Here is a 132,324-nt window from a genome sequence, read left to right as displayed (position 1 = left end):
GCCTGCTAAATGCTTCCAACACCCGCCAAGATCAACAGGCATGGCGTTCGCCATGCCATGTCCAGATGCAAAGCATGCCAACTTACCAATGTAGGCATTCAAAGCTACCTTACAGTTTGTTACGTTTAGAAGGGATATTTTTCGCATTCAGAGTTACGTTGGCTGCACTGTAGCAAACGTGTACGCAACAGTGAAGTTCTCGCTACCGATGCATTGTCGAAATATACTACGGTAAGCACAGTTCAGCTGACCAGCAGTTGTCAGATGGTTCAAATGAAATGGGAGTAGTAGAAATATTTGGAATTCTGCAAGAAGTTGAACCTGTCATAGCAGCTACAAATGACCACAACGATACCGTGGGCGACAGTCCCTCCCAGAAAAAGAAGAGGTGTTTCGATCAGTGGAAGAGAAATTTTTCCAAAAAAGAAAGGTAAGTATGTGAAAAGTATTCTTAAAGCAATGTTATGCAGTGAAAATTGTGTTGACACTAATTGTTATGACGTAACCTCAACAAATTCGTGGTATGATCTGTGCTCTCCTCTACACAGTGGCATAGTCCGACCAATTTAATGGCTAATTATGCAAAACCGAAACTGGTAACCATCAGGCAAAAAGTAAGAGTGTAGCCCATAACAAAAGTTAAGAAAATTTGTGTTAAATGCAATAGATCTCGCAGAGAGCAGCAGGAAGTTCTTGCGATCACCCGTACTTTTACTATGCACTACACTTACCCTGTTGCCAGATTGCTCCCAGTTTCAATTTCGCAGGAATTATCTGTTGCGGAGGATTTTAAGCAACTATTGGGGGATAGGATGTTGGCAGTAAAAATAAAATTTTCTACCAATCATGTGGTTTAATCATGCATTTTTATATACATTACTCGATTTTTTAACTTAGCTCGTCGTGCTTACTATACCTTTTATTTTATCTGTATGTACAGACTTCTACCTACTTTTCAAGACCCATGATGTGCTTTATTTATTTATTTACATGTTTTGCATGTAGGCCATCAAACTGATGACTTTTGCAAACGTCATACATAGCTTGAGTGGATTAATATACATAACACTTACATATAGTATACATTCAGCTTAATATTCTAATTATATTATATGTTATGACAGACTGCAAGTAGATTAGAATCCACTGAGTGGATATATTTACTAAGAAGGCTTTTAACTCCCCGTGGAAGAGCTTTGGTTCACAAATTTTCAAAGCATGTGGCAGCTTGATGAACCATATCTGCCCATTAACATAAGGAATATTTTTACTTCTGTCCTCTGCCTGAAGCAGTTACCCTCACTTCTAGTATTACAATTATGTGTGTCACTGCACATATTTACGTTGTTTTCATTATTCAGAAAATATATAATAAGTTTGTACAAATACAAGGAATATATTGTTAAATATTTATGTTGGACAAACGTTTCAAGACAGGATTCCCTGGACTTTAGTCCATGCATAAACCTAATGGCTCTTTTCTGTAACACTAATATTCTATTCATGTGCAGGTCTGCTCCACAAACCCACTGTTCAATACCATAATTGAGAAATGGATAAACTGTTCCATAGTAAACAATTTTTAGTGTTTGATTTGGGATTATTTTCGCCAGCTGATTTGTCAGAGACAAGCTGCTGCTGATTTTCTCACTTTCAGAAGTAAGGCGGTTTACTCAATGGACAGTTTTGCCCAGGTGGACGCCAAGAAGTTTAATGTTATTTGTTTCTGCTGATGTAATATCGCAAGTATTGTTTATTTTAGCCTTATTAGAACTAGTTGTTTTAAATGTCAGTAGCTGGGATTTACTGATGTTGGTGTTTAGACCCTGGTGTAGAAAATATATGGTTACTTTCATCACATCCTTAGTTGCAGCTGAGTGTAATGCCTCAAAGTCTTTTTCATAAAATTAGAGGGCAGTGTACTCAGCATAGATTACTAGATGTGAGTTGAAGGGTTGTGTAATGTCATTGGCATAAAGCAAGAAGAGAAAGGGACCTAGAATCGATCCCTGTGGTACCCCCTGGATTACTGTATCTCTGACTGGAAATCTATTACCTTATTATCTATTTTATACGAAAGTTTAGTGCACTGTTTGCAATTTATCAAGTATGTGGTGACAAATTGCATAGATGAGTTCTTGATGTTGTAAGCTTTAAATTTCTTAATGAGCAAACCAGGGTTGACTGGATCGAAAGCCTTGGAAAAAATCTAAGAATATGCCTGCTGTCTTTATACCTTTGTCAAGGAGGCTGTACTCTTTACGAAGAAATTCAGCAACTGCTGTGCTTGTGCACCAATCTTTCCTAAAGCCATGCTGTGTTTCTGTCAACAATTTGTTCTTTGTAAAATAAACAGAGAGCTGAGAAAGGATAACCATTTCAAAAACCTTACTGAAGGTAGTGAACAGTTATATTGGGCAGTAGTTTGAAAGCTCTTTTGTATTTCTCATCTTATGCACTGGTTTAACAATGCCACTGACTGGGCTACTTTGGTCTTTGCTGGGTTACTTTGGTCCAACAGAAAACGGTTCAAATTTTTGTGCTGAACAAACAAAACAAAATATATTGGTATTTTTTGGTTTAAAATATATTTTATACCCTACTTGAGGGTATTTTATAGTTTTGGGTAATTTAAAATTTTTTACCACTGGCAACACTGGAGTTTTTGTAAACCTTTGTTTTGATTTGTGATTTGTTTACCTCCAAACTTTTCATTGTGGACGAATTCAGTAACAAGGTAAAAATAAGGCAAGTATCAAAATATCATCTTGCATAGTCTGTTACCAATGTGTGATAATTGTGTTTGCTTATTCTTTTTTCAAACAGTACATGTTTAACTTTTTGTAAACTTCGCCAAAAACTAGTTTTTCAGGGCTACTTTGTACTAGGCCTAATTTGGACTAAAGTAGCCCCACCAATTTAAAAATACGCTTTTTACTTCCAGATTAAAACACAAATATTTTTACTAACGTTGTTGTATATGTTACTGTTGTGCAATATTATTTTGGTTGTTTTTGTCCATTAGCTGATTGCACAATGATGATAATGTACAAGAGGTTCAAGAAAGTACACTGATTATAATGTTGAGATCTTGGAAGCTTGATTGAAGGACATACGAAGTGGAGTAAGAACACAACGAAGTGCAAGTCAGTATTACAATGTACATAAAAGCACAATAATAAATAAGCTTAAAACCTATTTGTTACTGGTACCAGTAGGCCTACCAGCAAAGAAATATGGCCATCCTACAGTCTTCAATCAAGAAGAGGCTCATATTGACAAGTTAGCTACATTTGGATTTCCTATCACTGATCTTGAATCCATAAAATACTATCTTGACAAACAGTTTTAAAAACAACTTTCCAGGTCCCAATTGGGCAGCGTCATTTAGAAGTCACCTTAGGTTAACAGTGTCTACAGCAAGCAACATCAAACGAGTAAGAGCTGTTATTGATGAAACTGTTGTCAGTGATTATTTTGACAACATGCAAACTGTGCTCAGTAACGTTCCAGAGGAGAACATAAGGAATTATGACGAGACGAACCCGCGAGATGAGCCTAGAGCAAGCAAAATCATTCGTAAAAGGGGGCTGAAGTAGGTTGAAAGTATAATGGAGTCAACAAAGCCTTGTATTTCTTTAATGCTTTGTAGAAGTGGCTGTGGAGAGATGTTACCTTCCTACATGATGTATAAGTCGGAGCATTTATGGTCTACATGGTCTAAAGGTGGTCCTGCAGGATGCAGGTACAACAGAGCAAAAAGTGCATGGTTTCATTCTGAGACATTCGAAGATTGATTTATGACCACCTTACTTCCACAGTTGAAAAATCTGTCTGGTGGCAAGGTTGTGATTGGGGACAACGTAAGTTTCCATATCAAATTAGAAATTGTAAAAGCTTGTGAGGATAATGGTGGAATGTTTGTGTGTCTGCCACTGAACTCAGCACATATCATCCAACCATTGGACATCACCTACTATGGCCCTATTAAAAGGGAATGACGTAAGATATTGACTTTTTGGAAGGAAAAAATTAAGTCAGTGGCAGGCTTGCCCAAGCATCAATTTCCTGCTAAAACAGCTGGCTGAATGTTTGTATGTAGAGAAAAAGGAAAATATGATATCTGGATTTTAAAAAAAATAGGTAACATACCTTTTGACAGAAACAAAGTACTGGAGCGCTTGCCTCAACATGGTAGCTTCAACAGCCCTGTGGAAAGTCTAAGTGGAGGACGTGTCATGCAACACCTTGCAGAAAAAAGGAAGAATGTGACAAAAAGTACTAGACCAACTCAGAAACGTAACAAGTTGGGTGTTCCAGCTGGAAAAAGCTTTTGTTCAGAGTTGTTTCATGAGTCGAGCAAAAATGAAATGGACTTTGAAGGTACATGAACCTTTATACCTAAGCTGAAAAAAGTGGCCTAGTGTAGAAAGCAAGAACCAGCAAGCGAATCAGGTAACACTAGTACTTACAGTCTTCATGATGACAGGGCTGCTGATGACGGCTCACACCTTTCTTTAAATGAAAGTGAATTGAAGATTTCAGTGAAGTGGTAGGTACTATCGAGCCTATCAAGGAAACGACACCGGCACCAGACCTAGAATCAAAAGGCTCTGAGCACTATGCGACTTAACTTCTGAGGTCATCAGTCGCCTAGAACTAATTAAACCTAACTAATCGAACGACATCACACATATCCATGCCCGAGGCAGGATTCGAACCTGTGACCGTAGCGGTCACCTGGCTCCAGACTGTAGCGCCTAGAACCGCACGGCCACTCCGGCCGGCAGACCTAGAATCATTAAAACGTAACATGAAAAAAGGCGACTTTGTTATTGTCATGTATGAAGGAAAGCACTAGCCAGGTTTGATAACAATACTACTTAATAGGGGATAGCTATGCCCTACAGTAGACGGTATGAGCAAGACCACAAAGTCCTGGAAATGGCTCAACAAAAAGGAAATTCTTATTTATGAGTGGACTGACATGACAAAAAAAATCATCCCTCCCAAACTCATGAAATGAGGACGCTTTAATGTTCCTGAGATGGCTGATTTTCAGTTGGTATAAGAAATTTGCATTAAAAAAGTCAGTAGAACAAAAATAAAAGCTTCTCATGTTTTTCAAATCAACTCTAAAATTTTGTTTTTATAGGTATTTAAATAAGCATTTTTTTGTTGCTTTGTATTGTCATTTCATTACCTGAACGTTGTGTAAAGGGTTACAACAGTCTAACATGTGATTTGTATTCAATTTTGTATTAAAATAGGTGAGTGGTGCAAAGTAGCTCCAAGCAGGGGCTACTTTGTTTCAACATTTAAAAAATAGTGAAAAAATAAAAAAAAGATAATTTCTTTAAAACAAGTTGATATAGTTTACTTCTTCAAACTTTGTTAATTGGTTAAAACTAAATTCTGACATTGAAAACCCATTTATTACATTTTTATTAATTAATATGCAAGTGAAAACATGAAAAACTGACCAAAAGTAACCACACTCGACGGTGCCTATTTTTAGACTACTTGGATCAGTGCTTTCTCTAATACGACAGTTTATGAGGCACATTAGTGGTTTAAATATTTCTTTTATGCATTTTTCAACTACTACACTCGACATACCATCCCATCCAACTGAGTATTCGTTCTTTAATGTGGGGATTATCATGTTTATATCATTTTATTTAATCTCCTCTATTCAAAACTCACTGCGTGTAGGGTGTGATTTGGTATCTCTGGGTACATTTCTAAAGTGTGTGGTTATTTTCTGTTGGTGATATGAAATGCTTATGAAAAAGGTTATATAATACTTTTGGTTCTTTTATAATATTACCATCCTGTATAATTCATAAGGGTTTCCTGTACCTAGTTGTGGAGGTTTTTCGATACTTATTGATCAGTTTCCAGGACACCTTGCTTACATTTGTAGAATATGGGATTTCATTACTATGGACTTGTTTTCTAAGGTTTGAAAGTTCTGCTTTAAAGGTTTTCTTAGTAGTGTTATATTTTCGTTTAAAAGTGTGTAGTCTTGTTGATTTGTACAGGACATCTAGGTCATTCATATTTTGCCTAGGTTTAACAAGACTGGCAGGAAATCTGAATTTGTTATTACTTCCACTCTGTCTGTGTACTGGCCTCTGTGCATTTCTTTAATGGGACAACAGGAATCAATGTGTCTCATTAGAATGTTATAAAACACATCCCATTTTTATCTGATCCTTCCACCTGGTAGATTCTACCCCACTTCTCCTCAGCTAGTTTAATTTTCAGAGAGTTGGTGTTATTATTTCTCATAACTCGCTTCTTTTCAAAAGTTTTTGGTATTATTTTAGGAACTGTTTTTCTATATTCTATCTTTTACATACAATGGTCTGAGTAATGAAAGTCTGTGTTTCTGTACTTAGCAGTGTCTTCAGCAGTTTTGTTAATTATTGGATTATCTATCCTGGTAGAAGTAGAATCTGAGGCCTTGGTATCCATGGTAACTGTATTACTAAGATAGTATGAAGGTGATACATCTAAAAGTTTCATGTTAGCTATGTTGCTGGAGTTTGCATCAATGTTAAGGTCTCCAAGTATAGTAAGGTCTTTGGGACCAGTTTGCCTAATTATGGTATTGAAGCTGTTGAGAAAATGGATTACATCTTCACAAGATGGTCTGTCTATTCCTATCACATTTTGTTTTACTACATTGACTCCATGCTCTTTTAAATGAATTGCCATACCACTCGCTTCTCATATCCCCTCTTCACTATATTGCTAAATAAATGTAAGCTTCTTAGACTGAATATGTTCTCTCACAAAGATCGCCACACCTCTAGCCTCATTCTGTTTCCTGTAATAACTGTGTACCATTACTTAATCATCTAGTTTATAATAGTTAATTTCATTAAATTTCAGACCATGTTCAGTTAATACTTGTAGCAAATGCTCATTTACTAATACCTGCAATATAATGAATTTCTTTCTTAGGTCTACATATTCTGATGTATCATGCTAAGTGATGCTGTGGTTCTACTGTGTTTATACATCTGTGAATGTTGCAATGTTCTGTGAGAGTGGAACCAAGATTATCTCTGCTGTTATACTAATCTTCTACATGTGTGATTACTGTGAGTACACAGTTTGCTTGGTTGATCACTGCTTCTTCCCCCTAGTCATCATTTACTGCTGAAGCATGGGACTTTGTTTCAAATATGAATCCAAGGCCTTCTCAAAGACGCCTGATTTTAAACATCTCTTTGGAAAACTAACACATAATGAACTTACCGTGCAAGGCAAGAAAAAAATCACCAAAAGTTTTAGCAGAAAAAAAGACGAGAGTGGCAGAGAAACTATGTAGCTCTACCATATCCCCTAAAAGAAGATCCGGCGATGACGAAAAGAGGAAAAGAACCATCAACTCCCATTTTTCTTTACCGAAAAGAGGGGCCAGGAGATCGAAAATGTTGCTGTTTGCGAAGTGGCTTTTGTGTCAATTTTACAAATTAACATAGATAGGGTCACCAGATCGTGCCACAAAATTTTAGACCAAGATGCAGTTCCCACTGAGACGAGAGCAGGCAACAGAAGAACCAAGGTGTATGGAGCGAGAAAAGAGTTTGTAAAACATCACACTAAGAAATTCAACACCTTAAAACATCTCTACTCCCGAGGAACCAACACCCAAAGAGTCATTTAAGTAACGAATTGAGCGTAATCAAGATGTTGATCATGTATTGTGAAGAGAACCCTGAAAATGTTGTCAAATACGATGTCTACACGAGCATTTTTTGCCAAGGTTTCAGTACTGGCTTTGGTGACTCATATGTTGGTACCTTCATGACATGCTTTCGATGGAAAATCGTATTGAAGCGGGAAAAAGAAGCGCCGAAAATGAGTGCGTGCAAACCCAGCTCAAAGTCGACAAAACGAGAGCTGACATCTTCTACACAAAGCTGAAAGAAAACAGCGAAGTTGAAGTGACTCTCAGTACGAGTGTCAAAGAAGTGCCTGACCAAACGGCCTGTTCCTGTCATTGAATGTGCCCTTACAACTTTACAGACCTGTCAAGGATCTTCGGAGTTCCACCAGAACACCGACACAATGTTTTCGTATATTTTGATGCAACATGAAAACGAAATAGTGTCAATGGTTGACCACAGACTAACTCACCAAAACTCGGAAGGAGGGAAAAACTTCGATTGTTTTCCGGCGGATGTGGCGCCAGATTAAAAACAGGACGATGATCAGCATTCTATATGTCGCCTATTTCCTCTCGAAACTCCCATCAGTCTAGAAGAAACAGAACTGTAGTTCCCAATCTTAGGTCTCTCTTTCATCCTACCTAATGCGGTTTTTTGTAAAATCAAAAGACAATTCCGCAAGTTGAGCGTCATTGAAAACCCATTTGTATACATGCAGCATATCGAGAAATTGACAACGGTAGTACGTCTAGGACAATATGAATACCCTTTTCAAGATAGGAAATAAGATGCGGAAAGCTCAGATTTCCAGCCTGGAGAGCCCTTCTACAACTTTGAAGCTGGAGAGGGGAAGAGCATCCTGAACAAAGGAAAAAATTTACGCAAAGCAAATGGCTTAACACCAATCACAGCAGGTTTAGAACCTTCAGAAGCGAAACTCAGAGACGTCAAAACGCTTCTGGAGCTCCACTTTACTGAAGGTTGGTCGACCAACAACAAATTCAAATTCTACAGCTAGATGTTCGACAAGTAGGTAGGCACACCCAGGGTCCCTCCTGCTGCTGCCAACCCTCAGAACTCGGAGGAAGGCAGAAACGATTTGAGTTGATAGTGTTGAGGTCGATGTCACTCAAAAGCAATTTTCATCCAATTTCATTTTCTATAATTTTTTGTCGCTGTTTTAACCAAGATGCAACTTTCTGCCAATTTTTTCATTATCTAATATTTTGTCGATATTTACGAAGATGCAATTTGGAGCTTATTTTATTTTCTGCAGTATTTTGTGATGTCAAAAGCACAATGGTGTCTCTTCTTTTTTAAAAAAAAACCTTATGTTAAACATTTATTTTTGTTCTCTTTTTGATGTTAAATAAGTCAGTCTTTCCTTTATATGACAGTTTTTTTAGAATTTTCAGACTTCTCTTTGAAATTAAATGTTTTCCGTTTACAGTCACAATCATTAAATTCCATCCTTGTGTCATTCCTAACATGTGATCGAATAGTGTAATTTGATCGATATGTTTGCAAAACCGGCTAACTGCTTAAATCGGGTGCAGAAATCGCTAAGTCAATATTTCACTTAAGATTTTAACGTCTAAAACATAATCGCAGATTTCAGCTTTTATTAGTGAGTAATTACTTAATTTCTTACCTATTGTTAAAAAAATTAAGTCCTTAACTTTAATAGTTTGGATGGAACGAGTTTTTCGCGATTATCCCAGTTTCACTTATCATGTAGTTAGCGGCTTTTGCATCTGGGCTGCTCCTGTGTCTATCTCCCGACGCAACATTAGTGGAAACATTTCTGCAAGTACTTGCAGCAAGTTGCTGAAATTAACGTGGTAAAACAACTTGTAGAAATAAATGTGCACAAGATTTCGTTCTGATGTAAACACCTCTGTAACTGCTTGCAGAAATTGATTGCTCAGGCTACTTTGAATGTTTTAGGAAAATGTAGGAAAACCTGAATTCGGACTGGGGAAACATAATTAAAATTGCTTTTACCTCATTCAAGTTCAATAGCCTGAGGGTCTGAATCAGAGGCTGAGACGGTTCTGCGACCGTGTAGGCTGCAGATTCCTCGACTTGCGCCATAGGGTGGTGGTGTTTCGGGTTCCACTGGATAGGTCAGGAGTCCACTGCACGCAGCAAGCGGCTACACGGGTAGCAGGGGTTGTGTGGCGTGGATTGGGCGGTTTTTTAGGTTAGATGGCCTCGGGCAAGTACAGAAAGGGCAACAGCCTCAAAGGGTGCGGGGCAAGGACATGTGGGGACCCAGCAGCAATCGGTATTGTAATTGTAAACTGTCGAAGCTGCATTGGTAAAGTACCGGAACTTCAAGCGCTGATAGAAAGCACCGAAGCTGAAATCGTTATAGGTACAGAAAGCTGGCTGAAGCCACAGATAAATTCCGCCGAAATTTTTACAAAGGCACAGACGGTGTTCAGAAAGGATAGATTGCATGCAACTGGTGGTGGCGTGTTTGTCGCTATTAGTAGTAGTTTATCCTGTAGCAGAGTAGAAGTGGATAGTTCACGTGAATTATTGTGGGTGGAAGTTACACTCAACAACCGAGCTAGGTTAATAATTGGCTCCTTTTACCGACCTCCCGACTCAGCAGCATTAGTTGCAGAACAACTGAGAGAAAATCTGGAATACATTTCACATAAATGTCCTCAGCATGTTATAGTCTTAGGTGGAGATTTCAATTTACCAGATATAGACTGGGACACTCAGATGTTTAGGACGGGTGGTAGGGACAGAGCATTGAGTGACATTATACTGAGTGCACTATCCGAAAATTACCTCGAGCAATTAAACAGAGAACCGACTCGTGGAGATAACATCTTGGACCTACTGATATCAAACAGACCTAAACTTTTCGCCTCTGTAAGTGCAGAACAGGGTATCAGTGATCATAAGGCCGTTGCAGCATCCCTGAATATGGAAGTTAATAGGAATATAAAAAAAAGGGAGGAAGGTTTATCTGTTTAGAAAGAGTAATAGAAGGCAGATTTCAGACTACCTAACAGATCAAAACGAAAATTTCTGTTCCGACACTGACAATGTTGAGTGTTTATGGAAAAAGTTTAAGACAATCGTAAAATGCGTTTTAGACAGGTACGTGCCGAGTAAAACTGTGGGGGACGGGAAAAACCCACCGTGGTTCAACAACAAAGTTAGGAAACTACTGCGAAAGCAAAGAGAGCTTCACTGCAAGTTTAAACGCAGCCAAAACCTCTCAGACAAACAGAAGCTAAACAATGTCAAAGTTAGCGTAAGGAGGGCTATGCGTGAAGCGTTCAGTGAATTCAAAAGTAAAATTCTATGTACCGACTTGACAGAAAATCCTAGGAAGTTCTGGTCTTACGTTAAATCACCTAAGTGGCTCGAAACAGTATATCCAGACACTCCGGGATGATGATGGCATTGAAACAGAGGATGACACGCGTAAAGCTGAAATACTAAACACCTTTTTCCAAAGCTGTTTCACAGAGGAAGACCACACTGCAGTTCCTTCTCTAAATCCTTGCACAAACGAAAAAATTGTTGACATCGAAATAAGTGTCCAAGGAATAGAAAAGCAACTGGAATCACTCAACAGAGGAAAGTCCACTGGACCTGACGGGATACCAATTCGATTCTACACAGAGTACGCGAAAGAACTTGCCCCCCCTTCTAACAGCCGTGTACCGTAAGTCTCTAGAGGAAAGGAAGGTTCTAAATGATTGGAAAAGAGCACAGGTAGTCCCAGTCTTCAAGAAGGGTCGTCGAGCAGATGCGCAAAACTATAGACCTATATCTCTGACGTCGATCTGTTGTAGAATTTTAGAACATGTTTTTTGCTCGAGTATCATGTTGTTTTTGGAAACCCAGAATCTACTCTGTAGGAATCAACATGGATTCCGGAAACAGCGATCGTGTGAGACCCAACTCGCTTTATTTGTTCATGAGACCCAGAAAATATTAGATACAGGCTCCCAGGTAGATGCTATTTTCCTTGACTTCCGGAAGGCGTTCGATACAGTTCCGCAATATCGCCTGATAAACAAAGTAAGAGCCTATGGAACATCAGACCAGCTGTGTGGCTGGATTGAAGAGTTTCTAGCAAACAGAACACAGCATGTTGTTATCAATGGAGAGACGTCTACAGACGTTAAAGTAACCTCTGGCGTGCCACAGGGGAGTGTTATGGGACCATTGCTTTTCACAATATACGTATATAAATGACCTAGTAGATAGTGTCGGAAGTTCCATGCGGCTTTTCGCGGATGATGCTGTAGTATACAGAGAAGTTGCAGCATTAGAAAATTGTAGCGAAATGCAGGACGATCTGCAGCGGATAGGCACTTGGTGCAGGGAGTGGCAACTGACCCTTGACATAGACAAATGTAATGTATTGCGAATACATAGAAAGAAGAATCCTTTATTGTATGATTATATGATAGCGGAACAAACACTGGTAGCAGTTACTTCTGTAAAATATCTGGGAGTATGCGTGCGGAACGATTTGAAGTGGAATGATCATATAAAATTAATTGTTGGTAAGGTGGGTACCAGGTTGAGATTCATTGGGAGAGTCCTTAGAAAATGTAGTCCATCAACAAAGGAGGTGGCTTACAAAACACTCGTTTGACCTATACTTGAGTGTTGCTCATCAGTGTGGGATCCGTACCAGATCGGGTTGACGGAGGAGATAGAAGAGATCCAAAGAAGAGCTGCGCGTTTCGTCACAGGGTTATTTGGTAACCAAGATAGCGTTACAGAGATGTTTAGCAAACTCAAGTGGCAGACTCTGCAAGAGAGGCACTCTGCATCGCGGTGTAGCTTGCTCGCCAGGTTTCTAGAGGGTGCGTTTCTGGATGAGGTATCAAATATGTTGCTTCCTCTTACTTATACCTCCCGAGGAGATCACGAATGTAAAATTGGAGAGATTCGAGCGCGCACAGAGGCTTTCAGAAAGTCGTTCTTCCTGCGAACCATACGCGACTGGAACAGGAAAGGGAGGTAATGACAGCGGCACGTAAAGTGCCCTCCGCCACACACCGTTGGGTGGCTTGAGGAGTACAAATGTAGATGTAGTACAAATGTAAATGTAGGTGTACCACTACGCTTTTGAAAGGTGCAGGGCACACGGTGCTGCCACTGGAGCATTAAAATTCCACAAATTTGGGATTACTGCAAGAATGAAATCTGTACTCTGAACGTTTTAATATCTGCACGGACACGGGCGCAAGAACAGAGAACTCAGAATAGTGTATCACAAATGTCCAGACATTGCACCCGACTGCTTTAAATTATACATGGTCCAGTCACATGAATGTGACAACTGCCTACGTTCGATATCAATGTGCAGTAACCACCCACAGACGACAGATAGCATAACTAGCACTGGAGGGTATATAAAGCGTAGCAGGGGATGCAGAAACATGAAGCTGTTGCCATAATTCGGAAACGGAGTGATTTATTTGACGGCCAAAAGGGCATAAATCGTTGACTTTTGGGCCAAGGATGGAAGGCATTTCCGAAACGGCTAAGTCTGCAGACACTTCACGTGCCGTCATGTTTAAAGTATACTGTATAACAAAATGGCGCCATCCAAAAACAATTGTGGTGCACCACGGACCATAAATAACAGGGGGAACGACAGCTATGGAGACATGTATGGCCAAAGAGACGTGCAACTGTTGAGATACTGACCACACAGATGAATCAAGGAGCTACTAACAGTGTCTCCTCAATGACCATTCAGCTAATATTGCTGTTGCTGTGAGGGAGGGGGCAGGGGGTTGCGCAGCAGGTGTCTGATTCGTGCACCAATGCTGACTGCTGTTCATCAGTGAAGAAGACTCGAATTTGCAAGCCAATGAACGTCCACTGAGTGACAGCAGTTGGCCTTTGAGATAAATCCTATTTTATGCTCCATTGGATATATGGCCATTGGCACCGTGAAAAGTCTGAAAGCAGACCTCTGCAAGGATCCAGGTTGGAGGAGGGAGCATTCTGGTCTGGGAAATGTCTTCGTGGCATTGACTGGATTATCTCGTCATTCTGGAAGGCACAATGTATCAAAACAAGTATGCACCTATCCTTGGGGCCAACATGCAGCAGAACATAACACACTTGATTTCAATGGCTGCCTCATTACCCGAGCCATCTGTATCCTTGCTCCACCACCAGCTTTTCTGAATTGCGCAGATAGGAGTTATCCTTACAACACATACTTTGCTCCCGTAATTATCCTGACCTCAACCTACGGTAACATAATGGCCCCACACCCTCGACCAAATAGTTTCCATCTCCTCTGTCCTATCATCTCCTCCCCATTCTCATCTCACATCCTGTTTATTTGCAACCCTCTCCCAATGCATCTGTCTGTCTTTCCCCACTCCTCTCCTTTTCCGTTCCTTTTTTTCTCACCTCCCTACCCCACAACCTCCTGACACTGTGCCTGTTGGCAGCCTAGTCCCGGCACACTCCACCAGACAGCGTTCATCTCTCTCCCCACCCATACACTAATATCCCTTCGCCATCCCCTCCCCAACTCCTCCAGATTGCCGCTTGCATCCCATGTGATGTTGCATTCTGATCTGAGATGCTGGAATTGGTGGTCGTGTGTGCATGAGGTGTCCTTCCCTACGTATCTAACAACAAGAAAGAGTAATGACCCAGAAACAGCCAAATATTATAAAAACTACTGTGCTACATTAAGAAAAGTTATTAAAAAGTCCAGAAGTATGTGCATCACGTCTGAGATTAATGCCTCTGATAACAAGATCAAAACAATTTGGAATATTATTACAAGGGAGACAGGGCAACCAAGAGTGCAGGATGATGGCATCACCATCAAAGCGAATGCATACTTGATAAACAACAAGCTGGAAGTTGAAAACATTTTGAATAATCATTTTTTAAATGTTGTAGAGAAAATAGGATCTAAATGTTCATTAGAAGAAGCAAGGAAGTTAATGGAAGAGGCCTTATCCACACCATTTGATACAATTGAAATTCCACCCACCTCTCCTTCTGAAATTAGGAAGATAATAAACTCTCTCAAGAATAAAAGCTCACATGGAATTGATGGCATTTCCAGCAGGATAATAAAAGCTTGTTCCCAAGAAATAAGTGAGATTCTTAGCCACATATGTAATAGCTCTCTGAAGCAGGGTATTTTCCGAGATAGACTGAAGTATGCCATTGTTAAACCAATGTATAAAAAAGGGGATATGTCTGATGTCAACAACTACCGCCGTCCAATCTCTCTTCTGACTGCCTTATCCAAACTTCTTGAAAAAGTAATGTATTGTAGAGTAGCTTCATACCTTTGTAAAAACAAAGTTTTAACAAAATATCAGTTTGGTTTCCAGAAGGGTTTTTCAACAGAAAATGCTATATATACTTTCACTAACGAAATATGAAATGCTCTGAGTAACCGGAAGTCACCCGTTGGGATTTTTTGTGGTCTATCAAAGGCTTTTGATTGTGTAAATCATGGAATACTTCTAGATAAGCTCAAGTACTGTGGTATGAATGGGACAGTGCTCAAATGGTTTAAATCATACCTAACTGGAAGAGTGCAGAAAGTTGAAGTAATCAGTTCACATAATATGTAAAAAAACTGGTGATTTCTCAAACTGGGGAACAATCAAGAATGGTGTGCCACAAGGTTCGGTCTTGGGTCCTCTGCTGTTCTTAATATGTATTAATGACTTGCCATTCTATATTCACGAAGATGGAAAGTTGGTACTTTTTGCCAATGATACAAGTATAGCTATCACACCCAACAGACAAGAATTAACTGGTGAAATTGTAAACAATGTTTTTCAGAAAATCACTAAGTGGTTCTCTGCAAATGGGCTCTCATTAAACTATGACAAAACACACTATATACAGTTCCATACAGTAAATGGAATGACACCATTAATAAATATGGACTTCGATCAGAAATCGGTATCTAAGGTAGAATATTAAAAATTTCTAGGTGTATGCAATGATGAGGGGTTGAACCAGAAAAAACACAATGAGGATCTGCTGAAACGTTTGAGTTCAGCTACTTGCGCTATTAGGGTCATTGCAAATTTTGGTGATATACGTCTGAGTAAATTAGCTTACCACGCCTATTTTCATTCTCTGCTTTGGTATGGCATCATATTCTGGGGTAACTCATCATTGAGTAAAAGAGTGTTCATTGCACAAAAGCGTGTAATAAGAATAATTGCTGGAGCTCATCCAAGATCATCCTGCAGACACTTATTTAAAGAGCTAGAGATCTTCACTTTAGCCTCACAATATATATATTCACTTATGAAATTTGTTATTAACAATCCGAATGAATTCAAAAGTAATAGCAGTGTACATGGCTACAACAATAGGAGAAAGGAGGATCTTCACTACTCAAGGTTAAATCTAACTTTGGCTCAGAAGGGGGTAAATTATGCGGCCACGAAAGTCTTTGGTCACTTACCAAATAGCATCAAAAGTCTGACAGATAGCCATATAGCATCTAAAAGGAAATTAAAAGAATTTCTTAATTGAAACTCTTTCTACTCATTAGATGAATTTTTGGATGTAGTAAGTGGGTAATTTCCCCAAACCACAAACACACACACACACACACACACACACACACACACACACACACAACAAAAATTAAAAACATTAAGTGTCATGTAATATTTTGTGTAATGTAATATCTTGTATAGACACCTTTTATTAACCTGACACGTTCCACATCATTACAAAGTGTCATATTCATGATCTATGGAACAAGTACTAATCTAATCTAACCTGTGTGTGTGCATGAATGTTACATGTGTGTCTCTCTTTAGTGATGAAAGCTCTGGCTGAAAGCTATATGTGAGTATCTTATAATCATACCTGTCTGCAACTTGACATGCCTGCTTTACATTGAGCACCAATCTGTCTTTTCCTATATTTTTGATATATTTATCTAAAGTGCTCTTGTGTCAACAAATATTTTGTTTGACTTTCCAGATTCATGGACATATCCTTTGACCATCTTCCACCCATCTATCATTAGCAACTGGGACATAACATTTGGATCCTCAGAACATAGTTGCTGCTGACTCACATCATAAAATCTGGCAACAAACTGTGTCAATGCCATATCATTTAATTTCCTTTGTTGCCTATTTCTTATTGCTTTTCGGACATTTTTGTTGTGCTTTTACAATTTATGCTTGTGTAGGGTGACCAGATGCAATTCTTTAAAAAGGAGGACAAACAGCTTCAGAAAGGAGGACAAAGGAAGAAAAAAGAGGACACATCAAACGGGTCAAATGCAGATGAGGATACCACTCGTCAGCTTTGGACAAGTCACGTGACTGCCAGGAATTACCGGTAAAACTAGTAGTTGATTGTTATTGATGGTCAGGTGATGGTTAAATGAGCAATATAAACAAATTAAAAACATTCATTGTGGTGACAGTGTGGCATCAATTGTTTTGTTATGTCAATAACACAGAATTGTTTACAAAGTGAAAAACATAAGACCATTTACCTCCCTTCATTTGACCCACCGCAACCAACATCTACAATTCAAGTAGCAGCTGACGACATGTAAACTGCACATTAACCTTCCGAATACAAATAAATTGAATGACTATGAAACAATTAAATAAAACCATGACAGTTAATCAGTCGAGCTATTTCTTACCTTTATTGGCCACTGAGACGTACAAACTAGCTCCACATATCTTACATTCCACTGCAAATTCATTTCTTCCTTTCTTAAAGCCGGATATTTGCGGGAAAGGACATCAGAAAATTTACATTTTCGTTTAGGCATAGGAAAATATTTTATGTAACTCATTCGGTTAAAAATTACACACTCAAATCACACGTGCACTACAGGAAGCTAAGCCAATACAAAGCGAAGATATGAAACAAAAATTTTAAATAATCGATATTTGCATTCACTTATAGGCAGATCAACGATAACATCAACAATCCTGGTGCAATCTACTAACACCGCCTTCATACGTGTTTCTCACAAAGGCTGTGCCAATAGTTAAAGTATTTAAGAAAAGATCAACAGAATGGGATGAATTGTAAATTTAACTGTATTACTCTCAACTTTGCGAAAAAGCCGGACACTGTAAAAACCCGCCCGGACCCCAGACAAAGAGCTAAAAAGGAGGATATGTCCGGATAAATCCGGACGTCTCGTCACCCTATGCTTGTGGATATGTCTGTTTCAGATCCCTGCTTGCCACTTTTGTTCAATTTACTTGTTGTTGATGCCATATATAGATTAAGCTTTAGTATTATTTGCTTTGGCATAGCTACCCCACCACCCCAAGCCCCACAGATTCCCTGCCTGAATGATGTAGCCTGCATCCCCTCTGGCTGCCAGTGGTCTCATGCCACCACTGTCTGGCACGGAACCTATGGCCTGAACCCTGCATCCCATTTGTTGCCAAGTGGACAGCAGATGCCCACAGGCCTGGTCCCCTCCACTCCACACTGGCCAGAGAGCCACCACACCACTTCAAAACACAATTGCAGTTTGACCACCAGAAGACCTTGCACCATCACTGGATGCAGGGGCATGCCCTCCTTCTTGCTCCTCAGTTGTCTCTCAAGGCGAATGCCGAGGCATGGTGAAGTGCTCGGCACCAGCCTCATCTTCAGCTCCTCTCTCCTCATCATATCCTGCATCCATGCCTAGGCCTCCACCATTGTCGCAGCACTACACAATAGTGGTGAAGAGGTTCAGGGAGGAGCCACATAGTGTCGTAGCTTATTGATACTGCCAGAGCCAGTACATGGAAGACTCCTGTGGCTTGCCGGCTGGTGTAGCTGTGCGGTTCTAGGCGCTCCAGTCTGGAACCGCGTGACCGCTATGGTCGCAGGTTTGAATCCTGCCTCGGGCATGGATGTGTGTGATGTCCTTAGGTTAGTTAGGTTTAAGTAGTTCTAGGGGACTGATGACCACAGATGTTAAGTCCCATAGTGCTCAGAGCCATTTGAACCATTTTCTTGAACTCCTGTGGCTGCAGCAGATCAATGAAGACCACCTAGGCACCAGTCTTCTAGTTCAAGATTACTTCTAGTTTCTAGCTGGTGCCAAACATTACACCAAGTTGTTGATAGCTCTACTGGTAAACATTCAGTGTACATATATGCATGCCCATCTTGGGCCTGTGCTTATACATAGCCATGGCTACCACAAGCTGTCAACAGTGTAGCATTTCTTCACCCACAAGTTGAGTACAATATGTTTACTTAAAGTTCACTTGTGTAAACTAATCTTTTGATTGTCTGTCCAGATTCCTGTGGTGGCAGATCCTTTGGCCGCCTTCCACCCCTTTATCATTAGCAATGAGGCTAATCAGATACAATCATGACAGATACAAAGCACAGTGACATTATACATCAGACACTCTTGCATCTTTATGCTGAGGAGAGGAGGGGAGTGTAGTCTATGTCCAATCCTCACACATCAAGACAGGGTGCACAATACTAACCATACTAACCTTAAAGTTGCTGTGTGTGCTCAGTATCGTTGGCTACATTTCAGTTGGGAGCATGGGCAATGGTGTGTAATTGGTCAGAAGGTGCATGATCACATACACTTTCTCATGTTTGTCAGAGCAGTGGGTGTGTGAGATCACCTGGAGGTGTTTGCATGCCAACACAAGAGTAGCTGATGTGTTTTCAATGACTTGTAGGAGTGTTTTCAATTACTTGTAGGAGAGACATGTTCTCAGCATGGAGTGCATCGGAAGCTGTATGGCAGTCGTCATAGCACTGATGTATTGAGGATAGTTCTTCTGCTACTGTGACACATCCCTTGAGTGTGCTGCCGTGTGCAAAATCATGGTCCTACTGCCTGGATAGGTAATGTGTTGTGTCACAAAAGGATGAGGATGGGGCTATCAGGATGAACAACCTTGTGATGTGGTATCCCTAATCGTGTTGCAAGAGTGAAGGTTATTGGATGTCCGTTGAGGGGCAGAAGTGATGGAGGAAACTGATTTCCACAACCAGTTCCATGGTGATGATAACATAGAAGGTCCGTGTGAGTTGGTGTTCCGGTGATAGTTGCAAGGTGTGTGTGTGTGTGTGTGTGTGTGTTGTGTGTGTGTGTGTGTGTGTGTGTGTGTGTGTGTAGTGAGTGCATCCATGCATCTTGATCATTGAATTACTAGCCGCATGAAGTTGTAGCATTGAATTTTGTTGAATGTTCATGAACTAACATTGGATTCCGTGTCCACCAAAGAGTGCTTTTTTAAATTACAGTCAAAGATTTACAGTCAGCCTCCCAGGTGTGTAGCCTGAAATGGCTGTTGGCAGCTTGACGTCTCTGCATGGGTTGATGCACCGATGGCAGCCTACGTTTGAAGTTTGGGAACCCACAGGGAGAGCGGCAATTGCATGTGACATTACCGAACTTGGCATAGTACTAGCAGTGTTGTGACCTTGAGACAATGGCAGCAGTCAGTGTAGTGTTGCCCGCTGTGAGAGTGGTGACGTGCACCCTGCTGGTTGGTGCCTGGGTTTAAGGCAGTGACTGCCAGCCATCCTTGGCTCTGCTTGGGGCAGCCCAGATTGGGGTAGGGGGAGGGGGGGAGGAGGGGGTTAGCAGGGAATGTGGGCATCCAAGTAGTAATGTGCTGCAATGGTATGGTGTCTCTGTAATTTATATGGTGCCTATCTTGTAGTATAGTGAAAATTCTGTCCATGAGAGTCAATCATTTTCCAGGGTGTCAGTTCTTGTGGTATCATTGACAGTAGTAGTTGTGGTGGAAACTTAGTTATACAGAGTGGCCCAAGCAACATCCAGCATGAGGTTAATATCTAGAGTAGATCGGGGTTATTGCCAAAGCAGTGACAGTGTTCTGTTGTCCAAGTGTTCATCACTGTTTTGTTATTGTTATTATTATTATTATTATTATTATTATTATTATTATTGCTACTCAGCTGTCCAAGAAAGCCTTTGTGGCAGTGCAGATCTGGCTATGTTGGACTTGTTGTGGATGGGCAATGCTACTATGCCACCATGTGTATCAGGATGACAAATTGGGTCATGAGTCATCAGTCTTTAGACTGATTTGATGTGGCCCACCACGAATTCCTCTTCTGTGCCAACCTCTTCATCTCAGAGTAGCACTTCCAACCTGCATCCTCAATTATTTTCTGGATATATTCCAATCTCTGTCTTCCTCTACAGTTTTTATCATCTACAGCTCCCTCTGGTAGCACCACATCTCAACTGCTTTGATCCTCCTATGTCCCAGTTTTCCCACAGTCCATATTTTACTACCATACAATGCTGTGCTCCAAATGTACACTCCTGGAAATATCTTCCTCCAATTAAGGCCTATGTTCGATACCAGTAGACTTCTGTTGACCAGGAATGCCCCTTTTTGCCAGTGCTAATGTGCTTTTGATGTCCTCCTTGCTCCATCCATTATGGGTTTTTTGGTACCTAGGTAGCAGAATTCCTTGACTTCAACTATCCTAATGTTAAGTTTCTCACTGTTCTCATTTCTACTACTTCTCATTTCTTTCATCTTTCTTTGATTTACTCTCAATCCACATTCTGTGTTCATTAGACTTTTCATTCCATTCAGTAGATCCTATAATTCTTCTTCACTTTCAAGGATAGCAATGTCATCAGTGAAGAATCTTATAATTGATGTCCTTTCACATGGGGTTTTAATTCCATTCTTGAACATTTCCTATATTTCCATTATTGTTTCTTTGATGTTATAGATTGAGCAGTAGGGGTGAAAGACAACATCCCTGTCTTACAGCCTTCTTAAACTGAGCAATTTATTCTTGGTCTTCTACTCTTCTTATTCCCTCTTGGCTCTTGTGCATGTTGTATATTACCTGTCTCTCCATATAGCTTACACCTATTTTCCTCATATTTTCAAACATCTTGCACCATTTTACATTGTCAAACACTTTTCCCAGGTTAATAGATCCCACCTTGATTTTTCTTTAGCCTTACTTCCAGTATCAACCACAATGTCAGATCCGCATCTCTGGTGCCTTTACTTTTCCTAAAGCCAAACTAATCATCATCTAACACATCCTCAATTTTCTTTTCCATTCTTCTGTATATGACTCTTGTCAGCAACTTTCATGCATGAGCTGTTTAGCTGATTGTGTGATAATTCTCACATTTGTCTTTGGAATGAATCTCATACATTCTACACACCAATGTGACTAGTCGTTTTGTTGCCATTTATCCGAATAATTGTAGAAATTCTGATGGAATATTATCTGCCCCTTCAGCCTATTAGACCTTACGTCTTTCAAAGCTCTTCTATATTCTGATTCTAATACTGAATCCCCTATCTCTTCTACATTGACTCCTATATGCCGAGGCAGACCTTCTGACAATTGTTTCTCTTTCAATATTTTCACATCTATCAAGCAGCCATTTTGCCTTAGCTTCGCTGCATTTACTATTTAATTCTTTTGAAAGAGACTTTTATTTCCATATTTTGAACTCCCCTCAACATTTTTGTACTTCATTCTTTCATCTATCAGCTTAAGTACTTCTTCTGTTACCCATGGCTTCTTCACAGCTATCTTCTCTGTATTTACATTTTTCTACTTCTGTGATTGTCCTTTTTAGAGATGTCCATTGACCTTCAACTTAACTGCCTACTGAGCTGTTCCTAATTTCAGCATCTGTAGCCTCAGAGAACTTAAAGCAATCTCTTCACTCTCATTCCTAGTACCAAGCCCATAGTATCCCATAAGCCTTTCTCCTATTCCTTCCCCTACAACAGCATTCTAGTCCCCATGACTACTATATTTTCATCTCCCTTACATACTGAATTACCCTTCAACATCCTCATATAATTTCTCTATCTTTTCATCCCCAGCTTGCGATGTCAGCACGTATACCTGAATTATCATTGTCAGTGTTGGTTTGCTCTTGATTCTGATGAGAACAACCCTATCACTGAACTGTTCACAAAAACTCACTCCCTGCTCTACTTTCCTATTCATAATGAATCTGAATCCCGTTATATCATTTTCTGTTGCTGTTGATATTACCCTATACTAGGGTGTCCATTCGTCCCGTTTTTCCCGGGACAGACCCGTTTTTTACCAAAATGTCCCGCTGTCCCGAAAGTTTTTTTGGGGACGCTCAAATGTCTCGTTTTTTTATGATTCCGCTTGACTAGACTATTTTACGCTACTGGTTGTTTGACTTGGTATTAACTGCACAATTATTTACGCTAGGAAGCGTGTGATGACTTTCAGCATACCCCAAACATGTACCGAACTGTCAAAAATCACAGGTAATTTTAAACTCACTATAGGTTACGAATAACAACGAAGATTCATCTCTTCTAAATTGATCCACTGAATCCATCCTTTCGATCCAGAGATACTCTACACCACTGATACTTGCGCTCTGGCTTCCGTCACCACACTGTTAATGTTGTGCACTGTGCAATCACTGTTTCATTATGCCAAAACGAAAGTGTAATTTTAACAGCAATGTAAAAAATGAGTTTCCTTTTATCACTGGTAGTGGAGAAACTGTACAATGTATGTTTTGCAGATCAAAATTTGCTATTGGTCATGGTGGAACTTATGTTTTTGTTAGTGAACTCTCTGTGGTCAGACGAAAAAAAACAGAATGAAAGTTGATACAATGAGGGCATTGCTCAATGTCAAAACACACTTTAATGGTGTATCGTGTACTGACTTTTATGATACAATTTCAAACGAAAATGCACTTCTTGATAAAGTACATAAAAGTGAAAAGTACGGCGATAGTGTGGCACAATAATTGAAAAAAGTTATTTGGGATCATATCAGTGCATATTGTAAAAGTAAACTTGTATGTGTACTAAATTTAGTCAATACAATATTTATGTCCCGTTTTTTTTCTTCATTGTCCCAGGTTTTTCTCAAATTTATTTTAAATGTCCCCTTTTTCAATGAAAATGAAATGGACACCCTACCCTATACTCATCCAACCAGAAATCATTTTCTTCTTTCCATTTCACTTCACTGATCCCCACTTCACCTAGATTGAGCCTCTGTGTGGGGCAGCGGGTGGAATAATTGTTATGAATGTTTTGTTTTTCCCAGTTGATTAGCAACATATAAGGGGCAGCGGGTAGAATGATTGTTATTAAATGTTTCTATTATTTATTTAATGCTGTTGTTTGCCATTCTCAACACTGGCTCTCTAACTACAATATTGGCAACCAGAAAGTGATTAGCAAAACGTGAAGCCTGTAATTAGAATTCCTAGTGCCCACTTCATCTGAGAAATACATTTACAGCTACAGCTTATAGCTCTGACGAATTAGAAGATTGTCTGGGATTCATAATCAAAAACCATTCTCTCTAAAACGTTCACTATATTCTGAAAGTCACATACCAGAAAAAGAATCCACACAATCCAACTACCAGAGCAGTTCAGAGTCTAATGCACTGATGCAACTATAACTGCTCAAATTAAATGTCTAAGTGAATGCTCGCCATAATTTGATGATAATGTTCATCAAACGCCACGCTAAATAATGGTAGAATGTCTGTCCCACAGCAGCACGTGAAAATACGACATACGCAAATTGAAGATAGATCATTAAAGTAATCCCAGAATTAACACTTCACTCGAAAATGATTTCATGGTTACGCGTATCCCGAGTAACTTATTACGGCATCCGAGGCTGTTTATAGCAATGATACCAACGCGACGCGACTCCCGGCACAGGTGGTTCACTAATCAGCGTCTGGAGAGAACTGGGGCCTTCCTCGCACAGCGTTCTTACATATAAAGCCGCGGTGCGAACGGCTAAGGGAATGCCTGATCAAATCCGCTCTCCCGACTAGCCGCTGGGCTAGTAATGCACCACTTTAAGTTATCGAATAAATCATTTCTTCCTTTGCTGATGGCCAATGAAGCTCTCAATTTAAATGTGCAATCTGCACACAGGTAAGTAGTCATAATAAAAGTAATTATTACGAAAAAGGAATCTAAATATAAATTTTTAAGTTTCTAGCTCTTTTCTGTTGCGCCAATGATTTTTACAGAAAAACATCCAAATTTCGAAAATGGTTAAAGTTATTGAACTGATATTCAACACATATTGATATAGTATTACTCCTGACATGCTAGAAACGTTTCAGGTGATTTACTTGATTTTTAAAGTATTGTGCAACATTTATGATGTCAGAGCTAGTTACAGTGGACTAGGCTGGCACACAATGGAAAGACTGATGTGAATTTTGTAAAGCAGAGTATGCTGCTTCCCTACATCACCCTCTACTTAATTTTTTTTTTTGAATGTAAATGGGGAAAAAAATTAATTACAAAAAGGGAAGCAAGAGTACAGCTTAATTCCCTATGAAAATTTAAAATTTAAATGTAAACATATAGAAATATTAAAAGAAAACTTATTACCTACTTCAATTATTTAAATTGCTGGCATGTTCACTGCCTCTTAATAAGCAACATTAGCACTCAAAATTTAAGCAAAATCAATGAAACACTTTGGCATACATATTGCCTTAGACAGACAAACACATAAAATATGTAAAATTGTGAAAATCTTAAATCCATTAAACACATTTTTACATATACAAATTCAAAGAAAATAATGCAGTTATTCATGATACATAAACAGATAATTATATCTTAGCAGTCTTTTCTAAACCTGAAAGAAAATTTCACAAATCATGATAATTTCATTTTTACACACGTGGTTGTAGCTGCTTTGGCTGGCGTTCTACACTTCCATTCACAAGGGTAGAGGAGGGGAAGTTGCTATGGTGTGTGTCCTTCATGTTCACTCTAAATTACATGGGGAAAGGGGAGGGGTCACTGTGAGTTGTGTCCAAGTCACTCCACACTTTCACGCAGCTACCAGGCTGCCATTATCTGGTTTGTCCTGTAGAACAAACAAAAAGAGTGCCTCAGACTCTGTTCACTTAATATCTAAGGGTGGGTCACAATGAAATGAGGATATATACATCTTATCTTTCAATATGTTACTGGAACAAAGTTAACAGAACTTTTTCAATTTTACTCTCGCGGTTACTTAACTGTCATAAAATCGGTAAACAAATGGCTCAAAATGCCATTAGTCATGTACTAGAGAAAATTTATGCTCAAGGCATACAATCATAAATCCCATTTAATCTCAATTTATCATTTCTGGGCCAGAACACTGAACCAATGCTCGGTACATTCCTGATACATTTGTATTTTATTTACTTAGCTGACTCATGTTCGATTACCTTATTCTTAGAGATAGTATGAGTATATTTGATTAGTAGTTGTCTTCTCAGCTTCTTTGTACATGTGAGTAACTTGTGGTAATAGTACAATTCTGAGTGTTCAAAACACACTACGTTTGGTTGACTACTAAATCCACTTATTGGTCCTCTGCTGCTGTGTCAGTTCCACATCTGCAATTATGTACTTACTTCATCGAAGCGTATTTATGCTTCACATCATATTTATGTTTCACATCTGCCATTATGTTACTCAATTTTGTTGCTAGTGTATGTACTTATTTAACACTCACTCTATTAACATTTAACGCATAGGATAGCACAGCACATTTATTTCACATCTATAGTGTATTGCAGCTGATCTTTTTGCTCACGTGGCAATCCATTTCCACTTGATCGGACGCTGAAACCACAGGTAGTCTCTCTCGACCTACCACTAAAGTGCATTAAGTAATTATGGACGAGCGTAATGCTAAATTTGTTAAACCTATAGGACACCATGAGCTGCTCTGTCTCATCTAACAAAAGGGTACCTATGGTTGCATTCACGCCCCCAACTCATAACCTCAATATGTGTAGGTGTGTTCTGTCACGCACTACACCAAATAACGGCCAGCTCCAACCTTATAAATATTTCAAGGACGTGTCCTTCACGTCTCAACCACAAACACTGTTCAATTCTATTACACTGCCATTCCTTGCTACACAAGGTGAGTTCATTTTTACAACTTATCTGCATTTTTTTCATAACACTAAGCAATCTCTTTTACTATTAATTATTTAGCTCTACAGCATACAATAGGTTTCACTGCCATTTCAGATCCTGCTTTTTAAATTACTGTTGGTGGACCATTTCCAATAAAACAACAACTTTGTACTTATAATATTACCAGGGTTCTATACATACTTGTTACTCAAATACATTTGTATCTTAATTACATCATACTTCTCTGTTGTTTATGTCACTGTTAGGTTTGTCACATTAGGTATTATCTTCACTAATTGGTGGATAGAATGATTATAGAACTCATGGCTTGATAGCCATGATGGAAAATTTTTTTGTATTGCATAGAAGGAGTCGAAACTTTGGTGGATAGGAAAGATGAAGAATGAGTGAGACCTGAAAAGGAAAGAAGATCTCACACAGCTGGGACTGCACAGCTGCCACACTGTGTAGAGGTTACAGAACAACCTCCTCCCTACAGAGTTCATTTGTTTATTACTGGCTTGATAACCATAACAGAAAATTTAATGTGTTGGAAAGAAGAGGTCGAAATTTTAGGTGGATAGAAAAGATGAAGAGTGAGTGAGATCTGAAATGGGAAAGAAGATCTCACACAGCTGGGACTGCACAGCTGCCACACTGTGCAGAGGTTACAGAAGAACCTCCTCCCTACAGAATTCATTCACTATCTATGATCTTCTTTAGGTCGATCACGTTCCTGAAACCTAATAGCTTTTTACTCTTAGGGTACTCTAGCCTATATGCGTTAGCATGTGGTTTTCCTATGATCCTGAAAGGTCCTTGGTATATGAACATGAATTTCTTTGTTTCTGCATTTATTTTCTTTGATTTTTCCTTGGTTTTGACAAGGACTAACTGACCTATTTCAAAACTGGTGGGTACAGCTTTTGCGTCATGACGCTTCTTCCTTTCCAATGCTCTTTTTCTTATATTTGCCCTAGCCTTTAACTTCTCGTCTGTGGATATTTGCGTTAGAATAGGGAATTCTACTATATCTGCAATCACATTGTGTGGTTCTTGGCCAAACATCAATTCGCAAGGCGCAAAACCAGTTGCATCATGCCTTAAGTTGTTAATTACATTCTCAAAATACTTCATGTGCTCTGCCCAACTTGAGTGTTTCTGAGCACAATAAGTTCTGCAAAGCCTATTCAATTCTCTCATAATACGTTCGCTCATATTTCCTTGGGGGAAATACACAGATATTTTCAGATGTTTCACTCCGGTCTTATCCAGACATTCTTTAAATCTATCAGAAGTAAATTGAGGTCCATTGTCTGACAGCAAATTCTTCGGAACGCCAACGTTCATGAAGAAATCTTTTTCCAACTTTTCTACCAACGTTTTTGCATATGCTCTTTTAATTGGGTATAGCTTAACATATTTACTAAATCCATCCACAACAACAAAAACATGGGTGCACCCACCTCTCGAAGCGGGAAGAGGGCCAAACAAATCACAAGCCAGTAATTCTAGGGTTTTAGTTGGCTCTACTGAATGCGTATCCCCCTGTATTCTTGTGTTAGCAGCACGGACTTTCTGGCACACTACACAAGATGCTAGACGCTTGGCAACACGGCGGTACATGTTGTCAAACACAACTTTCTCTTTTAATTTTACAATGCGCTTCTTTGTACCATATGCCCATACCTCAGGTGTACATAGTTGATTAGAAGTCGACCTGTTGTGAGCGAAAGCACAGCTTCCACTCAGAAACACCTACCTTTTTCCTCCTAAACAGAATACCTTTATGCAGACAGTAGTATTGCGAAACCTCATGATAGTTCGCATCTCCCAAATAGCTCTTTACTAATTTCAGCTGGTCGTCTGCATTCTGCTCACGTCTCAAGTTCTTAATCACCCTCTTTAATGCACTTTCTTCCTTTACTTCGTGCAATGCAAACATTCGTACTTCACTTAGGTCTGTTGCTGTAATTCCCGCGTCATCACAGAGCTCCACACTTCTAGATAACCCATCAGCTACCAAATTATCTTTCCCTTGAATATATCTAACCTCAAGGTCAAACTGCTGGAGATACAATGACCATCTTACCAAAGGAGCATTCCTCAACTTACAGGTCTTTAAAAAGGTCAACGCCTTATGGTCACTGTAAACTATTATCTTGTGACCTAATAGATAATGCTCAAATTTCTGTACCCCAAATACAATTGCCAATGCTTCCAGTTCTGAGATGCCATAATTTCTCTCTGCTGCCTGTAAAGATCGACTTGCGAAAGCTATAGTCTTGTGCACTTCTTGTTCGTTCTCTATTTCTACTTGGAATATCTCCACAGCTATACCATAGCCACTAGCATCAACAGACATACAGAATGGTTTTTCAAAATCAGGATGATGTAAAATAGGACTATTAATTAAAGATTGTTTAAGCACCTCAAACGCCTGTTAACATTCTGCTGTCCAAACCCAAGGGGTATTCTTTTTCAGCAGGAGGTGAAGACAAGACGCATTAAAAGCCTGATCACTAACAAAACGCCTATAGAAGCCGAAAAAACCGAACATTGATCTCAACTGCTTCTTGTTTCTGGGAGCCTCAAATTTTTCAATGACTGCTAGCTTGCCTGGGTCAGGCAGAATACCTTTTCCACTTATCATATATCCCAAGAAACCTATTTCCTCTTTAACGCACTCTGTCTTTTCAATCTTTAGTTTCATGCCACCTCTCTCAATAGCCTCTAACACTTCCTCTAATAAAACTATGTGTTCTTCCCAGATAGGAGTTGCTATTAACAGATCATCTACGTAGACTGTGATTTTATTAATTAAGGCTGGTCCTAAAACATGGCACATCACACGTACGAAGGCACAAACAGAGATATTAAGTCCAAAAGGTACCACATGGTATTGGTAACAAACTCCTTCGTACAAGAAAGCTGTGTACTTCCTTGAACTTTCCGCCAGTGGCAAATTCCAATATCCATACGTGATGTCCGTAGAAGTTAAGAATTCTACTCCCCGGAACTTTTGCAATAACTCGTCCGTGTTCTGTGGTCTATCACTTTCCCTAACCACTATTTCATTCAACCAACGAGCGTTCAAGACCAATCTGACACTCCCGTCTCTTTTTGGTACAACAACAAGAGGATTATTGTACTCACTGACCACTTTTTCAATCACACCCCACTCTAGCATTCTCTGTATCTCCTTTCGAACCGCCTCCTTCCTAGCTACACGTATTTGGTATGGCTTCCTGAAAAACACTTGGCCATGTTTCACCTTTAATTGACATTCATAATCTTTGACCACGCCAGGTCGATTTGAAAATACCTTATGATGCCTTTTTAAAATCTGTCTCAGTTCTTCTTTCTGATTAGTTGAAATTTTATCGATTTCCTGCAATTTAGCTTCTATTTTATCCAAAATAATTGCTTCTTCTTCTTCTGTGTTTAGCTTACTTTTACTAAGACTAACACCTTTGTCCCAGTATCTCCTATTTTTCATAACTCGATAGGCAGCTCCCAAGTTTCATCATTAGTTACTACATGTTCATCAATAAAAGGTACCGTAATTACTCCGATTATCAACAAGACCATTTTTAACTGGCTTCTTTCAAAGTCAACAACACTCTGATATTTCGGCAAGAAATCTATGCCAATTAAAACCTCAATACTGAGATTGTTTACAATTAAGCATGGATGATCAATTAAATTACCATTAATGTCAAAGGGCAGCAAAGCTTCTTGCTTTACCATTTTTGACCCCTTGCCAGTAGCACCAATTATTCTTAGTCCTGATACCCTCATTACGGTAAGCTTGTCTTTACTAGGTAATGCATCAAAGAAGGACTGAGATATCGCACTCACCTCACTTCTACTGTCTAAGAGACAATGTACATTGATACCCAACATATTCACTATTATTATAGGGTGGCTTATTCTAGTTTGTACAGGTGGTTCCTTAAACTCATCCAATCGTTCCCTTTGGATTTGTCTCCAACTAAAGTGATCGACATCTGTCTTCATTACATTTATGTCAAAGTGTGTAGGGGTTTCCTGAATTACATTTTCAGCTGCCTTTTCCAGTCGGTCTATTAATTTCAAATTGAAACACCACACAACTTCATTACATTTAGTTTGCTGACCATGACCCAAATTACTGTAGTCTGAGCAATTCTGCACCTCCAGACCGGGCATAACACTAGTTACAGCTAAACCACTTTCACTATTATCGTTGGGTTCCTTCTCAAGTGACAACTGGTCACAGCTACTGAGTTCATCGACCCCCAACAGGCTATCCTCTACATTCTCACTTACCTCCTGTCCTAAATCTATTAGTACAGTATCAACATCCTGCACAGGCACTTTAGATAAGAGCACATCATCCTCATTGTAAATATAAGCATGAATTTCTTCTGCTTCTTCACCTGACAATTCAGTATTTTGTAGCTCTTCCCTACCATTACATTGATGCGCCTTCTCTTTCTCTTCCCACTTATAAAGCGTCTCTAACACGGTATCTATCAAATACTGTGAGTGATCTAATATTTCTGCTGTATCCTTAGGTGCTACCGACCCCTCATCCACATGTTCAGTCTGAGTATTCTGATCTGTCTTACCAATTAATGTAATTACTGGCTTAGGAAAAGTAACCGCCTGGTGAGTGCCAGTGTCCTCATAGATGGAAACTAGTTTTCCTGCCTCGGCCTACTACTGTTTCCTTTATTTCCATTATAATTAACTGGCACAGCATTGCTTTCCGCACTGTTGTTTACCTGCATAATTTTGTTCGGAACAAAATTACTATCATTTGGATGCCATTGTTGGTTCTGATAATTATTTTTCCAATTCCTACCTCTCTTAGGATGGCGAACACCTACTGTTCTGATGTTTACATTGCCATTCTGCTCGTTCTTAAAATTACTGCTAGTGTTATTACCATTTCTGTTATTACGTGCTTGCTCCTCATTGGCAGCCACACGCTCTACACGTTCCGAATATTCAATGAAACGATCCAGATTGTCTCTAGGGGCAGATATAATTCTAGTTTGCCAATACCATGGCAGTTTGGCTTCAAGACCCAGTATTATCATTTCAGGTTTTAGCTTTTCGGCCAAATGTGACAAACGTGAGATCCATGACCTGGCAAACTCTTTAATAGATTCCTTGCCTGCATTGAAGCGTTTTCAACTCCAAAATTCTCGCAACACTTCATTTTGCTTATTGCTAGACCAATACTCATTAATGAAAGCTGTTTTAAATTCCGCTAATGTTTTACACTTCAACATGACATCAGCTGACCAACCTGCTAAATGGCTTCTAATAAATGAGATTTTCTCTCGTTCAGACCAAGTTGGTGGAATCACATCTTCAAAATCATTCCAGAAATCTAGCGGGTGGATATTTATATCTGGATTGAACTGCAAGAACTGCCGACACTCGATAATAGCGGCGTTTGCAGCTACAACTTGTTGCATACTACCATTACCAGAAGTTACTAAAGCTACTTTACTCTCAATGTCAGCAATGTTAGTACTAATATTTTCTACTCTCATTTCAACATTATCTACTCTTTGCGCAATATGAGTAGTATCAGTTTTTATTGCATCTACTTCTGCTTGACATATGTTTACTTTTATATTAACATCTTTAAACCTATCTGAGCACAGTTCAGATTCCACCTCGATCTTTTCTGTTAACTTGTGCTCCAGCTTTGCGTCCTCCATTTGGAAGTCTCTGCGAACCTCAGCAACTTCGGATTTTACTGTTTTATACGTTTCAGAAAATTGTTGAGCAACCTTCCTTCTTAATATCCTCATGATTGTAATCAATTTTATAATCCAAACTGTCCAGATCCTCTTTCAACTTATTGCAACCAGCCTTGAAGGTATTGTCCATTACCTCCAATCGTTTATTAAAATTAGTTTGGTTGGCCACAATCTCATACTTTAACTCAGCATTACTGGCTGACAATTTTGCATTACTGGCAGCTATTGCTTGTAATATAACATTTAAATCAATTGCCCCAGTATCTTTGGGTTGCTCACTAGCTGGCTTTTTATCACACTCAGGTGACGAAAAACTAGCTCCAATACCAGAATCATCAAAACTAAATGAAACTTCTGATTGATCAGTCATATCTAACTTATCCTTTTTAAACTCTGCCACCTCTGTTGACTGTTTCGTTTTGAACTCATCAGGTAAACTATCATCCAATAAATTAACAATTTCTGATTTCTGCTTTACTACAGGGGGTCTCTATTATTGAATCATTGCCGCTTTTCACACTACTGTCAGGAGACAATACTTCATATTTCACTTTAACATTACTATTTTCGTGCATATTTACACTTGAACCGTTGTCTGGATTTACAGTTCCCTCAACAGACATAGGTTCTGATTTAAGTTTAACCTCAGTTTCTTCTGGCGGTTTCATCGCCGACAGTCTTTTAGTGCAGGTTAGTAAATTTTTTTTAACAGCTTTTCACTTAACTTAGTTCCTTCTGCACGACGTATGCCGTTGCCGGCATGGCGTACCAGGATTACTGATGCGACGCGGCGCGTTGAACTGCAGGCGGCTCTTCGATGGCTGCTGTGTCTTTGCGTGTCCCGCAACAGCAGGCGCGGCTCCGGTTGCTCCGGCGGACGACTGCAGTGAGGCGAAACTGGCTTCTCGTGATGCAGGCAGTGCCGCTAGACTCAGTGTCAGCTTTGTCAATCCAGATGCGTTGTTAATCCAGTTGCGTCGTCCACATGCAAATGTAACACTATCACTGTTCTATTACCCAGTTGCGTATCGCATTTCACACCCGAATCCGAATATTTAAAAATCACTTTTACTCAGTTTCTTTCCCGACCGATGCACCATATGTGGGGCGGCGGGTGGAATAATTGTTATAAATGTTTTGTATTTCCCCGCCGATTAGCAACATATGTGGGGTGGCAGCTGGAATAATTGTTATTAAATGTTCCAATTGTTTATTTAAAGCTGTTGTTTGCCATTCTCAACACTGGCTCTCTAACTACAATATTGGCAACCAGAAAGTGATTAGCAAAACGTGAAGCCTGTAATTAGAATTCCTAGTGCCCACTTCATCTGAGAAATACATTTATAGCTACAGTTTATAGCTCTGAGGAATTAGGAGATTTTCTGGGATTCATAATCAAAAACCATTCTCTCTAAAACGTTCACTATATTCTGAAAGTCACAGACCAAAAAAAGAATCCACACAATCCAACTACCAGAGCAGTTCAGAGTCTAATGCGCTGATGCAACTATAACTGTTCAAATTAAATGTTTAAGTGAATGCTCGCCATAATTTGATGATAATGTTCATCAAACGCCATGCTAAATAATGGTAGAATGTCTGTCCCGCGGCGGCACGTGAAAATATGACATACGCAAACTGAAGATAGATCATTAAAGTCATCCCAGAATTAACACTTCACTCGAAAACGATTTCATGGTTACGCGTATCCCGAGTAACTTATTACGGCATCTGAGGCTGTTTATAGCAATGATACCGACGTGACGCGACTCACGGCACAGGTGGTTAGCTAATCAGCATCTGGAGAGAACTGGGGCCTTCCTCGCGCAGCATTCTTACATATAAAGCCGCGGTGCGAGCGGCTAAGGGAATGCCTGATCAAATCCGCTCTCCCGACTAGCCGCTGGGCTAGTAATGCACCACTTTAAGTTATCGAATAAATCATTTCTTCCTTTGCTGATGGCCGATGAAGCTCTCAATTTAAATGTGCAATCAGCACACAGGTAAGTAATCATAATAAAGGTCTGACGTGGCTCAGTCAAATATTTTGGGCGAGAGAATTAATTTAATTACACTACACGCAGTAGACGAGCTCTGAACTTGCTCTTTGGAGTACGCTATCGCTATAGTTTTATAGTTGTTCAGTTGAAACTTCTCACATCTTTATGATTATAGCGGATCTCCCTTCTACTTAAATTTAAACATCCTAGCTCTATTTATTCGCCTACTTAATCTACCTTGCTTCCTTAATTTTTAAGACAAAAACCAGAAAATCATGAATTTCAACTAAAATTTTAATTTGTGAGATCCAGAGTACTGTTTCCACTAAATTATTATGAAAAAGGAATCTAAATATAAATTTTTAAGTTTCTAGCTCTTTTCTGTTGCGCCAATGATTTTTACAGAAAAACATCCAAATTTCGAAAATGGTTAAAGTTATTGAACTGATATTCAACACATATTGATTTAGTATTACTCCTGACATGCTAGAAATGTTTCAGGTTATTTACTTGATTTTTAAAGTATTGCACAACATTTATGACATCAGAGCTAGTTACAGCGGACTAGGCTGGCACACAATGGAAAGACTGATGTGAATTTTATAAAGCGTGAGTATGCTGCTTCCCTACATCTGCATTTCCCTTTTCAGATTTTCTAGCTTTCCTACCATGTTCAAAACTTCTGACATTCCATGCCCCAACTCCTAGAACATTATCCTTTCATTCGTTGTTCAGTCTTTTTCTCATGGTCATCTCCTTCTTGGCAGTTCCCTTCCAGAGATCTGAATGGGGGACTATTCCGGAAACTTTTGCCAGTGGAGAGATCATCGAGCCACTTTTGCAATTACAGGCCACATGTCCTGCGGATACACATTATGTGTTTTTAATGCAGTGGTTTCCATTGCCTTCTGTATCCTCATGCCATTGATTATATCTGATTCTTCCACTTTAGGGGCAGTTTCCCACCCCAATGGCATTATAGTGCCCTGAACCTCTGTCTGCTCATCCAGTCTGTTTGACAAGATCATTGCAGAATGAGGGTGACTTCTTATGCTGGAGGTGTTTTGCCACCAATGCTGATGATTTTTATTCCAAATTTAAGCAATGGCAGGGTTCACACCCAGTCACTCAGTCCCGCCCCCCCCCCCACCCCCCCCACCCCCACCCCCACCCCCCCACCCCCACCCTACCATCCCTGCCCCCCAGAGCCCTAGACCACAGATCTCCATATAGCACTCAATGAGTCAAATGTACACTCTGCAGTGGCATACCAAGAGGTGGGTTTTTACAGGTTGGAATGGTGGCACTTTAGTTTGAGAGTTGAATCTGTGAGGTAGATAATGGCTGTGATGTGGTGCAGTTGCAGTCAGCCAAGCTGGTAATGGTGAGGAGAGAATTTGCTGGAATCACAGTGTGGTAACAAATGTGGCTCCTAGTATGCCATAGTACCAGACCAGCTGTGTAGGTGTGTGATGTGTACAGGTTGTGCGGGTAGAATGGCTCATGCAAGTCATACTAGGTTTAGGTATTGTGAGGTGGACGGAGGAACTGTGACAGTGCAAACAAATTAGTGACATGCACATATACAATTTATTGTACTGCTATTTTTAACTAAAATTGTATGGAAATTCTCTGGATGTGCTTCAGGACAGCTACAACTAAGTAGTGGCCTGTCAAGGTGTGCGTTACTGAATACAGTCTCAACAAGACTATGTGCATCCTGAGTGCACTGTCAATCACTGTAGCAAACACTTGTCCCTATGCAAAGGCTATAGGTGACTCTACTTGTAGATTAAGTCTCACAGGGTGATCTCCACCACGAACTGCAACCTTGGAACTCCATACTAGAACTGTCATATTCCAACGCTGAACATGAATCATCCATTGCTACATGAGCCACCACTTACCACAATACAGAAATCCATCTTATTGGCAGTTGTGTGGAGGTTGCTGATTGGGCCGTGATTGTGGTTGGATGTGAACTTCAAAGTGCTGTCCATGGCACCAGTTCAGAAACTGTCTCGGCATGCCGGCTCCAATGTATCAACTGGCAAGGACACAACAGTATGTGTGAAGTGGGTAGATATCCAGTCACATTACATGGTGTGGGTGACATGGCTGACTCATGGGGCATATCACAGTTTGAAGTAGGTTTCACTTGGTGATTGTATGCCCACTGTTGTGAGTTTCCAGTTGATTCCTGCTCATTTCTGCTCAGAGTCTAGCAACAAGTTGTCTGTTGCCTGCCATTGCTGCGACATAGTAGGAGTTTTGTTGGTTGGTACCATAGCATTCATAGCTGCGGGATACTCACATTCTATCATAGGTTGATATCCACACAAAGATTGCACTGTTAGTACACTTCAGATGCATTAATTGCATTTTTGATGTTCCATGGAGCTGGCAGAGCTGTATTCAAAACAAAATATGGCTGCATTGTTATTGCACAATGAGATGTTTGACACAAAAATGCATACAACATGTTTTGCAGTTGACGAAGGGTCACCACTGTGGTTGAATTCCCTACCAGGTGACAGGGAATGTCCAAATGGTGAGTTGAAACTATGATCATATAAATTATTTATTTACAAAGCATGAAACAGTGACACATCCACGTTGGGTCATGGCTTAGAAGCACTGAAGACTTTTCTCTGCCCACAGATATACCTCTCTTTGCTTGCCAGTGATGTGCATCACTATCAATATCCCCATAGTCATCTTCTCCCTCTAAAATGCTGAAGTACTATTTTTCACTCTACAGACTGATACTCAAATCTAAAGCCTTCTCATTCCCTGTCAGACTAGCCAGTAAAACGTGTCCAGTTCTTAGTAGGACCAGAACTTTGGGGTTCTCAGCAAGATCCTTTGCTGATGTAATGGTGTAAGTTGTATGCTTTGCACATTGATTTTTCTCTGCTAACTCTTGCCTGCCAACATTTTCTATCACTGTACTATTGCTTGTTCTAAAACTATCACTTCCACTTTTTTGTGTATACTCTTGCTCAATGCAAATGCCACCCTTTCTGTCATTTCTCTCTTCATCAATGATGTCTCATATCTGCACTGCCAGTGCTACAGAAGCTTCTACACAATGTTTTTGTTGCACATTAACATCTGCAAAATGTTGAAAAATGGCACTCATTTTTGCATGAGAGTGTCATTCTTAAGTATCAGTATCTGCACTTTATCAACCTTTATCAATTATAAATGGAACTGTGTACCCACTGGCACACTTTCCCTCTGAGAATACAGATCCTGCTAAGTAAAGGAAGCCTCAACGTCACCTTCACATCCTTCTGACTTTGTTGGCACTATTCATTTAGTGAATGGCACCAGTTTCTGACCCTTTTTTGCAGCAGTGTCTTTTTCAGCTCAACTGACTTCTGGCACTACTTATGAGTAATGACAAGCCACAATACAAAACGAAATATAACAAAACAAACTTTTGCACATCCACAGTCATACAAATTTGGTGAATTAGGTGCTAAGGTGCTGGGTTGCCAAAGGTTGCTTTCAATCACTGCGCATCTACAGTAGCTCATAGTATAGGCTGACTGACAGTACCTCAGCTGGCTGGCTGCTGGCTGGCAAAAATCCTTTTGAAATGACTAAAAGAAGAAAGTATAAAATATCAAAACTTGTACATTTCAATTAATTAAACTTTTTATGTATTTAACACTTGTATAGGGAGGTAAATTAAAAGCTATCCAACTCAAAAAACGTTTTAAGACACTTAATTCTTTTAATAATGAATGTGCTTTAAATACTTATATTATCATCATATGAAACTAACCAAAAACATTTTAAGCATTTCAAAATGAGTGCAGCAGCTCAATTAGTATACAAGGTCCAACAAAAAGCAGTGTGTTTCATCATGGGATTGTGTAGCCAGCGTGTGAGTGTTCAGAGATGTCCAACAACCTCCTTTGTTAGACGTTACAAGAGAGGCATTGTGCATCATGGAGAGATTTACTACTGAAATTTTGAGAGAGCACTTTCTGGGTAGAGGTAGACAACATATTACTTTCCCATAGATACGTCTTACCAATTGTCTTAGAGCCAATACAGCAGTTACACAATATGGTCCAAAGATGGTCCACACTGGGTTGAAGCTGGTTACCATTTAAGGATAAAAGTGTCTTTATGCTTTCAAGGCTGTTCTATATAATATTTTATTAATTATCTGGGAACTTAAAACCTATGAGCAGACCTTCATTAACATGGTACAGAGGAGCACCATGTCAAATGCTGTACAGAAATCTAAGAGTATGGACTCTTTCTGTTGGCTTCGTCAATGATACACAGGATATTGTGCTAGAAAAGAGCAAGTTGAGTTTCACATGAGTGGTGTTTTCTAAATCTGTGCTGCTTTGTGGACACTTAATTCTGTCTTCAAGGAAATGTATTACATTCAAGCTTAGAATATTTTCAAGAATCCTGCTGTGGATGTGTTAAGGATGTGTATCTGTAATTTCATGGGACCATTCTTTTACCGAACTTATACTAAGGAGTCACCTGTGCTTTTTTCCAGCTGCTTGGGATTTTGCATTGGCTGTGGTATTCGGCATAAATGCAAGCTAAGTAAAGGGCCAATGCCCTCTGTATAACAGAATTGGGATTCATTCTGTACCTGGCGACTTATTTGTTTTCAACTCTCTCTGTTGCTTCTTAACATCAGGGATGCCTACTTCTGTGCCCTCCATATGGGAGTTTGTGTGACTGTCAAACAATATTATGTCTGTACAATCATCTTGCATGAATGATTTCTGAAATGTGAAACTTAAACCTTCAGTTTTCGTTTTGCTGTCTTATATTACCACACCAGACTGGTTGACAAGCAACTGGATAGAAGTCCTTGACTCGCTTAGTGATCTTATTAGGACCAGAACTTTGGGGTTCTCGGCAAGATCCTTTGTTAATGTAGTGGTGGAAGTTGTATGCTTTGCACATAGATTTTTTTCTACTAACTCTTGCCTGCCAACATTTTCACATCCTTTTTTGACCAGAGTGTGCAACAGTCTCTGCTACTTCAGCATTTTCTGACTTTTGTTATTAAAGCATATTGGGTCTTTTCCATTCCTAATCCACTTCCTTGGCACAAACCTCTTCAGAGTGCAATTTGCAATCAGTTTAAAGTTTGCCCATAACTCCTCTACATATATCATTCTGAAACTAGACTATGTCTGTCCACTGTCTAAGTAGGACGCTAACAGCTATTTATCTGCTCTTTCCAGCATAAATATGCTCCTAGCTCTCCTGATGGATTTATTAACTTTAGTAACTGTTGTTCCTATGACATCATCATGGTCTGTAATCTCTGTCTCTACACTGATACTGTCAATAATGTCACACCTGTTTGTAGTTACAAGGTCTAAAATATCTCCGTTTTGCATGGGTTGACTAACTACTTTGAAAATTTTTGGAAAATGTGTTCAGAGCTATTTCATGAGACTGTCTGCAATGAATCCATAGAAGTTCCAGCCTAAATTCGGTAGGTTAAACTCACCTCCAACCAGTGCTTTTTTTCTAAAAAGAAGTTTGTGGGTACTCCGACACTGGATATAATGCAACGAAAATTACTTATAACTGAAGCATGAGAGACCACCCGTCTGCTTTCAGCCATGATGTCATCAACATGTCGACATACGAGAAAAAAAAATGGTATCGGACTCTTCAGTTGACTTTACTACAGCTAAAATGAAGCAGGCGATACCGAGAAACACCCAAACATGCAAGAGAATGTGGTATAGAACACTTCAGTTTACATCACCTCAAATAAAGCATGCGATTCCCATCAACCCCTGAACAATAAAAGAAAATGGTAGAGTACACTTCAATTGACCTAATACACTTCAAATGAAACAGGTGAGTCCAATCAACCCTCCGACATACAAAACAATACAAGGAAATATTACCGAACACATATTTTAAGCTACAAAACGCCACTAAAAGACACAATACAACAAAAACCATCCACACCTATCATCAACAACAATAGAAACTACACTACAAATATCTTTTGTAACCTCGTTTGGCTTCCGAAATGGCATAGATGATGGGTGGTATCCCGTGCTTCAACTGAGCCAATTTTTAATACAGCTGAAAATTTATTTAACTATAAAACTACAGTGTAACTTACATTAATAGCATTACAACAGTTTCCAAAATGGCTTTAGTTCATGGCTGCTGTAGTCTTCATGCTGTCTTACTTTACTCTTGCTATCAGTAGCAAGATGTCTGCTGAATGTTTGAGCGTACGCATATCCGTTTAGCATTACCATCGACCACTGTTAGTGGGTGAGAGCACTACATGCTTGTCGAACTGGTTGCCAGCGATTCAGTTGTCAAGAACGGTTGCCGCAGCTTCGAAATGCTTGAAACAGTCAATGACATCGCTTTTCCCATCAAAAACTGCACTGGTGTCATTGGTATTGCAATTACCAACATGAAAAAATGAAATAAATAGTTTACATCCGTGAAATAAATCTTTGGCACTCTTCCAAGTTCTCAACATCATAAAAAAATTACTCTATCGACGAAAAAGTTTAGAGGTACGCATCCCCCAGCGTTCCCCCAGAAAAACAGCACTGCCTCCAACTAACATTGCATGATCAGGGTATTTTCGCTCTACTGGGTGTCGATTTTCTTTTTATGTTTCTACAACATTTATGCCAGAATGAGGTGGCTGGCATAAATATTTGACAATGAACTTGAGTTCACCTAGGCCAGTTATTTGTGTCCTGATACCTTCACAGACTCAATTTCAACTTCCATAGAGAAAATATTTTTGTCTACTGTACTGCACTCTCCCTGCTATGAAGTATAACCTCTCTTTTTGATATACTTTGCATGCCTCATTAGATATTTCAGAGCTTTCTACTTCGGGTTTCATCTCGGTCTCAATTCTGAGAATAAATTGAATATGACAATTTCCTAGAGGGCAGTAAATTAAGGAAATTTCTTATGAATGCTTTAGCAGTTTACTATTAAATTTTGACAGCCAAAGTGTTGCTATTATGTATGTTATCTGATTTACAGGCACTTCACATTTTATAACAAGTGGAGCTAGTCACTGGTATGAAGGCAAAATTATGCCATTGCTGATGCTTTGTATAATGCCAACACTAGTTGTTTTAAAATGTTTGTTAAAACCTTCTACTCTTTCATTAACTAACTTTCAAGCCATGAAGACACATCTTCGGATGGTATTTACGGACGCTTCACATTTTATACCAAGTGCAGCTATTCTGGGATTGTAAGTATAGTACTTTGTAAGTATAGCACCCATTAAACACCAGCATGGGGAACACAGCATAAAGATGCATTTGGTTTAACAAGTAATTGTGAAACAATTACTTGTTGTACAAAGTGCATTTTAATTACAATACTATATTCCTTCCTGGATTTTCCAAATGCATTTTAGCACTCTGTTTTCCTTGCTGACGCTTATACTGTTTAATGTTCTTAAAAATATTATAAAGTGACTGGTCACAACATTAATTAACTAACATTAATTAACTAATTAATTAACCACAGTTGCAGGTTCAATTTCTGTAATAGATAAGATTAATGCACTTCAGATTACACAAGCTGCTCTCTCAGTATGAGTACGAACACTGGGTGCCACAACAGTGTGGACGAGTAGTGACGCTTCATGAAAGTTCGTTGACAATAGCAGCTGCAATCCACACAGTGGTTATGAATGTCAGATTTTCAGGAAGTGCAGAAAAGTTGTTTCTTCGGATGAAACTCAAATCTAATGCATCAAGGTAGTGGTCTTTGGCACATACTGTGCTCACTTTTGGGACATCAGTACTTAATACAGGGATTAGCAAAATACAAGATGATGGTAGTGCCTAGTTCCTTGATACGAGTGTAAACAGTGTCTCATGGTTACCATTCACCTTCACATATTTGCTTTCTTCCATGATAGCAATGCACAGTCCATCACAACAGTGTGACCTGAAATTCTGTAAATAATGTCAAAGATTGCCCTGGACACTGTTTATTTTACCAAAACTCTTTGCCTTTTGACATCATCATACATCTTTGATCTCAGTTAAACAGACATAGCTCCATCATACATATTGAAATAGTTCCTCTGTACCAACGCATCTGGCTCGCAGAATCTTACTGTTTCCATAGTATGGTGTTTAATTGTTGTTAGTAATTCAAAATGAGGTTTTTCTGTTTACTAGGTATGCAGTTGTATTAATAGCATCAAACTGTGTGAAAGTACTAAGCCAAGTGTTGAAGACGTTTGGAATCATCAGAGTCTACACCATGGAGCTTGCTATCACATGGCCACAGGTCACATGTCACACAATCCACTGACAGCAGTTTCTGGCTCATGAGCAGTGTCGCTCAGCTGGGTTGTGCTGGCACAGTGTGCTGTGTCAAAACCACAGATTTCATTCGCCATTACAATTGCTGAGCATCCAATCTGCTAAATGGCCAATAAAACCTGATAAGTACAATAAGCATATATGTGTAAAGCATTAATAGGCAATAAAACATGTTCTAGATGATCCGAGCATGCCACAGAGAAAACAGGTGGTGAACGCGTGTGGCTTCAGTGAGGTAACAACTCACCATCACTAAGTCCAGAGATGCTGAGTCAGTGATGTGATGCAGCCAGCTCCTGTCAAATTTACCAGACGTCCAAAAGGAATAATAATTGAACTGTCAAAAGTTGGTGTGGCATTGCATGTTTGTTCATGTGAATGGTTCCCCAGTAGACCTCTTACCGATAAAGTTAATCTCAGGATAGGTCTAGGTCGGATATAGTATCAACCCAATGCGTGTTGTAGAGAGGCATCGCAGTTGGAGAGGTGGAGTTTGGCTGGTGAAGCCAGTGTAGTATTTTGTGCAATTTATGGAGACAGTGTGGCAACTTTGTCATTGAGCCCCTGTTGATAGATGTAGCTGTGACTGTAGTTTTCCTCCCAAGTCCGAGCTATGGAATATATGTAGGTTCCGGGACTTTGAAGTAGTCGCGGATTAGACACTGGTTTGGCAAAATTGTGTTTTTGGGTGGTCAGTTGGATGTCATCCTATGGACAGTTAGGGAGGAAGGAGTGGTTATTTTGCTGTAGACACAGCGTGAACCGTGTTAGAGAGAGAGAGCTTTACAGTTGATGATTTTTAGGGAATTGGTAGAACCCGATATCCTGTTCGTGTTGTATGATTAGTGGTTGCGTTCACCCAGAGGTAATTGGACTCTTAGTTGTTTTTGGGAGCTGTTTGGTAGTGACTGGTGTGTATCAAGGAGGGAATGCCTTGAACACATTTTTGGTTGTTGTTCGGATGTTCGAACTGTTTCACCTTGATATGAGAGATTCCACCAGCAGGTGGAGTTAGTACACAATGGGAACAAAAAGGAACCATTTACAAGCAACACGTAACTAAACAAAAAAAAACTTGGTTAGTAGAAGTGACGAGGGGCCTGATTTAATTTAGGGAACTTTAGTGAGTTGTGTTGTGCTAACGCCTGAAGGGGCTCAGTTTTGTTTGAATTGTTAATTAAGGTTAAGGCAAAAGAGGTGGTGGCTCCTAGGTTTTTTGTTTATATTTTTGTTTGTTCTTGAATTTCCGTTTCTGTGAGGAGGGTGTAGTCTTTGCTGGCATTTGACCACTTAGGAGATTTCAACTTGTATTGAGATACCTAATTGCGAGTTTAAGTGTCATCCTAAAAGTGACGTGTTGGAAGGATATTTAATTTCAAAGTGCAAGGGAAACTTACTTGGTTGAAATTGAGTGATGAATAATCTCAGAAAACAGTATTATTACATAAATCTGAATCAGTAGAAACTCTTACAAAATGATGAAAGCAAAGGTTTAAGTTTCAGAGATATTACTAACTTCTTGTGTAGCATAACCTCGAATTGGTATTAGGAAGTTTTGGTTTCAGTGAAAAATCACTTAATTGTTTTGGTACATGCAAACTACACAAGAGTCCAATACTAATAAAAGCTAACAAGATTACATTTACGTAAGAAAAGTTCTAAGTGACAGAAAATCAGAACTGAAGTTATTTGAAGTTGTTACGAAAAGTCAGCGATCATATTCACAAAGATGGTGTGGTTAATCTGTAGGATACATTGTATATCATTATTTACATAGCAACATTTAGACTACACAGAAAGAAATAAAATTCTCTCTTCAGTTATCTTTATCCTGGTATAAACATTGTCCCAATATGAGTTTAATATGAATCGTCTTTGCACTCACTCCATATTTGAGATGAATGCTTAAAGTTATTAAAAGATTATGAGGCAGTTCCAGAGAAATTGTTCTGCATTGGAAGGAAGTTGTTGCTTGTGAGGACAATTGCACGCTGGCTTTACGATTTAGCTTGACATAGTATAAACAGGTATCGTACTGAATAATTTTGGTGTCTTGTTTTGGATGATAGGGAGATAACGTGTGTTGTCGCTGTATTCTGCTAGTCTCATCATTGCTGGTAGATAGCGATTGTCAATGTCATTTGGATATTTGAGTTTATCTATTTGTGGTGTAGAATTGCTGTACAACCTCGAATTTTGCATATAGTGAAAATGCTGTTTGTTATTATATATAACATTTGAGTTGACTGTCTCATACGTGTGTATTATCATTGCAGTTGCCAATCACCAAAGGGTTGATCTGTCCTCAGTCTGTTGTCTAAGAGTGCAACTACTGTACTAGCTAGGCATGAAGTGTTTGCGAGACACTCAGCTGTTACTGGACTTACTTTTCTTTACTTTTTTGTGTCCAGTTTTGCTTTTCCGGTGTTGGAAGGATTGGCCGTTGTCTTTTATTGCAACGTTTCCGGGGGACGCCGGCATTATCTGACAGATGATTCTCGGTCTCTTATCTCAGATAGTGCACGCGTGGAGGCTCCTTCCTTGTCCCCCGCGGCTACTGGAATCTTCTATGATCAGACAGCGATCCACAGTCATAGCAACGACTGTCAATACTAAAACTACATAATTCATGCCGTAGTAGTCGATTGGTTTGCTCAAGCAATTTTGCATGGCAGAAAGCCGTACATCAGCAGCACAGTACGACCCCTTGTCATTTTGAGTTAGATCTTGACCCGCCAGTCGGCGTGTTACAAAGGCCCTGTATACGCACTACTGGCCATTAAAATTGCTACATCACGAAGATGACGTGCTACAGACGCAAAATTTAACCAACAGGAAGAAGATGCTGTGATATGCAAATGATTAACTTTTTACAGCATTCACACAAGGTTGGCGCCAGTGGTGACACCTACAACATGCTGACATGAGGAAAGTTTCCAACCGATTTCTCATACATAAACAGTAGTTGTCTGTTGAAACATTGTTGTGATGCCTCATGTAAGGAGGAGAAATGCGTACCATCACGTTGCCTACTTTGATAAAGGTCAGATTGTAGCCTATCGCGATTGCGGTTTATCGTATCACGACAATGCTGCTCGCATTGATCGAGATCCAATGACTGTTAGCAGAATATGGAATTGGTGGGTTCAGGGGGTAATACGGAACACTGTGCTGGATCCCAACAGCAGTCGAGATGACAGGCATCTTATCCGTATGGTTGTAACGGATCGTGCAGCCACGTCTCGATCCCTGAGTCAGCAGATGGGGACGTTTGCAAGACAACAACCATCTGCACAAACAGTTCGACGACGTTTGCAGCAGCATGGACTATCAGCTTGAAGACCATGGCTGCAGTTGCCCTTGACACTGCATCGTAGACAGGAGTGCCTGCGATGGTGTACTCAATGACGAATCTAGGTGCACGAATGGCAAAACGTCATTTTTTCGGATGAATCCAGGTACTGTTTACAGCATCATGATGGTCGCATCCATGTTTGGCGACATCACAGTGAATGCACATTGGAAGCGGGTATTAGTCATCGCCATACTGGCGTATCACCCGGCGTGATGGTATGGGGTGCCATTGGTTACACGTCTCGGTCACCTCTTGTTCGCATTGACAGCACTTTGAACAGTGGACGTTATATTTCAGATGTGCTACGACCCGTGGCTCTACCCTTCATTCGATCCCTGCGAAACCCTACATTTCAGCAGGATAATGCACGACCACATGTTGCAGGTCCTGTACAGGCCTTTCTGAATACAGAAAATGTTCGACTGATGCCCTGGCCAGCACATTCTCCAGATCACCAATTGAAAACGTCTGGTCAATGGTGGCCAAGCAACTGGCTCGTCACAATACGCCAGTGACTACTCTTGATGAACTGTGGTATTGTGTTGAAGCTGCATGAGCAGGTGTACCTGTACACGCCATCCAAGCTCTGTTTGACTCAATGCCCAGGCGTATCAAGGCCATTATTACGGCCAGAGGTGGTTGTTCTGGGTACTGATTTCTTAGGATCTATGCACCCAAACTGCGTGAAAATGTAATCGCATGTCAGTTCTAGTATAGTATATTTGTCCAATGAATACCCGTTTGTCATCTGCATTTCTTCTTGGTGTAGCAGTTTTAATGGCCAGTAGTGTAGTTACCTCTGCAGTATCACAGCGGCCCTGGGCAGCATACAATCATGAAACAGCTACACGCTAATGCCGCTCCAGTCACGTTGTGGCATGCCAGAGCACTCACTGCCATCAACCATATCCATAGGCTGCCAGGGCCCTACAAGTGCATGTGGCACCACACACTGGCAGTCTCACCCTACACTATGCTACCTCTGCTGCCTCACCACTCAGATCGACCTCGTCTGGACTTTTAATCAGATTGGTACTGGACTGACTTTCTTGGGATTTCTACTATATTGCAACCAAGACCGGATTCTTCCATGGAGTTTGCCACTTACTGTCCCAGTTTCAGCTCTCAGCCCAGTCACTGAACTCATGTACATTTTTTTCTGTCTTTGCTTGCAGAGAAATAAACTGTGTTGCTTGCTCATGCCTTCTATTATTTATTGTACTTTCATTCATGAATACAACAGAAGGGATGGTTCCCAAAGTAAAATGGATGGAGGAATAAAGATTATGGTTTAACTTTTTATAGAGGTAAATCATAAGCTCGGATTGGGTAGGAAATTGTACATTACCTTTTCACAGATATCATCACTGTGTTTAACACAAGTGATTTTGAAAAATCATGGAAAACCTAAATACGAATGGTTGGATGGGGATTTGAAGCACTCTCCTCCCTATTGAGAGTGTAGTGACTAAACCATTGCTCCAGTTTTCACTGTGAATAGGACTGAGTTAAAAAAATGGAAACACTGGTGAAGATATGACACTGTACATTTTTAAGTAATTACATGTACATGAAGGATTCAACATCAAGGAAATGTGTGTGTTGTAGCTGAACTTTTCTGTGGTTTCATTAGCATCAGCTGTTAAACGTTGCTCACATTGTCCAAGCTGAGAAAACTAAATGTTATGATTTAGACAACTGGAACCCCTTCAGATGAAATCCATCAGTGAAAGAATTTCGGGAGTAAAAATAGTAAATGAGATAAAACAACTGCTGCAAGTTTTAATCCTGTTATTCTATCATCTGTATTGACTGTGTAGTTACTGACTATGGTATCTCGACTCTTTTGTTGTGTTATTAATTCCCCTGCCCCAGAAGCACAGAACATTTTAGAAGTAGTTTCAGGAATAAAGTTACATCCAATTTATTCATGTACTGTTCTTTACTTCTAGTACTTCTATATCCTTTTCAAAGTTTGAATTGTGATGTCAGCAAAGCTACAAATGACATTACTTGCATTTTTCACAGGGAGTTTTCTACTGCTCAGAAAACTGTAGGCCTATAATATTTATTTATGCTCTATGTGTCTAACAGACAGAATTATGGCAGCTTCAGAAGGAGGGAGGATTAGGATTTACCATCTTGTCAACAATGAGGTCATTAGAGACAGAGATCAAGTTTGAATTGGGAAGAAAATTGGCGATGCGTTTTCAAATGAACCATCACAGCATTTGCTTTAAGCAATTTTGGAAAATCATGGAAAATGTAAATCTACACAGACAGATAAGGTCTGAACTGTGGTCCTTGGGAATGCAATTAATATGGGCTAACCACACCACCACCTCACCCATTGTGGCAGCTCTCGTAAATAAAGCAAAATTAAAGTAGCATTAGCTGAATCTTTTGTGTTGAAACCATAACCACCCAACAGCATAACTCATGTTCTCTCACAAGTTATAATAGAAAGGGTTTATCAAAAAGAAAAGGCAATTGGTTAACCAAAAATCTGCAGAAGTCAGCTTGCTCTTGTGCAGTGTTATAGGGGTAGGTAATGCAACATGGGCATAGATAGAGGGTGGAGGGGGGGGGGGGAGGGGGGAGAGCTTAGGGGGTTCAACAAACCCCCAGCCCTCCCTCCCCTATATGTTAACAAATATCCTCTTTATTTCAAAATTACTGTGTTTTTCAAACCAAAACTATTGCCAGCGTGACATAGTGTACGAGGAGAATACAGCACCGATGCGACAGCAATGGCAAAAATATTGGCACCAATGTGTGGACTGAGCCACAAAGGAATGTGGTTTGTCTGGAGTCCAGGAAAGCCCAGGTACAACTGCCCTTGCATGAGGATTACCCTAATTGTTACAGAAATTCATTCACACAGCAGCAGCTTAAAACTACTGTCGTCGTTGCACTTCCTGGAAACTGTGGAAATGTAATTATCATGTTGAGTATTTTTTTTAAGCATTTATTTTAAATAATGTTATGTACGATGGAGGAATGGCTAGTTTGCTCCATATGATAAACTCAGTTTTTTATGTTTACTTTTCTACTTTTACATATATGAGAACTGGCCAATTTGATGCAAAATTGTCCAAAGAGAAAAGTAGTACAGCACCAAAGCGGGTTTACAAAAAGTCTAAGAAAGTGACAAAAGCCTATCTGGTAAGTACATATCACCATTTAACAATGTAATACAAATCACATGCATCGAGATAATACTTCGATGTGCAAAAAGTAACTTTTGCACGATGTGTCACTGCCGTATAATATACCTCATTGAAACTTGGACTATACATAGAAAGAACTGCTACAATATAGTACAGGAGTAACTGGAAGAAACATGCAATTAGAGAAACAGAAATGAATTATTTTTTTATTCAGAGGCAATAATTACACTGACACCCCCTCCCCTTCCATGAACCATGGACCTTGTCATTGGTGGGGTGGCTTCAGTACAAACAGTCATACTGCAGGTGCAACCACATTGGAGGGGTATCTGTTGAGAAGTCAGACAAATGTGTGGCTCCTGAAGAGGGGCAACAGCCTTTTCATTAGTCACAGGGGAAACAATCTGGATGGTTGACTGATGTGGCCTTGTTACATCAGCCAAAACAGCTTTGCTGTGCTGGTACTGTGAAACGGCTGACAGCAAGGGGAAACTACAGCCATAACTTCTCTCCAGAACATGCAGCTCTACTGCATGGTTAAATGATGGCATACTCTTGGGTAAAATAGTCCCCTATTCCAATCTCCAGGTCAGGACTACTCAGAAGGATGTGATTATCAGGAGAAACAAAACTAACTTTCAACGGATCGGAGTATGGAATGTCAGATCTCATAATTTGGGGGGACTGATGACCTCAGATGTTAAGTCCCATAGTGCTCAGAGCCATTTGAGCCTTAATAGGGCAGATAGGTTAGAAAGAGAAATGGATACGTTAAAGTAAGATATAGTACGAATTAGTGAAGCTCAGTTGCGTGAGGAACAGGATTACTGGCCAGGTAAATACAGGGTCATAAATACGAAGTCAAGTAGGGGTAATGCAGGAGCGGGTTTAATACTGAATAAGCAAATAGGGATGCTGGTAAGCTACTATGAACAGCATAGTGAATGCATTATAACAGCCAAGATACACACGAAGCCCGCTTCTACCACAGTAGTACAACTTTATATGTTAACTAGCTCCACAGATGATGAAGAGATTGAAGAAATTTATGATGAGATAAAAGAAATTATTCAGACAATTGGAAGAGACATAAATTTAATTGTGATGGGGGACTGAAATTCGATAGTAGGGAAAAGAAGAGAAGTAAAAATAGTTGGTAAATGAGGACTAGGGAAAAGGAGTGAGTTTCATAATTGCTGAAACTTGGGTTAAGACTGTATATGTGGAAGAGACCTGGAGACACCAGAAAGTTTCAGATTCATTGTGTGTTAGACAGAGATGTAGAAACCAGATTTTAAATTGTAAGACAGTTCCAGAGCAGATGTAGACTCTGATCATTTACTGGTTATGAACTGTAGATTTAAACTGATGAAACTGCAAAAGGATATTAGGCAACAGATGATTACAACAGGGGAGAGGAATACAGCAGAAGACAGATGGGTAGCTTTAAGAGATGAAATAGTGAAGGTGGCAGAGGATCAAATAGGTAAAAAGACAAGTATGAGTAGAAATCATTGGATAACACAAGAGATATTGAATTTAATCAGTGAAAGAAAGAAAAATAAAAATGCAATAAATGAAGTAGGGCAAAAGGAATACGAACATCTAAAAAATAAGATCGACAGGAAGTGCAAAATGGCTAAGCAGACAAATGTCAGGATGTAGAACAAGTGGTAAGATAGATGCTACCTGCAGGAAAATTAAAGAGTCCTTTGAACAAAAGAGAAGCACTGTATTAATATCAAGAGCTCAAATGGAAAACCAGTTCCAAGCAAAGAAGGGAAACCAGAAAAGTGGAAGGAATATATAGAGGGACTGTACAAGGGAAATGGAATTGAGGTAAATATTATGGAAATCAAAGAGTACATAGATGAATAATGAGAAGGGAGATATGATACTGTGTGAAGAATTTGACAAAGCATCGAAAGACTTAAGTCAAAACAAGGCCCTGGAAGTAGACAACATTTCGTTAGAGCCAGTGATAGCCTTGGGAGAGCCACCCATGACAAAAGTCTTCCATATGGTGTATAAGTTGTATAAGACAGATGAAATACACAATAATTCCAGTTTCAAAGAAAGCAGTTGCTGACAGATGAGAGACCGGCCAAACTATCAGTTTAGTAAGTCATGGTAGCAAAATACTAACACAAATTCTTTACAAAGAATGAAAAACTGGTAGAAGGCACCTCAGGGATGACAGGTTTGGATTCTGGGTAAATGTAGGTACACGCAAAGCAACACTGACCCTACGACTTATCCTAGAAGATAGGTTAAGGAAAGGCAAACCTACGTTTATAGTATAGTGAAGTTTTTGACAATGATGAATGGAGTACCCTCTTTGAAATTCTGAAGGTGGCAGGAGTAACATTCAGGAAGCCAAAAGCTATTTACAACTTGTACAGAAACCAGATGTCAATTATGAGTCGGGGAAGCAGTGGTTGAGGAGTGAGACAGGGTTGTAGCATATCCCCGATGTTATCCAATCTGTACATTGAACAAGCAGTAAAGGAAACAAAAAGAAAAATTTTGAGAAGGAAATAAAGTTCAAGGAGAAGAAATAAAGTTCAGGGAGAAGAAATAAAAACTTTAAGGTTTGCTGATGACACTGTAATTCTGTCAGAAACAGCAAAGGATTTGGAAGAGGAGAATGGACATTGTCTTGAAAGGAGGATGTAAAATGAACATCAACAAAAGCGAAACAAAGACAATGGTTGGTCAGTTGGTTTCGGGGGAGGGGGGGACTAACAGTGACGTCATCGGTCCCATTGGACTACGGAATGATGGGGAAGGAAATCAGCAGTGCTCTTTCAAAGGAACTATTCCAGCACTTGCCTGAGGTGATTTTAGGGAATTCGTAGAAAACCTAAATCAGGATGGTCAGACACAGGTTTGAACTGTCATTCTCCCAAATGCGAGTTCATGTGTGCCCGGTGTGCACCACCACACTTGGTAAACAAGGATAATGCAATGTAGCCAAATAGAAGGGAATGAGATGAGGAAACAAGACACTTAAAGTAGTAGATGAGTTTTGCTATTTGGGTGGCAAAATAATTGATGACGGCCAAAGTAGAGAGAATATAAAATGTAGACTGGCAATGGCAAGAAAAGAGTTTCTGAAGAAGAGACGTTTGTTAAGACTGAATAGAGATTTAAGTGTTAGGAAATCTTTTCTGAAGGTATTTGTCTGGAGTGTAGCCATGCTTGGAAGAGAAACACGGACGATAAACAGTTTAGACAAAAAGAGAATAGAAGCTTTCAAAATGTTGACCACATAACTATCGAGGAGGAACTGAACAGAACTGGGAGAGACAAGAAATTTGTGACACAACCTGACCAAAAGGAGGAACAATTGGTAGTACACATTCTGAGGCATCAAGGGATCACCAATTTAGTATTAAAGGGAAATGTTGGGGGTAAAAATCATAGAGGGAGACCAAGAAATGAGTATAGTGAGCAGACTGAGGAGGATGTAGATTGCAGTAGTTATTATGAGCTGAAAATGCTCACAGAGGATATAGTAGCATAAAAAGTCAAACCAGTCTTCAGACTGAAAACAACAACAACAACAACAATTACAATAAAGTCACCACATTCATGTTGGTCCTCTGGACATAGCAAAAGGTGGGACATGGTTCTTAAAAGTGTTTGTGATCACCACAGAAGAGAATGCATGCTCTGCAATGTGCTCCCACACTGGCCACAAGGTTCCTCCAACAGCGTTGTTGACAACCACTCGATAGCTGTTTTCATCCATTAAAAAAAAAAAAAAAAAAAAAAAAGGCCAAATGCAGCTTTGAAAAGGTTCACGCACATAGGGAAGGAGTACAGAGTCATAATAAAGTTGACCAGTGAGTGTGTCATGTTCAAAGATTTGGAGGTCAGTACGCCCAGGCAACATTATGCCTGGACCACAACAACCTAACACCTGGACCACAAAAATGATGATGATCAACAATGCTGGACATCCCTCACATAGTGAGAGGTGAGAACACCCAGGAAAATCGTCAAACATGATCATTTTCGATGTCCAGAAGTTAGGTTGTGGTGTTCCAGACATAATGTTGCATGGGCGCACTGGCCTTAAGATCTTTTATCACGGAACAATTCGTTGAATGCAAACTGGAAAAAAGAATTGCTTAAGAGATTTCTACTGCTTTCTGCATACTGAATACTTCAAACTGTCTGACATCATTGTTGGGTTAATTCAAAAGCTGACAGCACATCTGCAACATCTCTTTATCCATATTTTTTTGTATGTCATTTTCTGAAGATTTAGTAGTGTATTAGAAACATAGCTCTTTGTCTTACAGCTAAAATAACAGAATCTGAAAGGCAACCGATTGTCTTCTTTAGCTTTGAATGGTCTCCTTTGTTTTTTTGGATGGATGATCATTCTGAAAGGTAATATAAGTGAATCTGAATATTACTTTCAACTTTATCCAGAATTTGTCTGAAGGGAGATATGTCTCCACTTTATAAACTTGTGAGCTAATGTCCTCCAGGATTACAGCAGCAGTGTCAGTATTTCAGATGAGTTCCTGTTGCTCTTTTTGCACAATTACAATGATATGTACCTTCAACAACAAGATTTTCAATATGCCCTCTCAAAATTTCACAAGTGCCCCAAGTCATTTTTTCCAATTACTGATCTGAAAATTTCTTTGTAACATCACAGACAACTTTTTAAAAAAATTGGTTTCTTCACCTCATATTTGATGTAATCCCATGATGTGCTTTCCCAACAAAATATGCCTTTTGTTTAAGGTAAAATTTTTGAACGGATGGACAATAAATGTGGGACTCATTTAACACTGTACTGGTTGTAGCAAACTGATCCGTCTAATAGGATTTACTGCACTTTTCGTGAACAGTGACTGCAGTACAGTTAACCCAAAACTGCATGTTTATCATTGTTTCACATCTTAATCCCCTTAATAAGCCTTTTTTTCTTCACTGTATCAGACCTACCCCATCCCTAACACTTCCACCACAAATAAAACATTCCGATGTTGTGCCGACTTCCACTGACGAATGTAACCAAACAGTGGTCAGCTGATGAGTGATGCCTCCTCCAGTACCAGATTTAGCAGTGGCCAATAGAACAGCTTGCAGGAAACAAATGTTTTCCTCAGCAGAGCAACAAAATCCAGACAATGATTGTACTGATAAGTAAATGATACAACAAAAGTAGAAAAAATAAACCACTGAATGGAAAGTAAAAGACTGATTGTCATTAACCATCAATTTCCATAAAACTGATAAATGATTATATTTACTAGCCAACTAGGTTCTTTGACACTTCTCTGAATTGTTGAAAACACATTTTAATGCTATACAACTTTTCTCTTTGAATTTTTTTTTGTCAAGTTCATCAATTGCTAGATATTTGCAAGTTTTATGGCACTGCAACTCAAGGATAAAAAGAAATCTTGCCTGATATGCTATAACTGACTCTTGCAGAAAAACGATTACACTAAATAATACAGACTGGGGGAAAGGTTTAACACTAGTTCATAATTGGTAAATAACATAAAAAATTTAGTAAATTTATTTTTAGAGTATTATTCAGAATTGGCTGAAGATTTCTGCAGCTCACCTGAGCAGAGTTTTCATTTGTTGGCAGTTGGGTATATTACAGTTGAGTTGGTACCTACATGAGAACAGACAACAATGCAACCAATACATAGATAATAATGTTCATAATCTGGCTGCATGGATGACAGATACCTCTGCAAGACTTCGTTATGTCTGAACCCACTGCACCAAAACATGAGATTCACAGCACGTATAGATGAAAATAATCAACTTCCATTTTTGGACATTCTCTATTTACATTATCTCTTGCAACAAGAAGTCCTCTAAAAGCACTAGTGCATCGAGACCATAAAATCCCTGACTTACAACAGTTTAGCAGTGGAGCTACAGCATCTACAGACTGTTTTCTGTAACACCAGTTACAGTGACCACCAGATCCAATGCACCACGAAGCAGAAGAAGCCTAGGTAACATCATCTAAAGAGAGAAGAAAAAGCTGCTGTTATAGTATGTATACCTTATGCCAGTGAACATATCAGAGAAAATCGGAAGAATTCTCCAGAAAAAATTATAATGTCAAGTGTATATTTCACCTGCCATCTACAATGAAAGCTTTGTTGGGGTCTGTTAACGATAGCATAGTACTCCAGAAACCAACATATCTAGAGGATATATATAATGAATTATAACAGAATTACAACAGGCTAACACATTTTGGGATTGAATCTTCAAAGGATCCATAGAGATCTGGCTGTACAATAAATTTATAAATAAATAAAAAAATTTTTAAAAAATCTTTCCAACCAAGCAAGGCTTGGGATCCAGCCTTGGACTTGTTGAAAGTGGGAAGATCCACTTACATCTGGCAAACCGAAGTGTTAAGGCCACACACTGTAGATATGCCTCCTCTGCATCAGTAGCATTATGGGCCTGGTGGTGGAAAAAAAAACAGTACATTACCCACACCGTCTTGTCAGTGGTGTCATGCCTGTGACTGCCAACACATGAGTGACATCAGGAGGGAGGAGTATGAAGAACTTCATGAACTTGAGCACCCATCTGATAAAGTCATAATACAACTGCTTTTGTAATATGCACAAATAGTTCATTTTGTTGAACTTGTGGAAGTCTGAAAATACTATTTGTGTCTTTATAGCCTATGATGAGATCTCTAGCATTAAGAGAAGAGAAGTTAACCACTGAAAGGTGCTTTGGACCACAACCTTAATGCCCATAAAACAAAAATCATCAGTGATAGAAATCATCTGTTCAGTTCATCGGATGTAAATAACACTCCACACACAACAGTAAAAACAAAATGAGGCAATGTAATAAGAGTAAACTGAAGCACAAATACTTTTTTGTTGACAGTGACTCCCACTGGCTTCTTACAACTTTATTTTTATTATTCATGTCACTACAGGAGTGATGCATATAGGTTGCAAGAACAATTTTTATGTTGCCTGAAAATAATCAGAGAGATTGAACCTAGTAGCAAAATAAAGGCTTGTTTATAAGTTGTTCATTCTGATACATAAAAATAACTTTCCTTAAATTTTTATGAGCTGTGGGGCAATGCCTGCAAAACCCAAAAAATTACTTTGTTTTGTACTTGTGTTGTTCATACACTTATTCTCAGTCCGTAATGGTAGACTGACCACTATGGTAAAATATTCATTGCATAAATTAGCAAATTGACATTATTTTTCAACTATAGCTAGTCTAAGAATGCAATTATTTTGCCATCTAAAAACATAAATTATTTTGAGGGTGATCACATGGTTACTAATCTAACCAACGATACAAATCATCAATTTTATTTCATTAGCTCCTTTTCTACATTTTACTCTGCAAATAAAAGAAACCTTTATATATAACACAGTACTAGCAGAATTCTCTAATTAAACACAAATCTGAGTTTGCACAAAGTGTGGCTGCTTCAGTTTCACAGATGGAAGGGCTGCCACAAAGTATCACTTAAAACAATTAATATAACAATGATGTGTGGAATTAATACACAAATATTCTCCAACAACTATTTCTCACATGATATTTCTTATTCCAAATAAATCCAGAAAATTTTATAAATGATTGTCTATTGAAACAAACTGATCTGTAATGAAAACTGTTGCCAATGTTCTCTGACCATGGCATGAAATCAAGATCTACGTTGCCTCTTTTCTGAAGATCCCTCGTGGTTTTCTATTGATTTTCTCTTTCTTGATTTTGAGTCAGACTGTTCATCATCATTGTAGGTTGGGTGTCTTTTATCTTCAGATTTTCTGTTTTCATGATAATGTTTCGACTTTGATTTTCCTTTTGAGTTTTCCTCTGCTTCACTTTCACTACTACTGTCTTCACTACTACTGCTTGAGCTTGAGGTAGAAGATGACGATTGTTCATTATGGTTGTGCTGCTTTTTCTTCTGTTTCTTCTTGTCTTTATCAGTATGTTTCTTGCTTGATGTTTTCTTTGATTTCTTTTTCTTGTTCTTATGCTTTTGTTCTCCATCTGAATTAGAACTGTCTGTATTACCCTCTTTCTTGTGTTTTGAATGGCTTTTGTGTTTCTTCCTCTTTTCCTTTGAATGCCCGTTTTCCATTTTTTCCAACTTAAGTAAAGCTCTGAAAACAAAACAAAAAGAGCTACAGAAACACCATACTTAACAATTAAAATGCAGCACTAGAAATTATGAAACAACTCTTTACATAGTCAATCTGCAGTAACGACTGTAACTGGATGTCATTGAGTATACTCCCTCCTCCTCTTTTACACCCCCCCCCCCCCCCCCACACACACACACACACACACACACACACACAGAGAGAGAGAGAGAGAGAGAGAGAGAGAGAGAGGGGGGGGGGGGGGGGGAGAGAGAGAGAGAGAGAGAGAGAGAGAGAGAGAGAGAGAGAGAGAGAATTTTAACACATCTATCAGTCTTACTTCTTCCTTTCTTGCCAACTCATCTGTGTACCCATATTCTAGATTCATCTTTCAGCATTATTTGTATCTTTTTTCACCTGCACACAAAATTGTGGATTAAATCAGCTTTTGGCATATTACAGTATGCCAATGTCCAACAATAAAATCTTATTTTCTGAAAGAAACCTATCATAATGAAAATAATTGTCTACAATTAATGCTTCAGTTCACTAGCAGATTTAGCCATAATAATTCATTGTTAAAAAGACTGATTAAGCCTCGTGTGTCTGTCACTGATGATAAATATTCTTTTACTGAATATCATACCAGTCTAATCATAGCTGCTCCAACAACTGGGTGTTTAAAATTACACTTAAGGAAAGTTACTTTATAATGAGAACCAAGAAGACATTTTTGGTACACTATTGGCATTGAGATGAAATACCCCATACCCACATTACTACAAAATTGGCAGTACCTTCAGAAAGACCAAAGAAAAGGCATCTGGTGACTCTTAGGAAAGACATACAGTATTTTTCCTCAGAGGTTTCCTTTGTGCAGAACTACTGTCATGAAGAACTTTTTGAAAGAAATTTCCACCACCTGACTGTAAATTACTACTCATTTATTTCACACAATCATGATCTTGGCTTTATAGCCATTCTCAAGTGAAAGCTGAAATGTCACAAAATGTCATACATGCCTAAATTACATGTCATCATCAAAATAACATTTATTATCTGCTCTTATACACCAGTCACCGTATTACAGGATACAAGTACATATCAAAGATACCAAATAAGGCTGACACTGTGCACAGTAAATAAACACTGTCAAACTGTAATGTGTATCTGTCAGTCATTGTTATGACCTGCATTAATCATGTCCTTACATCAACTGACAGAATTTGTCAAAACAACCTAAGATTTTCTTATCACGATTTCTGCAACAAGTAACCAAATTGATTTGAATTACCTTGGTGAACATCCTTGTCTCTCAGTAAATTACAGATAATTCCGTTTTCATTTCAGTACCCTAACTAAAAATATTTTATTACTTTTCAGGGGCTATCAGCTGCTCATTTGTTTACTTCATCATCATTTCCTTCAAAAACAAACTTCTGAATCCTTAAGACATTTCTTCTCCTGTCAAATGTAGAGCCATCTGTGAAAGCAGCCATATCATATCAGCTGTGTTGCTAATATTATCCAGCATTCAACTCGAGTATGACAACTAAACAGCTGCCTAACTACATGAGTGACCATCGACAAACTGTAGCTAACTAGAAACTCTAGCATCCACTTGATCAACAAGTTGCAAATTGCTACATGCTTCATCAATGGCTTCAGCAGCTATTCAGTACCTGTACTATTTGGATTTCTCCCCTACACTTCTTGTCAGCCTGAGCACCCACTCATTAAACAGGTGCAAAAACTGATGTGTGAGTTTCTTCCAATTGTATTAACATAGCTGTACAGGTGTGTCCGTATGACTTAGAGGAGCCATATGAGATGTATATGGATAAAAATACGTACCAAAGTCAAATTTTACAATTAACTAACTAGGTTGAAACTGCTGGGAGAGTATAATGCCTTGGTCTACACACAGTGCACATAGCTGTCATTTTAATTCATTGATACACATGTAACACTGTAAAATATGTCTCCAAATTTATTATAACCAACTAAATACACTTTTAGTACTTGGTTCAAGTACATAAGCATCCACATTTTAGCAGTCACACCAAAGTTCACAGCTGCTGCTGATGTATGAAAACAAATACACTATGTGATCAACAGTATCCACACACCTGGCTGAAAATGACTTAAAAGTTCGTGGAATTCAACATGGTGTTGGCCCACTCTCAGCCTTGATGACAGCTTCCACTCTCGCAGGCATAAGTTCAATCAGGTTTCTTGGGGACTGGCAGCCCATTCTTCATGGAGTGCTGCACTGAGGAGAGGTATCGATGTCGGATTGTGAGACCTGGCACGAAGTCGACATCCCAAAACACCCCAAAGGTGTTCTATAGGATTCACATCAGGACTCTGTGCAGGTCGGTCCATTACAGGGATGTTATTGTCATGTAACCACTCCACCACAGGCCGTGCATTATGAACAGGTGCTTGATTGTGTTGAAAGATTCAATCGCCATCTCCGAATTGCTCTTCAACAGTGGTAAGCAAGAAGGTGCTTAAAACATCAGTGTAAGCCTGTGCTGTGATAGAGCCATGCAAAACAACAAGAGGGGCAAGCCCCCTCCATGAAAAACATGACCACACCATAACACCACCGTCTCAGATTTTTACTGTTGGCAGTACTCATGCCGGCAGACGACGTTCATTGAGCATTTGCCATACCCACACCTTGCCATCTGATTGCCACATTGTGTACCGTGATTCTTCACTCCACAAAATGTTTTTCCACTGGTCAATTGTCAATGTTTACGCTTCTTACACCACCGTGGCATCATTTGGTATTTACCGGCGTGATGTGTGGCTTACGAGCAGCCACTCGACCATGAAGTCGAAGTTTTCTCACCTCCTGCCTAACTGTCATAATACTTGCAGTGGATTCTGATGCAGTTTGAAATTCCTGTGCGATGATCTGAATAGCTGCCTGCCTATTACACATTACGACCCTCTTCAACTGTCAGAGGTGTCTGTCAGTCAACAGAATGAGGTCAGCCAGCACGCTTTTGTGCTGTACGTTTCTCTTCATGTTTCCACTTTACTATCACATCAGAAACAGTGGACCTACGGATGTTTACGAGTGCGGAAATTTTGCATACAGACATATGACACACGTGACACTCAATCACCTGACCGCGTTTGAAGCCATGAGTTCCGTGGAGCACCCCAGTCTGCTTTCTCATGATGTCTAATGACTACTGAGGCCACTGATATGGAGTACCTGGCAGTAGGTGGCAGCAAAAAGCAGCTACTATGAAAAACATATGTTTTTGGGAGTGTCTGGATACTTTTGATCACGTAGTGTACTTATTCAGGTGGGTTAATACATTACACAGATAGCAGTAAGAAAAATCTTACAATTCTAAATTCAATGATCAATTTTCACCCTGCATTTGGAACACAACATAATGCTATCAGCAAAGTAACTCGATATTTCTTACCTCAAAAGCTTTTTCTTCTGCTTTTTTGACAGGGATTTCAGCATCTCAATATCTGATGCCTTCAGCTTATCGTCATCTGACTCCACTTTCACTGACCTCTGGAAACAAAAGCCATAACTGTAATGTAAAAATATAAATTTCATCTCATTTGCAAATCTAGTAATAATATGTAGGGGTTTCCAGAAATGACTAATTTCAAATTTTCTACTACAACTAAATACTTTATTCAACAAATGATATGAAAAGAACCACAGCTTTTATCTGGTTAAGGCACACAGTGTTGCAGCTTTAATCACCTACTCCAAAGGAGACTTACCAGATGAGATGAGAAGGAAAGTCTGTCCTTCTCATCCCGTCTGGTAAGTCTCCCCTGACCCACAGCTCTGGGTGACTTTCCCAAAATCCACCCTTCTCCTAGACCTCTCCAATTCTTTTCCTTCACCCCTCTTCCTTCCCCTACAACCCTTCTGTCTGAAGAGGGAGTCACTGGCTTTGGAAACTTCTCTAATTATAATCTTTTGTGTGTGTGTTCCGCTGCTGCTTGGTGTGAAGATATTATCTATCCGGTTACCTGATTTTGTCAAAAATTGATTGCTTTTGCTATTACATCAAGCAATTACGATGTTTGAAACTAATTACATATTAAGTATTTTTTCAGACAATGGTAAACAGATTGCCCTTACATCCTCTTACCCAGGTTTAAACTTTGCTGGATGCTTCATCAGTTTCCACATTTTGCTACAAATTATTAACATCACCGGCAAACACATGCAAAAGAGTGGAAATTTTGCTACATCTCTCTCTCTCTCTCTCTCTCTCTCTCTCTCACACACACACACACACACACACACACACACACACACACACACACACACACCTACTTTGCGCTGGATGGTGTGTCCATCCTGAACTTTCCTTACTGTATTTATAATCTAAACGGTAATATCTTTCAGAGACATAATGAAGTTCAAAACAATAATGGAAATTCCTGGATGGAGCAACATTACAATAATGGAAAGGCAATCAATCACCTACAGCAGGCCGCTGCATGGAGCACAGAAACACATAGCAAAAAAAATGGTTCAAATGGCTCTGAGCACTATGGGACTTAACATCTGTGGTCATCAGTCCCCTAGAACTTAGAACTACTTAAACCTAACTAACCTAAGGACATCACAAACATCCATGATCGAGGCAGGATTCGAACCTGCGACCGTAGCAGTCGCGCGGTTCCGCACTGCGCGCCTAGAACCGCTAGACCACCGCAGCCAGCAAACACATAGCAGGAAAAAGCGTTTACACTATAATCCGTTCATCATAAGAATAAACCCAATGTAAATGAACACAAACACAATGAATGGTCAGAAGCTGTAGCACACGTACACTGGTATTGTTATGCTCTTGGAAGTAGGTCCTACTTATGTATTAGATATTACTAAGTTACATTAAATGAAACTTAAATATATTCAAATGTATTAACAGCCATCAACATTTTCTTAATCACACTTTAGCTATGTAGTTTTTATTTCAAAAATCGTGAATAGTCACAGTCTCTGCAGCTTTGTGCTCTGATTGTCGCGCTGTTAATGCGCAGTATGAAAATGGCTGAGGCTGCTTTCTGTTCCATAGTGAAACACATGTGTGGAACATGGTTAAAAAGTGCCGAGAAATAGGTTGTGTTCTTAATGTTTTTCACAAATTTACAGAGATAATCGGCTTTGAAGTTTTCCCAGTGCTGTATATAATGTAGTTGATACACAAATCCACAACGAATGTGTAGTGCTGTCGGTAGCATAATGGAATGTGAACCAACTGCAGCAATTCATGTGTTGGTTCAAACCTCCCCAGTAACTTTTTTTTTTTCTCATTCAATTTGAAATACCTACATCTCGTAATTATAGAATTCATCATAATTTTTTATGAATAATGCACATCATCTTGTTTCTAATTACATATTGGACAAAAAATTCGTTTCCATTTAAAATACAAATTTTTAATTAATTTATCGTGTTTTATGAAAGACTGTTCATAAAAGTTGTTTAAATTAAGAAAACATAACAATTTAATTTTTTAAGGTATAAATGAAAAACCAAATCTCCTCTATTTGGAGTATGTCCATTGTTTTATAAAATACCGTAAAACATGAGAAACAACCATTTTCACAGCATCCGGCACAACATACAAATGCGGCATTTTTACATTTGCTACTGTACCATTACAATATGAACCCAACAGAACCGAGGCTGGAGCCAAGCCACAGGATTTGACCCGAGAAGTAACAAGACTGTTAAGCTGCCGACATACTGGAACTAACGCACGCAGCTTTTTCACACGTCATTGCTGAATGCTGGCAGAATACACAACGGCTCATCTTAAAAGAAGAAGAGAAAATGCTGCGCCAGGTTGGCTTCGTCAATTCTATTGTTGACAGGCTCGTTATCAACGTAGCAGGTGACACTTCCAGAACTGAAATGTATTTCTTGGATTCAGATGAGGAAGGAGCTAAGAGATTACGAGACAACTGACTGTAAGTAATACCTTCAGTGGCTTCAATATTTAACTATACAGTGAAATCCTTCAATACTCTCTTACATTACACACAGCTTATGCAGAAAAATTACCCTATGGTTAAGTCTCAGGAATTTTCATCATTCTTGTTTTTAATTACAATAGTACGTTAGCTAAAAACTATAACATGTCGCGGTTTTCATCTAGTCATCTAAGGAGTGTATTGTGGGAGATTTACAGTGTATTATTTCAAACTGCTCAAAAATTAAATGACATTCAAAGCTGTACTCCTCCTCTGCTCGTCTCTCTTTAGTGGGAACTGCAGTTGGCCATGTCACTGTAGGCTAGCTGTACCAGCTGACCGGCCAGTGCTGTCTAAGTTAAATGCGCTGGTAAATCTGTTGTCTTGTATTATCACTAAGTCAATGTGCGCACTACACACAGCACAAAACGTACCCTTATTATCGTACTTGGGAGACTCGAGACAGCCTGGCTGCAGCCCCACGTGAAACGGAAATCTAACGAGGTTCCAGAAAATGCGGAAGAATACATAGTGCAATGTTTATCAGGTTTATTCTTACGATGAAAGGATTACAGCTTTCGAGCAATAGCTCCTTTTCTAGCAAATGTACACACATTCATGCACACAACCACACAGATACCCAAACACAACAATGACTATTGTATGAAAGCAATTTATAAAGTGGTGCTGGAAAATAGAGTGTTGACAAAGTTAATGAGAATGGAGACTTGAGTATAGGAAGTCAGCTAAACAATCCCAGCACTTATGAGTTTGAAATGCAAGCAGGGAGTACAAGGGAAGATGAGACAAGACACTGTACAGCAAAAAGTACTGCTTCTTTATCTATGGTGTCTTGATTATATTCCATCATCACTGCAGGAGTTCATCTGATAATGTAGTTAATCAGCACGCACAAAATTATTAAAACAGACAAGCTTAAAGAGCACATCCTAAAACTTTCATAAATCTTAATTAAAGGTAACCCTGACCAGTGAACTCAGTACAAAGAGTAGTTTCCAAACATGATGCAAGAAGAGGAGATCATTAAGGAAATTGTTTGGCCTGATAAGGTTTAGTTTAAGCCGTAAGAAAAAGTAAACATACTGAACTAAGCGAATTATTACACAAGTAATATACACGCGTTAGTGGAAAAGAAAGTCATAATACCAAGAATTAAAGTGATTTAGATGTCATCTCAAGGTCTTACATGGGCCACTGTTTCATGTATGTGCAAGTAGTACTCGTCACTTGTATCTGACCACACATCTCTTTGGCATGCTACGAGGGTGGTTTGAAAAGTTCTTGGAACGGAATAGATAAAAAGTACTTAGATCACTGAAACTTATTTTTTTCAATGTAGTCTCCTTGTAGATTAATGCACTTGTCCGATATTCAAGTGCCTTGATCCCATCTCGAAAATGAGTTTCCTCGAGGCCTGTAAAATAGTTGTCAGCTCCGGGTATCAATTCTTCGTTTGAAGTGAATCTTTGTCCACCTAGAAAACATTTCAATTTTGGGAAGAGATGGGAGTCTGATAAGCGTCATATCAGGTGAATAAGGGGGGGGGGAGGGGGGGGGGGGAAGGAGCAGGTTGGCAACAATTCATACCTTAGTTCATGTAATCTTGCCATGGCGACAGCACGTTTTTGATCCAGCATCAAAAGTTGTGTCATCCATCTTGCAGATAATTTTTTCATTTCTAACTCTTCAGTTAAAATGTGATATACCCTTTCAGATGACATCTGGCGAGTGTGAGCAATTTCACGCACTTTCAATTGGAGATCCTCCATGAGCATTTTGTGCACTTTTGCAATGATTCCTGGAATAGTGACTCATCTTGGTCGAACACTGCTCGGATCATCATCTAAGCTCTCCTGACCAAATTTAAATTCATTTGTCCACTTGTCAGCAGTTGAATATGAAGGAGCAGAGTCCCCCAGTGTATTCTGGAAATCAGCATGAACGTCGTTTGCTTTCATTTCTTTCTTTATGAAGTACTTAATCACTGCTCAAATCTCAATTTTTTCCATCTTTGCAAATCACTACACAGAAAAGACAACACAGCCATGTCACTGCCACAGCTCTCTTGGAAGAGCACTGACATGTCATGTGTTTACAGGCAACAGTCCAATGAATATCATCTGAACAACTCTTGCACTAGTGCAGACCTCTTGTGGTGATTCCGAGAACTTTTCAAATCACCCTCGTATTTGTGTGCTCCATGATAGTGACAACAGCAGATATTACTAATGATATATGAGATTGCCTTGAGTAAAGGGTAAGATTGAAAGGAGGATTGGGTTTTCCCACATTCTTCACATTTAGTATCACTAGACTTTATCGATTGGAATCCCAAACCATGTTGTGCAACATAGGTAACTAACCACATAGGCACAATGTCAGGAAAAAAAGTGAAAAGCAATATGTGACAATCACAAGAGATACACTGAGAAATCTTTAACAAAGAACATTTCATGTTACAAAAGAACATTTCACGTTCATCAAAAGTGACAACACTGATGATGACCTATTGTGTCACAAGTAATTGCTGGAGGTAATCAGGATTCATCATCTTATGTCTGTATCAGTTTAGAGTTATATCTAAACTGTCTCATCCCTCAATCCCCTGGGAATGTCTACACATTTTATGGAAACCTTTGTATTCAACACGAGATTCCAACTTTCAAGGACAAATTTAAACAGGCTCTGTTAATGATTTATCTTCTAATGAAACAAACCTGCGATGTCTGCTGCTGGAGAGAAAGTGCACTCTTTTTCATTGCAAGTCCATCCTCCCTCATCTGCTGTAGCAACAAATGAGTATCAAGACTGGAAGCTGTGTTTTCAGCACTTGATGACTGATTATACATAGGACATTCCTTATCTGAAATAAAAGAGAACTGGTAAGATGATTAACGTCACGCTAATGAGTGACAGGAAATGCTGTTCCCAACGGGCAAATTAAACAATACATATTTATTTACCATGCATGTACTTTAATCCAAACAGAGATTAATTTACATATTTAATCTTACATTTAGTAAAAATCCCATAGAAACTGAGTACCAAGGCAGTGAATTTAAAAAGTAAACTTCACTGTAAAATAATTTATTACATGCCATACAGGAGCAAATTATGTCATAACACAGCAACTTGAAGTCATGACCAATATGAAGTAGCGCAGAATCACAGGTCTCAAAATGTTTTGCATTTTCCTTCCTCCTTAGTGGTAGATGGAAACTAATACTAAAACAGATGCTGAAAGAATGATGAGCAATCAGGAGAGCTACTGTGATTTAGTCATTCTAAAGTCACAATTTACTATAAAGTGCCTATAATAATTGCTACTGAATTCTTGACATCTGTGCACATTTCCATCGCACATCCATAGTGTGTGACTTCCGGCAACTAGAGTTCTATGAATGTGCTGGGTGACACTTCCAAAAACTCCATCTGTAATGTCACACACTATGTTACATACCATCTATTCCATTAAATTTATATCAGAAGAACCACAAGGAAGTAAAAATATCATTACAAATGTGCTTAAGAGGATTGCAGGAACCACAAGCTGTTCCAGTTGCACAATAAAGAGAATAAAAGGGGGGGGAGGGACTGCTTCCTAAAGCTTTACAATTTCAAGAAAGACATGGAGTCACGGGAAGGAAACTTTATATTTAGGTAATATTAATGAACAGGTTGTCACATAATTTGTATGTGATACATGTTCTTTATTTTACATTTCTAGAATTGTAATAATCAACATTGTGTCCTATACTATATCTTTCCCTCTTTTTTTGTTTTATGACAGCAGGAAAATACTAACACGAGTTCTTTACAGACGAATGGAAAAACTGGTAGAAGCCCACCTCAGGGAAGTTCAGTTTGGATTCCGCAGAAATGTTGGAACACATGAGGCAATACCGACCTTACGACTTATCTTAGAAGAAAGATTAAGGAAAGGCAAACCTACATTTCTAGCATTTGTAGACTTAGAGGAAGCTTTTGACAATGTTGACTGGAATACTCTCTTTCAAATTCTAAAGGTGGCAGGGGTAAAATACAGGGAGCGAAAGGCTATTTACAATTTGTACAGAAATCAGATGGCAGTTATAAGAGTCGAGGGGCACGAAAGGGAAGCAGTGGTTGGTAAGGGCGTGAGACAGCGTTGTAGCCTCTCCCTGATGTTATTCAATCTGTATATTTAGCAAGCAGTAAAGGAAACAAAAGAAAAATTCAGATTAGGTATTAAAATCCATGGAGACGAAATAAAAACTTTGAGATTCGCTGATGACATTGTAATCTGTCAGACACAGCAAAGAACTTGGAAGAGCAGTTGAACGGAATGGACAGTGTCTTGAAAGGAGGATATAAGATGAACATCAACAAAAGCAAAATGAGGATAATGGAATGTAGTCGAATTAAGTCAGGTGATGCTGAGGGAATTAGATTAGGAAATGAGACACTTAAAGTAGTAAATGAGTTTTGCTATTTGGGGAGCAAAATAACTGATGATGGTCGAAGTAGAGAGGATATAAAATGTAGACTGGCAATGGCAAGGAAAGCATTTCTGAAGAACAGAAATTTGTTAACATCAAGTATAGATTTAAGTGTCAGGAAGTCGTTTCTGAAAGTATTTGTATGGAGTGTAGCCATGTATGGAAGTGAAACATGGACGATAAATAGTTCGGACAAGAAGAGAATAGAAGCTTTCTAAATGTGGTGCTACAGAAGAATGCTGAAGATTAGATGGGTAGATCACATAACTAATGAGGAAGTATTGAATAGAATTGGGGAGAAGTGGAGTTTGAGACACAACTTGACAAGAAGAAGGGACCAGTTGGTAGGAAATGTTCTGAGGTATCAGGGTATCACAAATTTAGCATTGGAGGGCAGCGTGGAGGGTAAAAATCATAGAGGGAGACCAAGAGATGAATACACTAAGCAGATTCACAAGGATGTAGGTTGCAATAAGTACTGGGAGACGAAGAAGCTTGCACAGGATAAGAGTAGCATGGAGAGCTGCATCAAACCAGTCTCAGGACTGAAGACCACAACAACAACATGACATTTCTTCCTCATATCTTGTAGCTGGACTTGTTTTGCTTTGGCTGATCTTTTGTCTATGTGGCTATTTCTTGTCAAATTGCTTGTCATACTGACAATCATTTAATAAAGCTGTTTGCAGACTTACTAGCTGTTATGGAAGATGTGTGTTTGTGAGCAGGCTGCAGCTGTTGAACTGGATCTCACCTATCACAGAGTACTCATTCGCAATTGAGCCCTCACCCTACCAATGTCCCATTCCTACCACACAATCTGCGGGAAGTACCCTAAAACATTTGAATAGTCTATAGTGCACCACGTCTCATCAACTAATTGGAGCCCACGCAAGGAATGCATACAAGAACACTGCTTAGAGAAGTGAAAGAAGATGAGCAGGTCAGTCCCTGAAATATTATGCACAAAATTGAATTTTCAATTCAGTTGAAAACCTGAAAATATACCTCCAGCCAATCGCCCAGAATGAATTTCAGCCATCACTTTACATCATCTATGGCAACGAGCTGCTCTACAATGTACAGAAATTGGATGAGCTCTGCCAGAAGAAAAGCTGACTTGGGCAAATTCTCAGCATCCTAATCTTCCAAACAAGATGTGGAAATGAACAAGTACTACCAAAAATCCAACACCAGCAGTTCGCAGGATTAACTGCCATGCAAGCCTGAGATGATTTTTAATATCTGTGACTGATAAGATGTCACATCATCAACGGGGTTATTTCATTCCCATCTTTACATGCAGCTTCATTGCTTATTCTTGACAGCGAGTCCCAAGCTGAATCCATTAAGTGGAAAACTTCTGCATGGCAGAAACAAAAACATTCGATCACTTGCAGAAGAGGCCAGAACAAGTAGCAGGAAGTTTTACAATAATTAACACCACTGAGAACTAATTTGGCAAAGCGCTCACTCCACAAGTGCTGCCAATACCACATAAAATCAACTCAATGGAGCATGTTGGAGCTCGACTCGCACAGGAAATGACAGTAGAGGATAGCAGCAAAACCTGCAGACTGCTTACCTAAGTCTCAACATTTAATTCTAATAATGATTAACAAATAGAAAAGAAATCAAGATGAAAAAGAAGCTGTAAAATTATAATTTGTTAAAGGTTAGGCTGGTAATGCATTGTACAATAAGATTATCAATTATTTTTTTCATAAAATATTTAATGTGTACTGAAGTGCTTTTATCACTGATCTAAGATATTTGGCAATGTAATATGGGCCTTTGTGATTAAGGAAAAGGAACTTAATGTGATAGGCATTTTTGTAGGGCACTCAAGGAACCATCAATGCTAATAGTGGCTACTACGGTAATAGTAAGAGCAATAATTTAAGCAGTCAGTCACTGTACAGTATATTAAGTAATGACAAAACAAAATATAGTTGGTGTTTCAAGCCTCAGTAATGATCCAAGAAATGTACTTAATGATTCCAACCTTCCCAATACAACTGAGGGACAACTTAACCTAATTTCTCTTGAGATTACTTCTAATTAAGAAATTTTACCAAACATAGTCTACAGAGGTCTGTAAGTAGTATACACACATTTGCCCACAATTAAAATCTAATGAAAAACATATGAATCTAAAGCAATGGAATATGAAGCTCACACAATGGAATAAGAAAAATCATCACTGCATTTGTGTGTTCATCAATCCGTACATCATATTCTGTGGATCCTACCCCATCAAAGAGAGAAACCTTTAGGGATACAGAGCCAGTCAATAATAAAAGATCCAGATCTGTCATAAATTTAATATGTACGCCATTTTAAGAATAAACTATCACTACACTGTGTAATACTGTTAGTGCTCATGGCAGTTAAAAAGAAACTATGAAATGACACAGAAAGCTGCTACTCCACAAGAAGTTGCTGCTTACTCAGTTTTATATTAAATATCTGCTGTTATCTCCCACTGGTAGTTTAATATTTAACTACTTGACTGCTCTGAAAATTTCAAAGACCGAATGCTATAAATACGGAGTCCTCTTTACAACATATTACTACATTAGTGTTCAAAATTAAAGCAACAAACTGCTATTTCCCCATCCTTTCCTAATTCACAATATAACCACACACAGTCAGCAGATGTCCATATGACCGTGTTCTGCATGGAAGATGGCATTCCGGGCAATGGGCAACCATGCCAACGATGACATCATGGCACCTATCAAATGGAGTAGTGTTCCCGGGTAACCCCACATCCAGAATCACTGTGTGCACAGTCACAGACAGTGCCTATCAGACACTCAGCGGTGGAGGGCCACAGGAAGAATGGAAGCACGACAGTCGCAAACTGATTTTGCCCCATGGCTGAATGTGAAACATTCTGTTGTTTCTTGGATGTGGCGACAGTTTATGGAGAACAAAACTGTATCCAGAAGACCAGGGCTGAGCCAACCATGTGTGACATCAGAAAGAGAGGACTGCTATTTGGCTGTAAGAACATAATGATACCATGTTAGTACTGCACGGCAACTGGCATCTGACATCTGACCTCGCAGCAGCCACAGGACGTGCTGTATTGAGGCAAAAGATGTACAGAAGGCTTCAGCAGAGTGGTCTTTATTGTCAGAGACCTGCTGTATGTGTACCTCTAGTATCTTCACAGAAGGGAGTGTCTAGAATAGAGTAGTCGACATGCCACTTTGATGGTTGAACAGTGGGCCAATGTTCTTTTCATAGATGAGTCCAGACTTGCTCTTATCTTGATGAGATCTTGGGGCCTCACTTGTGGTTGTTACAAGGTGCTGTGGACCCAGACTTTGTACTGATGGATGATAATGCTCAACCTCATACAGCTCAGGTGCTTGAAGTTTTCTTGGAAACAGAAGATATTGCACACATGGCATGGCCTGCTCACTCTCCCAATTTATGCAATACAATAGAGCAAGTCTGGGATGCACTAGGGAGACGGGTTGCATCATGTCAGCATCCACCAACCACTCTACAAGACCTACAAGCAGTTCTGCAAGATGAAGGGCATTATTGCCTCCACATGAGATTGATGACGTCATTCATGGCATTCCCTGACATTGTCAGCCTTACTGCTGCCAGAGGTGGTCACACCCCATATTGAGCACATTAACCAGTTGCCGAAATGTGTGTGCTTTTCCATTGAAGTTAGAAAAAATAAAGAACATTTTTGTCTACCATTATGCATTTGCAGTTATTTATGTTCTTTATTTTTTTACATTGTTTCTACTTTACTATTACCTATTTATACTGTTTTGTGGCAAAATAAATGCAACCTTGCAAAATTTCCATTTGTTGCTTTAATTTTGGTCACCAATGTCTTTGTCAAGCAGCTTTACAATGAACTGCTCTCAGCCACATAACAACAAAATTTTTCAATCCTTAACTCTAGATCACTGGTTCTCAACCTTTCTGCGACAGTTACGCAAACCAATATACCCGAGTCTACTATCTAACAAAAGTTTGGATCCGAAAAGATTGTTTGAGCATTCCTGTTTTTAAATTATGGCACAACACACTATGTTTCATTGACATTCAATAAAGAAAACACAAAATTTTTGATGGTTTTACATTAAACAAGAAATAATGAGTCAGTGAGATGTTTCGTACTGCTTATATGTAACAATCTCTCTTACATTCAGTTTGGACTCTGGCAATGCTCATTGTAAATCCGATTCCAAATTCAATCAGTTCCTTGCTTTTGTTTTCATTGCTGCCATAGTCACAAATCCACTTTCAAACTATAAGTTTTTGGGAAAGGAATCAGCAATCTTACTGCTTTTTCTGACAATAGTGGGTACTCAGCACCAGTTTTTTTTCTAAAATTTGCTAGTTCTGTGTTAGAGAAATTTATTTTCAGATTGTTGCCTTGACATTGTGCAAAAATTTCTCCTTTGCATTGAACTTCACAGTCTAAAAATATTCCTTCACTCATGGAAAACAGTCTTAAAACTCTGGCATTTACTTGTCATTTCCACAGTTCAAGAAAACAGTTAGTGACAGAATTTATCAAGGTAAGTGCTGACTTATATGTGAATGCACATTTTCACTGCTCGTGTCAAACATCACTATTAGTTCTGATAACATCTTGAACTTCAAGCACGTATTGTTGATACTGTACTCAAACTCATGTCCTCGATACAATTTCTGATTCTGTTGTAAGAAAGATGTGACTAGTTTAACTTTTCAACATGTTGATCTCTTAAGACTTCATGACATCCTCTCCTACCATATGAGGTTTCTTGGTTTCAACAATTTGAAGACACATTCAATATGAAGTTCTAGATGGCTTCTGTTAACTGGAAAAAGTAGCCTGATGAATCCATGCGCGAACTTAATCTCCACATGACTTCTTTCAAGTATTCTTTTAATTTTCTAGGTTTCATACTCTCTGCTGTTAGCATTTTACTGCACAGAACACACTGATGATTTTCATTAGCTTTAGCAACTATCATAGTAAAACCCCACTGCAGAAAAGCTACTCTGTATGGCACTGTTTCTGGGAGAAGGAAAAATTGTCGAAAAGTATGAGTATTTAACCACAAGAAGTGCATCATAATGCATTTCTGATAAAAGTGTCATGAAAATATAACATTATTAGTGAAGAACATAATCCAATAGATGTTTACTAAATTTATGAGTTTGGGGTTGCATCTATTTGCAACTGAACTACAGTGATTTATATTTTGCCCTACACATTTCATTTCAATTTATTTAGCTCGATCTTCAGTAGCCTCAACTATACGCCATTTTGCGTGCTGCTCATGCCCCTTATTTTAACTGCAAATTGATGTAATCTCAAAATCAGCAACTGTATGTAATCTCAAAACCATCAACATAGTATTGCTACACTTTGTTCATCTTAAGTCTGATATAGATGTCAACATTGGTTTGTATTACCTGGCAAAGGAAAGAGAAGACCTGGGCAGGGTGTGAGCACCACGTTTACATCCAAGAAAGATATACAGAGATAATAAATGTGCAGCTGCAGCAGTCTTAAGCCAAGTATGCACTGGGATGCAAAGCTGCAAATCATTGTAGCACAGCTGCACCCAAACAGTAACTCAAATGAGTTCATGACTTATGTCTTCAGTTCGTGACATTGCATCTTGAATCTGGTGCTTGCGGGACAATTTGCGGGCATTTTGAATCCTATCCAGAATAAGATTTTCAGACTTAATGTTACAGAACATTGCTAGTGTGGACGTAAGTCAGTGACAAGTGAATCTCAACTATGCTGCTACACAGAATATCATGTAGTAAGTCACAACACCACATGTTTCATAAACAGATTTCTATTTGCTCATGAAGTGACCTCTTGACCGACTGTACTGTTGTTGCCACAGTGTGTTTTCATTAAGTATGGAGTGAAAACGTGAAGAAACCAAGCAACTTCTAGATCCTTGTAGAGAAAAATGGGAGTTGTGACACCCCAAGGACAATAATTATCACACAAAAACAAAATGATGTTTGGCAATGGGTTACAAAGTGGTGTCAGTGCAAAATCAATGAAGCAAACAAGAGTAACCAAACTCTGATGACTTTTTGTTGATATATTTTGTACCCCTTGAACAAATGCAACAAACTCATAAAGCAATCTCCAGTCATCAGAAAACACAAAATACTTAAATATCTTCTGTAGTCATCCTCAAGGAATTTCTGAATCCTATTGTGTCCTCCACTTTTAAAGGTGTCAACAAGATCATGCCCATGTCTGTTTCCTTCTTTGAGCAACTCTTGAATCCATCAATGTATATGAGCAGTGCTTCCGCTTTTCAGTTGGTGCATTTTAGGTTATACATTCCTGTGTACAAAATGTAGCTAACATATCAAAATACGTTTTTTATAATCATAAAAGACCTGTTTTTCTTTCTCACCAGAAAAGATATATTTACCAGTCTTATGTGTAATAGCTACAGAATATGTTTAAATGCATCCACACTGAGCATGCCACACGACATGCGTTCCTCCTGTTGTAACATCAGAGGAAGCAGGGCACCCATACGCGTTCAATTTGGATGGCTGTCAGCCTGAACCTGCCAGTAGAGGTAAGCGACTATTATTATTAATATAGATGACTGGATTTTAGAAAAGCTGAACAGTTGCAAACAAACAGGTACTGGTTGTTTTTTGGTGCATTTATTCCAAATGACATGTTTCAGGCTCTGACAGTCATCAGATTTCCTGGTGAAAACAATATAACACTCATACATTTTTTAACATCAAATGTTAAAAATAAAGTGCAAAATCAAACTAAGTGTCAGAACCAAAAAATACCATTTCATAGCAAAAATAACTTGGCGTCTTGTTCCTTACTCATACATTCACGAACCGAAAGGTGTGTCATATAATTTAAACTTGGAAAATGGTAATGTTCATCATGAGAAGGACTACAAAAAAACTGCTGCTTCAGTGTGCTTGCACTTGCTAGGTAAACCACACGGTGTAAGGGGGCACCACTTTATGGAATTGCGGCTGCGCAAATGCCGATATGTTTACTAAAAATTAAAACCGTAACCAACAACAACTAAAAGTACATGTTGTGTGTCTACGCCTTGGCACATTAACACACACCTTGTAGTAGTACAAAGTACAACAAAGTCCATTATAAAATTGCAGAAAAAATATTTTGTCTAGAAAAGGCATGACTTGCCGAAGATTCCAAAACGTTCAGTTCAGATTTGCAATTGCACTTTTTGACTATTCATCAAACATAAAATCTTAAGACATTTGTCCCATCTCGTGGTTTACTATTGGGGCTATCAATATGCCAAACTGTTTACTGCATGCTAAAGTTTTGTAAGACAGGAGTACATAAAATAAAGGGCGCATCATGTGAATGTTTTTATGTGGGACAAACACGGTGAGAGTTCAAAAAGAGGTTTAAAGAACACAGGTATGCGAGCAAAGTAGCACATTAGGTTCCCATTTAAAAGATAAAAGCCATATGCTGGTAGAATTAGAAAGCAGCATTACAATTCTGCACACAGTGTGTCAGGGAAACAATTTGGACATCTTGGCGGAATTGAAAATACATGCATTCAGTCAAATGGCTCCAGAACTGCTAATCAAGGAGCAAATCAGTAGTGGTACAAAATAGGTTTTAGTCTTTTTGATAATTTGTTGTAAGAGAGGAATGTAACTTCTGTGATAATTTTTGTAACCACTTTTCTTAAGTTGGGTATATAGATAACCACCACCTTTCCCTTTACTATTTTTTGTGTCCCACAGTGGTGAGTATCAGGTCCTTTAAAAAAGAGGAAAAAGCCACCGTCAGTCGGTAACACCAGTGTTAAGAATAAGAGAATGTATGGTGGAAAAAATTACGCAAACCCCTAAAAAAACACGCACACCTTAAGTAAACTCTGTCCGAACAGGCCAGGAAGGCCCAAAGTACTGACCGGCCACCGTGTCATCCTCAGCCCACAGACATCACTAGATGCGGACATGGAGGGGCATGTGGTCAGCACACCACTCTCCTGGCCATATGTCAATTTACGAGACTGGAGCCGCTACTTCTCAATCAAGTAGCTCCTCAGTTTGCCTCACAAGGACTGAGTGCACCCCGCTTGTCAACAGTGCTCAGCAGACCTGATGGTCACCCATCCAAGTGCCAGCCCAGCCCGGCAGCACTTAACTTCAGTGATCTGATGGGAACCGGTGTTAACACTGCAGCAAGGCCTTTGGCCATGTGAATCCCTAATCTATAGATTTAATTTTTTATGCAGAAGTCAAGCATTTTCCGAAAAACTACTTCAGCATGAGATGCAGATTTGGTTCCTTTACACAAAGAAACCTTTTAAACAGCACAGATGATGATTCAACAGCCAGTTATCTCCTTTCCTTCAACCACACCTAGATACAGACATTATTCTTTGTGTTACAGGGCTAAAAAGTCTACCACAAAGTGTACATGACAAAGAAATGGGCACTGAATCTGAATAATGAGTCAGTGTTTGTTACGCTTTACATGAGGAGTGTTGTCACAGGCTACACGTCTAGATCAGCTCTGCCCAGGAGGTGGCTTGGGGAGCTCGAGCATCACAATAAAGGTGAGAGCAGACACTGGTACGTAGTGTAAACTGTGTGCTATCTTTCGAGGCATGATTAGATGTCATGATTGCAGGCCAAGTCACTCACTGCATCAAGATGATAGTCAACATAGTCTCTTTTTACGTTAGTGATCATATTGTAACAAAATAGTTCACGCAGATTTCTTTATGTATTTTACTCTCTCTTTATCTCCAGCTTGCAACTACAATTATGGCCATATTTGAAATCATAGACATGTGCGTGTGTGTGCAGGCGCAACTTTTGTTCTGTAGTTAAAAAGCCAGCTTGAAGCATAAGTGAAAAGCAGTTCTATCTACTATGAAGTAATTTTTAGATAATAACTGTGAATGTCATTTATGGTGATCTTTTTATGATTACTGCTCACAAGAAGACAGTACAAACTTCCCCTCACCAATTTGATTCATACTAACAGAGTGTGTAGGGCACGACTGGGACTTTAACATACATAAACAGGAACAGGCAACTTTCAAGCAGTTTTGAGAAAATTGAGTTCGAAAATTATAGGCATGCTTATACTGTAAGCTTTGTAGGACCACCAGTGTTCATGGGATCTGCAGCCGAGCAAGTAAGCACTTAGTTTCATATGTGTGAGGTCTCTGGATCAAATCTCGATGCTGGCAGTTTATTTTTCAATCCCATATAATTCTAACAACAAATTTATTAAGACAATAAAAAGTATCAATATTTAATCACTCATTTACTTTTTTATAATATTTAACATGAAAAAAATTAGAAAATTTTTTTTCTTCAAGGAGACTGAAAATCAAAAAAAGGATACACTAGGACTTTCAATCAAATCAGTGTAGTCATTTTATTTACATTATTACATCTACATTTGTGAAGATTATAATGTGTAACCTATTCAGCACTGCTTGAATCAGGATGATACTGACTGTAGAAACATGGAAAACTATATTCATTGCAACATACATCACATGTAAGGTACATCAAATTTTTGCATGTGCATGGTTTTTTCAATATATCTATTTTCAAAAGAAACTTGATTTACATTTATAAACGGTCACTGATCACCACACAAATTTGCGGCATACCATGCCCACCGAAGCACAGTATTAAGTACTGGTGCAGATAACTGGCAGTCAGATTCGATACAGAAACCTCATGCTTATAAAACTAAGTGCAAGGAAGCAATACCAGCAGCAAGATTCAATCCAGACCTCGCGCTTATGAAACTAAGTGCTTATTTGCTCAGCTATGGACTTGTTGCATATTAGCAACCATACAAAATATATACACTTGTCTAAAATTTTCAAACCCAATTTTCTCAAAAATGGTTGAGAGTTGCGTCTTTCTACTTATATATGTTGAAGTCCTATCCATATCCTGCACACCCTGTCAATATGAATCAAGTTGGTGAAGGGAAGTTCATGTGGTCCCCTTGTCAGTGGCACCACAACTACAAATAAAGAAGTCTTCCACATCCACTGACACCTTATCAATTCTGCTATTTATGTGCAATAATAAATGAAAGGAAGTGTTGTAAATTAGCAATTTCTTACACAACAGTTGGCACTTGAATAGCAAAATTTCACTCATTTTCTTCTATGTTTCTTCTAACAATCTGAAATACATTGACTAAGCATTCAAATCAGATGCATTAACTTCATGTATTCCATTGACTTGGTTGGTGAACAAATGACTGACTTCTGAATGAACCACAATGAGTGACCCAATAACTCAATGGAGCCTATAACGAACGTGCCCCCCGAAACAAGTAGCCAGTTGAAGATAGCTATCATTGCTGACTACACATGAATTTCATATAACGTCATTAATACATCCACTGTGGTCTCTGCCACATCACGTTGTATATTTATGCCCTTCGTTGACAATTTTAGAATTAGCTACCTGTCTAAAAATTATCAGTCTAATGAAGTAGTGATGTAAATTTTTAAAAAATATGTGGGTTCTGTCTGTGAACAATAATTGAACCTTTTCTATTTTTAGCCCTAGATTATTTCATTTCACTTCTTTAGGGGTAATTACCTCACATATGGAACTATTGATTTAGATAGCCACATTAGCTGGCAGGTAATCAGAGAGGTAAGTTTTTGATTTTCTTTTGAGTGGGGTGGGCTTCTCAGTTGCTTGCTTTATGATACGTGGGATCTTAATGAATATCTTTGCACCAAAAGCACATAGCTCCACCATGAACCCCAGGCAAGGAGGCAAAGTCTATATGAAAATTATATTTTTATCTGGTATTGTGATTTTGTTGATCACAGTTCCACTGAAATGATTCTACATTCTACATTGATACTCCGCAAGCCACCCAACGGTGTGTGGCGGAGGGCACTTTACGTGCCACTGTCATTACCTCCCTATTACCTTCCTATTGCCAGTAACAAAAACAGTTTAGGAATGCAGCAATCATTGATAGCATTCAACCATATTCTGTTCTATACGCAGCTCAATAACGTGTTTTGAGGGACAATGCTCATCATCATCATCATCATCATCATCATCATCATCATCTAGTTGTAAAAAATAGCTTCTAAAGATAAAATGCTAAAATATCAACTGCAGTGTACAGAAGATAAAATAGGCTCTGGGCTCTTTTCTTAGATTAAAATCTTCGACATCTATCAGTGGTTCCCCATCTCACACTGCACATTACACCAGGCCACTCTGTTCTATTGTGAGCTCCAAAAGTGTCAAGTTGACACTTCTGTACGGATCTGGAGGTTAATGTGAACTGACATGTCCACAGCATTACTGTATAACTGCAGCTTATTGGCTAAACCATAATGCTCTTCAATTGGCCACCTACTTTTCCTCATTTCCTAAGCTGACGATCATCAGCCTCTAGCTATTCCATCAAAGAGGTATCAAAAATATATAATCATTTTTTGGCCCTAAAAATAATTCTACAAAGCCATTAAGAAATATCATTTCATTCCAGAATGAGATTTTCACTCTGCAGCGGAGTGTGCGCTGATATGAAACTTCCTGGCAGATTAAAACTGTGTGCCAGGCAGAGACTCAAACTCGGGACCTTGAGAGCACTTGCCCACAAAATGCAAAGGTCCCGAGTTTGAGTCTCGGTCCGGCACACAGTTTTAATCTGCCAGGAAGTTTCATATCATTTCATTGTCTTTCATTTGTGCCTTCAGAATATTGCAATGCTTCTCTTTGCAAATGGCAATCTCCAGTTCTTCTAACAAGTCAAATTTCCTCTCATTCTTTTCTCTGAGCAAGTTTTGTAAGTCGTCGTCTTAATGGGACGGCCTGTCTTGTATATATGATTCACAACAACTGATTTGTCACAAGTACTTAATCTGACTGCAACTTTCTCTTACTTGTGCCCGATCCATTGTTCTTCCTGTTTGTCCAATATACCCTGCATCAAGGGTGTGCATTGAATTTCATAAACTTGAACTTATTTATCTTTGTACCAACATCATGCTTGAAGTTATACTTAATTAGATTGTTTGTCAGGAACACTATTTTAATACTGTGGGTTTAAAAATGTTCATGGTCTTTTGTGGGCACAGAATCATGACCATTTTCATTTAATCTCAGTTAAATCTATTCCTTCGGTGCTTATTACCTTTATGCAGCAATTTATTAATAATATATGCTTTGTAACTAGTGTTAACTGCTATCTTTTTAATGATGTTTAGTTCCATGTCTCTACCTTCTTGATCTTGGTGTAGTGCACACTGTAGTCAGTAAACTGCACTTCACACTACACCATGGAAGGAAGGTTATTTATAAGACTGCGGATGGCACAAATCACTAGTAATCACAGCATCAGTTGTCGCTTTTCTGCAAATGGTAAATGTGTGCTTACTGCCCTGCTTTTTAACATTCAAATTAAGGAATGACCTTGTGGATAACATCAGAAGTTCACTGAAGCTTTTTGCGGATGATGCTGTAGTATATCGAGAGGTTGTAACCATGGAAAATTGTACTGAAATGCAGGAGGATCTGCAACGAATTGATGCATGGTGCAGGGAATGGCAATTGAATCTCAATGTAGACAAGTGTAATGTGCTGCAAATACATAGGAAGAAAGATCCATTATCATTTAGCTACAATATAGCAGGTCAGCAACTGGAAGCAGTTAATTCCATAAATTATCTGGGATAGGCATTAGGTGATTTAAAATGGAATGATCATATAAAGATCGGTAAAGCAGATGCCAGACTGAGATTCATTGGAAGAATCCTAAGGAAGTGCAATCCGAAAACAAAGGAAGTAGGTTACAGTACACTTGTTCGCCCATTGCTTGAATATTGCTCAGCAGTGTGGGATCCGTACCAGATATGGTTGATAGAAGAGATAGAAAAGATCCAATGGAGAGCAGCGTGCTTCATTACAGGATCATTTAGTAATCGCGAAAGCATTACGGAGATGATAGATAAACTCCAGTGGAAGACTTTGCAGGAGAGACACTCAGTAGCTCGGTATGGGCTTTTGTTGAAGTTTCGAGAACATACCTTCACCAAGGAGTCGTGCAGTATATTGCTCCCTCCTACGTATATCTCGTGAAGAGACCATGAGGATAAAATCAGAGAGATAAGAGCCCACATGGGGGCATACCGACAATCTTTCTTTCCACGAACAATACGAGACTGGAATAGAAGGGAGAACTGATAGAGGTACTCAAAGTACCCTCCACCACGCACCGTCGGGTGGCTTGCAGAGTATGGATGTAGATGTAGATGTAGATGTAGAAGGAATTGAAAACTGCTGTCAATTTCATGGTCCACAGTAAACTTAATTTTGATATGGGTGTCACTGAACTTTTTTACTGTTTCATCAATACCTCATCAGAATGGCCAACAAGCAACAAAGTATTGTCTACATAAAATTTATAATAAACAATTGTACCCTTAATGGTTAGGTTAGACTAAAGCTTTGTCTTTTACGTCATTGCTAAAAATGTCAGGCATAGTCCATGCCTGTGAAAGTTCAATAGTTCAATTAAATCGCTGGTCTCTTGTCTTGAAAGTTTACTGTATTTAAGGTCATTTCTTCTGATTATCTCTACAGTTTCATGACCAAAACACCGGAGTATGTATTCTTAACATCTAGCGAAACCAAATGGGAATCATCAGTGACTGGCTTCTCCTTCATGTTGTCAATTAGAGCCATACTATCATACACTGAACAGTTGTTCTCATACATGTAACAAGAATTTTGTTGTGCAATCTAGATATATACTCAGTGAACAGAACAGCACTTACAAATCTTGCACATAGAAAACAAAGGGAACAAACTTGACATGCTAGAAGAATTGGATATTGTTATTCATGAAAAGAAACTTAGAAATATTATGAATACACAAGTGAAAGACAATGAAGTGACATTTCTTAGCAACTTCGTAGAATTATTTTTAGGGCAGATTTATGATTATAAATGGTAATACCTTGTTGACAGAGTAGTTAGTGGCTGGCAATAGTATGATTAAGAAATGAAGAAAAGCAGGTACCAATAGAACAGCATTATGGTTGAGCCAATTGCTGCAGTTACACGTAATGCTGCAAACATGTCCATTCATAACAACTCCTTAATCTCTGCAGAAGTGTCAACTTGACACACTTGGAGCCCACAGCAGAGCAGTAAGACGCAGTGTGGTGTAGTGTGTGGTGTGAGATGGGACAGCCACGATGATTTTAGTGTAAGACTTGGACCTGAAGTCCAAAGTGTCTTTATTCTACTTTAATTACTGAAAAAACTGAATGGCTGTTACTTCACACCTGTAATGGATAATATTGAATTGCATAAAGGAGTGAATGCATTGGGAAATGAGTGTAAGACTTCCAAGATCCTTAAGATTTTGACCATCATGTCGATCAAATGCCACATCAGACAACTGTAGGTGACACCCTTCACCCTCTGGCAGCCACGGTATTTTTGGAAATAAGACATCCTGCAGCCACTTCATTTTTAGTCAAACTTGGTAGCAGTGAAAGAAGCAAATATTTGTGAATTTCACACTTCTTTCAAAATCCTAGGACAGGTAAATACAAGTAACAGAACGTATTAGTCAGATGCAACTGATGTGGAGTTATAATGTTACATGTCACTTATGACTAGTACCTTGGCAGGTATCTAATGTCTAATATTTTTTGGAAGTTTGAACCTGATTTGTCAACAGGCACAGCCAATAATGTGGGTGTTACCTCAACAACAATGAGGTTGAGTGTAGATGGTAGGATTAGTTTGCTTCATACCTTTAGTGTGCGTAAGACGGCTGTTGAAAAGTTGAGTGAAGAAGTAGTGCATAGCATTTTACAAGTTATCAGTGATTAAGAGATTTCTTCTAATGACTATTCCATATCAGATATGGAAGCCTGTGATTCACATGATGAAGGATATACTAAGAACAAACACAGCTGTTGTATTTCAGCAAACAGAAACAGAGGAAGAGGAAAGATTGGTAGACCCCATATGGACAAAAGTGTTGTTGGCAGAAATAAAAGAAATTATTCAGATAGTGAAGGGAGACGAAAATTTAATAGTCATGGGTGACTGGAATTCGGTAGTAGTAAAAGGGAGAGAAGGAAACGTGGTAGGTGAATAATGATTTTGGCTAAGAAATGAAAGAGGAAGCCGCCTGGTAGAATTTTGCACAGAGCATAACTTAATCATAGCTAACACTTGGTTCAAGAATCATGAAAGAAGGTTGTATACATGGAAGAAGCCTGGAGATACTAAAAGGTATCAGATAGATTATATAATGGTAAGACAGAGATTTAGGAACCAGGTATTATATTGTAAGACATTTCAAGGGGCAGATGTGGACTCTGACCACAATCTATTGGTTATGAACTGTAGATTAAAACTGAAGAAACTGCAAAAAGGTGGGAATTTAAGGAGATGGGACCTGGATAAACTGACTAAATCAGAGGTTGTACAGAGTTTCAGGGAGAGTGTAAGGGAACAAATGGCAGGAATGAGGGAAAGAAATACAGTAGAAGAAGAATGGGTAGCTTTGAGGGATGAAGTAGTGAAGGCAGCAGAGGATCAGGTAGGTAAAAAGACGAGGGCTAGTAGAAATCCTTGGGTAGCAGAAGAAATATTGAATTTAATTGATGAAAGGAGAAAATATAAAAATGCAGTAAATGAAGCAGGCAAAAAGGAATACAAACGTCTAAACAATGAGATCGACAGGAAGTGCAAAATGGCTAAGCAGGGATGGCTGGAGGACAAATTTAAGGATGTAGAGGCTTATCTCACTAGGGGTAAGATAGATACTGCCTACAGGAAAATTAAAGAGACCTTTGGAGAAAAGAGAACCACTTGTATGAATATCAAGAGCTCAGATGGAAACCCAGTTCTAAGCAAAGACGGGAAAGCAGAAACGTGGAAAGAGTATATAGAGGGTCTATACAAGGGCGATGTACTTGAGGACAATATTATGGAAATGGAAGAGGATGTAGATGAAGATGAAATGGGAGATATGATACTGCATGAAGAGTTTGACAGAGCACTGAAAGACCTGAGTCGAAACAAGGCCCCGGGAGCAGACAACATTCCATTAGAACTACAGACGACCTTGGGAGAGTCAGTCCTGACAAAACTCTACCATCTGGTGAGCAAGATGTATGAGACAGGCGAAATACCCTCAGACTTCAAGAAGAATATAATAATTCCAATCCCAAAGAAAGCAGGTGTTGACAGATGTGAAAATTACTGCACTATCAGTTTAATAAGTCATGGCTGCAAAATACTAACGCAAATTCTTTACAGACGAATGGAAAAACTAGTATAAGCCGACCTTGGGGAAGATCAGTTTGGATTCCGTAGAAATATTGGAACACGTGAGGCAATACTGACCGTACGGCTTATCTTAGAAGGAAAGGCAAACCTACGTTTCTAGCATTTGTAGACTTAGAGAAAGCTTTTGACAATGTTGACTGGAATACTCTCTTTCAAACTTTGAAGGTGGCAGTTGTAAAATATAGGGAGCGATAAGCTATTTACAATTTGTATAGAAACCAAATGGCAGTTATAAGAGTTAAGGGCATGAAAGGGAAGCAGTGGTTGGGAAGGGAGTGAGACAGGGTTGTAGCCTCTCCCCGATGTTATTCAATCTGTATATTGAGCATGCAGTGAAGGAAACAAAAGAAAAATTCGGAGTAGGTATTAAAATTCATGGAGAAGAAATAAAAACTTTGAGGTTTGCCGATGACATTGTAATTCTGTTAGAGACAGCAAAGGACTTGGAAGAGCAGTTGAACGGAATGGACAGTGTCTTGAAAGGAGGGTATAAGATGAACATCAACAAAAGCAAAACAAGGTTAATGGAATGTAGTCGAATTAATTTGGGTGATGCTGAGGGAATTAGATTAGGAAATGAGACACTTAAAGTAGTGTAGCAGTTTTGCTATTTGGGGAGCAAAATAACTGATGATGGTCGAAGTAGAGAGGATATAAAATATAGACTGGCAATGGGAAGGAAAGCGCTTCTGAAGAAGAGAAATTTGTTAACATCGAGTATAGATTTAAGTGTCAGGAAGTCGTTTCTGAAAGTATTTGTATGGAAGTGAAACATGGACGATAAATAGTTTAGATAAGAAGAGAATAGAAGCCTTCGAAATGTGGTGCTACAGAAGAATGCTGAAGATTATATGGTTAGATCATATAATTAATGAGGAGGTACTGAATAGGATTGGGGAGAAGAGAAGTTTGTGGCACAACTTGACTAGAAGAAGGGATCGGTTGGTAGGACATGTTCTGAGGCATCAAGGGATCACCAATTTAGTATTGGAGGGCAGCGTGGAGGGTAAAAATCGTAGAGGGAGACCAAGAGATGAGGATGTACGTTTCAGTAGGTACTGGGAGATGAAGAAGCTTGCGCAGGATAGAGTAGCATGGAGAGCTGCATCAAACCAGTCTCAGGACTGAAGACCACAACAACAACAGATCGCTACTCACCATAAAGATGACACTTTGAGTTGCAGACAGGAGAGAAGATTAGATCACAACAGGCACAACGAAAAGACTGTTACACATTCAGCCTTTCATGTGTGTGGGCTGCTTCAGAAATCATCATCCGCATCACTACTACCAAAAACAAAAAATGAGAAAAGGACAGACTGCTGCCAATCATAAAGGTTACAAGATGAGTTGCAGACAGGCACAATGAAAAGAGTGTTAGACATTGACAGTGGTCGGAGATAGCAAATGGGTGCATGGGGTTTACTCGCTTGTGTGTGTGTGTGGGGGGGGGGGGGGGGGGCGCCTTTCTGAAGAAGGCTCTGGTTGCAGCTCAAAGTACCATCTTTACAGTGAGTAGCAATCTATCCTTTTTATAATATTGTTGGTAATCGAACCTAGACTTTCCACTTTTTCATACTAATAAACGTGTTATTTGTGAAGCACATATAGTAAATTTTGTGTCTGCTGTATTTAAGCCAATTTCTTCTGTTGTACACAAGGCCATGACCACTGCGTCCAAAGCTTCAGGAGAGGGGGGACAGCCTTTGCCTGCACAATAAAATTGCACTTTATGTCAGCCTGATGAGAGTCACACAGTTTCTCTGAAATAAAGGGTGTCATCCACATCTGCCTGATGTGATCTAGCATGAAAATATTAGTGTCAATCACACTCAGCTGACTCTTTCACAATAAGTTGCCTGACATTTACTATGTTAAACAGGCCTCTTCAATAAACATGGTTGCCTACTTTATACAGTATTCTTATTATTTACTTCCATTGAATAAATACAATCTTTACTCTACATACAATTGCCCCAGAACATACTTCCACAAGACAACATGACATGAAATTACACAAAAATAAGCAAGTAGTTTCTCTTTAGGTCAAGACAATGAGGATAAAACATGCTGAACAGCCAACCACATTTTTGTTTCTCTTTATTTATGCCAAGGCACATTTTGAGCTTTTATCAATTTTCAGTTGCTTTAATATAGTTACTTCATCATCATTACAGCATCTTTATGAACTTCAGTTGGTTCAGTAATGTTTATGTCTGGTGCTAGCAGTCGTTTTTGCTTGGCTGAAATTGCATAAACTAATCTTTCTCAGATTAAGACAAAATATTTGCCCATTCAGCAGAGTTGCGTCTGGTTAAGGTTGAGCTTGGATCTTTCAGTAGCGCGATTCTGTCATCCGCAACATACAATTTTCTGACTCATCCATGAAGTCACTGGAAGATCATTTACATGGGTTAAGTAAAGGAACTGTCCCAGTACCAATCCTTGTGGGATCCAACATTATGTTCCACCATTCCGAGGTTAGCTTCATGCTTGTTAACACAGCCTGTCAATGACACTCCTCTGCTTTCTGTAAAAACTTTGGCGACATGACAGCCAAGTGACAAGCATGATTACAGTGCTCATGAAAAAATAAGTTTTTATCATACTTTTTGATTGAATTTTTGTTCTTTTTTTGTTTGTTTCACATCATGAAAACGTTTTGCAGTACATTCAGTGGTTATTATATTGAAAGTTTATTGGTACATTGAATTTCTGACGGTCTTCACCCAGGTCTGATTTTTGTTTCCATACTAAACCAACACTTATTACAATATGTGCATGTTCCTCATGTATACACACAATTTTTGCTTTCAATAGCTACACTACTGTCTTTTTTCTTGTCACAAAAGTAATTTGGTGTCTCTGTATAATGTTTAGAAAAATCTGGATGGCCAGATGGGATCTGAATCATTGTTCTCCTGAATTTGAGTCCAGTGTGCTAACCACAGAGCCACCTCACTTGGTGAGAGAGCATACAAGCCCCATTAACAAAAAGTAATAAATTACTTCTTTAGTTAAGGCATTTTTCCCACATTATCTAAAACATGCATGTGTTGTACCCTTACTGAAGGAAGGTAACGCAGGATTGGAAACTACAGGCCAGTCTCACTACTGCCTGCATTATCAAAGATAATCAAATCAATCATGAAGGATAGGCAAATGAGTTACATCCTTAAGTTACAACTTTAAAAATGATGCAAAGTTTGGTTTCCAAAGTGGACGAGGTACAATATTAGTTGTTACAAAGATCAAAGAAGTGGTACTTGCTCTTGACAAGAACAACTGTGTCACAGGTATATTCTTAGGCTTCTCTGACTCTTTTTCCAATATTGACCATAACATACCACTAAACAAACTAGAAGCACCAGTTATAAGAGGAACAACAAAGGAATGGTTTCAATCTTACCTGGAAAATAGGATGCAGAAGACGAAGAGTGTTCACATATCTGCTGGTGACAAATTTTCAGTAAAACAACTGTCAGACAAGAAACCTATACATATAGGTGTTCCTCAGAGTAATATATTGGGTCAGTTATGATTTTAATAGACAGGGTGATAACAATTAAAGCTGCAGAGCCAAAACACTGTAAAAAACAAACCATTGCTCAAAATGACACCAAATTTGAATGAAATATTATTGAAGAAGGGGGAAACATTATGGATTCAGAAAAAATTTAACAATAATTTTACTACCAGATGGTGCCATAAGTTGCAGAATATGTAAAACAAAAGATATGGCGTGTACAGCTGTTCGTCAGTTTGCATCTGAGCAGTGTTGTCAACATGTAAATGTTGATTCTTTTGATAAATATTTATCATGCAACAATTTCTTCAAAGCTTCCAGACCAGGAGATGAGCCAAGACTTTCACAACATTTTCTTAAAAAAGGTAAAATAGGTGAAGTATGTCAGTTGTCAGTGTGTTTCAGTTCAGTTCGTGAAATGCCTTTGAACAGGAGCTTGATTTGGTAGTGATTGACTATTACTTCCGGATGTTGCACGTTAATTTTGTTCAATTTACGTGCACTTGCTTGCTTGTTTTTCTAAACAAGTTCGTTAATCTGTCTAGCTTACAAATGAATCGTGGGTATATTTCTATCAGCACAACATTTTGAATATTTTCATGCTTGCACTCGTGATGGTTGATACAAAGGTGATGTGAAAGTTCTTTTTAACTAATATTTTTACATTTATTCCGTTCCCCAGGCAGTTGAGGTGATCTTTGCAACTCATTAAAAATTGTCTAAAGCTTGTTAATCTGGTTTAATTTGCACTGAATACCATTACATATTATTCAATATTGTATTATTTATATTACAGGTTGGATAGGACCTGATACAACTAATTGATGCTCCGCGATTTGCAAGTACTGTTGAATTACATTAAGAGTACACAAAAAAAAGGATCTCGTGAGTCACACAAAGACTGAAAAATGTAAGAAGGCTGCAGCATTTGACAAATCTGCAAAGTCACGCAAAACTTTGACTTCAACATTCAAACCAGTTTTGTCAGAAACAACCAAGATAGCTGAACTGAAAATTGTTGCATTCATCGCAGAGCACAGTTCATTACAGACAGTGGACCACATGATCGAGATACTACCACAGCTACACCCTTCCGCATCTGCAATTTCGGATCTAAAACTCCATCGTACTAAATGTTTGATGCTGATTAAAAATGTGCTCAGTCCGTGCATGCTTCAGGATTTGGTAGAAGCAATTGATGATGGTCCATATTCAATCATAATTGACGAGAGCACTGATCTTTCGACACAAAAATTTGTGTGTTATGCTGTGCTTTTTCTGTGCAAAGAAAAAGGCACCGATCACAACTTTTTATTGATTGATAAAAATAATTATAATTGATACTAATGCAAAAAGTATGCACGGTGCCACTGAAGCTCAATTAGAAGAAGATGATTTAAGAGTTGAAAATATGGTCGGGATTGGCGTCGATGGTGCGAATGTCATGGGTGGGAAACACAATTCAGTCACTGCTCTGTTTCAGAATGAAATAAGCGACAGAATTGTCATGAGGTGCATTTGTCATTCACTCCATCTGTGTGCTGGAAAGGCATCGAAAACATCACTGTGTCAACTGAAATTCTTGGTACGGGAAATGCTTAGTTAGTTTTTCTACAGCCCTAAATGATCAGAAAAGTATAAGATATTGTACGAAACTATGAATGGTACTGGAAAAATAAAAAAGATTCAAGGCCTTAGTGGAACACGCTGGCTTGCATAGTCCAAGGCAGTTAATACATTATTAGTTCAATGGGAAGAACTACAACTGCTATTTTCAATTGCTAAATCGGAAGATAAATGCTTTATTGCTTTATGGCTGAACAGCTTTACGATATTATGACGAAATTACCATTCAAAGCTTTCCTGATCTTCTTAAAATTTGTACTGAAAAGTATAACACAACTGAATTTACTTTTCCAAAGTGACCACGTGGAACCTACTAAATTGCTCAAAGAATTATTTTTTATTTTCAAAAGTCTACTGCAAAAACTTCTTGTATCATCGAGCCTACAGAAAGTGAGTGACAGTGAATTAGCGGATTTCGATTTCGAGACCCATCTAATGCATACATCCGCAAAGTATTTTGGCCATGAGTTTCATTCCATTGCACAAAATATCGATGAGAAAGACTTACCCGATGTCAAAGAATGGTGCAAGAAATTTCTCTGTGCTTTGGAGCGAGAAATTCAAAAAAGATTGCCTGATAATTTGTCTATTCTGAAGACGATGGCCTATCTTCATCCTCAAGTTGCATTGTCTCAAATAAAACCGAGTGCGTCTGTCATTTTCACTAAAATTTACAGAACTCACTTATACGGTGACAAAAATGAAACAGAATAGGAATGGAATCAGTTGCAAAATACGTCATGGTCGAATGTAACCATCTCTGTTGAATTTTATACTGAGGTATTTCAAGATTGTGATTCTGCTGGAGAAAAGCATTTTGGAAATGTAGCCAAAGTTTCTATGGCACTACTCAAGCTACCAATATCAAACGCAAGTGTCAAACGTGCTTTATTGACGTACAGTGTAATTAAAAATGAATTACACAATAATCTTTCTCTTGAAGTACTTCAAAGTATCATGATGGTAAGATTTACATTGCAAAGAGACTGTGGTTTGTGTGTCAAATTTGTTCCATCCACTCGTATGCTCGAAATATTCAACGTCACTATGTATGATCACAAACGCGCAGGAAATAGTAAAACGCAACACGATACTAAAGCCTTTACCGAAATATTCGATGTTTTATAAGTTGAAGTCAGAGTACATTTTTATTGTTCCTGAAATATTTTTGTTTCATGTTAAATTAGAAGAATTCGTACTGTGTGTTATTTTTTTCCCCACTATCATTATTCTCTTAACTTTAAGATTTACTAACATCGAAGTATGTTAACAAACAGCATTACTAAGTTTTTCAAATAATGAATCAAACATCCTTACATAAAAATGTCTATTTTTATATCAATTAACATCATCACAACGCTTAAGAATTAGTCTAAAAATTCGCCAGTGTATGTTTATCATTATTTAGATTATAAGTGGCATTGTATAAAATACAACTATGTAAATAAAATCATCATTTCTTCCTACCCGAATGTTTTTTATTAGTAGTTCAATGTTCCTATCAAACACAGGTGCCTCTTTGGAATTTTAGGTCATTCAAAGGAAAATTTAGGGGGATTTCGAATAGATCCTAAGGGGGAACGTTTTTTTAGGAGTTGACAACACTCCATCTGAGATGCGTGACTGTCTCAATGTAGAATTGTGTGTTGTTGTTAAAGTCCTTTTACAAGAACATTGACTGTGTGCTAATAGTTCTGCAGAAGTTCTGGATACTAATGGATATGAAAAAAGGTGTTAGCCCGATGATTGCCAAAGATCAGGAGAAAACTATTGGTAAATTCAAAAAGGCAGGTTCTTTTGATCTGCAGTGTTATAAAGGGAGGAGGAGGAGGAGATTAATGTTTAACGTCCCGTCGACAACGAGGTCATTAGAGACGGAGCGCAAGCTCGGGTGAGGGAAGGATGGGGAAGGAAATCGGCCGTGCCCTTTCAAAGGAACCATCCCGGCATTTGCCTGAAGCGAATTAGGGAAAGCACGGAAAACCTAAATCAGGATGGCCGGAGACGGGATTGAACCGTCGTCCTCCCGAATGCGAGTCCAGTGTGCTAACCACTGCGCCTATAAAAGGAGGAAAGCAACTGATACGACATCAGTAGATGTGGGCACAGCACTGCTGGAGGGGTCAAGCAGAGGCAAGCAAAAATGTAGTAGACAGGCAATTGCCCAGCCTTTAGCCAAGCCTGTGAACATGGTGCACAAAATTCTACGAAACATCCTGTATCATCCCATATTGCAGTCCACAACCAAGAACATCATGAGGAGGTATCTGCTCCAAAGACGTTGCAGTCGACTTAGTAGTAGTATCAATACGAATTATTGCAACAGTCAACCAACACTAACCAACAGGATTGTCAGTAACAGAAAAAGTAAAATCAAAACGACCTCCTCGAAAAACAGTCTGTCCTTTCAACACATCAACCAGAACGGACAAACTGACGTTCATGTTATACTTGGTCTCCACATCCAAAATAGATTTGTAAATAGTAGGCTTCCATCGGAACACACGATGTATCCTACGACAAGGCATGCTGCCGACTGTGCGTCAGCTACCGGAAACACACTATTTATAGACGACACGTCACCCAAGGTCCTTTCAACACATCAACCAGAACGGACGAACTGACATTCATGTTATACTCAGTCTCCACATCCAAAATAGATTTGTATATAGTAGGCTTCCATCGGAACACACGATGTATCCTACGACGAGGCATGCTGCCGACTGTGTGTCGGCTACCGGAAACACGGTATTTATAGACGACACGTCACCCAAGGTCACGGACTTAGAATTATTTCGACTGCGGCGATGCACTTATCCAGCCGTCGCGCATAGGAGCTCTAGTATGCGTGACGCCAACTGAGCGGGCGGCCTAACAACAAGGGGACCGAGCACATGAGTGATATCAAGATATAAGTGTGTGGAATGTTTAGGATGGGTCATTCATACTGACCCAACAGGTTTCTTTTTTGCTGTCATGTCGTTTATTAAAACTAAGGGTACAGCTCTATGTCTACAGTTCAGAGGATGTACCACCACTTTATTACATACTATTATATACAGTTATATCATCAACTATTTTACATTTCATATCAACACCTTTACCATGGACAGAGACACAAATATTATCATCATGAGAGAGTTTACGAGACCTGCGGGTCCTAACACACAATGGTTTATCAATTAAAAAAATTAGTCGATGTTTCACCAACACTACGAGCTTGAGACATGATTACCCTGAACATCCGATAACCAAGAACATCACAAGGAGGTATCTGCTCCAAAGATGTTGCAGTTGACTTAGTAGAAGTATCAACACTGCAACATCTTCCATCCCCAGTTTTCCAAACAGACTGGAGTTAGTGCATGGGGTGTAGCAGCACATTCTGGGATCCAGAGCCTTCAGTGGAGCCCTTGACATGAGCAGCAATGAAGAATAAAACTGTGTTTATGTGACAGAATGTTGTACAATAGTGACCACCTAAAAGAGGCAGTGCAGTTGTTAAGAAGCTGGCTTTACATTTGGGAGGATGGAGTTGGCTCTGCCCAGAAACCTTGCTTTTGGTTTCCTGTGGTTCAGGCAAATGACAGGATGATTTGTTCAAGGGCTTGGCCAACCACCTGTCCCATCCTCCAAACCCATAGATACGTATTATGTTTACAACACTGTAAGATGAATAAATAAATAACTAAATACATACTATGACTGTTTCCATACTAGAGGAATTCCAACCAATGGCATAATATTTTAGTTTGTCAAGTCAAATTTGTGATCCACGTACTCTGAGGCTTTGGCAAGATCGCAGAATATACCACCAGGATAATTTTTCTTGTTTATCTCTTGCAAGACTTCGTACATGAATTCTTGTATTGCTTCCTCTGTAGAGGACCCCGTGCAATAACCAAATTGAGAGACAGATAATAAGGTCTACACAAATATGTGAATCAGTGTCGTATCTTAGGCCACTTTCTCAAAAACATTTGAACAGACAGGAAGGAGTGAAATGGGTCAGTAATTCAAATGATTTGCTTGTTGTTGTTGTTGCGGTCTTCAGTCCTGAGACTGGTTTAATGCAGCTCTCCATGCTACTCTATCCTGCGCAAGCTGCTTCATCTACCAGTACCTACTGCAACGTACATCCTTCTGAATCTGCTTAGTGTACTCATCTCTTTGTCTCCCTCTACGATTTTTACCCTCCACGCTGGCCTCCAATACTAAATTGGTGATCCCTTGATGCCTCAGAACATGTCCAACCAACCGATCCCTTCTTCTAGTCATGTTGTACCACAAACTTCTCTTCTCCCCAATCCTATTCAACACCACCTCATTAGTTATGTGATCTACCCATCTAATCCTCAGCATTCTTCTGTAGCACCACATTTCGAAAGCTTCTATTCTCTTCTTGTCTAAACTATTTATCGTCCATGTTTCATTTCCATACATGGCTACACTCCATTCAAATACTTTCAGAAACGACTTCCTGACACTTAAATCTATACTCGATATTAACAAATTTCTCTTCTTCAGAAATGCTTTTCTCCCCATTGCCAGTCTACATTTTATATCCTCTCTACTTCGACCATCATCAGTTATTTTGTTCCCCAAATAGCAAAACTCCTTTACTACTTTAAGTGTCTCATTTCCTAATCTAATACCCTCAACATCACCCAAATTAATTCGACTACATTCCATTATCCTCGTTTTGCTTTTGTTGATTTTCATCTTATATCCTCCCTTCAAGACACTATCCATTCCGTTCAACTGCTCTTCCAAGTCCTTTGCTGTCTCTGACAGAATTACAATGTCATCGGCGAACCTCAAAGTTTTTATTTCTTCTCCATGGATTTTAATACCTACTCAGAACTTTTCTTTTGTTTCCTTCACTGCACGCTCAATATACAGATTGAATAACATCGGGGAGAGGCTACAACCCTGTCTCACTCCCTTCCCAACCACTGCTTCCCTTTCATGCCCTTAACTCTTATAACTGCCATTTGGTTTCTATACAAATTGTAAATAGCCTATCGCTCCCTATATTTTACAACTGCCACCTTCAAAATTTGAAAGAGAGTATTCCAGTCAACATTGTCAAAAGCTTTCTCTAAGTCTACAAATGCTAGAAACGTAGGTTTGCCTTTCCTTAATGTAGCTTCTAAGATAAGCCGTACGGTCAGTATTGCCTCACGTGTTCCAATATTTCTACGGAATCCAAACTGATCTTCCCCAAGGTCGGCTTATTCTAGTTTTTCCATTCGTCTGTAAAGAATTTGCGTTAGTATTTTGCAGCCGTGACTTATTAAACTGACAGTGCAGTAATTTTCACATCTGTCAACACCTGCTTTCTTTGGGATTGGAATTATTATATTCTTCTTGAAGTCTGAGGGTATTTCACCTGTCTCATACATCTTGCTCACCACATGGCAGAGTTTTGTCAGGACTGGCTCTCCCAAGGCCGTCAGTAGTTCTAATGGAATGTTGTCTACTCCCGGGGCCTTGTTTCGGCTCAGGTCTTTAAGTGCTCTGTCAAACTCTTCACGCAGTATCATATCTCCCATTTCATCTTCATCTACATCCTCTTCCATTTCCATAATATTGTCCTCAAGTACATCGCCTTGTATGGACCCTCTATATACTCTTTCCACCTTTCTGCTTTCCCTTCTTTGCTTAGAACTGGGTTTCCATCTGAGCTCTCGATATTCATACAAGTGGTTCTCTTTTCTCCAAATGTCTCTTTAATTTTCCTGTAGGCAGTATCTATCTTACCCCTAGTGAGATAAGCCTCTACATCCTTACATTTTTCCTCCAACCATCCCTGCTTAGCCATTTTGCACTTCCTGTCGATCTCATTTTTTAGACGTTTGTATTCCTTTTTGCCTGCTTCATTTACTGCATTTTTATATTTTCTCCTTTCATCAATTAAATTCAGTATTTCTTCTGTTACCCAAGGATTTCTACTAGCCCTCGTCTTTTTACCTACTTGATCCTCTGCTGCCTTCACTACTTCATTCCTCAAAGCTACCCATTCTTCTTCTATTGTATTTCTTTCCCCCATTCGTGCCATTTGTTCCCTTATGCTCTCCCTGAAACTCTGTACAACCTCTGGTTTAGTCAGTTTATCCAGGTTCCATCTCCTTGAATTCCCACCTTTTTGCAATTTCTTCATTTTTAATCTACAGTTCATAACCAATAGATTGTGGTCAGAGTCCACATCTGCCCCTGGAAATGTCTTACAATTTAAAACCTGGTTCCTAAATCTCCGTCTTATCATTATATAATCTATCTGAAATCTGTCAGTATCTCCAGGCTTCTTCCATGTATACAACCTTCTTTTATGATTCTTGACCCAAGTGTTAGCTATGATTAAGTTGTGCTCTGTGCAAAATTCTACCAGGCGGCTTCCTCTTTCATTTCTTAGCCAAAATCATTATTCACCTACTACGTTTCCTTCTCCCCCTTTTCCTACTACCGAATTCCAGTCACCCATGACTATTAAATTTTCGTCTCCCTTCACTATCTGAATAATTTCTTTTATTTCATCATACATTTCTTCAATTTCTTCGTCATCTGTAGAGCTAGTTGGCATATAAACTTGTACTACTGTAGTACGCATGGCTTCGTGTCTATCTTGGCCACAATAATGGGTTCACTATGCTGTTTGTAGTACCTTACCCATTTTCCTAATTTTTTATTCATTATTAAACCTACTCCTGCTTTACCCCTATTTGATTTTGTATTTATAACCCTGTATTCGCCTGACCAAAAGTTATGTTCCTCCTGCCACCGAACTTCACTAATTCCCACTATACCTAACTTTAACCTATCCATTTCCCTTTTTAAATTTTCTAACCTACCTGCCCAATTAAGGGATCTGACATTCCACACTCTGATCCGTAGAAACGCCAGTATTCGTTCTCCTGATAACGACGTCCTCTTGAGTAACCCTCACCAGGAGATCTGAATGGGGGACTATTTTACCTCCGGAATATTTTACCCAAGAGGATGTCATCATCATTAACCATACAGTAAAGCTGCATGCCCTCGGGTAAAATTACAGTTGTAGTTTCCCCTTGCTTTCAACCACTCGCAGTACCAGCACAGCAAGGCCGTTTTGGTTAGTGTTACAAGGCCATATCAGTCAATCATCCAGACTGTTGCCCCTGCAACTACTGAAAAGGCTGCTGCCCCTCTTCAGGAACCACGCGTTTGTCTGGCTTCTCAACAGATACCCCTCCGTTGTGGTTGCACCTACGATACGGCTATCTGTATCGCTGAGGCACGCAAGCCTCCCCTTCAACGGCTAGGTCCATGGTTCACGGGGGACGATTTGCTTATCTCTAGTTTTATACTGTGGCTGTTGTCTTCAGTCTAGAGACTGGTTTGATGCAGCTCTCCAAGCTACTCTATCCTGTGCAAGCTGCTTCATCTCCCAGTACCTACTGCAACGTACATCCTTCTGAATCTGCTTGGTGTACTCATCTCTTGGTCTCCCTCTACGATTTTTACCCTCCACGCTGCCCTCCAATACTAAATTGGTGATCCCTTGATGCCTCAGAACATGTCCTACTAACCAATCCCTTCTTCTAGTCAAGTTGGGCCACAAATTTCTCTTCTCCCCAATTCTATTCAATACCTCCTCATTAGTTATGTGATCTACCCATCTAATCTTCAGCATTCTTCTGTAGCACCACATTTAGAAAGCTTCTACTCTTTTTGTCTAAACCATTTATCGTCCACATTTCACTTCCATACATGGCTACACTACGTACAAATACCTTAAGAAAAGAGTTCCTGACACTTAAATCTATACTCGATGTTAACAAACTTCTCTTCTTCAGAAGCACTTTCCTTGCCACTGCCAGTCTACATTTTATATCCTCTCTACATCGACCATCATCAGTTATTTTGCTCCCCAAATAGCAAAACTCCTTTACTACTTTAAGTGTCTCTTTTCCTAATCTAATACCCTCAGCATCATCTGATTTAATTAGACTACATTCCATTATCCTCGTTTTGCTTTTGTTGATGTTCATCTTATATCCTCCTTTCAAGACACTGTGCATTCCATTCAGCTGCACTTCCAGGTCCTTTATAATATATATAGTATACACTACATAAGTAAGTCAATTAGCAACCAGGCCCAGAACCAATGACCATTTAGAAAAATAGATCAATGGTAGTTTTATCAAGTCCATGTAAAATTTTAATATTCTGCTAGGAAGACTATTATAGCCAGCATAATTATTACAACTGATGTATCTTGTAATCTCTTTAGGAATGATATTTTTGAAACTGGCGGTGCATTCAGTGTCAGCTGATGTAAACATAACTCATCTATGATGAACAGTAGGAAAAGACAAACAACTGTGCAAAACGTTAAGATTACACAATTTAACATGAATAAAATACAGCAGTTCTCAGTTTTGGCTAATTAACACCACACTGAATGGTGTAGCATGATATTATATAGCCACATAAAAAAATAAAAACAGAAGTACCTGTGTTGATGTGTCCCCACTTGTGACATTTAATGCAGCGAACATTACGCACTTGTATACCAAATGGTTGGTCCCGAATTTCTGAATCACCTTTACAGTAGCTAGAAGAAAGAACATCAATGGTAACACAACTTTTATTAGCAAAAGTTTTTAAGAAAAAAGAAGCAGCCAGTTCTAAACTAACATCATTATTTCAATAATATGAAATCTTGAATGGGAGACTGAATGACTTATAAGGGAACCCAACTGTTCATTATACAAAGGACGTACTCAGCGCACCCCTCCCCCCCCCCCACCCCCCCACACACACAGCCTGCACTCCCTTCTCTCTCTATTTCTCTCCAGTTAATGACTGCTCCCGAGTGCATTTTTTCTGTATGGTGATTAACTCTGAAAGAGAAAGTGATAAACTCAATTTTTCAAACTGTGATATTCAAGTTAATGACCGAAGGTACACAAAAATTTTCCAGTAAAACATACATGCTTGGCAAATATTTAAAGACAAAGACTGTGTAATGGTATGTAAAATAAGTGAAAGGCAACTGCTCACACATAGAGGACTGGCATGTGGCACATAAAAATACACAACAAAAGACAGTTAACACTAGCTTCCAAGCTTTTGCTCTCTCTCTCTTTCTTTTCTTCTTTTTTTAGTAAGAACACACACACACACACACACACAAATGTATGTACAATACAAGGAGGGGTAGCCAGATGACTCAGCAGCTGCACGACAAGACAAACAGAATTCCGAGGGTAGGGCTTATAAGGGATACAGAGAGGTAGAGGTAGAGGGGGAGGGGAGGGGAGGAAGATCTTGATGAAGATGGAGACAAGGAGGGGGAGGGAGAGCAACGGAGAAAGGGCGGAGAAAAATGAAGGTAGGCAATGGAAAAAAAGAAAATGTTCCATGGCCTACATCCTGCATTCAAGAGACCCCATCCTACACTCAAGACACTCCTCACTTCCTTCACTGTTTTTCCACAGTTCCTGTCAAATTAACAGACTGCTTGTTACCCACTGTTGATGTAATGTCCTTATACACCAACACCCTCCTTGTCCTCCTCAACTTAAGAGCCACCATCCTAGATGCTGATCTCCACCTCTCAGATGGCTCCATAATACATTATTCATATCAAGTGCACCAACCTCCAACACTATTTTCATTCTGACAGCTGTCACCAGTTCATATTAAAAAGTCCCTACCATACAGTCTCACCACCCATGGAAAATATATCTGCAGTGGAAAGTTGTCAAAATATACCAATAGCCTTACCAGAGCTTTTATTGAGAGACAATAGCCTTTCCAACATCCATAATCACATGTCCCGTGTCATCTCCTCCTCTGATACAAGTAACCCTGTTAATCAGGCATCAACCAGCACTCCTCTAATCACTGAGTATCACCATCACCTTGAAAAGCTCAACCACAACCTCCACCAGTGTTTTGATTACCTCCTGTCATGCCCACATAAGGGATATCCAACCCAAAATCCTACCCCCCCCCCCCCCCAATCACCCAAAGTAGTGTTCCACCACCCACCCAACCTACAGAATATTCTTGTCCATTCCTATTCCAATCCTGCTCACAATCCTGCACCCCGTGTGTCAGTTGCATGTGGTTGACTCAGGTGCAATACCCATCCCACACAGCCACCCACAACCTCCTACTGCAGTAAACAGACAGGCATCTGCACCCAAAAAAAAGAATGGCCATGTTTGAAAGCAGCCGTATTATATATTAGCTATGCTGCAATTATTGTACAGCATTGCATGTGGACATAAAAGTATCCAATTACCCAACTGTTCACTAGTGTGAATGGCAGTTACAAAACTGTGGCAAACTGCAAATTTTACCATACAGTTGCCAAACTTGCAGTGCACAACTCTTAAACATGCATATCTTGAGCTCTCGCATTCTCCCTGGTCTAAACCTCTGTTAACTTGTTTCCCACTGCCTCATCTTACCTTTTTATTTCTCTCTTCTATTCTTCTATCCACACTATTCCTTCCCCATCCCCATCATGTCTTGCCTTCCTTCACCACTCTTCCCCCCTTCCCTATGTGAGTCCTCTCTCTCTCTCTCTCTCTCTCTCTCTCTCTCTCTCTCTCTCTCTCTCTCTCTCTCTCTCTCTCTCTCTATTTCCCATTTTTCTCCCTCTCCTCCCTTTTTTCCACCCCTATCCCTTACTCTCTCCTCTCCTTGTGTGTCTCTTCATCATCATCATCATCACCATCACCATCACCATCTTCTCCTCCTCTCCCCTCCCCTCCCTCTCTTTCTAACTCTTCTATATGCTGCCTTCTGAACTCCGTTCACCTTGTGCACTGCTTACTCAACTGGCGAAAGACCTGCCTTGCATTATTCTGTTACTCTCTCCTTGCCATTTGTGTCCTTCCCTACACCCTCCCTGCTTCCAGGTAACTGCTTTCAATAACTGACATTCAATAATCAGTCCGTCTCTACCATAAGCATGTACATTTGACTGTCTGTGTGGTTATGTGTGTGAATGTACATACTCTTACAAGCAAAATGGCAAGGGTTCGAAAGCTAGAGTTAACCATTTTCTATAACATGTTTCTATGTATGACACATCAGTTCTCTGCGGGTAAGTGGTTGACTTTCCCTATTTTATTTATTTTTCCATCCAGAAATTTCCATTACTGTTATAGTGCGTAAACAATGATACCTTAAGATGCACCACAGGAATACTTTAAAGCATTGACACAAAAGGCAGATTTAACTCAAGTATCACAAATTTAGGCAGGAAAATTGTACATTATCTTACAGTACATCTGAAGCAAGCAATCTGAAGGACAAGCTTGGCTAACTGTCTAGTTAATAAATCAATTTGTGCAAGTAGCTTCTAATAAGGGAAATATTCTCCTTCAACAGAAAACATACGATAAAATCCAAATACAACATAGAGTGTCAACTATTTTGGGTGTGTGGACAAACAGAAGCATTAAAAATAATGCATTTACATTTATAAGTACTCACTCCTCTCTTGGGGCATTGAATTTCCGCTGCCATTCAAATTTATACTCTGGCTCATCGTCTTCTCTTTCACGTTCTTTTTTAGTTCCTGGAGGTGGTTCATACATAAAATTGACACTAAGTTTGTCCTTGCTCTCCTTGCTCAGCAACGCCCTAGTAACAAAAAAAAATTATTAACAAAAGAATACACAAATATTAACTTACGTATCAGTGTCAAATCACAAAATCCCCGATGAAACTAAATCTTCGAACTATTTGGTAACAAGATTAACATAATACATCAAGACAACAATTTCAGTGAAGTGAACTAATTCACCAACCATCTAAATTCACACACTAAAATGTAATGCAATGAACTGCATGCATGCAAACTGGCAATACACTGTGGTGTCATATTATTATGACCACATGCTAACATACATATTAGTCATTTGTAGTATGTAGAACATCTAGACAAGCTAAAACCACATTGTTATTTGACATGTTGATGTCCATACATTGTACACAATTAATCACAGTCAACCTCTCTCCTTGAAAAAAATGGTAATTTAGATTGATGTCATTAGTAGTCCCTTGCAATAGACTTTCACTTATAGAATCAGCTGTGCACCATAAATTTCACATATAAGAGGAGTTCAATATATTATTCAACAGTTCAGTAAAAAAACTGGACTAATTTATCACCAAACACTGAAGAATTACCCTAACACTCACGTCAATAACAATCAGAAGCAGACATTTATAGTTCAGATAGAAGGACAATATAACTATAAAAAAATTGATAAGCTTCATGGGTTGAAAGATAATAGAAATGAATGTTACAGAGAGTCAACCACAATTGATATGTCATGTTCAACAGCACTGTCACTGAAAAATTGAGAGAGAAAAAGGTGTCAAATTTTGGTTACATTATGAAGTTTGCCAGCCATCAAAGAAGTCCATTGTTATTGAACTACATAACCTACCGCTTTTGTCCTCTCATCACAACACCTGACATAACCCTTCATTGACCAACATATTAGCAATGTTTGCAGTCTTGTTTATGCTCCCGACAGCTCCTCAGTACCTTAGGTATACAATAAATGGTCACCTTTACTCTTTCCATCATTTGTATTCTACCTGGGCTTTCCAGTAACATCTTTAATTTAAATATGTACTTTACTTTACACATAAATTCTTTGTTTCAAGAGTAAAGGTCAATATTCCTCAACCTCACAAAAAAGATAACTTGAAGAAAAAAAGTTCAAATACACATCTGTCCTATTCTCAATTGATTCAGAGTCAAGATATATTTCACAGACTTTCAATTAATTTATATTTTCCCTGGTGATGTACCATTCCCATATTGTCCAACTACTCCTTACTTCTTTGCTCTGAACAATCTTGGTCTGAATATCTTTGCAGTTATGAAACAGTGTGTTGAATTTGTATTTCGTTTGTTGGGACTCGTACAAGTAAGTGATTCAAAGTGCATCCCAGGGAAACATCAGGTAACTGTTTCTTCGGGAATCAATACTGTAACTAAAGCAGAACCAATGTCATAGCATTCTCATGTGATGCTAGTTAATTCTAAGAACAAATACCAGTTGATAAGTTAACCACTTTGAGTTTTTCTGCTGTTGAACATTTCACATTCAAAAAGTAGACAGTAATATAGGTTGGAAAATCTCAATAATGTATGACGTCAACACTTACAAGAAAGTACGGAAAAACAAGTAATGAATTCAATCAATCAACACAATGAAATTGGATAGAAAGTGATGGCAGGAGAACACACATATAAAAAAGGTATTGATTTTGCAAGTTTTTTTGAGCCAGTGGCGCTTGGTGGTGGTCATGCCAATGTAAAAGGCCAAACAGTGTTTACAAACAGTTGGTACACAATATGCTTTGTTTCAAAGGCAGCTCTCTCCTTGATCATATATGTTTTGTCAGATCCAGGGCTGGGACAGGTGGTGGTATAGGGCAAGTATTACATTGCGGCCAGTCACAAGGGAAGGTACCATAGGGTAGGGAAATGGGGGTAGAAGGAGCATTGGCTCTAACAAGGGTATTGTGGAGATTGGGTGAGCAACAAAAAGCTATTCCAGGTGTGATGGGCAAAATGTCAGACAGAATAGACCTCATTTCAGAGCATGAATTTAGGAAGCCATAGCCTTGTTAGAGCAAATGATTAATACATTCATTCATGAATGTAATGAGTTGCCTCTAAGATATTACACAATGAATATCAAAACAGACAATGACCAAAACCAATATGTGGAGATTAGGCCGCAATGAAAATCTGACGATCAGAGGTCTATAGAAACAAGTTATGGAGTTCTTACAAAGGACAACCAATGCAAGAGTATCTTAAAAAAAATACCCCACCATCACCCAGGAGGAAGAAATAAATTTAGCAGATCAAACAGAAAATGGATCCATCATGCAAAACTGAAGCCAAAGAAGAAAATATATTTCAAAGCTCATTTCAGTAGCAATGAGCAGTGCGTCACCATAATTTATACAGGATGATCAGAAAGTTTCTCCCCTTTTTAACAGAGCCCCTGAGTTTTGATGCTCTGTGGAACTTTAATGCAAGTCTAAATTACTTGAAGAGTCATAGTGAACACATTCCTACACTTATTTTTCTGTTGCTGGCAACTGTTGTAGTGGTGCCCTTCTTCTATGTTGATCTTTTTCATAAATTTAACATACCTGAGCTTGGCAAGTTAATGAAAGTTTTTCATTCAGTTTTTTTTGTTTTACATATCCATCTGTTTCCACCTAATGAAAGAACAGAAAAATAATTTATGTTATATCTAAATTGTAATTAGGGAGATAAAAATGACAGATTGGAGAAAGTTTAATTTTCTTTGATTTAATGGATTTGTACATTCCTTATTTAAATTAATTTTTAATTTTATTTGTATATTTCTCTGTAGTTACCTGCATTTCTCATCCTTTAAGGGTGTCATTTAACAAATGGGACCAACACATGAACATGTTCATTCCCAGATTCAAGGTCTACATACCAGAGGAATGTCTTAACACAAAAATTGCTCAAACATCAAAAATCGTTAGACTGAGTTAACAAAAGAGATGGCAATGTCAGTGACAGTGAAGGAGCTGGAGGACCAAAAAAACACACATCAAACATTAAAAACAAAATCTGGTACTGGCGGAATTAAAGCTATGAGGACAGGTCATGAGTCGTGCTTGGGTAGCTCATTTGGTAGAACAATTGCCCATGGAGGCAAAGGTCCCGAGTTCAAGTCTCAGTCCAGCACACAGTTTTAATCTACCAGGAAGTTTCAGCAAAGGATAAAATTGTCATTGGTACTTGGGCAGTTACCAAATGTCTGATGACTAGCAGCAGAGACAAAAGACCATCAATAGGACAACTATAACAGGCTTTACGCATAGATAATCCTGGGGAAAACATGCTTATGCCTAACCAACGAAACACACGCTATCAGAAAAAAAACTTGTTGACTGTCATGCATTTTGTAAAAGAGTAATGTCTGGTGGTTTGTGCAATGTGAACCCTGAAGGAAAGAGCAAAAGCATGAACATTTCATTTACAGACGAGTCTTCAGGAGAGCTTTATCCAAAGCACAACAAAAAAAATTGTCAAATCTGCACAAATGAACCACAGAAAATTGGCCCAGCTCACAGAACAAAGCAAGGATTGCAGATAATGGGTACTGAGGGGCATCTGTGGCTATGGAAAAACTAAACTGCATGTGGTTGATGCAAAATCCAAAAAGGACCATCAATGGTCATTATTATTGGCAAAGAAATGTTCCTGTCTCTTCTTAAGCAGTTTAGAATGGCCTTTTCCAAATCTAGAAATGCTGTTCTTATGTAAGAGAGAGAAACAGTTCACATGGGTCAGACAACAGGATGTAGTCTGCAACAAACCTTGTTAACGTAGCAGAGACCAATTTATTATACATGTTCAGGAAGAATGGAACTCAAGTCACCTGTAAAAAGACAGCAGTGCTTGCAGAGAGTTTTGGCAGATGACTTAAAGAATGTCTCCATAATCTAGAACACCATATAAAAAATACTGACAAGTGAACAAATGACCGTCCAAAGTCATTCATTTAAATGCAGAGACATGTTTTAATAGAAAAACTTCTGTGTAATAAAAATATTCTAAAAAATGTGAGGGAAAAACCAAAACTTTCCATCCACCTTGTATATCCATAGGTGTTGATGCACTTCTAAAAAAGCAATGGAGCTCTTACAATACTAAGTATAGGAAGTTAAGAGTGCACAGAAATACTGTGGCTCAAGTTAAAAAAAAAAAAAAAAAAAAACAGTAGTTGACTATATGCTGGATAGTTATACATCTAGTAGAGCAATTCATGATGGGAGGAACTCTTCATGGTATACAGTCACTGTAAAAAGACTTCTCAAGCAACAGCGACTTTTGCATAGTAGATGTAAGGCAAATCACGGGGCCCTAGGCAGAGAGATGTAGAACTAAACACGTTCAGATGTCAAGAGGGCTATGACTACCACAGCAGAACCTTATCAAGAGATCTGTCATAAAACCTAAAGAAATTCTGCTCATACGTAAAGGCTGCCAGTGATGCCAAAGTTTGTGTCCAGACATTCATAGATGACACCAACACAGGAACTGAAATTGAGACCAGCAAAGTAAAAGCAGCAACAGTGCATTCTGTTTTCAAATGTTCTTTTACTAATGAAGATACAGATGTATTGCCCCAGTTCACTTCTTGGAACACTGCAAAGATGATTAATGTAGATTTTAGTGTCAGTGGCATTGAAAAACAGCTAAATTTAACAAGGCTCCGGGGCCCAAATGGATCCCTATAATATTCTACACAGAGTTTGCTGTAGAATTAGCTCCAGTTTTAACCAAACACAGGTCACAGCCAGCTACCAGGACAGTAGCAGAAGTTATCCACAAAGCTTCCGTCCAATGGCAGTGACATCCACCTGTTTAGAATCCAACAGGATATTCTGAACTCTAACACAGTAAGATATCTTGAACAGAATGATATCCTCCACGCTAACCAGCATGGATTCCAAAAATAACGATCATGCAAAACCGAACTTGGCATTTTTCTCAAATGATATTCTGAAAGCTATGAATCTCAGCAGTCAGATGCAGTATTTCTTGACTTCCAAAAACAGTTTTACTCGGTATCACTCCAAAATTGATTAACGAAAGTGTGATCATCTGGGGTATCAAAATTTATGACTGCAACATGAATTAGAATATACAGCTTTTCACCACAGAGTGGAGGCACTGAGAGGCAGATGGGCCCATTAAAAGTACAATAAACTTAGTTTACTTTTAATTGTAAAAAGTGCCTGTACAGTGCTGAACATCTTTATGTAGTAAGTAGTAATTTATCTTTATTCAATTTGTTGTTATTGTATCCCAGATCTTCCACAGTTTGAAGATTAATGATTCTGTTGAGGATTACTTGGTAGGGAGGATGTAGCATGTTACCTTGGATGGAGAGTCAATGAAAGAAGTAACTTTAGGCGTGGCACCTGGACGCATATTGGGGTCCTTTGTTGTTAATGTTGTAGAATAATGACCTAGCAGACAATATTAATAACATCAGTTGACATAGTTATCTATAATGAAGTAATGTATGAAGGGAGCAGTAGAAATATTCAATCAGATCTTGATAAGCTTGCAAACTAGTGCAAAGATTGGCAACTTGCTTTAAATGTACAGAAAAGTAAAATTCTGCACTTCACAAAATGCAAAAATGTAATAGTTTATAATCAAATCAATGTGTCATAATTGGAACCAGTCACATCATACAAATACTTGGTAGCAACAAAACAAGAACATTGGCTCACTAGTAGGTAAAGTAGGTGTTAGATTTCAGTTTATTGGTAGGATACTGGAAAACTGTAGAAAATCTATAATGGAGATGGCTTAAAAAATATTCCTCTCACCCATCTTAGAATATTACTCAATTGTGTGGGACCCATTCCAAAAATGAGTAACAGGAGATACTAAATTTATACAATGAGGCCAAGTGAGGTGGCACAGTAGTAATACACTGGATTCTTATTCAGGAGAATGGCAGATCAAATCCTCATCTGCCCAAGCAGGTTAAATTTTTCTTTGAGTTTTTCAAATCACTTTAGGTGAATGCTAGGATGGTTCTTTCAGAGACTACAGCCGGTTTCCTTCCCCATCCTTCGTGCCAAGTTTGCTAATGAAGTTATGTCCAAAAAAGGCTGCATAAATATTCAGTCAAATCTTGATAAGATTTCAAAGTGGTGCAAAGAATAGCATCTTACTTTATATATACAGAAATGTAAAATTATGCACTTTACAAAATGAAAAATGCAGTGGCCTAAGACTACAGCATCAATGATTCACAATTAGAATCAGTCAACTCCTTCAAATACCTGGATGTAACAATTCATAGGGATACGAAATGGAATAATCACATAAGTCTGTCACAGGTAAGGCAGGTGCCGACTTCCGATCATAGCTAGGTTACTGGGAAAATGCTGCAGCCTACAAAGGAGACTGTTTACAAATCATCAGTGCATCTCATGTTAGAATATTGCTTGGGTGTGTGGGGCTCATATCAAATAGGACTACAGCAGGATGCTGAATGTATATGAAGAAGGGTGGTATGAATGACCCCAGTTTTGTTTGAACCATGGGAGACAGTCACAGAAATGTTGAAAAATATGAATATCCAGCCTCAGGAATATAGATGATAAATATCCTGAGAAAGCCTACTTCAATTTCAAGGAGCAGCAATTTAGTGAAGATTCTGGACATATTCTTCAGCCTCCTAGTTATCAAACCTATAGGAACTAAGAAGATAAAATCTCACTAAATACCGTATGCACAGAAGGATTTAAGCTGTAATTCTTCCCGTGCTCCATAGTTGATTGGAATGAGAAGAAACCCCAACATGTGGTACCATGCTAAGTACACACTGCTACGCACTTCACCATGGTTTGCAGAGCATGTATGAAGACATCACTGTTATTTTGTACAAATGAATTACAGGACAATTATATGTCTGTTTTGGAAAATGTGTTAACTGAACAACTAGATGAATTCTACTGCCCACGAGAATAGAAATGTACTTTCAGCACTCCCCATTCTACCATAATGCGAAACAGCATTTCCATTGCATTTAGCCCAATAGGCAGTGAAAGACAGAACACTTCCTCTATGGTACAGATGTCGGTAATACTTTAGTTGTGTGTGGCCTAAAGAGGAGAGGGGAGAGGGTCAGTGTGAGTAATTGTAAGTAATAAATGAAAGGTGAAAAAAGAGGTGATTATTCCGAGTGCTGATATTGAAACAATTTCATATTATTCGTAGATTATTTCTTGTTACGGTGGGTCATGAAAAGTAGTAGCAAATACAGGTGTGATATTTTTATTTGTTACTTTTTTGAAACAAAGGTAGTTACAGGCTGATATATAGCATTGTCCACGGCCTGGATTACTGTTTAGCTTCGAAAGTGGTGGTGAGTTGGTTCTGCATTAGTGAAGCCAACAAATGAGATGTCAGAAAAAACAGCTCACCTGTATTTACTGAACAATATAAGTAGTGATTCAGATGTATCTATCATATCACTTCACACCATAATTTCAGTGGTAAATCACGTGCCACAAATTGATTTTTTACTGCTATGGTGAATAACTTGAAAACTTTTGGGGTTAATGGTGGTTTTATTGAATACATGTGCATTCTGTGGTTACATTCACGCAAAGATTTGAAATAACTACTTCAACTAACTGTGAAACACACTGTTCCCTCTTTTGGGTGTTTATAACCAACTGCTGACACATCCTCTTTCATATCTCCCTGCCTCATGCCCAGTGCAACCAACACTGCGCTGCAAAAGACTACGTAATGGCCCTGGCCCCATTCTAGTCGTATCTTTTCTGATCACCACACTCTCTTAGAACACCACACACACATTTTCAGATTTTTGGTTATAGGGACGAATGAAAGCAGAACAGTACACAGAATAGAGATATCTGTGAGATCAACTGCTGCTAGCTCGCCTCATGCACGCTGCTGTCCCCATACAGGAATATGGGTATGCAATAGCTAAGCGAGTCCAGTCTGATGTAGTGGTAACACAAGACAGTAAAAGGAAAGCTGGCGTTTTAAACATCACATCAAAAAATTACATATGGAGGATAATCACACAGACATACCATCATTTCACTGCCACATAAACTCCTGTTTAGTGAACATCCTAGGCATCCTTGGCATTGAAAAGGAGCTGAAAGAGTTGAAAACAAATAAGTCATCACGTCCAGATGGAACACCAATTTGGTTTAACAGAGAGAACTCTTCAGTATTGGCCTTGTTGACTGGTATTTATTGCAAATCTCTCGTCCAGTCCCAAAAGACTAGGAAGAAAAACGCCAGTATATACGAAGAGTAATTAGGAAAACTACAGATCAATATCCTTAATGTCTATTTGATGCAGAATTACTGAGCATATTCTAAGTATGAATACAATAAATTTGGTTGAGAGAGAAAGGCTTCTACCCACAAATCAACATGAACTTAGACAGCATCGCTCATGTACACAACTCAGCTTGCTCTTTTCTTGCACGATATCCTGTGGACCATGAATGAAGGGCAACAGGCAGATTCCATATTCCTTGATTTCTGGAAAACATTTGACATAGTTGTCATACTGCAGACTCTTAGCAAAGGTCCAAGCATATGGAACAGAGTCTCAGATTAGAGAGTGGCTAAAAAAAACTGAGCAACAGTGAGTGTTGTAACTGCGACCGAAATGGTCGCAGGGTTGACGGAACAGAAAGCTCGGCGGGACCCATGGAGCGGCCTGCGAACAATGACACAAACGAGAGAGGACGGACATGACCAATGAAGGACCTAATTAACAACAACAACAAGACCGAAACAACAGAATCACAAGAAAACCATGTCCACTCGTCTCGTACACAAAACAAGAAAGTAAAGAAGCTGTCTAACGCAAGGCGATAAGTCCAGAGACGCACGCAAGATTAGACTGACTGGCTGAGCAAGAGGCAGGCGCTTAAATACGTGATTGGGAGTGCTGCTATTGGCCGCTAGGACCACGTGTTCCACTGTGGTGCCTTCACACTAACTGTGGGCCATGAGGCGCACACTGCCACGGCTTACAGCGCAATGATGCAGAGACCTCTAGGGGTCTTCGAGCTCCATGCCGTCTGGCGTGGATTCAAATTCTGCAATGCGCGGTACCAGAGTGAGTGTCCATGGAGACACGAGGTGGGGTGGGAGATGGGTCCCTGTTTGAGTCCCAGTGTGGTCAATAACACTCCACTTCACATGGCACCTAGATATCTCTAGACTTGTGGACACTCATAGCATACTGTGGTCAGAAATGGTCCAATGAAGAGCTCACATGGTAGCCTCTGCTGTGTGAGAGAACATCGTTAGTCACCGTTTTGATGGTTTCCTTTGTTACACCCCAATATTTAACAATCATCACATTCAGCTCACATTAAATTATTGAAGCCTTAATTAGTGCATTTTGTCTCCCATGCGAAGAACTATCAAACCACAAGTAGCAGTACTTTGCAATACTCTCATGCCATGACTTACTTTTAGCATAGTGGGCATTTCTATGAGTATGAAGTGGGTGGTGGAAATAACAGTCTGCCATAGAAGAAGATATAAGGCAAACTACACATGCAGTGTTTTGAGAAAATTAAAATTTGAGAAGGCATACCTGAGACTCAAGCATTTGTACATGTACATAGATGTCCTAGTTATGTAACCACATGATATGGACACCCTGGATGAATATTTCGGACACATCAGTGCCAATCGTGAGAAAATAAATTCACTATGGAAGTAGAGAATGATGGCTCTCTCCCAATTCTGGACATTTTGGTATGGATGAATCAAGATGTCTTATTAGCTGACTCAACACAGGAAATGAAGCACAAACACCTGTATTTTCATGCATCTAGCTCCTACCAGCCAGCCCAATATGACACTGTTTTTAGAATTCTTGTCCACACAGCTTGGGCCATAAATGACCTGGAAAGTCTGTCTAGCAAACTACAACATCTAAAGAGATCTTCTGACAAAATGGTTACAGTGGTACACAAATTAAGAAGACAATGCAGACAACATGTAGGTCTTCAATAACACAGGAACAGAAAAAGCTTGTGGGATTTCTGCCACACTGACCGTCAACAAAGTAGGTTACACTGATACTGCAGAAACAATATTAAAACATTCTTCTGTGGAAAATTAGCAATCTAGCTGATTCAAACAAGAGTCCAGTGAGACATCACACACTTGGTGCCTACAATATAGTCTGTGAATTTAGGCTGTAGAATGCATGGCAGACATAACGCTGTTTACTGATTCTGCAGCACGTCTTTGACTGTGCCAGATACATTTGCCCCAGGCAGAAAGATAAACTGACATTTGCTGAAAACAGCTTAGATGAAAGCTATATGTTTGAATTTTGAGCATGCCAGTGGATTTCAGAACTACATTGTAAGCAAGCCTGAGACATCAAAGTCACGACTAATAATGGCCTCATTAACAGAGAAAGCAGGTACCAAGAGAGCTCTGGTTGGGACAAGTTACGGGCCACAATATACAACAAATCCTTCCAGCTAAGAGACACCTAGACACATTAGATGAAGCTGACCTATTACGCTGGGACTCACATGAGGGCTCTCCTTCGATCTTCATCCGCCTTGTGACACTGGTATGAGGTATTATCTATATAAGGTGCTGTTTTGGCACTTTGCCACAATATAACGGGAGTGACAGCCAACAAAAACTTGTGCTTTTCAACAAACTCATCCAGCTGGAAACCCAAGAATTTTATATTAGTTGTCCATCAATTATTCTGAGACAAATATAATGTATAAAAACAAATAACAAAACAAAAGCATTTCATGATGGTGATAAATATTTAAGAGCACTTATTTCAGGAATCAAACAAAAAGGTACTGTACAGTGTGTGTGTGTGTGTGTGTGTGTGTGTGTGTGTTTTCTGGTGTTGCCTTTATTATTATATTGACGAAGTATGTATAGCTTTGTGTGAGGCATATCACATATTAATCACTAAGAACAGTGTGTGATCCAAGAGTCATGACTAAAACAACATTCAACAGTTTTCAAAAGAAAACATGTAAATTATGAGCTGTATGTACAATTTCCAGTTTGTTTGCTATTGGTGAATTTCGACTTCATAATCATTACCAACCAACCAACAAAACATAGCAAACACAGTTAAAATAAAACACATAATTTGTACAGACAAATCTACATAAAAACACACCAAACGGCAGAGTTGTCAACATACGATTTCATACTCGGTGGCCAAGTGAGATCCTGGCTCTGTCTCGAAAGTGTTAATATTGGATGCAGTCTAGTACTTAAATAGATATACTTCTATGCAACACCCACCCCCACATATGAAAACACTTAAAAAATTAACATGATATGTATCAAATGGGAACAATGTTTACACTACATGTTGGATGGCCATGTAGAATACTAAGTATGTATTTAACATCCAACCACTGAAAATCCACATGCTTCCATACATCAACTTATTCTCTCAGTATGTCCACATGCAGACCAAACTCCAAAACAGCTGTTCTAATGTATAGCAAAGATATTACCAAAGACACTAGGGGTTTATATTTCATTGCGGCAGAAATTGGGATAATTACATGCCTCATTTCTGAAATATAATACATGTAACATTGATTACAAATGTATAGTTAAATAAACCTAATAACAAGAATGTCAACTGTGTATTCCATAAAGTGAGTATGAGGTGCCACACAAAAACCTCATTTGCATCATTAATTCTTGAACAATTACATGAATTGGACAAGTAAAAGTGCACTTACAGGGTCGGTGGCTGTTACACTGCATGTCAATGTTGGTAACACTTTGCCTGATGAATGGTGGGAACTGAATAAAATGAATCAGAATGCTTGTTTGCTACTATTCTATGTTTCATAAATAAAGTTGGCTGTTGTTTTGTTTTATCAAGATAGAATTTAATCACATCATCACAAATCAGGAATATGGCATATAAGTAAGTTATTGCAATGATGAGCCAATATGTTGGACTAAATCTACACATCAACCTACTGCTGCAATCAAATTTTCATTTTGAGATTTGTTAGCTTCACCGAGACACAGCAAACTGTCACATTCCAACCTAACCTGGGCCTCAGTCTGTGCTTAAGGCCAATCTGTCAGCATGTCAGGTTTTCTTACCCCAATTGAAGTATTCGGTATCATATGTCTGCTTTGACCAGTGACATAACTGTGCCATGTTATAATACATCATGGTGGTGTGGCATATATGAATTGGATCATGTCTGCAGAGTGCATGTGGTGAGTTTGTGGTGGTATGCCCTGGTGTGGGAAGTTTGATGTTTGTTCCTATATTGTTTGTGAATGCTGTTAGTGATATAATGGACTTCATGAGTGCTATCTGTATGAATAATACTGAAAGGGATTGTGATGGGATATATGCTTTTGATGTAGACAATTATGGAAACATATTTGAAACTTCCTGGCAGATTAAAACTGTGTGCCAGAGGGAGACTCGAATTCGAGACATTTGCCTTTCGCTGGCAAGCGCTCATCAACTGGGCTGCCCAAGCACGACTCACAACCTGGCCTCACAGCTTCACTTCTACCAGTACCTCGCCTCCTACCTTCCCAACTTCACAGAAGCTCTCCTGCAAACCTTGCAAGACTAGCACTTCTGGAAGAAAGGATATTGCGGAGACATGGCTTAGTCGCAGCCTGGGGGATGTTTCCAGAATGAAATTTTTACTGTGCAGCAGAATGTGCACTGATATGAAACTTCCTGGCAGATTAAAACTATGTGCCAGACCGACATCAGAACTCAGGAACTTTGCCTTTCACGGACAAGTACTCTAGCAACTGAGCTACCCAAATAGGTTAGGTTAGGTTAGGTTAGACTCATGACCCGTTCTCACTGCTTCACTTCCATCAGTACCTCGTCTCCTACCTTCCCTTCCCATGGTAGGAGACAAGGTACTGGCAGACGTGAAGCTGTGAGGACAGGTCGTGAGTCATGCTTGGGTAGCTCAGTCGGTAGAGCACTTGCCCGCAGAAGGAAAAGATCCCAAGTTTGAGTCTTGGTCCAGTGCACAGTTTTAATCTGCCAGGAAGTTTCATATCAGCACAGACTCCGCTGCAGAGTGAAAATTTCATCAGGGAAATATATTTGTTTTTGGGTTTGGGTTCATTAGTGTGGCGTGTTGTTTATAGAAGGAGATTTAATTTTATGTTTCAGTTTTTGTTAGTTGTGGATATGATAACAAAGTGGTCCCTGCATGCTGCGATGGAGGGCACATTGAACACAATTAAAAAATTTGATTTAACTGCCATATGCATTCATTTGTGCAGATGGTTTGAGACTGATCATCGTTTCTGCATTTCGGACTAGGAACCAATATTTGTTGCAATGTTAGCAGGACAATGCATGGCATTCTATCCAGAGGGAATCCTGATTGCAGAGGTCTAGGCTGATCATTTGAGAGATTGCATTGATGGCATAGTATTTTTGCTATCATTAGATTGCTAGATTTCTACATCATTGTCTTTGGTTGGTAAATATGTTTTCATGGTTTTATTTATTTTTTATTGCATGGTATGTGTGTTTACGTGCATAACTGAATGTTTCTTGTATTGTATATCAACATTGGTTTCAATGCAATTTTTAATGAATTTTTGGGCTGTGTTGTTAGTTGTTGGTAATTATTTTGGATTGTGAGAAGTAGGTATCACGGAATTTGTTTTACCTACAGTGGTCAGGTTAGGTTTTCAACATTAATTATATGGAAGAGTTTTGTTCTTGTAGCACTGTGGATTTAGTTTTAGCCATATAGGTCAAGTGAACTATTAAATACTGAATTTGTCAAGTTGTATGTGGTTTTGTGCTAGTGTGGATTTTGTTTCTGCTATATAGGTCAATACAAATTTCCTGTACTGGCTATTGGAGCTATGTCTGAAAGTCATGGCATTACACACTCCATTTGAGCTATACAGGCCACGTGTAATTCTCGGTCCTATGTTTTGGAGCTATGTTTGGGTTTATGGACTTACTTTGAGCTGTACTGAATAAATGAAATTTCTGATACCAGTTTTTGATCAGATTTGTTATTGTTGTTTTGTTGTTTCCTGAGGGTTTCATTTGACTGATTTTTGTGTTAGTGTTTGTTCCAGTATGTCTTCAATATTAGGCGCTTGTCGTGTATTTAGTTCATCCCAGCCAATGAAGCCCTTAGTTTCGTATTATTTCTGCAATCACATTTCATATTATTTGTGTCTGTTCACACGTGTAATGAGTGGTGATGTCGTCGTCATCATCCATACCACTGTATAAACACCAGTCATTGTTTACGGTTGCTACCAAAAATATCGAAAACTACTCGACTGATTTACCTACAAATTTAACACACTACTCTACTGAATATTTGGATGGACATATATTATACATATAATACATATAATATATAAAAATATAAGTTATATATAAAAGAAAAATGTTTTACCACAAATCTCAAAAAGAACTTGACTGATTTGTTTAAAATTTGTACACGATATCTAAGGAACATCTGAATAGACACAGATTAAATATTTTTTTAATCTATATAATATATAAATATACATGTCTGTGAAAGCTCGTGGCCAATCAAGTTCAAATTTTTACATGATACTGTAATGAGCATTTGGTCAGACACAGGCTACATGTTTTTAACACACACACACACACACACACACACACACACACACAGACAGACAGACAGACAGAGAGAGAGAGAGAGAGAGAGAGAGAGAGAGACTGCTGGGGGGGGGGGGGGGGTGGAGAGAGAATAGACAGACTGCTTGGGGGGGGGGGGGGGGATGGACAGAGAGATGGAGTAGGAGGTGATGAGCAGAGAGAGGAGGGAAGAAGAAGAAAGATGGTCGAAGATAGGGGGAGGAGGAAACCGGCAAGTGGGAGGGATGGTGGGGAGGGGCAAGTTTTCAGTGTATATCCAATTCCCATAATTATTAAGCAATGGTGAAGCATTGCTGGGTATATTAGTGTTATATAACCTTGAAATATGGTTACCCGTCATTTTCATGACATTACAGGGAAAAGATAACTGCAACAGTCAGTTTTGCCATTTTCTTCCATTCGCCAGTTTTACAATTTTCTTCCATTCACTGTGTTAGTTTTGCCCATAAATGACCAAACTGCCACTATGAACTTCATCTAGGCCTCGAACTACACTACAGGTCAGTCTGTCAGCTCATCTAGTGCGAAACTCCATAACCAACTATAAAATATTATATATAACAGGAAATGTGCTGACTGTTCGACTCATCATTGCCTAGCCCAAACTGCTAAAAACAGGAACTTTAAATTTGGAGAGGGTGTTGATCTTATGCCACAGGCACCATTTAATAAGGGATATAGCTGTTATTAGGGCAATTTTGAAGCTAGAACTACGAAAACTGGTATTTGGTTTCTTGTTAAAAAATGACAAAAAAATATGATTTAGTGTTTTGGAAATTCAACCCCTAGGCATTTTATGAAAGTATCTTATTGTGAAGGCATTTTCAAAACTAAATCTATGAAAATTTATATTTGGTTTCTCATAGAAACAACAAAAATTGGAAATTTAACCCCCAAGGTTGGGTGCAATGGGGATGAAAGTTTTCATGAAAATATTTCATTATCTCAATTAGAAATAAAGAAATACGTGTATAAGGGAATGCAAATTTCTATGGTAACATCACCACAAGAATTTAAAAAGGCAGGATTAACAAAAACTTTCAACTCCAGCTACCAGAATCACTTTGTTGGAGGAAGTATATTTGGAAAACACCATGCTTCTACAGCTTTAGCTAGACAATGCAGTCTACACAAGTGAAGCAGTGGGCACTACACCAGTTCATAATAATCATACCAGTAAAAGTTATTCTAGCACTCTGCATATCAAGAACAAATGTAATCAATTCATATCTTCTTACAAAAGAAGATTCAGCAATTCTCATTGGCTACCAGATAGTATGACCCGTTTGCCTACAACCCACACGAACAAACTACCACAACCAAGAGCCACTGACACTGTAAGTGTACATCAGCATTTTCATTTGTATCTAAAATCAGCATTAAGTGAACATTGGTATTACAAAACATGAAATCTCACCAATTCATCTAAGAAGATGTAATTAAAGAAATAAGAAACAATTAAACATTATTACAGCTGCATTCCAGAATTACAGTACATGTAATATTAGTCACAAAGCCATAGCCAAATAAACCTAATAACAAGAATGTCAGCTGTATATTACATACAATGAGTAGCATAAAACCACATACAAAATTTCAGTAGCATTATCAGTGTTGTACAATTACATTAACAATATATAAATAAAAACAACATTATAACAATGAAAATAATCAATTTTTGACTACACAATGTAATTGGATGGATAAAATACGTACTCCCCAGGTGGTGGCAAGAAAACACAAATATAAAAAAGGTTTTACATATGCAAACTTTCGGATCCAGTGGCTCCTTCCTCTGGCAGAAGGGTTGAAGGGGAAGGAAGAGGAGTGAAGGAAAAGGACTGGTGAGGTTTAGGAACAGGGACAGAGTTCAGAAATATCAACCAGAACCCTAGGACAGAGAAGACAGAAACCGCCCAGTAAGTCTCCCCTGACCCGGGGCTCTGGGTGACTTTTCCGAACTCCACCCCTTTTCCGAAATGTCTCTAGTCCTTTTCCTTCACCCCTCCTCCTTCCCCTTCAACCCTTCTGCCAGAGGAAGGAGCCACTGGATTCAAAAGCTTGCAAACCTAAAACCTATTTTTATACGTGTGCTGTCCTGCTGCCGCTTGCTGAGTAGATTTTTTTATCTATTTAAAAACAGTGTTACAACACACACAACTGCAATAGTCCAGCTAAGGAGAGGAAATTGAGGATATGGGAAAGGAGTGAGGTTTGCTTAATGGTGTTTGCAGATACATATCGATGGTAGGCAATGAAAACCTTGTAACACAATTTGTCTGTCTGAAAATTCGCACAATTTCAGCAACCAGTAACTCCACCACGAAAGGGGGATTTGAGAGTGCATAGATTTCTCTAATTTTTCTATAACTAGGCTTCTACTATATAGTTATACATGTAGCACTTAATATTTTTTTAATAAGCTGGCTTTGCTTCACCTGAAAAATTTAACAAAATGGAGTTACAAGGTTTTCATTGCTTACCATCGATATGCTACTCATTTAACTCTACAACAATGACGACATAAGTGGGACTTTATATGTGGATTTTATACTCCTCACTGTATGTAATACACAGGTGACATCTCTGTATTTGGTTTAGTTAGTTATAAAATTGTAACTAATGCCATTATATTATATTTCAGGAATGAAGCATGTAATTATCCCTCTTCCTTGTGCCATGAAGGGAGATCTATGCATAACGCACAGATATACATTATCAATATAAACTTGTAGAGGTCAAGAGGAATGTCTAATATGAGTCATCGCCTTTGGCCAGCGATGTAATGTTAATGGCTGCTGTCATGTCACCTTTTCATGCATACAGTCACTGTTTTAAATAAATAAAAATAAAAAAGACTGGGTGTGATGACAGACTGATCTGTAGCCTTGCCCAAGGTATAGGTTAGGCTGGAAGGTAACTGTTTGGTTGTGAGTGATGAAACCAATGAACGTGATACTGAGAAAACAGGGTTGTGGTGACAGAATTAACTGTAGCTTAGCCTAATTGAAAATAAAAATCTGCAATAATGTCAAATTACAGTTGCCACATTGTTTACAGCATTTCTCCTAAGTCACTGCTCAAAACCAACAACTTGTATCGAACATTCCTCTATAACCAACTTGTAGCACCTTTGTTAATTGTTTTGAGTCATCAGTTTTCTGCCTCCAATGAATTCATCTCCTCTGATAACTCTTCATCACAGTATCACCTGCAACATATGTCCTAAATTATTTGCTGGATGTATTCCAGCCTCAGTTTACGTCCACATTTTTACTCTCTACAGCTCCCTCTAGTACCCTGGAAGTTATTCCGTGATGTCGTAACAGATGTCCTACTATCTGTCCCTTCTTCTTGTCAGTGTTTTCCATGTATTCCTTTCCCCGTCAATATTCTGGAGAACCTCCTCATTCCTTATGTTATCAGTATACCCAATTTTCAACATTCTTCTATTGCACCACATCTCAAATGCTTCAATTCTCTTCTTTTCCTGTTTTTCCACAGTCCATCTTTCACTACCATACAATGTTGTGCTCCAAACACACATTCTCAGAAACTACTTCCTCAAATTAAGCCCTATGTTTGACACTAGTAGAATTCTCTTGGCCAGGAATGCTATTTTTTGCCTCGCTACTCTGTTTTTATGTCCTCCTTGCTCTGATAATCGTAAGTTATTTTCCTGCTTAGCTGGCACAATTCTGTAACTTCATCCACTTCATGGCCATCAATCCTGATGTTAAGTTTCTCGCTATTCTCATTTCTGTTACTTCTCATTACCTTTGTCTTTCTTCGATTTACTCTCAACCCACATTCTGTATTCATTACACTGTTCATTTTGGTCAGCAAATCCTGTAATTCATCTTCATTTACACTGAGGATAGTGATGTTATCAGTGAATCTTATCACTGATGCCCTTTCACCTTGCATTTTCATTCCACTCTTGAACCTTTCTTTTATTTTTGTCATTGCTTCTTCAATGTACAGACTAAACACTAGAGTTTAAAGACTACACCCCTGTTTCACACCATTTTTAATCTGAGCACACGCCCTTGGTTTTCCACTGTTATTGTTCCCTCTTGGCTCTGGATCATATTTTATATTACCCTTATTCCACAGTGGCTTACCCCTACTTTTCTCAGAATTTCAAACATCTTACACCATTTGTGATTGTCAAATGATTTTTTCCAAGTTGACAAATCCTATGAACATGTCTTGATTCTTCTTTAGTCTGCTTCCATTACAACCCTCAATGTCAGAATTGCCTCTCTGGTGCCTTTATCTTTCCTAAAGCCAAACTGATCGTCATCTAATACATTCTCAATTTTCTTTTCCATTCATCTGTATATTATTCTTGTCAGCAACTTGGAGCACGAGCTGTTAAAATGACTGTGATAATTCTCACACGTCGCCTCTTATAATCTTTGGAATTGTGTGGATGATATTTTTCCAAAAGTCAGATGGTACAGATGGTATATTGTGAGACACACACAACTGACATGCCATGTCATGACTTGTAGAATGTTGGCAAGATGGCGTCGAGTGAACATTTTTTTGTGTAGTGATGTCTCAGTTTCTTTAAAAAGTGATTGTGAGGTTTGTAAAATTTGCGTGAAGAAGGTCAAAAGAGGTATCATGTGTGCCGACTGCAAGTGCTGGTACCACGATAAATGTGTCAAAGTCAATTTGAAATATATAAAAGACTAACATGACTGGACATGCCAACAGTGCTTCGTAAGTGCTGCGGAAAACGAAATAACGAACATGCTAAAGACAAAAGAAAAAATAATAGGCGTGTTAACAGATGATTTTATGTCAATCAATACAAAATATCAAGAACTTCTGAGGAAATATCAAGAGCTGGAAACTAAATACAAAGCAGTGGATCAGAATTATCGCCTAACTCAAGACAATGTTGTTGTTAATAGTCATTCTGAGCAGAAAATGTGGCGTGTGCCGAAAAAACAAACAAGCAAGAACTACAAGTAAGTACAGTCCCAGTGATACCATTATCAAACAAATTCTCAGCACTATTAGCAGATCGTGGTAGCACAACAGACATGATCGAACCAGAAAGGAATCACAAAACTCCCACTAAAGAACCAAAAAAGAACTTGCCAACCTTACGAAGCACCAAAGGGTTCCTTCTGTATACCGACAGTCATGGAAAAGATCTATCCAAACGTTTTCGCGAAAGTATGTCTTCAAAGCATTCAGTTTTTGCGAAAATCAAGCCTGGTGCAATGTTAAATGCAGTGGTGGAGAATATTACAACAGAAACAAGTCAACTGAACAAAACCACTCATGTTGTGATTACTGGCGGCGGCAACGACGTATACAAAAACAAAAGCAAGACAGCCCTGCGATGCTTCTGTAACATATTACCAAAACTATTTCAAATAAACATTGTCATCACAAACGTGCCAGTGCGACACGATTTACAGCTGTGGTCATGTGTAAACAAAGAGATTCGACACTACAATTCCAAGCTAAAGAACTGGTGTGATAAATTTAGCCATGTACATTTGATAGACTTAATTAAGTAAGATGAGTTGTGATGAACGCGGATTCCACTTAAACAGGAAAGGGAAGGCCAAGCTAGTTTCCCACATAAGCAAACTGTGTGAGAAAGACAGTGTGAAGAAAGTGCCAACTGCTCTGGACTACAACCACGAGACTTTTTTACAATAAAGGATCATAATAAAAGTTTTCAGGGATGTATTTTGGATATGACTGAGTCCCATTCACACAAGAAAAGCCAGGCTGTGAAATAAGTGATCAGTCATTGCAGGTCAGTTCTAAAAAACCATTGTATGCAAAATGCCGTAAAAAGTGTAACTCAAACAACTTTGATTCGTGCAAGATGGTAAATAAACAAGAAGGGATAACACCCTTAAAGTTAATGCACTTAAACGTGCAATATCTCTGAAACAAACTAGACATTCTACAAATATTCATAGAGGAACACTCGCCACATGAACTATATTATAGATTAGAAAGTTACATACTAGCAAATAGTTATTGTAGGCAAAACCATAAAGGTCGTGGTGTGGCAGTTTATGTTAATAAGGATATAGAAGCTAAAAAAAAATCCTTTCTGGAACACCACACCAAAGAAGGATCAACTGAAATGACAGGTATTGTAGTCCACAGTAATGATCTTAAGTTACCAAAGCATAAAGCGATTGGAGTATGTGGGCCACCAAAAGCTGATGTAATGCTGTTAATGAATAAACTCAGTAGTGTTGTTGGTCAGGCCGGTTCTAATGACCTTATTATATTAGGTGACTTTAATATAGATGCAAACTCAAATAGTATAGTAAACTTTACAGACACATGTTCCACTAGAATAGATTATGCTATAATCAACAAAGATGTTATAGATAAGGTAAATTACAGTAACCTAGATTTTCCTTATTCTGACCACTTCTGCCAGGCGATAGAATACAAAAATTCAGTTGTGCCTAAAATACCAAAAATTGTGCTACAGAAATGAATGCTGAATTCCTCAAATATTAATGTTCTTAAAGACAAACTAATGAATGAGAAATGGGAGTCTGTGTACCAGGTAAAAGGGTCGGATAAGAAATGGAATGAATTCTACTCAATCCTACTGCAACATTATTAATATAGTTGTCCACTCATAGAAATCCAGAAGGTAGTTAAACACTGTCAAAATGGAAGTAATCCTAGACAAACTCCCAACAAATCTGATTAGGCTCAGGCAGCAAGTACGTGATCTAAACCAGCTTTATAAAGCTACTACTATGCAGGTTTTCAAGGAAAAATACAATAGGACCAAGAAAACCTTTAAAACTGAAATTGTTAACCTAAGGTAGCAGATTACCAGCAAAACAATAGAACAGTCTGACAACATAAGCAAAAGCATCTTGGAAGCTGATTTACAAATACCAAAAAGGTCCCAACAAGATGAACATGGGACCACTCAGCATAAGACGTGATGGTAACATTATAAAAAACCCAGATAATATACATAATATTTTTAATAACTATTAAATTTCTGGTGAACAATCAACCCATATTATAGATTCACAGGTAGAGACCCGATGCCATCTCACCCAGTGTACTGAATTTGAATTTGTGGAAGTGAATGAGCAGGAGGTTCACAGGGCAATATACATGCTAAAGAAAAATTTTTTGTCTGGATGGGATTGTGTATCCAGTGCTATTACTAAAGTGTGCTTAAAACAAATCCAAACCTCTTGCTCACCTGATTAATTGCAGTATTAGAGAAAACATGTATCCAACGGTTCTAAAAATGAGTGTAGTGAAACCAGTGTATAAAAAGGGAAGTAAGGAAGATGTCTCCAACTATAGACCAATATCATTAATTCCCACTTTTAGTACGATATTCAAAAGCATTATCCTTTCTCAGCTAAGTGTCTTTTTCACAAAATATAAACTGCTTGTAGCATCACAGCATGGCTTCAGAAAAGAGCTAAGTACAACCACAGCAGTTACACAAATGATCCATGAAGTTTACTGTCTGTTGGAACAGAAGATGCAGACTGCAAGTATATTTTTGGACCTGACAAGAGCATTTGATACGGTAAACCATAGGGTACTTCTTAAAAAGCTAAAATCTTACAGTATTGGAGATCAAGCCATGAATCTTCTAACTACGTACCTGTTGAATAGCAAGCAAAGTACTACATTGTCATACAAACTAGATAATAAAATCATGAACTCCCAGTCCACCAGCGAACCTGTATTAAAAGGGGTACCACAGGGCTCAATCCTTGGACCCTTTCTCTTCCTTATATATATTAACGACATTGCACAACCCATTAACTCCCATGTTGTAAGCTATGCAGATGACACGTCAATCTTATTCTATGGGAGTGAATCTAATGAGCTAGAATCTCTTGCTGCTAGTGGTGTAATAGAAGTAACAAAATACTTCAATGATCAGGGACTCACGGTGAATGTCACAAAATCTCAAGTACTGACATTTAAAACAGGCAGTTCTCACCGCAACAATATGAATAGTGTGTGTAATATCTCCGCAACAGAAAATGGTAACTGTAAATTCCTGGGTGTGTATGTTGATGAAAATTTGCGGTGGACATTTGTGTTTCTTCAGAAGAGAAATTTGTTAACATTGAATATTGATTAAAGTATCAGGAAGTCGTTTCTGAAAGTATTTGTATGGAGTGTAGCCATGTATGGAAGTGAAACGTGGACAATAAATAGCTTAGACAAGAAGAGAATAGAAGCTTTCGAAATGTGGTGCTACAGAAGAATGCTGAAGATTAGATGGGTTGATCACATAACTAATGAGGAGGTATTGAATAGAATTGGGGAGAAGAAGAGCTTGTGGCACAACTTGACTAGAAGAAGGGATCGGTTGGTAGGACATGTTCTGAGACATTGAGAGAGATCACCAATTTAGCATTGGAGGGCAGCGTGGAGGGTAAAAATCGTAGAGGGAGACCAAGAGATGAATACACTAAACAGATTCAGAAGGATGTAGGTTGCAGTAGGTACTGGGAGATGAAGAAGCTTGCACAGGATAGAGTAGCCTGGAGAGCTGCATCAAACCAGTCTCAGGACTGAAGACCACAACAACAACATACCACATTAATTTTGTATGCGGAAAAGTCAGTAGTGCCATATATCTCCTCAGCCAGCTCGCAAAGATAGTTCCTATCCAAGCACTGAAATTAGTATATTATGGAACACTTTACCCCTTTCTCAATTACGGAATTGAGCTATGGGGGCTGTGCAGCTGATGTGCATTTAAAAAGAATACTACTACTACTACAGAAAAGAGCAATAAGACGTATACACGGGATGGGACATAGAGATTCATGCCGTGAAATGTTTGTGCAGCACAAATATCTGACATTATATTCTCTGTACATCTTCAAAATAGTTTTATTTTTTATAAGTCAACCAACAGAAGCTTCACTCTTTCTCTCATTGTCACCTTCCCCATGGCAGTATCCTCCCAGAGATCCGAATGGGGGACTATTCCAGAATCTTTTGCCGGCGGAGAGAGCATCATGACACTTCTTCAATTATAGGCCACCACATGGTATGAGTACACATTACGTGTCTATAATACAGTGGTTTCCATTGCCTTCTGTATCCTCATGCTGTTGATCATTGCTGACTTCCTGCCTTTCAGGGCAGTTTCCCATCCCACAGGCAAGAGTGTGCCCTGAGCTCTTGTCTGCTCTTCCACCCCCTTTGACAAGGACATTGGCTGAATGGGGGTGACGTCTTATGCCGGAAGTCTTTGTCCGCCATTGCTGATGGTTTTTATTTAAAATTTAAGTTGTGGTGCAGCTCAAACCGAGGACTGACGATGTTTTGATCACTAGTCTGGACCTCTGGACCATAATATTTGGCAATATATTTTAATACACCAGAACAGCTGGTTTGGACTTCAGTCTACATGTAGACATGACGAGAAAAAAAATTATGATCATATATGGAATGATGTGGGCTCTCAGTGACTGCATGTTAAATATTCATTGAAGTTCTCCCACAGGTATACAACCCCAAAGCTACGATATTTTGGAAAAAAAAAGGATTTTTCAAAATGTGTTGATTTTGTAGTGCACATTTTTCTGAAGAGTTTGATGTATGAAACATGTATGTTCGAGGAAATGTAATATACGATATTTTCTTGCAAGTGTGCCAAAGTGCTGTTCCATGCCTCTTCCCACAGGAGTCTTCTATGGCATGTCACTGTATTTTGCTATGTGGAATTCAAATGTATATATTTTGTAATTGAAGCCATCAGGACAGTGGAAATAAAAATATCTTGTGGTTCCTCTCCTACCCCCAGTCAGCCAGTTTGACACCCTACCCACTTAGAAAAACTCATAACTTGTGACCAGGAGAATAAGAACGCTTCAGAAAATTTGCACTCTTTATTGCCTTTTAGCTATCAACTTTCTCTTTTGTGTGACATAATATTAAATATAGGCAACATAAAACCAGTACAGACAAGAGACAAGTAAGACAGTACACACTTCTTCAGTCTGTAGGTCCCAGCAGTTTTTTCTCTCTAATCTTGCTACAACTTTACACGGCATGCTTTCCCTTCTGCGAAAGAATCTGCTACCTCATCAAAGTTCATCAAACGTTTTGTTACATGAAAAATCAAAATGTCATTACCTAATACTGGAAAAGCAGTTAATATGAATAGACCCAAGAGTGGGGTGGTTTCTCTATTTGATTACTCCTATTCTGTCACTGTCTGCTAGATAAAACGAAACAAGCCTTTCTAATACTGGAGCAGTTGTAACACATGCCAAGAGACTGGTTAGGCACAAATGATAATTTTTATCTACCACATTTAAATAAATAACACAAAAGAATATAATTAAGGAAGTATGAATATCAAATGCCTATTAGGTCTATTACAAGCAAAAAGTTTTATGTCAGGAAACAGTTTCACATTTCGCTCATACATCCCAGTTTCTCAAGCACAAGATCGAAAAGCAGTGGTGGTAGGAATTTTTTTTATATAAATTTGGGAACATCATGTTCTTCCATATAATTTGTGTAATGCATTTCTTTTCCTTCCTCATTCTAACAAACAATCTTGTCATCACTAATTCAGTAACTATTCCTGCCATTGTCAAAACTTATTCTCCGATTAAGTTCACTAACCCTGACAGAATCAACGATTCAGTTATCCCGCATTTATTCTCCAGTTAGACATTATTGTGTGTTAGTACTATGATTTTTCCACACTATTCTCAGAATAGAATTTAAGTGGCTGCAATTGGGGACAGTAAAACTGGCACTTAGTAGTGTAGCAATCTGGCAAAAAACTTTCAGCCAAAATTTCATTTTCTTGGACACACCAGGAAGATAATATGTAATCTTTCTTACCTGTTAGTTGTTTATTTCCACTTTGATAGTCTGAATCTATGGACTCCGCTAATAATTATGACAACACTTACCATTTGCACACCCAATCAACCACATGAACAAACAGTGATTGGTATTCAACCATTTGGGTTTATTCGGCTCAGCTTGTATAGCCCAGTCCCCTTTTGTCGGTGGGAAAGTTCTTTATTTCTTGATTCGACGTGGATTCCCCTGGCAGAGATATCACACATTCAAAAATCAACTCTGAATGTCTTGAAAAATGTTCACAAACCAACAGGGATGCGTTTCAAAATCATATGAATAATTGACAGAACAATGTGCACTGGATGCTAGGTGCTTTGTGAGACAACATTTTTTCCTTCGAGAATATGAATTTGCCGCCGACCCCCCCCCCCCCCCCCCCCACGAAATTGCCGCAAAGGGAAAATACCCCAATACGCTGGTTTGTCCCCTCCCTCCCCGGATCCATGCAAACATGTATTAAAAACATTATGTTACTATTTGATACAAATAATGTTAATGTTTTAAAATAGTTTTGCATGTGGGCTGGTGGACTGATTTCTGTATCTCCTCTGTTGCACCATGATGCGTAGAGGTGTATGAATACAAGTACTAGGCTGTATACAACATTAAATTGACAACTCTGCCACTTGTTGTGTATTTATGTCAGTTTTTTTTACATGTTACATGTTTTGTTCCATCTCTGTTTGATACATTTTGTAGATTGCTATGGCTATGATGTCCGAACTGGCCAATAGTAAATAAACTGAAAATTGTACAACCTATAATGAAAAATGTTTTCTTTTGAAAGATATATCAAGGCTGTCAACTCACCTGCACACAAAATTATCAACATTCGACACTGTTTGGTAAGCACACTGTTAAGAACATAAACTCAAAATCTTTATTCACAGAAACTGTTCTACCGAATCCAATCACCCCAGAAGTCACAAAGAAGCCAGCTTCAGATATTTACTTCACAAACTGAACAAAATACCCATGAACAAACATGATTACACACAAGAACTGAACACAATAAAACAAATTGCACAGGAGAATGGAGAGAATACAAAATAAACCACAAAATACAAAAACAAACAACAAATAACCACAGCGCGCGTGCACACACGCACACACAACAAATAAGCTGAGAGTAAACAACAAATGCCACATAATGACTTACAAAAACAAAGTCACACACAAGGTGGGTAATAAACTAAAGAAACAAGGACTCAACATTGCGTACAGAACCAACAACACAATACAAAGCAGACTTGGAAGAAATACCACCAACACTGACAAATACAGCCAGTCCAGTACATACCAACTTACTTGCAACTGCTGTCAATCTGTATATGTGGGCAAACATATAGGAATTTCAGAACCAGGTATACAGAACACCTCAGAGCACGGAAATGCAATAGCTCACAGTAAAAATTTGCAGGCCACCTGATAGCACACAACCACTACCCAGCAAACTTTGAAACTGACAAATACAATTCAAACTCGCACGCCTCACTCAGCCAAACATGCTATGAAACAAATGAATACCACACAGCCCCAACAACACGCAATGGCAATGAAAACTCTGCCTATATTTTGAGAAATCAAAAAACTGCAGTGCCAAGCGACCATAGGTCACAAAGTAAGCCTATTTACTTCACCAAAAACACAGGAGAATGCACCACAATCTCAAAACTATAAGTTACACACAAAAAATGTGATATAGACTCAAAAATGGTTCAAATGGCTCTGAGCACTATGCGACATAACTGCTGAGGTTATCAGTCGCCTAGAACTTAGAACTAATTAAACCTAACTAACCTAAGGACATCACACACATCCATGCCTGAGGCAGGATTCGAACCTGCGACCGTAGCAGTCCCGCGGTTCCGGATCGAGCGCCTAGAAGATATAGACTCAGTTCCGTTCGTAAATGCATAACAAACGGAAAAATAAATTACATTTTGCTGTTTGCAGATGACAAGTTGTATACTGTGTAGCAGAATAGCTACCAAAATAAATGGACAATAGCATCATGTAAGGTATATTAACTAATGCATACATCCACTTTTCACCAATTAAGCTATAAATCGAACTTTGACATAATGTTATAAAGAACAAAAATGTTAATATGTGGGCCTAACAACAATTTTACAGTTAAAAATTAAAATTAAACCCACTAAAGACAGCACAGAAGAGCTGAAACATGTATGGGTGAAACAAAACAGGAAAACAGGTGTCTTGCATATGACGGAATTTCTCATCCCATTTTCGTAGCAAGCACAGGCGTAACAAGAAAAAACTGCACCACAAGATGATTGGTCTCAGGTTGATTGATTTTTGTGGTAGAGTAAAAAATAACCTTAATAGTATGAAACAAAGAACAGCTCAGGTTAGCTCAATCTTGCATGAGTGCTACACTGTTATTACATGTAAATTACATATTCTTACTTGTTGGTGTACAAATCTTGCTCCTTTTCATATTGTACTCTAAGTTCTTCTTGCTTTTTCTTATAAGAATCAGCTTTCTGTTCAGCCATCCATACCTGTAATTATAAAGTTACATCTTTTGAAGCAATAATTTAGGTACATGTGTCAATTCTATAAGCAATATACCGAAATGACAGTGTTATGGGTGGTTACATATTGAGCCAGATGCTTGCTGGACATTATTGGTTGGATTAAATGAGGACAGTAACAAGGTGCAACTATGCAATGACTTTTAAAATAGCTTTTGATATTTTCTGTTATGCAATATACTCAAAATGGGAATGAATACAAAAGCAGTCAAATGTGGTATAATGTTTTAACTTCATGCAAACAAAATTGTGACATTGTATCTGCATTTCGAAATAAAGAATTTTTATGATGCAGATAATTTGGTTTCATGTTCCATGGAACCTCTTCATGATAAATCGTTATGATGTTGAACGAGTTGATTTATATTCACATCGTTGCATGCTGAGCATCTCTAAATCTTTTTTAAAATATACAAATGTAACTAATTTATATCCGCCACATTTTATACATTACAATGATATAAATTCTTCTACGGTACACAAGAGGTTGTCAAGAATAACATACTATTTGTAGTATAACTCAGTTTCCGATAAACGAAATTGTTAGTGAGGTATCATAAAAAGCTTACTCTCTTTAAGTTATCTCGAGAGGCTGGATGGAAAAACTTTTTACACATATAATTATTAAATCCTTTCCCCATCTTTTATTTGTGTTTGGCACTAACACTAGTCACAACAAACAATAAAAAATACACAAAGTAAACACTATTCCACAACCACTCTCCAAGTCCTACTCCATTCTCCAAAACACTGAGGTTGAAAGGCCTGTGACAGGTGACAGCGATTGCACAGTTCGATATATAATACATTCGAGTTAACAAACTATCGCTATTCATCACGATTATTGCACTGTGATTCGGTAAAGTTTTGAGAGATATTTTTGATCTCATTTTAGAAAAGATTTTTTCCGGCTCAACTTTTTCGAGGAATTAGATGACGTTTTAGAGACTCTTAAACTAGCCACTAGCTCCTGCGGAACTCCATGGAATGTGATAATAGGTACTCCCAAACTAAAATAAATATTTGTATTTTTGTGAATAATTTTGTAATATTTCATAACCTCGTGCTGCAGTTTACATTTAAAATTTTCATCCTCACATAGTCATTATTGGAAGGTTGTATGAAAGGGTTCCATATCGGATCTATCATTGCTTTTATTGAGCACTTTGACAAATCTCCATTGGGTCTGCGTAAGAACTCTGGACCCGCCATCTAACTTCAAACTTTGGGATGACTAGCACTTCGTGAGGAGAGTTTGTCGAAGCAAGGCTTTATTATACGCGGATACGTCATGCGGCGTGGAGTCCTCTGGTTGAGAGTAGTATTTTCCGCAAAATTTACTATCGTTGTTGCGTGGTAATCGTGGTTAGAATAGTGCGCGTTGAACACGAGTATTAGTAGTGTGCTTCACACGTTGAGAAACATTGACGTCCACGTCCTGAGGTCAGACGCTGTTTGTACTGTATGCCATAGGGAGCATGAGTTACTAAGATAAGCTCGTATAAAATTTTTCTGAAGTACTGGTAATCTTTTAGGTGCAGCTGTCGTTTTTTGCGAAAGAATGGTAGTGAGATTTATTGTTGGTTTACAACTTTACCGTTTTTGTACGCAGTAGTTTAGTGACATGTATTTGCTTATCATAAGAGCGCTTTTAGTTTGTGAGAGTTTTGAGTCTTGGTTGCACGAGTTGTAGATGCAAGCTGCATTGGAGGGAAGCGAAGACTGACGGTTTCTACTGTAAATACAAATGTAGCTTAATTTTTACATAAGACACCAGCAGTAGCAACTTCTGCCTGTCATTTACGTTCCTGATGGCTCTTCTCCATGATGGGGTTTATGAAACCCGTGTGAATTAATAAATACAGAGAACTTAGTTCCCTGTGTGAGCCGAGTATAACAGTACTGGTGATATTGCGCAACAGATGGTAGCTATTTTTTCCCCCAAAATGAGGACACCCACAACGCCACTGACCAACACGATTTTAGGATCGTTCTAGTCCGGATCTCCGTGAGAGGGCAGAATAGCGTATTACCGACGTCATATAGTACTTAGCGGTGCTAGATTTTTTTGTTCTCTGTAGCCTAGCCCAGGTAATCGATACTATCTTGTGACGTTTTTTTGGTTTTAAATAAGAAAGTATGACTGCAGTAGAACAGTGACTATGGTGAAATCCAGACTAACGCCCTCAGGATTGCAGGATTAAACACTTTAGCTTAATTTTATATTTTCAGATAGCTGTATCGCACCGAAATAAACTGTTAAATGAAACTAGGAGGAAAGACAAACTATCACAGCCAAGAAACATAGACCTCACAGATATATATAAATGCCCCCATGAACGAGCAAATTTGTTTTTGAAATGTGCTCTTTCCTAGCCAAAGCATCTGTCAAACAAGCCCTTACATGTATAAAAAAAGTTTGCCAGTTAAACCTCACTTTGAAGCACACTGTTAGTGTTCGTGAGTATTTTGACAGTGGTGAGAATGGCCACAAATGGAAACAAAGTTGTCATAGCACTGACTTTGGCACTGTGTTGAAAGAAGAAAACAAGCTGCTGGTCCAGGGAATTGCTTAAAATGAGAAATTCGCCCATGAAAATCGGCTAAGGGAAATATTACTCTCATAAACCGAAGATTACATCAACTTTTTTCGAGCGGACAATGGAACTTTTGCAAACATGTTATGGCACTAGTAAAAGAGTAAACTCGTCTATCAAATTCGTTTTTATGTAGCATGGAGGTGTGGAACGAACCCCTTACACGTAGCAAAAATGATCGTCAATTGAATCTGAGTTTTGAAGCAGACACTTTTCATGTATGCTTATTTTGGCACTGGTAGGATTGGCTACAAATGCATATAAAGAGTTTCTTAACATCGACTCTGCCACTGCGTGTAAAGAAGAGGAAGAAAAAAGATGCTACTCCAGGGAAAGATTTAAGAGAAAAAAGTATACACATGAACCTGTTAATGGAAATGTTACACTTAAAACCTCGTGATTGCACCAGTTTCTGCAGATGGACAGTAAAGCGTTTAATAACTTGTTTAGAGCTACATCTCCCTCACACTGAAAAGTTACCTTCATCTACTTGGTCCTCCAATGACAGTTCATTAAAATATAGACCACATCGCCTGTGGAAGAACCGGAAAACTTTAGTTTCTTTAATTTCATTGCA

General features: G+C 38.8%; 1 protein-coding gene across 1 annotated transcript; it reads right to left on the bottom strand.

Moving 5' to 3' along the window:
• Window positions 1–56,605: 56,605 nt before the first annotated feature.
• LOC124788220 (corepressor interacting with RBPJ 1) lies at window positions 56,606–129,916 on the bottom strand. Its single transcript, XM_047255401.1, has 7 exons — window positions 129,720–129,916; window positions 129,023–129,117; window positions 100,908–101,057; window positions 97,907–98,007; window positions 66,128–66,273; window positions 60,860–60,957; window positions 56,606–57,428 (listed from the first exon to the last, which is right to left on the bottom strand). Exons 1-7 carry the CDS (start codon window positions 129,789–129,791, stop codon window positions 56,963–56,965), a joined length of 1,128 nt encoding a protein of 375 aa, XP_047111357.1. The 5' UTR covers window positions 129,792–129,916; the 3' UTR covers window positions 56,606–56,962.
• Window positions 129,917–132,324: the final 2,408 nt, after the last annotated feature.

This window comes from Schistocerca piceifrons, chromosome 3, assembly GCF_021461385.2.
Source record: "Schistocerca piceifrons isolate TAMUIC-IGC-003096 chromosome 3, iqSchPice1.1, whole genome shotgun sequence".
Lineage (NCBI taxonomy): Eukaryota > Metazoa > Arthropoda > Insecta > Orthoptera > Acrididae > Schistocerca > Schistocerca piceifrons.
The sequence above is the reverse complement of the archived record's forward strand: the minus strand, read 5'-3'. Positions and strand labels throughout refer to the sequence as shown.

Excerpts from the sequence above, each read along its gene's own strand:
- LOC124788220 (XM_047255401.1), bottom strand. The coding sequence starts at position 129,791 with ATGGGGAAAGGATTTAATAATTATATGTGTAAAAAGTTTTTCCATCCA. Across the intron at positions 98,008-100,907 it reads TTCAATGCCCCAAGAGAGGA|CTACTGTAAAGGTGATTCAG; the intron begins GTGAGTACTTAT and ends TCTTTCTTCTAG. Across the intron at positions 57,429-60,859 it reads CAGAAGAAAAAGCTTTTGAG|AGCTTTACTTAAGTTGGAAA; the intron begins GTAAGAAATATC and ends TTTTGTTTTCAG.